Consider the following 144179-nt stretch of genomic DNA (forward strand, 5'->3'; position numbering starts at 1 on the left):
TTACAAGGCATTGATGCTTTAAAAAACCTCCAAGATGGCCAGCGGAATGCACCTCCCACAAACTCGGACTCTATTACATATGTCCCTATATATTCAATATGAATAATACAGCACTCACTTGTATATGTTTGCAAATGTCTATGTATTTCCTATAGTGATGAGCGGGTTCGGTTCCTCGGAATCAGAACCCCCCCGAACTTCACCCATTTAACACGGGTCCGAGGCATACTCGGATTCTCCAGTATGGCTCGGTTAACCCGAGCGCGCCCGAACGTCATCATCCCGCTGTCGGATTCTCGCAAGATTCGGATTCTATATAAGCAGCCGCGCGTCGACGCCATTTTCACTCGTGCATTGGAAATGTTAGGGAGAGGACATGGCTGGCGTCCTCTCCGTTTATTCATTGTTGAGTTGATGCAAATATTTGTGCTTGCTTATATCATTGTGGGGACTGGGGAGCAGCTGTATATTAATATAGGAGGAGTACAGTGCACAGTTTTGCTGATCAGTGACCACCAGTTTAATCCGTTCTCTGCCTGAAAAAAACGCTCCTTATCTGTGCTCAGTGTGCTGCATATATGTGTGCTCACACTGCTTAATTGTGGGGACTGGGGAGCAGCTGTATTATATAGGAGGAGTACAGTGCAGAGTTTTGCTGACAGTGACCACCAGTATACGTTGTCTGCCTGAAAAACACCCCATATCTGTGCTCAGTGTGCTGCATATATCTGTGCTCACACTGCTTTATTGTGGGGACTGGGGACCACCAGTATAATATTATATAGGTGGAGTACAGTGCAGAGTTTTGCTGACCAGTGACCACCAGTATACATTGTCTGCCAGAAAAACACTCCATATCTGTGCTGCATTGTGTAGTATATAGTAGTACAGTGCATAATTTTGCTGACCACCAGTATATATTATATAGGAGTACGGTACAGAAGGCCACTGCTGTACCTACCTCTGTGTCGTCAAGTATACTATCCATCCATACCTGTGGTGCATTTCAGTTTTGCAGTTTGCTGACCACCAGTATATAATATATAGCATTACAATACAGTAGGCCACTGCTGTACCTACCTCTGTGTCGTCAAGTATACTATCCATCCATACTTGTGGTGCATTTCAGTTTTGCACAGTTTGCTGACCACCAGTATACAAGATATAGCATTACGGTACAGTAGGCCACTGCTGTACCTACCTCTGTGTCGTCAAGTATACTATCCATCTAGATTCTATACCTGTGGTGCATTTCAGTTGTGCAGTTTGCTGACACAGTGACCACCAGTATATATAGCAGTACGGTATGGAAGGCCACTGCTGTACCTACCTCTGTGTCGTCAAGTATACTATCCATCTAGATTCTATACCTGTGGTGCATTTTAGTTTTGCAGTTTGCTGACAGTGACCACCAGTATATATAGCAGTACGGTACGTTAGGCCACTGCTGTACCTACCTCTGTGTAGTCAAGTATACTATCCATCTAGATTCTATACCTGTGGTGCATTTCAGTTGTGCAGTTTGCTGACACAGTGACCACCAGTATATATAGCAGTACGGTACGGATGGCCACTGCTGTACCTACCTCTGTGTCGTCATTAAGTATACTATCCATCTACATTCTATACCTGTGGTGCATTTCAGTTTTGCAGTTTGCTGACAGTGACCACCAGTATATATAGCAGTACGGTACGGAAGGCCACTGCTGTACCTACCTCTGTGTCGTCAATTATACTATCCATCTACATTCTATACCTGTGGTGCATTTTAGTTTTGCAGTTTGCTGACAGTGACCACCAGTATATATAGCAGTACGGTATGGAAGGCCACTGCTGTACCTACCTCTGTGTCATCAAGTATACTCTCCATCTAGATTCTATACCTGTGGTGCATTTCAGTTGTGCAGTTTGCTGACACAGTGACCACCAGTATATATAGCAGTACGGTACGGAAGGCCACTGCTGTACCTACCTCTGTGTCGTTATTAAGTATACTATCCATCTACATTCTATACCTGTGGTGCATTTTAGTTTTGCAGTTTGCTGACAGTGACCACCAGTATATATAGCAGTACGGTACGGAAGGCCACTGCTGTACCTACCTCTGTGTCGTCAAGTATACTATCCATCTACATTCTATACCTGTGGTGCATTTTAGTTTTGCAGTTTGCTGACAGTGACCACCAGTAAATATAGCAGTACGGTACGGAAGGCCACTGCTGTACCCACCTCTGTGTCGTCAAGTATACTATCCATCTACATTCTATACCTGTGGTGCATTTTAGTTTTGCAGTTTGCTGACAGTGACCACCAGTATATATAGCAGTACGGTACGGAAGGCCACTGCTGTACCTACCTCTGTGTCGTCAAGTATACTATCCGTCTACATTCTATACCTGTGGTGCATTTTAGTTTTGCAGTTTGCTGACAGTGACCACCACTATATATAGCAGTACGGTACGGAAGGCCACTGCTGTACCTACCTCTGTGTCATCAAGTATACTATCTATCTAGATTCTATATCTGTGGTGCATTTCAGTTGTGCAGTTTGCTGACACAGTGACCACCAGTATATATAGCAGTACGGTACGGAAGGCCACTGCTGTACCTACCTCTGTGTCGTCAAGTATACTATCCATCTACATTCTATACCTGTGGTGCATTTTAGTTTTGCAATTTGCTGATAGTGACCACCAGTATATATAGCAGTACGGTGCGGAAGGCCACTGCTGTACCTACCTCTGTGTCGTCAAGTATACTATCCATCTACATTCTATACCTGTGGTGCATTTTAGTTTTGCAGTTTGCTCACAGTGACCACCAGTATATATAGCAGTACGGTACGGAAGGCCACTGCTGTACCTACCTCTGTGTCGTCAAGTATACTATCCATCAAGATTCTATACCTGTGGTGCATTTCAGTTGTGCAGTTTGCTGACACAGTGACCACCAGTATATATAGCAGTACGGTACGGAAGGCCACTGCTGTACCTACCTCTGTGTCGTCAAGTATACTATCCTTCCATACCTGTGGTGCATTTCAGTTTTGCACAGTTTGCTGACCACCAGTATATAATATATAGCATTACGGTACAGTAGGCCACTGCTCTACCTACCTCTGTGTCGTCAAGTATACTATTCATCCATACCTGTGGTGCATTTCAGTTGTGCGCAGTATATATAGTAGTAGGCCATTGCTATTGATACTGGCATATAATTCCACACATTAAAAAATGGAGAACAAAAATGTGGAGGGTAAAATAGGGAAAGATCAAGATCCACTTCCACCTCGTGCTGAAGCTGCTGCCACTAGTCATGGCCGAGACGATGAAATGCCATCAACGTCGTCTCCCAAGGCCGATGCCCAATGTCATAGTAGAGATCTGCCAAGGCCGATGCCCAATGTCATAGTAGAGAGCATGTAAAATCAAAAAAACAAAAGTTTAGTAAAATGACCCAAAAATCAAAATTAAAAGCGTCTGATGAGAAGCGTAAACTTGCCAATATGCCATTTACGACACGGAGTGGCAAGGAATGGCTGAGGCCCTGGCCTATGTTTATGGCTAGTGGTTCAGATTCACATGAGGATGGAAGCACTCATCCTCTCGCTAGAAAAATGAAAAGACTTAAGCTGGCAAAAGCACAGCAAAGAACTGTGCGTTCTTCTAAATCACAAATCCCCAAGGAGAATCCAATTGTGTCGGTTGCAATGCCTGACCTTCCCAACACTGGACGGGAAGAGCTTGCGCCTTCCACCATTTTCACACCCCCTGCAAGTGCTGGAAGGAGCACCCGCAGTCCAGTTCCTGATAGTCAAATTGAAGATGTCACTGTTGGAAGTACACCAGGATGAGGATATGGGTGTTGCTGGCGCTGGGGAGGAAATTGACAAGGAGGATTCTGATGGTGAGGTGGTTTGTTTAAGTCAGGCACCCAGGGAGATACCTGTTGTCCGTGGGACGAATATGGCCATTGACATGCCTGGTCAAAATACAAAAAAAATCACCTCTTCGGTGTGGAATTATTTCAACACAAATGCGGACAACAGGTGTCAAGCCGTGTATTGCCTTTGTCAAGTAGGGGTAAGGACGTTAACCACCAAGGAAAATCCTCCCTTATACGTCACCTGGACCGCATTCATCAGAAGTCAGTGACAAGTTCAAAAACTTTGGATGACAGCGGAAGCAGTCCACTGACCACTAAATCCCTTCCTCTTGTAACCAAGCTCCTGCAAACCACACCACCAACTCCCTCAGTGTCAATTTCCACCTTACACAGGAAAGCCAATAGTCCTGCAGGCCATGTCACTGGCAAGTATGACGAGTCCTCTCCTGCCTGGGATTCCTCCGATGCATCCTTGAGTGTAACGCCTACTGCTGCTGGCGCTGCTGTTGTTGCTGCTGGGAGTCGATCGTCATCCCAGAGGGGAAGTCAGAAGACCACTTGTACTACTTCCAGTAAGCAATTGACTGTCCAACAGTCCTTTGCGAGGAAGATGAAATATCACAGCAGTCATCCTGCTGCAAAGCGGATAACTCAGACCTTGGCAGCCTGGGCGGTGAGAAACGTAGTTCCGGTATCCACCGTTAATTCAGAGGCAACTAGAGACTTGATTGAGGTACTGTGTCCCCGGTACCAAATACCATCTAGGTTCCATTTCTCTAGGCAGGCGATACCGAAAATGTACACAGACCTCAGAAAAAGAGTCACCAGTGTCCTAAAAAATGCAGTTGTACCCAATGTCCACTTAACCACGGACATGTGGACAAGTGGAGCAGGGCAGACTCAGGACTATATGACTGTGACAGCCCACTGGGTAGATGTATTGCCTCCCGCAGCAAGAACAGCAGCGGCGGCACCAGTAGCAGCATCTCGCAAACGCCAACTCGTTCCTAGGCAGGCTACGCTTTGTATCACCGCTTTCCAGAAGAGGCACACAGCTGACAACCTCTTACGGAAACTGAGGAACATCATCGCAGAATGGCTTACCCCAATTGGACTCTCCTGGGGATTTGCGACATCGGACAACGCCACCAATATTGTGCGTGCATTACATCTGGGCAAATTCCAGCACGTCCCATGTTTTGCACATACATTGAATTTGGTGGTGCAGAATTATTTAAAAAACGACAGGGGCGTGCAAGAGATGCTGTCGGTGGCCCGAAGAATTGCGGGCCACTTTCGGTATTCAGCCACCGCGTACCGAAGACTGGAGCACCAGCAAACAGTCCTGAACCTGCCCTGCCATCATCTGAAGCAAGAGGTGGTAACGAGGTGGAATTCAACCCTCTATATGCTTCAGAGGATGGAGGAGCAGCAAAAGGCCATTCAAGCCTATACATCTGCCCACGATATAGGCAAAGGAGGGGGAATGCACCTGACTCAAGCGCAGTGGAGAATGATTTCAACGTTGTGCAAGGTTCTGCAACCCTTTGAACTTGCCACACGTGAAGTCAGTTCAGACACTGTCAGCCTGAGTCAGGTCATTCCCCTCATCAGGCTTTTGCAGAAGAAGCTGGAGACATTGAAGGAGGAGCTAAAACAGAGCGATTCCGCCAGGCATGTGGGACTTGTGGATGGAGCCCTTAATTCGCTTAACCAGGATTCACGGGTGATCAATCTGTTGAAATCAGAGCACTACATTTTGGCCACGTGCTTGATCCTATATTTAAAACCTACGTTGTATCTCTCTTTCCGGCAGACACAAGTCTGCAGAGGTTCAAAGACCTGCTGGTGAGTAAATTGTCAAGTCAAGCGGAACGTGACCCGTCAACATCTCCTCCTTCACATTCTCCCGCAACTGGGGGTGCGAGGAAAAGGCTAAGAATTCCGAGCCCACCCACTGGAGGTGATGCAGGGCAGTCTGGAGCGAGTGCTGACATCTGGTCCGGACTGAAGGACCTGCCAACGATTACTGACATGTCGTCTACTGTCACTGCATATGATTCTCTCACCATTGAAAGAATGGTGGAGGATTATATGAGTGACCGCATCCAAGTAGGCACGTCAGACAGTCCGTACGTATACTGGCAGGAAAAAGAGGCAATTTGGAGGCCCTTGCACAAACTGGCTTTATTCTACCTAAGTTGCCCTCCCTCCAGTGTGTACTCCGAAAGAGTGTTTAGTGCAGCCGCTCACCTTGTCAGCAATCGGCGTATGAGGTTACTTCCAGAAAATGTGGAGAAGATGATGTTCATCAAAATGAATTATAATCAATTCCTCCGTGGAGACATTCACCAGCAGCAATTGCCTCCAGAAAGTACACAGGGACCTGAGATGGTGGATTCCAGTGGGGATGAATTAATAATCTGTGAAGAGGGGGATGTACACAGTGAAAGGGGTGAGGAATCGGAGGATGATGATGAGGTGGACATCTTGCCTCTGTAGAGCCAGTTTGTGCAAGGAGAGATTGATTGCTTCTTTTTTTGGTGGGGGCCCAAACCAACCAGTCATTTCAGTCACAGTCGTGTGGCAGACCCTGTAGCTGAAATGATGGGTTCGTTAAAGTGTGCATGTCCTGTTTACACAACATAAGGGTGGGTGGGAGGGCCCAAGGACAATTCCATCTTGCACCTCTTTTTTCTTTCATTTTTCTTTGCATCATGTGCTGTTTGGGGACAATTTTTTTGAAGTGCCATCCTGCCTGACACTGCAGTGCCACTCCTAGATGGGCCAGTTGTTTGTGTCGGCCACTTGTGTCGCTTAGCTTAGTCACACAGCGACCTTGGTGTGCCTCTTTTTCTCTTTGCATCATGTGCTGTTTGGGGACTATTTTTTTGAAGTGCCATCCTGCCTGACACTGCAGTGCCACTCTTAGATGGGCCAGGTGTTTGTGTCGGCTACTTGTGTCGCTTAGCTTAGCCATCCAGCGACCTCGGTGCAAATTTTAGGACTAAAAATAATATTGTGAGGTGTGAGGTGTTCAGAATAGACTGGAAATGAGTGGAAATTATGGTTATTGAGGTTAATAATACTATGGGATCAAAATGACCCCCAAATTCTATGATTTAAGCTGTTTTTTAGGTTTTTTTGAAAAAAACACCCGAATCCAAAACACACCCGAATCCGACAAAAAATTTTCGGTGAGGTTTTGTCAAAACACGGCCGCGGAACCGAATCCAAAACCAAAACACAAAACCCGAAAAATATCCGGTGCACATCACTAATTTCCTATGTACTTACAATTTACCATCACTAACCTCTGCCAAGTAAGCCAGTGGCTTTGCTGTATTATCAGCTATTATGCAATACTTTTAAATGTTTTGGCTCTAACTTAAGGGTGTTGTCAATGGTGTAGCTATCATAGGGTGCAGGGGGTGCAGCTGCCAAGGGGCCCACAGCTGGGGGGTCCTGCCTTCCCTACCAAAACCCCATGGGTATATTTCACTTTTCACCATTTGGCTCTACGTGGAGGACCTTACTTAGCTACAGTATATAGCCTGCAGAGCAAATGCCATTAATTGCCTCCTCCCCTCAGCCTAGAATTGTGTTGGAATGTACTCACCTGAAACTGTTTCAAAGCAGTGAAAGGTTGTTGGTTTCAGGTATGGAAAGCTGGAACCATCCAAGGAGTGCATTATGAGATTGATGTGTGGAGAGGCTTACTGGGGTGATTGTGACACCTGAGTGACTTAAATGTTATGGTGGAGATGCACTAAGCCTTTGAGAGTGATAAAGTGGAGAGAGATAAAGTACCAGCCAATCCATCTATACACAGACACAGTGTTTGCATTTGCATCATATAAAATTCAAAATCTCTGGTGTGCATCAATCCTTAGAATGGAGCAGGGGCGCCAGAATGATTTCACGCAGGGGGGGGCCCAAGTTTGAATTTCATTTTTGCGCCTCTCCTTCAACTCCCCTCCTCCCCCTCCCGTGGTGCCGGTCTCCTCTCCTTCAAACCCCCCCCCCTTCATCAGTGCGGGGGAGCGCTTACCTCTGTATCCCCGTGGGCGGCTTTTAAAGTAGTGTGCTGCCGCAGGCAGGGTGCAGTGCCCCTTCTATACTGGCCGGCTGTCTCTTCTTTGGTGTTGCATTACTGGGAGGAGGCGTCGCATTCCGGGACCACAGCCACGCCTCCTCCCAGTAATACATCACCAGTGAAGAGACAGCCGGGCAGTACAGAAGGGGCCCCGCACCCTGCCTGCGGCAGCACATTGCTTTTAAAGTTGTAGCCGCTTACGGGGATGCGGAAGGAAGCGCTCCCCCGCACCAGCGCCTGCGCCTCGATCATGTTTGGGGGGGTCAAGCTTCCCCCTTGCCACCCCCCCCCCCGTTCCGACGCCTATGGAATGGAGTGACATCAAGTCACCTGATGTACAGTATTAATAGAAAAAGAAGACACTCACCAATTTGTTTTAGGTGAAGTTTATTAATCAGCACATACTGTACCATATTAGCAAGGCAAGATAGAGTGGTCCATATTTTGATATATGAAGAGCTCCTTGCTCATCCTCCTTTCTGTTATGTTAGTGTGCTGCTGGTAATGTGCCAGCAGTTGTCAGTGAATGCCGTGCAGCCACTGTTCTGGCCATGTGACATCCATTGAGCACAGTTGACTGACTCCATTCCTATACCAGGATGGGAATCCCCCTTTTGCTACACATGGGAAATGAACTAAATAAACAGTCACTAAATAGACAGAGGTATTGTTGGAGGGAGCAAAACCTGTTCTATTTGAATATTTTCTGAATTACACATAGTGGAGATTGTTAATTAAATGTATTGTGTCTAAGGCAGGTGAAACAAAATCCCAGATTTTCATGGACAATAGGATAGCCTGGGCTAAATCCATTAGCTGTGGTTAATTACAGTGACTAATTGGATACCCCCCATATTTATGCAATACAATTTGTCAGACCTACTCATTGAAGTATGTAAGCATATATAAAATAATTATATAACATTCTGTTTTAGACATTTGAGTACTAATTAATAGATACAATTAATGTGGTGTCCTAACTTAATTTTTAAGTTGAAGGCTCTACTGTCAATTCCAATAACTGTATTACATATAAATGGAGCCAAAATAAAATGGTCCCCAAAACAGCTGGTGCCCAAATATTTGAGGTCAAATGTCAATGCTCAAATAAATGCTTGCATCCCTAATTCCCAACTCACTGGAACTCTGCAAACTATTGTATGAGCTGAATGTTGGGCAAACTGAATCTGCATATAGCACTGATGATCGCCAGGTAATGGTGTTTGCCAGGGAACTAGATTTGCAAAGTTCCATGTTGACACATTTGTTAAATGTCCTGTAGGTACTTTCATGGATGTTTCAAACCATAATTACAATAAAAGTGCTTAATACATTTTTGTTAATCATAATAAACCATGACGGGAGATGTACTAAGCCTTGAAAAATGATACATTTCACAGTGATAAAGTACCAGCCATTCAGCTCCTAACTACCAGGTCAAAGGCTGGGTTGGAAAAATGACAGGAGCTGGTTGGTTGGTACTTTATCACCGTGAAATGTATCACTTTTCAAAGCTTAGAACATCTGGGCCCATGCATGCCATCTTGAGATAAATTATGACGTGTACTTGTAGTCTTAAGCAGCGATGAGCAGTTCAGATTGTAAGAAATCCAAACCACTCCGATCTTCCGAGATCCGAGGTGGTCAAGCCGGGGCTTGGACCTGCCCTGGCTGCCTCAGATCCCGACCTGAGTCGAAACCATGAGATCCTGTTGCCGAATCTCACGGTTTCGGCTCGGGCGCCAATTTCAAAGTCCCATGAAGTCAATGGGCTGAACGCTGATTGGCTGATGGGAGCTGTCTGTTACGGTTCTCAGCCAATCAGCGTGTCCCCTTAGACTTTAATGGGACTACATGGCGGCCTGCACCACTCGAATGACACCGCCGCCCGCACTGCCAAAACTGCTGCCCGCAGTGCCGACACCCCCACACTGCCGGCACCTCCGCACTAAGGATACCGCCGGCACTCACATGCTGATGATCATCCCTGCACTGAGGACACCACCGGCACTCCATCAATGCCGACACTGCCAGCACCCCTGCACTGAGGACATTGCCAGCACTCCTGCACTGCCGACATAACGAGCAACCTCGCACTGCAGACTCAGCTGACACCCCTACACTGCCGACACAGCTGACACACCCTAGCACTGAGGACACCGCCGACACTCCTGCACTGCCGACAACGCCAGCACCCCAGCACTACTGACTCCACCGGCAACCCAGCACTGAGGACACTGCCAGCACTGCCAGCACCCCTGCAGCGAGGACACTGTTGGCACCCCCCCCACTGCTGACACAACCAGCAGCACCGACTCCACAACAGCTCCGCACCGAGGACACTGCCAGCACCCCCACAGTGAGGACACCACTATCACTGCTGACACTGCCGACACCCCTACAGTGAGGACACCCCTGACATCCCCACACTGCCGACATAACCAGCAGTACTGACTCCGCACCAAGGACACTGCAGATGCCACCACACTGAGGACACCACCATCACTGCCGACTCTGCCAGCGCCCCAGCAGTACGTATATCGCCGGCAACTCCACACTGAGGACACTGCCAGCACTGCCGATACTGCCAGCACCCCTGCAGTGAGGAATCCCCTGACACCCACGCATTGCCGGCTCAGTCAGCAGTACTGACACCACCAGCAACTCTGCACTGAGGACTCTGCCAGCACCCCTGTACTGCCAACACTCCCGCACTGAGGACATCGCTGGCATCCACGTCACAATAAGTGCACTATTGGTGTATCCGCTCTGCACTGTATCCTGCATTGTATCTGACCCACACTGTATCCCGCACTATATCCATCCAACACTATATCCAACCCACACTGTATCCTGCACTGCATCCAACCCACACTGTATCCAACCAGCAATGTATTCCGCACTGTATGTGACCCGCACTGTATTCCGCGCTGTATCCAACTAGCAATGTATCCAGCACTGTATCCTACCCGAACTGTATCCAAATTACACTATATCTGACCCGCTGTGTATTCTGCACTGATCCAACCTGCAGTGTATCCCACACTGTATTCAACCCACACTGTATTCAACCCACACTGTATCCAACCTGCAGTGTTTCCGACCCACACTGTATCCCACACTGTATCCAACCAGTAATATATCTCGCACTGTATCCAACCAGCACTGTAACCAACCCACACTGTATTCCGCACTGTATCCAACCTGCACTGTATCTTGCACTGTATCCAACCCACACAGTATCCAACCAGCACTGTATCCAAGCCACACTGTATCCTGCACTGTATCCAAATTGTCCTGAATCCCGCACTGTAGCCAACCCACACTGTATCTGACCCGCACTGTATCCAATCCACACTGTATACCGCAGTTTAGCCAGCCAGTCTTTGGCCAATGTTGGTGAAAATAATATTGTGAGTTGTGAGGTGGTCAAAATTGACTGGAAATTAATATTATTAAGGTTAATAATACGCTAGGAACAAAAAAAAAAAAAAAAGGCCCAAATTAAGTGATTTTTGCTTTTTTGGAATTTCCCCCCAAAAAATCTAAATCCAGATCCAAAGCCAGTCACGGCAATTTGGCAAATCCAAATCCAAAGCCAGCCGACGAATCAGAACCAAATCCAGCAAAAATGGCCCAGCGCACATCACTAGTCTTAAGCTTGGTACACACTATACGATAAATTGGATGATTGGATGACTATTATATAGGGGCTAATTCAGACCAGATTGCTGCTGTGCATTTTCGCACAGCGGGCAATCAGGTCTGAACTGTGCATGCACCGCAGCACACCAATGCCGCAGCGCACCGGCGCATGCCAGAGATGCTATCAGCATCTCAGCCCAGCAATCGCCTCTGCCTGATTGACAGGCAGAGGCGTTTGTTGGGCGGGCTGGTGGCATTGGGCAGGCCGGCGGCGTTGGGTCGCCGTTTTGGTGGCACGGTCCGGGCAGGGCCGGTGCTACCACTAGGCAGCTTTAGGCAGCTGCCTATGGGCGCCGGCACTTTAAGGGCGGTGCTGAGTTAAAAAAAAAAAAATGTAAGGCCACCGCGTCCCGGCTCACCAGTGTCTTTCCTCTTGCTCCTTCACTGCTGCGCCTGCGTCGCTAACTCCCCATCCCTTATCATACCCGCCCCGATGTCCGGGGGTGGCACATTCACCCAGGGAGGAAAGGCACATCCGACACCGCCCACCCCCGCTATTGCCGCCCGTTACTATAGCGCCACACCGCGCTGGCGCACTATGCTGCCTCCGTCATGTGTGTGCTGGTGCTGGAAGCCGGGAGCGTGACCGCAGTGACAGCGTCACGCTCCCGGAGCTGTACACAGGCAAGCGGGCTCGGCTCCTCTTCACTTCACGGGGATAGGCAGAGTTGCGCAGCGGCTGATCCAGGAGTCCAGGACAGTATAAGTCTGAAGAGTCTGTCCTGGACTCCTGGATCAGCCGCTGCGCAACTCTGCCTATCCCCGTTAATCTCCCGCATTGCCTCCTCCTGCCTTCTGCGTCTCCTCCCGCTTATTTTATATCCCCCCCCCATGGCCGCATAATGTTTTGCTGGGCTGCGGGGTCCAGAAGCATTTGAGCACTGCAAATACCGGATTGCCCAGCATGTGACACCACAGAGCTGCCTCCCCACCTGAAGGTACAGTCTGGATGTGTAACTGCTGTCCAGAGCACCTCTCCTCTGCTGAAATCTCTCCCCATTGCCTCTCTCCCTTGCGCTCTCTCCCCCCATATGCCTCTTTCTCCTCATGCCAAGCCCCCCTCCTCTCTCCCTCTTAATGCCCCATCTCTCTTCAGGCCTAGAATGTGAATTTCAGTTCACACTGTGTCCTACAAGGTGAATTTCGGCTCATTCAGTGTGCTACAATGTGAATGTCGGCTCATTCAGTGTGCTATAATGTGAATGTCGGCTCATTCAGTGTGCTACAATGTGAATGTCGGCTCATTCAGTGTGCTACAAGGTGAATTTCGGCTCATTCAGTGTTCTATAATGTGAATGTCGGCTCATTCAGTGTGCTACAATGTGAATGTCGGCTCATTCAGTGTGCTATAATGTGAATTTCGGATCATTCAGTGTGCTATAATGTGAATGTCGGCTCATTCAGTGTGCTATAATGTGAATGTCGGCTCATTCAGTGTGCTATAATGTGAATGTCGGCTCATTCAGTGTGCTATAATGTGAATGTCGGCTCATTCAGTGTGCTATAATGTGAATGTCGGCTCATTCAGTGTGCTATAATGTGAATGTCGGCTCATTCAGTGTGCTACAATGTGAATGTCGGCTCATTCAGTGTGCTACAATGTGAATTTCGGCTCATTCAGTGTGCTGTAATGTGAATGTCGGCTCATTCAGTGTGCTACAATGTGAATGTCGGCTCATTCAGTGTGCTACAATGTGAATTTCGGCTCATTCAGTGTTCTATAATGTGAATGTCGGCTCATTCAGTGTGCTACAATGTGAATGTCGGCTCATTCAGTGTGCTACAAGGTGAATTTCGGCACATTCAGTGTGCTACAATGTGAATTTCGGCTCATTCAGTGTGCTATAATGTGAATGCCGGCTCATTCAGTGTGCTATAATGTGAATGTCGGCTCATTCAGTGTGCTACAATGTGAATGTCGGCTCATTCAGTGTGCTACAAGGTGAATTTCGGCTCATTCAGTGTTCTATAATGTGAATGTCGGCTCACTCAGTGTGCTACAATGTGAATGTCGGCACATTCAGTGTGCTATAATGTGAATTTCGGCTCATTCAGTGTGCTATAATGTGAATGTCGGCTCATTCAGTGTGCTATAATGTGAATGTCGGCTCATTCAGTGTGCTATAATGTGAATGTCGGCTCATTCAGTGTGCTATAATGTGAATGTCGGCTCATTCAGTGTGCTACAATGTGAATGTCGGCTCATTCAGTGTGCTACAATGTGAATTTCGGCTCATTCAGTGTGCTGTAATGTGAATGTCGGCTCATTCAGTGTGCTACAATGTGAATGTCGGCTCATTCAGTGTGCTACAATGTGAATTTCGGCTCATTCAGTGTTCTATAATGTGAATGTCGGCTCATTCAGTGTGCTACAATGTGAATGTCGGCTCATTCAGTGTGCTACAAGGTGAATTTCGGCACATTCAGTGTGCTACAATGTGAATTTCGGCTCATTCAGTGTGCTATAATGTGAATGTCGGCTCATTCAGTGTGCTACAATGTGAATTTCGGCTCATTCAGTGTGCTATAATGTGAATGTCGGCTCATTCAGTGTGCTACAATGTGAATGTCGGCTCATTCAGTGTGCTACAAGGTGAATTTTGGCTCAGTCAGTGTGCTACAATGTGAATTTCGGCTCATTCAGTGTGCTACAATGTGAATTTCGGCTCATTCAGTGTGCTACAATGTGAATTTCGGCTCATTCAGTGTGCTACAATGTGAATTTTGGCTCATTCAGTGTGCTACAATGTGAATGTCGGCTCATTCAGTGTGCTACAAGGTGAATTTCGGCTCATTCAGTGTGCTACAATGTGAATGTCGGCTCATTCAGTGTGCTACAAGGTGAATTTTGGCTCATTCAGTGTGCTACAAGGTGAATTTCGGTTCATTCAGTGTGCTACAATGTGAATGTCGGCTCATTCAGTGTGCTACAATGTGAATTTCGGCTCATTCAGTGTGCTATAATGTGAATGTCGGCTCATTCAGTGTGCTACAATGTGAATGTCTGCTCATTCAGTGTGCTATAAGGTGAATTTTGGCTCAATCAGTGTGCTACAATGTGAATTTCGGCTCATTCAGTGTGCTACAATGTGAATTTCGGCTCATTCAGCGTGCTACAATGTGAATTTCGGCTCATTCATTGTGCTACAATGTGAATTTCGGCTCATTCAGTGTGCTACAATGTGAATTTCGGCTCATTCAGTGTGCTACAATGTGAATTTTGGCTCATTCAGTGTGCTACAATGTGAATTTCGGCTCATTCAGTGTGCTACAATGTGAATTTTGGCTCATTCAGTGTGCTACAAGGTGAATGTCGGCTCATTCAGTGTGCTACAAGGTGAATGTCTGCTCATTCAGTGTGTTACAAGGTGAAAGGGGCACCAGTACCAGAGAGTATAAGGGGTATTACTACACCGAGGGACATGCCCCCTGTTTAGTGACCACGGCCCCTCTTCCGGAGCGCGCGCGCATGATTTTAACCTTCGCTTTTTTTGGGGGGGGGGGGGGCATTAATGATATTGCTCTGGGCTCCAAAATCCCTAGTTACGCCTCTGATATATATATATATATATAATAATTATTATTTTTTTTGGGGGGGGGAGGTTGCTGATGATTTGCCTAGGGTGCTGGGAAACCTTGCACCGGCCCTGGGTCCGGGCAATGCAGGCGTTGACGGCAATGCAGGCGTTGACGTCACACGCAGCCGCAACGACCCGGAGAGTGATGGGTAGCTCCCTGCCAGCGTGCAGGAGCTGTGCTGGTAGGGAGCTACTCTTCAGGTACAAAAGCATCAACACCGTGCAATGGTTTTGTACCTGTGTGGCAGGGGGAGGGCCAGACATGTTGGGCGGACTATGCTGGGCGTTCCCCCGCATGTCAAGGTGGCTGATCGTAGCTTGCACGGGTACTATCAGGTCTGTGAGGTAATTCAGAGTTGATCGCAGCAGCAAATTTGTTAGCAGTTGGGCAAAACCATGTGCACTGCAGGGGTGGCAGATATAACATGTGCAGAGAGAGATAGATTTGGGTGTGGTGTGTTCAAACTGAAATCTAAATTGCAGTGTAAAAATAAAGCAGCCAGTATTTACCCTGCACAGAAACAATATAACCCACCCCAATCTAACTATCTCTGTAAATGTTATATCTGCCACACCTGCAGTGCACATGGGTGGTCATTCCGAGTTGTTCGCTCGTTGCCGTTTTTCGCAACGCAGCAATTAGGTGGAAAATGCAAATGCGCATGGTACGCAGCGCGCATGCGCTAAGTACTTTCACACAAAACTTAGTAGATTTACACAAGCTCGAGCTACGTTTTTTCAACACTCGAGTGATCGTAGTGTGATTGACAGGAAGTGGGTGTTTCTGGGCGGAAACTTGCCATTTTCAGGGAGTGTGCTAAAAAACGCAGGTGTGCCAGGAAAAAATGCAGGAGTGGCTGGAGAAACGGGGGAGTGGCTGGCCGAACGCAGGGCGTGTTTGTGACGTCAAACCAGGAACTAAACGGACTGAGGTGATCGCAGTCTAGGAGTAGGTCTGGAGCTACTCAGAAACTGCAACAAATTATTTAGTAGCAATTCTGCTAATCTTTCGTTCGCAATTCTACTAAGCTAAGATACACTCCCAGAGGGCGGCGGACTAGCGTTTGCAATGCTGCTAACAGCAGCTAGCGAGCGAACAACTCGGAATGACCACCATGGTTTTGCCCAACTGCTAACAAATTTGCTGCAATCAACTCTAGATTACCATCTGAATTAGGCCCCTAGTTTGCATCGTCAAATCCACCCAATTCATCATTTGATGAATTGGGTGGTCGCATTGTCCAGTTGGATGTCCAATAGGATGATTCCATGGACAATGCGGTGTTGTTACATGAAGCATGTAACAATATAATATGTTATCGTACAATGCATTGTGTAGTGTGTACTGCTATGCAATATATTGTTACATCGCATCACCACTTTGCTGGGTCACACTGTTGTTTAGGTGTGTACTCAGCCTAAGAATAAAAGGTATTCCTAAATGAAGAAACGGAAATGCCTATGATACATATAATATCACTCATTGTAACATGACAGTTTTACATAATATCTCATATCTTAAGTCAAAAATAGGGTACAATCCAGTGGTAGAGAATACATATGGCAAAATAGAGCATTGTAATAAGAAAGTACATATTTTGCAAAAAAATGCACAACTTTGGAGGACATCAGATAGAAATTAAGAATATGTATATTTGCTACCACTGCTCCCAATACTATTACTACTAGTGACATTCCCATCTTATATCCAGTGACCATTATATGTCTCTAGTTTAATGCATGTCACCAGCAAATGTCTATGATTCATATAGTAGTGGTGTTTGCTATGTTACTGCTCATGAACATGACACAGCACTTATGACACAGGACGGATGGTAGTGCTCACCTTACCTTCTACGGACAAGGGCAGCAAGGAAGCCACTTCTCTTCAGGAAAAACATCATGGACAGACTGATTTTCTGCAAAAGGTACAGGATTGGACTGCTGAGGACTGAGGTAAAGTTATTTTGTCTGATGAATCCCCTTTCAGATTGTTTGAGGCAACTGGAAAAACGCTTGTCTGGAGAAGGAAAGGTGAGTGCTTCCATCCGTCCTGTGTCATGCCAACAGTAAAGCATCCTGAGACCATTCATGTGTGGGGTTGCTACTCAGCCAAGGGAGTGGGCTCACTCACAATTTTGCCTAAAAACACAGCCATGAATAAAGAATTCATTTGGTGACAAACAGTTTGGTGGCAAAAGTGATAACTAAGTGGCTCAGGGGAACAAAACATCTAAATTTTGGGTCCATGTCCAAGAAACTCCCCAGACCTTAATCCCATTGAGAACTTGTGGTCAATCCTCAAGAGGCGGGTGTACAAACAAAACCCCACAAATTCTGACAAACTCCAAGCATTGATTAGGCAAGATTGAGCGGCCATCAGTCAGTATGTGGCCCAGAAGTTGATTGACGACATGCCAGGGCAAATTGCTGAGGTATTGAAAAAAAAGGGTCCACACTGCAAATATTGACTCTTTGCAGAAACTTAATGTGATTGTCAATAAAAGCCATCGGGGGTCATTCCGAGCTAAATTAAGCACAGCTACGATCATCTTCCCTGACATGTGGGGGGACGCCCTGCACAGGGCTAGTCTGCCCTGCATGTCAGTGCCCCCCCCCCCCCCTCGCAGAAGTGCAAAGGCATTGCACAGCGGCGATGCCTTTGCACTTCAAGAGTAGCTCCCGACCAGCGCAGCTTAGCGTGCTGGCCGGGAGCTACTCCTCGCATCACGGCCCGCATCCCGGCCCACAGCGGCTGCGTGTGACGTCATGCAGCCGCTGCGGCCCGCACCTCGTCCATCATCAGGAAGTCACCTTGGCCCAAATTGTCTATTGCATACATTTGCTTAATGTTTTAGAGCTTTAGTTAACCTGTATGACGTGATTGTCTTTGATACCCCAGTTAACATTGACATTGGATGCTATTAAGCAAGGTTTTAGCATAGCAAAACATGTCATGTAGATGTGCACAGATCTGACAGAACTCTCATATCATTTGGCTTTTAGCCATGTTTCCGGTTGTACTGCTATAGGGAGACCCAATGCCTTTAACTGATAAGGTATCTACGCACGACATAGAGCACCAGAGAGGAGCACCTCACCAACATCAGCTGGCAGCAGTTGTACAAGACAACAAGGACATGTCCAGCTCTCTCTGGTATCCATCACCTCACACAAGTGCCTACATTCCGGCTTCCTCTCTCCCACCGTCGCACCAAGTCACAAATCCACACACATTTTAAGACGAGGGTGGAATGTAGTTGGAGGGCTGGTAGTTTATAGTTTGTTGGCGTGACTCTAAAGGGATTCCAAATAATTCTTAAATTAGCATTCTAACTATTTCCCAAAATGATAAAAACAGAGAAAATAAAGTATCTAATTCATATTTCTCTTTGCTCACCTGAGTTCTACAACAACAGTTTAATGGTTATTTCTAAAACATTCATAACAATAGCATACATGATTTATTCTAGACAATCTAGAACAAGCTACCTTACTGTTGTTATAACATACACATCGTTGTCACAGGCAAAGTATTAAACTGTATAGTAAATAGAAGAACAGTGACAATTTGTTATAAGTATTTATTAGTATTATTAGAAGACACATTCTCATTCTTCTTCTCCTGCTTATTTTGTAATGCTGTAGAATATAGACACACAGGAAATTTCAAATAAAGTTAAACGAGGTTCTACAAGGGTTAGAACATTCATCATGTAAATTCCATATGAATAAAGGAATTCCTGCAGTAAAGAGGGTTACGCACATCACAATAGTGTGCCCTAAAAGTCAGGTTTCCCTGCATGATTTATCAAACAATACTTTTTTAACTGGCCATCGGCAAATTAGGAAACTAACCAATTAAGCCCAGGAACAGAGACACCAAACATGTCACTTTTAAATGAATTTAGTTTGATCCTCATAGGCAATCTGGCAGCAGTGGTAACACATGCTTGTACGGGTAAAGGAAACTTGAATTTGCTTGGCAGTAGTGAAAATAATTTTTCTTAAGGTAGTAAATAAACAACACAAGAATCATTCAGTTAAGCAGCAGTTGGAATATATTTTTCTTAATTTGGAGGAAATCTTTTTTATTAACAACTAGTCTGCCAGCAGGGGTCACAACACATTATAGTTTATGTGACAAAAAGTACAGGTTGGGTGTTAAACCGATATGCCGCCATTTGTCAAACCGTCATTTGAGAACATTTTAAATTGCAATGCTGAATAATCAGTGTGTCTGCAGAAACTGTTAGCCTGTAGGGATAACATGGTCTGATGCAGTAGGCCTGCTTGGCTGCCATCTCACAAGTAAACATATGGGCTTATGGTAAGCTGGATGCTTAATGCTTCCAAAAAATAAGTTCTCAAAAATTGCAAGCAAAAATTGCATGTTTATGCACATATGCTTATTCCGAGTCATGCCAGGATACATCCAGCCCTGTACACAGTAGTAGAATATGTGCCAGACTTATGGCAAAGGGGTACTTAAACCCAGACGCACTTATACTCAACCAGATCAAAAACATTTGTTTTGATAGTGAAAAGCACATTCGCTATTAGGTCTAAGGTACATAAAAACAACAGCAGGTATAATCTTCCTTCTCATGTACAGATGAAAGTGGCAAAAACGAAATTGTAAAAAACAGCCACAAAATCATATTAGATAGGCATGAGCAATGACAGAAGCTTTAGAATGTTAGTGAAATCATCATCTGTGTGTATTTGCTCCAGCCCGCAGGCTACTGAAACGCACATATATGTCTCCGTGTGACTCTGCCTCAGTCGCAATTATGCGAATACGACCTTACTATACTTGGGCAATGCTTGCAGGTCACTTCCTGTCCCTGTTCCACCTCTACGGACTTATGCAGGTGCATCAGTCAGAGCTACATATGGATTTTGATGAAAGCTTTATGTGGCTATGCAACAGGGCATACGAACAACTGACAAAGAGCCACACAGTGAGCACTTAAGGGTTAAACTCTGCGTGTCTTGCATTACATCTGCTGACACTCTTCACTATTTTTCTTGAGCTGTATTTAAAAAAGAGATGAGGTCACCTGGCATTACTCGACTAAACCGAGGCCTTACTTCTATCCACATTTATAGAAAAAATAAAGACACATTTAAGCATCATTAAACGTGGAGTTAAAATTGGTGGTAAGCTGCAAGGACTGCTCCAAAAGCGGTTCATAGAGTCAGTTTTATTTCTAAATTAATTGCCTTGCTTGTGTGTGTGTGTGTGTGTGTGTGTGCGCACTTGTGGGGACACACACACACACACATGGGAATTAATGTGTGTGTGTAATATTTAAAGTCTGAAAAACTGAAAACATTCAGAAGGTTTCTGCAAGATGGAGTAACAGAATGTGGTTTATTGTTAAAATGATCCTGTTATTAGATATTTTTTTATAAAATGTTCCACATTTATTACATACGTTATAGAATCATGATCTAGTAAATATTTCAAATAAAACAGAAATATGCCATTCATTCATTTTATTTTCCAGCAATCCCTTTGAAGACTAAAGTTAACTTGACTAATTTGCTGCCAAAATTAATGTATTCAGTAAGCAGCAAATAATATTATTTACAATATTTTATACAACCCCAGCAATGTTTTCAATCCTACACTTTCATAGTTAGAAACAAAAGCTGTAACTTTACATTATCACTACATGGTAGTGTCTTTAGCTTCCACAACATCTGTGAATGTGACGTCTTCTGTTGTTCACACTTTTTTTTTCCTTCCTGGAAGTAAATGAAAATATTGACCTTCAGTTATTCTCTTACATAGAATCTTCTATTACTGTTTGTACAAATAACTTGAGATTAATAGTTTTCTAAGCTCTCGGGAGACCTGTGCTATATTACCATTTTGAAACCAAGTTTTACTGATGTGTATTGCTACATTTTGTAGCATAGCTAATGTCTAAAAAACAAGAATTGTCCCTACATAGTACATATAGATTTATTTTTACCTCTGAGTTTCTGAATGTCCGTAGGTTTTGAGGCACCCATTTCTTGCAAAGCCCTTTATCTTTACTTGCATTTGTGATATTATTGCTATGAACACATGGTAGTCCGCAGTTGTAAGATAAGTTACGTTTTTTGAACAATATACTGGCATATATTACAAAAAATAAGATTTGAAAAGGTATGTAAAATATCCCTAACTGTAAATCTTAACTAAAATTTTTAAAAATATGCACTTATTTTTTATTATAAGTATACATCTGTTTCACTGACAATTATAGATCCTTAGTGCAAATTAATTGTGTGAGATAAATATTTTATGCAGATAAAACTATTATATATATATATATATTTATATATATATAAAATTAATATTGACATAGCAAAAGGTGAGAATGATTATAAATACGGTTTACACCATATTTAACATATTTAAGCAACTATTGTACACAATAAACTGCATACACAATCAAGTTAGGACGGTGTCACAGGAGGTAAAGTCAAATGTTATAAACACAAAATAAATAAATAAAATGGCTACAAATATGTACTAAACAGGAGAAGAAAATAGCTCCATGAAGCTATGGATTAATGTAATTAGCCCAGAACAAAAGGCAGTATATCAAAACAGAAAAGAAAAAGCAGTTAAGGATCATACATCAAAACTGTTTTGCATTAAAAACATCTTGTTTTTATTTCCGTTCAAAAAATTAATTGGCATTAATATATTTCAAATAAGACATCAGCAGAATGCATCAGTGGGGGAGAACGTGGTTTAATAAATGTGACAAATGAGGGTTTTTAAAACAGCGAGCCACAACAAGCGAGTCAGAAGAGACACTGTCTGAATAAAGAGCACATTTAACAGAGACTTGAAGGAATTACATAAATGGGATTAAAGGAGTTGCTACTTTGAACTTATCTTAAGTAACTGACCCTCAAAATATACAGACCAAACGTTTGCTCCTTGCACTGTATAGAAATGTCCAAAAACATTTGCATCAATCTATTCTTTAAGTCAAGTCAAAATAAGTAAGGCAGACTTACTAAGCTATCTCTTGATGTTATTTTAGCTGCCTATTTGTACTAATAGACAATTAGCAGGGGATATGTGTGCAAAGCCCTTATAAACTGGATGTATGCTATATTATAACTCTTTGGTTCATAATACCAAATGCATTTTGGGTAAATGCCTAGAACAGGCCAACTGACAGCTCCTATAAGTGGGAGAGTGCAACCTGCAAAACCAGGATATATCTTTCTGGAGGACAGAGGAATTCTGCTATAAGGAAAAACAAAATCAAATTTCAGTGTGTAAAAATACATTGTGTTAAAAAATACATTTAATGACCTTAGCAGTTCTTAAAATTAAAATAGATGCATTATTCTTTGTTATATGTTAACCACATGTACGGTTTCTTGGAGAGAAAGAAAAAACTATTTTCCCTTACCTCCAGGCAGAAATATTTACTAGCATTTTTGCAAATTCTTGATCTCTCCATATCAAATTCTCTGGAGAGTGTAAAGCTGTAAAAAATCTCTCTGCAGTACTTGCTTGAAATAAAAAAATACCTCATTTTGCAACAACTGCAAATGCTATCAATATTATGATGTAGAATTGTTTTCTAGTCTTTTTTTTTCTCCTTAACAAAACATTTTCTGTATTTGGAACAAATTTGCAAAATACAACTGATTATTTGCATACGGCGAACACAGTGGTTTGCTGTATAATTAAAAATAGTTTTATGTTAAAAATAGACTTCCGCAATGTTCTATTCAACGGCTGTAGGCCATACCAAGGCAAATTATAGGGCATTGGGGTATAATTTCTTGATTTAAATCAGGTCATAAAAGGATGTCCAGAAATTAGAGAATAAATGGGATATTTATTTATTCTTATAAGAAAAGCCCCTAATGCCATAGTGTGACCTCATAAAATTATAGTTTATTATGTGAGGCTTTTCAAATATATATACAGCTTAAATTAAATGGCATGCTATATATCTGTGAAACTGTAGCTTACAGCTTACTGTATATATAGAATAGGCTCATTGAAATTGTGAAACCTTGGGGTATTAGCCTACCAACAGCACTGAGATGAACCCTCACTTTCAGAAAATATTTCCATCTGCGTGTTTAGTTCCAGTGCTGTAACAAAAAGGCCCAAGTTCATTTCCTTAAAAAGAAACTGCACCCAAAACAGTTTTTTTTTTAGCTTTTGGTGAGGTGCAAAGAGTTCAAATTAAAACCAATGGCTAATTTACAGCCATAAAACCACCTGCCTAATATTGTGTAGGTCCCCCTCGTGCTATCAAAACAGCTCTGACCCCTCTGAAGGCGTTCTGTGGTATCTGGCATTAAGAGTTAGCAAGTTGCGATGTGGTGCCTCCATAGCTCAAACCTGTGTTTCCAGCACGTCCCACAGATGCTCGATTGGATTGAGAACTGGGGAACTTGGAAGCCAAGTCAGCACTTTCAACTCTTTGTCACATTCCTCAAACCATTCCCGTGCAATTTTTGCAGTGTGCACATTATCTTTATGAAAGTGGCCACTGCCATCAAGGAATACTGCTACCTTGAGATTGTGTTCTTGGTCTGAACAATATTTAGGTTAGTAGCACAAGTCAAAGTAACATCCACATAAATGCTAGGACCAAAGGTTTGCAGAATATTGCCCACAGCATAGTGGATCCTGGTGCTATTTCTTCACTGGTAAATGAAACACACACCTGGCCGTCCACTTGATGTAAAAGAAAACATGATTTATCAGACCAGGCCACCTTCATCCAATGTTTCATGGTCCAGATCTGACAATCCTTGTAAGCTCTTTTGGCAGTGGACAGGGACTGTGACTAAGCCGCCCCATACAAAGGAAGCTGTGATGCACTATGTGTCTAACACCTTTCTATTATAGCCAGCATTAACTTTTTCAGCAATCTGTACTACGGTAGTTTCTCAGTGGAATAGACAGGTTGGTCTTCGCTACCCATGTGCATCAATGTGCTTTTGGTGCCCATCACTGGTTCACCAGTTGTGCTTCCTTGGACCACTTTTGGTAGGTACTAACCAGTGCATACTGGAAACACCCCGAAAGGACTGACATTTTGGAGATGATCTAGCCAGTACAATTTGGCTCTTGTCAAAGTGGCTAAGATCCGTACTCTTGACCACTTTTTCTGCTTCTAACACATCAATGAGTGTTCACTTGTTTCCTAATATATCCCACCCCTTGACAAGTATTCAGATAACGTTATGTCATCAGCTGGAAACACTTCTTTAACCGATGTTGCTAATGGTCCCATGCCACACTCTTCTCTTTCTGCTTACCCAGTTTGAAACAAGCCAATCTATTGTCAGTGTCTATCCGCATGCACTTCCTATATAGGTAAACTGGGGTAAATAATGGGGAATAAAAGACCCAAAAGGAATTGTGTATGAGGCTATTTCTGGTTATAAAATGTAGCACTGACACACCATGAACCAGCATTCTAAGGTTCTTTAATAAGAGAGGATGGTAACAGGATGTGTTTATCATACATACTGTAGCAAGCAATCAGTTATGAAGACCACATAGGTGTAAACATGGATATGACAGAAATATAGATAAAGTGCCTGAATTTTTAGTGGTCATGTAGAGTGTGGCCAACTCAGCATGTAGTTTGGATAGATTAAGGAGTGGCCTTATACTGTATGTCCTGATTTTAGTCTAGAACAGAGGTTCTCAACTCCAGCCCTCAAGTACCACCAACAGGTCATGTTTTGTAGACAGTGTCATAATGAGGCTGCATGGTGCTCTGTACCGGCCACATGCTAGACCACGCCCCTGAATAATGGTGGTACAGAGAAGGTGGGGCCACAGACACCGGGAGAGATGACATCACACAGGGAGAGTGGCCACAGGGCCAGTAAGTGCAGCATTGTCCGGGTCAACCTCCGGATGTACTGGAGGCTGTAGAGAATGCAGGGTGTCTGCCTGAAGTATCTAAAGATGCTCTGTCTGGTACTGCAGTAGAGATCCTGGCACCCTGCTAGCCAAATGCAGGGACCGTGGGGCAGTGATGATGCTGCCCACAGAGCTCTGTGGGTGGCATCGCTCGCACACTCATACTTATTGCCCTATTTGTGGATTTCTTGAATCATGCACCGGTGGGGTTTATCTATCTTGCTGGGTCAGTAATAACACCCACCTTGTTCTGCAGACAGAAATCCTCCAAACATGACCTGCTTGGAAAATTTTAGGGTTGAGGCTGACTACCACTGGTCTAGAATGTTGGAAGGTGTGGACCTTTTAAAGAATATTGTGTAGATTTTCTATACATTATAATTATTTTAGGCTTTCGGTTATTTATGGGCTATCTACAAGATTTGCTAATTGAGCTAGCAAACAATTTTCTTAGGGAACAAATTAAATCATTACAAGTTCAATACTCTCCCTTTTCTTGTAATTACTCTGAGTTGTCACTTTGACGTTGCTGATACTTACCCTGATGTTCAGGTCCCTTTAATAGCAAGGTAGGGAATATAGATTGTAAACTCCACTGGGGCAGGGACTTATGTGAATAGCAAACTAGTCTCTATAAAGTGCTGTAAAATATGTGTGCACTATATAAACAACTAGAAAGAAATAAAGAAAGAAATATTGTGCTAAGTGGAGCTTAAACAACTACTATTGCATTCATACAGGCTGCCCCTTTCACAGACAGAACATCTATTGCATTGACATCAGCAAATTTTAGCTCACACTCTTATACACCTGAAAGTATTCAGTGTTAGGAATCCTTACAGAGTGTCCCATCCAGGCGGCCTCTGTCTACAGATCACTATGTGACCTGTAACTAACTGCCCAACATGTTTTTCATAGTTACCCTGAATAAGACCTGTAGTAATGGGGAGCTTTTACCCCTACTGCTAAGGGTATAGCTTTCATAGGTTCAGGGAGTGCAGCTGCTATGCGGTCTATAGCTAGGAGGGGCCCACCTTCCCTGTCAAAGTTACGAGTTATATACATTTTTCACCATTGGGTGGTAAATAGGGGCCCTTGGAAACTTTTGCCTGGAGGCCTACAATCTATCTAGGTATACGCCCAACCTGCTCTTTGTAATGTGGTATCAAATAAACTGGAGGACATTATAATGTTACATAATATGGACTGGGGCACTATAATGTGGCACCATATGAAGTGGAGGCACTATAGTGTGGCATAATATGAACAGGGGCAATGTAATGTGGCATAATATGAACTGGGGACACTCTATGTCAGAATGTGAATTGGAGATACTGTGTGGCATAATGTGTACTGGCAGCCCTACATTGTGATATAATGTGAACTAGGGCACTACAATGGTTCATAAAACAAACAAAGGGGAGAATTCAATTTCAGGCAGGAAACAAAAAAAACCTGAAGCCGCGGGGCTTTGGTATTCAATTATGAGACAGAAATTTGTATGCTGTAATTTCTATAGAAATCACTGTATTTTTCTCACACCCCAACAAGTCTGATTTTTCCGACAATCGTTGTTTTTTGGAAAAATCACTGGGACTTGCTCTGGGACCCTGGAGGCACCCGCCCTGAGGACTAATTAAGCAATTGGAAGTTTCCAATTAGCTTAATTAGTCAGTAATTACTCACCAAATGAAGCAAGGTCTTCTTCCAGCGTCGGGAGACGGTCCTCTGTAGGAGTGGTGAGTATGTAGTGTGTGGAGTGTCTGTGAGTGTTTGCAAGTGTGTGTGAGTGTGCATGAGTGTGTGTATGTATGTGAGTGACCTCTGGAGTGTGTGACCCTCCAACCCCCCCTCCCCCTACACTGTATTCCCACTGGAGCCGGCTGCTGGGAGAACTACATATCCCGGCAGCCCTTGCACCTCCCAGCACCCCCACAGCCTCCCAGCAGCCCCCCGGATCTCCCAACAATCCCCCCCCCCCCTGAGGCAAGATGGAGGGGAGACCACTGGACTGGACAGGTGAACGTGTTTTTTTTTTCACGCACCGCAAGGATTTCACTGCTGAAAACCCAGAGCCCACTTTTTTTTTATTGTATACCACGGTTATCGAGAACATGCATATCCACGGTAAATTGGGCACGTGTTATGCAAGGTTTTTTTTACCTCACTAAACCTCATGTCAAATTGAATTTCCCCTAAGTCACTACTATCAGGCATAACATTAACACCTGCGGTGGAAAGGTGTATCTCTATTAGCATTGGGACATTGGCCCCATCGAAATATTGCTATAGGGCCCACAAAGTTCTGGCTATGCGCCTGAATCCTACCCTATACAGGGACACCTAAGCAGATGGAAAGCCACACCCTAAAAAAGGCTATGTTAGCATTCAATCCTCATCAAATATTAGTAGTGGTAATTTGGTAAATATTAACAGGTATCTTTGCTGCTTGCACAGTGTGACTAAACATGCAGTGGTATACATTACACGTATATACTGCTTTCTGCAGTTACTTCTTTGCGTATCTCTGTCATTTTAGACATTATCATCATTACCATCTTTATTTCCTTGTAAGGCCTCCACAAAGCTCTAGACGGTGAGTGCCTGACAGTCAGTATAACAAATCCAATCCTACATGAAATAGGAATGGCGCAGACATGAGGGAAATGGCACAGAATGCAAAACTTGTGATGCAGACAGTTTGCATTTCTTTTTCTTTCAAATATAAAACTCCATGTATTTATCTTAGGTTTCTTATAGCAAAATACTTAAATTAAGAAAGAAGAAATGTAAATAGTATTTAATGAGCTTTGGGAGGGCTCAAACTATTAATAATTTGGCACCGAATCTCATAAGCATGGTGATCCATTTATTAGGAAGGAGACCTCCAGACTATGGAATTGTAGCGTTTTAAACTATAAGTGGTGTTATTTACATGTTTTATAAGGCACCTTTCAGCTAAATTAGGGCCCCATTGAGGGTATACTTCTGTCTACTGTAGTTACATAGTTGGAATGAGGTTTAGGACCACATGAAAGAGAATTTTAAAGGACAAGTGTGTGAAGTGTATAACAGAGGGAAAATAAATATGTTTTCCCCCGCTTTAGAAAATTTCATCTCATTTAAATGAATTAGTCTTGGCACAGAAACTTCCCCAGCTACAGTGCTTCAGTTCCTTGTTCTTCTTTCATGAAATTCTTTCTTAATTTTCTTAATTAGTAACAAGGGGTCATAACTAGGGCGGTGAAAACGGTGCACGGCACATAGCACATTTGTCTTGTGAGCGCAACTGTCCGTATCTACCCGTGATTGCTTTTTTTTGTGTGTGCCACCACCATCAGCTGCTTTTTACCACCTGCTCCAATGATTAATAGTAGCGGTGTGCCCGGCTCCTTCTCTTCCTGGTGTACTCCTGCTATTAAACTTTGCATTACTACTGAATTACTGTATAAGGGGTGAACTACTGTGTGGCATACTGTGTATAAAGGGTGTACTACTGTGGGGCATACTGTGTATAAAGGGTGTACTACTGTGGGGCATACTGTGTATAAAGGGTGTACTACTGTCTGGCATACTGTATATAAAGGGTGTACTATTGTGTGGTATGCTTTGTATAAGGCTTACTACTGTGTGGTGTAACGTGAATAAGTTTGCACTACTGTGTGGAGTCATTTGAATTGGGGGTACTACTATTGTGTGATCACACTCCTTTCCTAAGAGACCACACCTCTTTTTTGGATGTGTGCACTGTCCCTGTACAGAATATTGTGTGTGGGGGTGGGGGGGTGGGGGGGAGTGTATGGCGCTAGTACTCTGTCTGGCACAGGGCACCAAAATGTCTAGTTACAGCTCTGCAAAGACACACACTATAGGTGCCATAAGTAACTGCTAGGGTTTTCTGCCATGGGGAACCAGACCATGGCTAATATGTAAAAAGCTTCAATTTGATTTTTCTGGCGCAATTCCGGCAATATAGCCACAAGAATTAAAGTGGCAATTAGTTTTGCAGCAAAACCACAGTCTTTTTGCCTTAAAACAAATTTCTGTAGAAATCTTGTGGCTATATCCCCATTAACAAATCGTAGCATAATTTCCAACTGTCCCGATTTTGGAGGGACAGTTCCATTTTGCAGGCACTGTCCCTCTGTCCCAGCTGTGGCCATGCTCCTTAACTGCAAGATTACACCCTTCATTTTGCATGCACACCTTCGCAGTGCCCAAATGTCCCTATTTCTACAAAGAAAAAGTTGGAAGGTATGCAATTAGGCCCAGGCAGGGATTGTGCAAAAAATGTGCAGCTATAATTGATGAGTAGAAGCAATTACAGTAAGCCAAAGGTCAGAAATTGCTTCTTATACATAAGGGCCCTTATAAAATGTTGTTATGGATACCACAAATGTCTAATGATTCCCCTGTCTACATACCATGTCTGCATACTTTTTTGCCCCAACTCCCTTATATTAGAACCAGTCATCAGATAAAGAAGTTTTGCCTTATTCTTCGTTTGATCTGTCCTATAACTAATGAGTAGCTTCCTAGTTTGCCAACCATCAGTACATTTATTGATAGTCAATTAAAAGTTGGCAACATTTCCACACCTTAGGCTAGGTACACACTATGCCAACGGCCCGCCAACTGGCCAATCCACATACATAGCATCCGATTTGGTAAGCATTTGACTTTGCCTGCCCAGTTGTGATGTCAGCCCCTGCTGCCAGTGTACCATTGGCGTTTCTATAATGGGTGCAATGTGTGCGGTGCACACGGGCCCCTGGGTCCAGGGGGGGCCCAAACCGCACACATAACCGGAGTCCAGCGGTGGGCGCAGCGTCCGCAGCGGAAATTGCTGCCAAAATGGCCGCCGCGCATGCGCGGTAGTCAAATTGGTCTCCGGATCATGGTATGCGCAGTAGACTCCGGCACATTGTCGGAGTCTACAGCGCTGTTCAGAGAAGGGGGCCCACCCGGAGGTGCGCACGGGCCCCCTCCTCTGTAGAAACGCCCCTGCAGTGTACGGCCAGTCAGTGGGTTGCCCATACACATAGCTAGACATGCTGATATATTCATTGGTTGTGCTGCAGGTCTGACGTGATATATATGTGAACAACATCACTCACAGACATTTGGATGTACATACCCACCGCCTTTCTACCGATATATCGTTCGCTGCTCAAACAAATTATATATCGTTCTAGTGTGTACCCACCCTAAGTAAGTAAATTTAAAAGATTACTAAAACCAGATTCCTTTATGTCACTTCAAAAATACACATGGATGGGAAAAAAATAAGCATTATGAGATTGTGTAGAGCTGTACGTCTATTTAGAAGTCCTGAGCTGAATTGTCTTAAACATGTTATACTGTATCTGCTTCCTGTCCTGGACAAAGCATAATAATGTGTAGTAAGAAGTAATAGCTGTCAACAAATGTTTAGAATGAACATTGCCATTTTGTATCACTGATAGTCTGCACTTGCTTGTCTCTTTAATTAGGAATTGCAAATATTGTTAGTTACCATAATATAGGATTGTCTGTAAAAATTATAGACACACTATTTTTCTTATTTAAATAATGCTTATATGGTTATAAAATAACTTAATAACCTTTGTTACAGAAATACTGGGAAATTAAACCAGATGGTCCTTGGGGTTCAGAATGTGGAATATATGCCTGGATCCCAGGAAATGCAGATGCCTGGTGCCGGGTGCTCTCTTTGAAGGCAATGTACACTACTGCCTTAGGTCAAATTGGGGGTGGATGGTGGAGGGGTTTATAACAGAAACATACTAGGAAAGAGGTAGATTGGCTGTATATTTCTTCTATACATCTTTCTTATTGTTTTTAAAGATCCAGAACAAGTTTGGTATAGCTAGAAGATTGTTTAATTAATTTTGGCTGTCAGCCATACTTGCTTACTTTGCTGCCCCCTCCTCCAGGAGGAGACAGTGTTGTAGGCGCATGGGGGCGTGGTCGGTGGCAAGATGGGCTGTCCGGGGTAGTGACCAGAAGGCAATGTGGACTGTCCGGGGCATGGCCAATGGGAAAGTGGGAAGTCTGGGGGCGTGGCACCACGAACGCTCTGCGAAAATAGGCACTGTATAGTGGGGGGCGGAGCTACAATGACACGATTCAGCGTGAACCGAGTCATCGGATCCCTCGGACCACTCACTTCTTCTTTTCTGCTGTGGGCAGCAGAGGGAGGTGGGGTTGGGAGGGGCTGCAGGGAAAGCGTGATACTTGCCCACCTTTCCAGGGGGCGGGTAGGGCCACCCGATTTTCGCCTATAATGGGAGGGTAGGTAAGTATGCTATCAGCATGTCTGGTAAGGGAGCCCTGGAGTGAGTGGCTATGTGTTGTACAGACACATCGGGATTCAGTAGGCCATCCCAGATTTTTGCCTACCAAGCCAATAAACTGTCAGCAAACACTTTGCTCTTAGCTTGGACAAAATAGATTACTCTGACAAAATGGCTGTGATAAAACTGTGCATTTGTTTGCAGTGGTGTCTCAGAGCCGTAACTAGGTGTGTGCCGATGGTGCCTTGCACACAGCGCAAATGCACTGAGGGCGCACCATCGGGCATCACACCTGCTAGCTCCGAGCCCAGACTGCAGAAGGCGGCGCTGCCTGTGTCCCGCTTACGGTGGCACCACCCGCACGTGTCCCTCTGAAGCTGCCGCCCGCCTGCCTAGACGCAACCGTGTCCCGCTGAAGCCGCTGCCGCCCGCCCACCTGTGTTCTGCAACTTCCTCTGAACTTAAAGCCACCGCCGCCCGCCCGGCCGCCCGCCTTGCCGCCCACCCACCTGTGTCTACCTGTGGCGGCTTCAGCTGGACACAGGCGGGCGGGCGGGCCGCGATGGCTTCAAGTTCAGAGAAAGTTTTCAAGCCGCTGCTGCTGTAAGTTCAGTGCAGCGTTGCGGCGTCTGTTTGACAGGCAGACTTCTCAATGGCCCAGCGGCAGCCCAGCCCCCCTCCCCTGCAATTCGGAAGCCGCTGACGCCCACAAGACTCCTGCTGCTGAAGCAGCCACCCGCCCGTGTCCCGGTGAATCCGCCGCCCGCCCGCCTGCCTGTGTACAGTTTAAGCTGCTACTGCTGCTGAGGTCCCGGCAGCGCTGTGGCTGAGTTTGGTGAAGTGGACAGGAGGAGTCAGGAGCAGGCAACAGTGCGTAAGTGCCTACACAGACACTACACTACACTATATTACACTACACTTTACTACAGTACACTTCACTACACTACACTACACCCTAAGGGTAGGAGGGGGGGTGGGCGGGTGTAAGGGGGAATACTGTGTTAAAGGGGGACTCTGCCTGCCATAATGTTTAAAAGGGGGATCTTTCCTGCCGTAACGTGTAAAAGGTGGACTCTGTCTGCTGTAATGTGTAAAAAGGGGACGCTGTCTGCCGTAACGTGTAAAAGGTGGATGCTGTCTGCCGTAATGTGTAAAAAGGGGACGCTGTCTGCCGTAATGGGTAAAAAAGGGGACGCTGTCTGCCGTAATGTGTAAAAAGGGCATTCTGTCTGCCGTAATGTATAAAAAAGGGGACGCTGTCTGCCGTAATGTGTAAAAAGGGGACGATGTCTGCCGTAATGTGTAAAAAGGGGACGCTGTCTGCTGTAATGTGTAAAAAAGGGACGCTGTCTGCCGTAATTTGTGAAAAAGGGGACGCTGTCTGCTGTGATGTGTAAAAAGGGGACGCTGTCTGCCGTAATGTGTAATAAGGGGATGCTGTCTGCCGTAACGTGTAAAAAAGGGGACGCTGTCTGCCGTAATGTGTAAAAAAGGGGACGCTGTCTGCCATAATGTGTATAAAAAGGGGACTCTGGGGGTCATTCCGAGTTGATCGCTAGCTGCCGTTGTTCGCAGCGCAGCGATCAGGCTAAAAATCGGCACTTCTGCGCATGCGTATGCGGCTCAATGCGCACGCACGACGTACTTTCACAAAAGCCGATGCAGTTTCACACAAGGTCTAGCGATGCTTTTCAGTCGCACTGCTGGCCGCAGAGTGATTGACAGGAAGTGGGTATTTCTGGGTGGTAACTGACGGTTTTCGGGGCGTGTGTGTAAAAACGCAGGCGTGTCGGATAAAAACACAGGAGTGGCTGGGGAAATGTCGGCGTGGCTGGCTGAACGCGGGGCGTGTTTGTGATGTCAAAACAGGAGCTAAACAGTCTGAAGTGATCGCTAGCTAGGAGTAAGTCTCGAGCTACTCAGAAAGTGCACAATTTTTTTTTGTAGCAGCGCTGCAATCCTTTCGTTCGCACTTCTGCAAAGCTAAGATACACTCCCAGAGGGCGGCGGCTTAGCGTTTGCACTGCTGCAAAAAGCAGCTAGCATACATAGTAACATAGTATCTAAGCTTGAAAAAAGACAATTGTCCATCGAGTTCAACCTATTTGTGGTCTCCTATGCATGATTATTTTGGATAAAATTTTGACTGAAGTTGATGACTGCTGTTACGTTTTACCCCTCTTTTTTATAATAACCATAGTGCGTGACTATGCCCCGTAACCCTGGATATCCTTATCCATTAGGAATTTATCTAACCCATTCTTAAAGGTGTTGACTTAGTCGGCCATTACAACTCCCTCAGGCAGGGAATTCCAAACACGTATCGTCCTTATCGTAAAAAAGCCTTTACACCGTATTGTGCGGAATCTCCTCTCCTCTAACCTGAGCGAGTGTCCACGAGTTCTCTGTGTTGATCTAACCAAAAACAGGTCCTGTGCAAGATCTCTATATTGTCCCCTTATATATTTGTAAATGTTGATCATGTCCCCTCTTAATCTCCTCTTTTCCAGTGTAAACAAGCCTAGTCTGGCAAGCCTTTCCTCGTATTCCAGCATTTCCATACCCTTAATTGGTTTGGTCACCCGCCTCTGAACCTTTTCTAGCTCCAGGATATCCTTTTTGTAGTAAGGTGCCCAGAATTGTACACAGTATTCAAGGTGTGGCCGCACAAGTGATTTATATAACGGGAGTATAATACTCTCGTCCCTAGCATCAATTCCCCGTTTTATGCATGCTAATATCTTATTTGCCTTCTTTGCTGCAGTCCTACTTTGGGTACTACTGCTTAGTTTGCTATCTATGAGGACACCTAAGTCCTTTTCCAGTACAGAATCCACTAATTTTACCCCATTTAGTAGGTAGGTGTTATTTCTGTTCTTGTTACCACAGTGCATTACCTTACACTTGTCTGTATTGAAGCGCATTCTCCATTTCGCTGCCCAAGCTTCTAATTTAACTAAGTCATTCTGAAGCGACTCAGCATCCCCCTCCGCATTTATAACACAATTTGGTATCATCTGCAAAAATTGACACCATGCTCTCTAGACCTTCTGTTAGGTCATTAATGAAAATATTGAACAGCTCGGACAACTCGGAATGAGGGCCTCTGTCTGCCGTAATGTGTAAAAAAGGGGACGCTGTCTGCCGTAATGTGTAAAAAGAGGACGCTGTCTGCCGTAATGTGTAAAAAGGGGCTCTACCTGGTGTAGTGGCGCTACTGTGTAGCGTAATTTGAATAATGGAGACTACTGTGCACCGTTATATGAATTGGTATTATTTTGTGGCCACACCCCTTTCCCGTGAAGCCACGCCCTATATTTTTTGCGTTTGCCTATGGTGCGCACTGCCACTGGTTTACGTTAAAGGGGGGGGCGCCGATGCCGTTTCTTGCACACAGCGCTAAAATGTCTAGTTACGGCACTGTGGTGTCTATTCCCTTGTGTAGTGTAATCTGCATTCTGCACCTCTTTCTTGTATCACCTATTATTAAAACTTCAAGCTAGTTAAATGTAATATTGGATTCTGCCTCCTTTTCCTATGGGTATCCTGTTATTCTCCTAACTACCTGAGAATATGATGATCCCATTATTATCTAACTAATTATCTAAAGTAGTTATTACCTTATTACTTAAAAGTCCAGACTGAACGGGTTATAAACCAATTTTTCTGCAAAACGAAACAGTATTTTTGTACTTTTAAAAGACTATTAATTAACAAAAGAGTATTACCAGCCTGCAGCAAGCAAATCCAAAGTAGTACATCATTCTCCTGCTGGCAGAGATGGCCAGGAGTAAGTAGTAGTATTCATGGCCGGAGAGACACAGAAAGCTTACTTTATCTTTAGTAAGCAGAAAGCATAGATCCTGGCTTAGCTGGGTGTAATCATGAATGTTCAGGTACAGTGGGCTCACACCTGAGCATTATTTTAGGTAAGACAGTGTGGTTACAGGACAGGGCCATCTTAACAGCATTTGTAGGTCCTGGGCAAAACACTGTACTGGAGCCTTTACCCACCAATTCACGGGAACCAGTAAAAAAAATAAATCATAGCATGCCCCTTCTGCAGTCCTGTGCCATCTCCCACACATGCTTTCATACAGTGAATGGCTCTCAGCTCCAGTCATCCACCAATCAGCATGCTGACAGCAAGACAGGGTACAAGGCAGATAGAAAATGTTGCTGCGCAGTTCACATTGTATGACCACCACCCAGGGGCGTAAGTTCATACCAGAATGCGCCGAGGCGAAATAGTCTAATAATAACCATCCTAATACAGCACCATAACTGTCATCATCTAAGATATTCCTAAAGTACACCAAAGTCCAAAGTTTAGCTCAAAATATTGTTAGATCAGACCATCAGCATGTGAGGGGTTTCAATCAAAATCTATAACCCTATTAATAATTACAGCTGTTATATACACATACAGCCACATATGCACACACACAAGCCCATATAAACACACATACAGCCACATATGCACACACACAAGCCCATAACACACACACACATACAGCCACATATGTACACACACAAGCCCATATACACACACACATACAGCCACATACGAACAGTCGAACACACAGGCCCATATACACGCACAGAGCTACATATGCACATACATGGACACTAGCCACATATACATACACACAGCCCCATATGCACACATCCACATATGTACACACACAGCCCCATATTCATTTCATAGACCCCCATATGCACACACACAGCCTCATATACACAGCCTCCATATGCACACCCACGCAGCCCCCCATATGCACACACACACTTGCAGCCCCATATGCACACACACACTCGCAGCCCCATATGCACACACAAATACAGCAATATATGTACTCACACACAGCCCCATATACACACACACATGCATCCCCATATGCACACACACACACAGCCCCATATGCACATATAAATGCAGCACCATATGCACACACACAACCCTCCCATATGCACACACACAGCCCCATATACACACACGTAGCCCCATACACACACACACACGCTGCCCCATATGCACACACAAATGCAGCCTTATATGCACACACAGCTCCATATGCACACATACACACAGCCCCATAAACAAACACACATGCAGCCCTATGTGCACATACAAATGCAACACCATATGCACACACACACACACACACACACACACACACACACACACACACACACACACACACACAGTCTTCTTATATGCACACACACAGCCCCACATACACTCACACAGCCCCATATGCGCGCACACACACACACACACACACACACACACACACACACACACACACCCATATACACACACACACATAGACCCCATATGCACACATAGTCAGTGCTCCAAACACTGCAGTCACGGCTGCAGCTCCTCACCTATAGTGGGTATAAGCAGCTGTCCAACTCCTAGACAGCATGAGCCACTGCAGGGGGTGGGAGAATGCTTGTGGGGGATGGGCACCAGCAGGGCTGTCAGGAGGCGGGCGCATTGCCTGACTCTGCCGGCAAACCCTGCCTCTTCCCCCCCACTGAGATTCGGCTCAGAAACTGGAATGGATGGAGCAGCTCACCAGAGGCAATGGAGAATGTCAGGCCATATGCCCCTTTCAGAGCTGGAGCCCAGCGGCGACTTACCCCATTGCCTTCGGGACTTCCGCCACTGCCACCATCCACCCCTACTTAAAAGCCCCTTGAATAGTGGGCCCCTGTGCAGCTACCCAGTGTGCCTATACATTAAGATGGCCCTAATTCCCACATTGCATCATGCGACCAACATCATGGTATTGGCAACAGGAAGTACTTAACCAATCAAAAGACTGTCAGGATATTTGAAACTGTAATTACGCTGTAACTGTACTAGTCATACTGTTTGTCTAAAGGCAATCTGGATATAGTCAGTGACAAATACTGGCAGTCTCAAATCGATCTGTGTGATTAAACTAAAGGTCATCTTTAGAAATAATAACACTTATTTGATAGTATAGGTTACTCAGGAATGTCAGCATTAGGCATCTCTCCCATCATTGGCTCTTTGCATACCATATTTTGTGCTTTAAGGGATAAGATAAAATGGATCCAGGTTTACACGAAGGAATTAGTGTTATCTGTGTTTTCAAACTGTCTAACCTTTCTGGGATATGAAAGGAACTTTTCACTTAACTGTATATCAGTTTTGTAAATAACCAATTTAAACAATGTGTCACATAAAAGAAGGGGGTGGGGAGCCTTGGAAACAATAAGGACTTTCTGCTACAGTTTGTATTTAGAAAGCGCTTGAAAACTAAAACTGTGACAGTAGTATTTATAATTTATATATTCCCATTATTACCCAAGCATATCAATATAAAATGCATGTCTGCATATAAACCCTACAGAGAATGTAGAATCATTTATGTTTATTATAGACATTTAAGAAAGCTTTTTTATAAACATTATCCATTTAGTTTTAGTTGATAAAATAGTAAACGAATTAACAAAATAAAAAGACACTAATTAGTCTACATGTTATAGGTATTGTAATCCAGTAGCGGGACAATTGTAAGATATGTCATTATATATAGCATTTTGTTGACCCATTGGGCATTTATTGTGTCAATTCATCACTGAACATCCATGGATTAAATAAGGTTAATTTAATGGATGGGCCATGATAAAGACCACATGAAGATAAGACGATGGCTTCAGAGAATATACAGCAACACTCTTTTAGAATTCAGCTAAGCTTTAACCACGAGATGATGAGCATCATACTGAGTTTCAACATATGTCAAACCTTTGCTGCAATCAATGTGACAAGATTACTAATACTGGTGACTCTCTAATGTCCCATCTCTGTGTGTGGTTTGTAAAGGTTGGAGACAGGTCACTTTGTGTGAACTAAATTGTCTGCTATTCTAGTGTAGTGCTTCTTGTCCCCCTTTGGGAAGGAACAGGGCACTATGCTGTAAGAATAGGCCAGGGTGGCTCATAGGGCATCTGTAGCTCGCTATCAGTTGATAAACCCTGTCTGGAGAGAGACAAGCCTCGGCATCTTGTTATCTAGGGAGAAAGTGTTAATAGGTGATTATTTGGATAATATGCTCTTCCCCTTTGCTTCACTACTTGACATGTCTTACAAAAGCAGAAGATTAATGACAGACGATTAATAATACTTGGCCCATTGTTGCTATCTCCTTAAACCTGCTGTAAAACATCCTCATTGCACTAAGTTTATGTTTTGTGTGAAGCTCTCTCTCTCTAGTATGTGGCCACTCATTTGTAGTTCACAATTTTCACTATTTGTTGGGTGATTTGCAAATATTGGTTGCCATATTTTTCTGTTATAAAAAACATGTAATTCTGTGCAGCAATAAGTGTTATACAGAGACACAGATACACTCATGCTAAGGTAAGGAGACCCCAGGAGACTCAGTCCTACAATGGTAGCCTGATTAGATTTGCAGTAAGAAGGGAAGGGAACAATAAACACTGAGAAAAGGTCTCCTTCAGAGAGAGACAGAGGTGGTCATTCCGAGTTGATCGCAGACATCAACTTTTTGCTGCTGGTGCGATCAACTAATCCCCGCCTATGGGGGAGTGTATTTTAGCTTAGCAGGGCTGCGAACGGTTGCCCGGCAACCCCTGCCGCCGGGCAACGACGTGCATGCGCAGTGCACACGCCGCGCATGCGCATTCCAGACCCGTTTGCACCACAGCGAAGAACCGCTGCATGCAAATGGGTCGGAATGACCCCCAGAGAGAGAGAGAGAGAGAGAGAGACAGACAGAGAGAGAGAAAGAAAGAGAGAGGGGGGGGGGGGCAGGATGTATCATAAACATTACATATTCTATGTGATTTTTCCCACCTCTTATGGCATGCATTGCTGCGTTTATTAATGCCATGTGTATGAATTTGTGAATACTTACACAATTGACAGCACTACCAATAAGAGCATTTTCCTTTGTATTGTGAGAACTTCTAGGGTTTCAAATCTGAGAGTCCTATTTTGTATGAGCGCTCAGTGTAAGCACAAGGGGGACACGTTAAGGGACCTTTTGGATCCTCCTCTGGGGATTTGTGTGTGGCTTCTATAGGCAGTGCCATCTATAGAAGGTATTGCCTATCATATATACCTACAAACGTTGGAACATTTTGTTTTCTAGAGCATGATACATATTGGGATTTCTGCAAACCTCCAAAAATGCCAGGATTTTCTTTTACTGCATTTTAATGTAAGTACTTCCCACTGGGAGAGAGAGAGAGAGAGAGAGAGAGAGAGAGAGAGAGAGAGAGAGAGAGAGAGAGAGAGAGAGAGAGATATGTATTAATGGATACTCTTGTATTCTTTCCTAAGTGAAGAATTAATTACTGCACAAAAAGTACTTTACTACACAGGGTTGAATTATATGTCTACCAAGAGTTTCACTTTTTTTTTTAACACATTGTTGGTTATTAAAATGATCACATGGAACTCGACTAAAGAAATATTTCCATAAATAGATTGTGACTAACAGTCTAGGACAGGCATGTCCAAACTTCTGCCCTCCAGCTGTTGGGAAACTATATATCCCAGCATGCCCTGACCGAGTTTTGTTGTCAGAGAATGCTAAAGCTGTGTCAGGGCATGCTGGGATATGTAGTTTCACAACAGCTTGAGGGCCGCAGTTTGGACATGCCTGGTCTAGGACATAGTAAATCTTCCACTAGTAATAGTATAGCAATAATGGACAAAGCGGTAGTTGCACAAGAATTTTCACATCAACGCAAAAACAGGATTTCAATACCTACTGGTAAATCCTTTTCTCCTAGTCCGTAGAGGATGCTGGGGTCCACTTCATGACCATGGGGTACAGACGGTTCCGCATGAGCCATGTGCACTCTTAAGACTTTTCAATGGGTGTGAACTGGCTCCTCCCTCTATGCCCCTCCTCCAGACCTCAGTTATAGGAACTGTGCCCAGGGAGACGGACATTTCGAGGAAAGGATTTACTTTAATACTAGTGGTGAGATACATACCAGCTCACACCTCAACCATGCCGCACACATGGCAATCAACATAACACACGCCAACAGGCATGAACCAATTGCAGCAACAAGCTGAAACTAACATAACACAACTTGTGTATAACTAAACTGCAGGTAAAGTACGCACTGGGATGGGCGCCCAGCATCCTCTACGGACTAGGAGAAAAGGATTTACCGGTAGGTATTAAAATCCTGTTTCCTCATACGTCCTAGAGGATGCTGGGGTCCACTTCATGACCATGAGGTTTATACCAAAGCTCCAGTATGGGCGGGAGAGTGCGGATGACCCTGCAGCCCCGATTGACCGAACTTGAGGTCTTCATCAGCCAAGGTGTCAAACTTGTAGAATTTTGCAAATGTGTTTGACCCCGACCAAGTAGTCGCTCGGCAAAGTTGTAATGCCGAGAACCCCCGGGCAGCCGCCCAGGATGCGCCCACCTTCCTAGGGGAATAGGCCTTCACTGCCGTCGGTAACGGCAAACCAGCCGTAGTATGAGCTTGCTGAATCGTACCACTGATCCAACGCGCAATAGTCTGCTTGGAAGCAGGACACCCAATCTTGTTAGGAGCATACAGGACAAACAAAGACTCTGTTTTCCGAATTCGAGCTGTTCTAGCGACATAAATCTTCAAAGCTCTAACCACATCTAGAGACTTTGATGCAGTGAACGTGTCAGTAACTACTGGCACCACAATAGGTTGGTTTATGTGGAAAGATGAAACCACCTTTAGAAGAAAATGTTGACGAGTCCTTGTTATGCACACCAGTGCCTGCAGGAATGTACTGGTGTCAGAACTGTTATGCACTCAAGTGCCTGCAGGAATGTACTGGTGTTTGAACTGTTATGCACACCAGTGCCTGCAGGAATGTACTGGTGTCTGAACGGATAGGTATGCAAAGCAAATGAACTCACAGACAGACACAGAAGGTGATAGGGTAACAAAATACACACAAAGTGAACAGAGAAGCCCAGAGGCTAAGGAACTGGGTGTCTCCCTAGTATTAGTAATGCTCAGATGGGAAAAGCAAGATGTTGTGTTTTAATACGTAGAGAACCCGAAATGCTGTTGCTAAGGGCAACAGCAAAACCCTAAAGGGTTACCAACGGGTGTGGCAGTAAACTCCTTGGTCAGAGATGGAATGATAGACACAAGGAGAGTCTCCACAATCCTAATTCTCACTTGCAGTGCACAGGTTCAGCTTACTGCCACTAAACTGACACCTGACACCTTGCACAGTGAGACAGGATTTAGGCAGGCAAGTCTTAGAATACAGCCGCAAACTTGCTAAGTTCACAGAGTAGTAAAAGAACCCCAGCAAGCTAAACGACTGACTCCAGTCTTACTGCTAGGTCTGGATTGGCAGAGTGCAGTACCAAATCCCCAGGCCTATTTGCAGTAAGCAACAACAAATACAAAGCTACACAGTACTGGCTAACTTTCAGGAACTGACTAACCAACAAAGATTCAGCAGCATCTGCTTAACCTGAGAAGAGGCCTTATAAAGCAGGTGCTGTCCACGCCCCACTCAGACCTCACAGACTGTGGGCACAAAAACCAGCACCGGATCCCCTGCCGTGCACAGAGCCTGTAACCACTGCACAGCAAAAGACCCGAACCGGAATATCAGCTGCGCTCAGGTTACTCCGCTAGCACTTGTCTCCCGGTTGCCATGACGACGTGGCAGCACAGGGCAGGAGACCCTAACAGTACCCCCCCTCTGACGAGGGGTCAAAGAACCCCTACCACCGGGTTTATCGGGGAACTGCGAGAAGAAAGAGCGTATCAGTCTGGGGGCATGAAGATCACAACTGCGCACCCACGACCGCTCCTCCGGGCCATACCCCTTCCAGTGCACCAAAAATGACAGCCGACCCCGAACCATCTTGGAGTCAAGAATCCTTTCAACAACAAACTCCCTCTGGCCACGTATCAGAAGAGGGGAAGGTCTTCCACTGGAAGAAGGATTACTAATCGCCCGTTTTAAAAGGGAACAATGAAATGTTTTATTGATACCCAAAGAACGGGGCAGATCTAACTGAAATGCCACCGGATTGATAACCCTGGTGATCTTATAAGGGCCGATGAACCGGGGGCCTAACTTATGAGATGGCTGTCTCAACTTCAAATTCTTGGTAGACAACCAGACGAAGTCTCCTAATTTGAAGCTGCAGGGTCTTTTCCGCTTATCAAAAACCCTTTTGGTCACTAATGACACAGACACAAGGGCTTTCTTCACTTTCCGCCAAATACCTCTAAGGACCGAAACCACAGAGGAACCACCAGGCGTGGAGTCCAGGGGGTCAAAAGAATTGGCCTTAGGATGATGCCCATACACACAAAGGAAGGGAGAGATCCCTGTAGCAGAGTGAGCCGCGTTGTTATAGGCAAACTCCGCCATGGACAGATGAGCAACCCAGTCAGTCTGACACTTGGAGACATAACATCTGAGGAACTGCTCCAAGGACTGGTTCACCCTTTCAGTCTGCCCATTAGACTGCGGATGGTAGCCTGACGACAAGCTGACAGAAATCTGGAGATCGGAACAAAATGCCCTCCAGAATTTGGCCACAAACTGGGATCCGCGGTCAGAGACCACATCAAGTGGCAACCCGTGGAGACGCACAACATGCAGCATAAATAATTCAGACAGGCGTCTGGCCGATGGCAGCCCAACCAGTGGAACGAAGTGCGCCATCTTCGAAAACCTGTCAACGACAACCCAGATGGCTGTCATCCCCGAGGATTTGGGCAAGTCCACCACAAAATCCATTGAAATGTGGGTCCATGGCTTAGATGGGATAGAGAGTGGATGTAATGGGCCAACAGGAACCCCTCTAGGAGTCTTATTTCGGGCACAGATGTCACATGCCCGAACCCACTGATCCACATCCTTAGCCACCGAGGGCCACCACACCGCCCTAGATAGCAACTCCCGAGTTCTGGCAATACCCGGGTGACCTGCCGACTTCTTGGCATGGAATTCCAGGAACACTCGCTGTCTTAACCTAGGAGGCACAAACAAAAGACCTACCGGAAGGTCTGGAGGAGCCTGCTCCTGTGCTCTAAGGACTAATGATAAGAGGTCCTGGGTAATGCCCACTTTAATACATGATGGGGACACAATGGGTAACGGCTCCTCGGTGGTCTCCTGGATTGGAGCAAAACTCCGCGAGAGCGCATCAGCCTTGATGTTTTTTGACCCAGGGCGATATGTTATCAAAAAATTAAAGCGAGCAAAAAACAAAGCCCATCGTGCCTGCCTGGCATTGAGACGCTTCGCTGACTCTAAATATGCCAGATTCTTATGGTCGGTGAGAATTGAGACCACAAACTTAGCCCCCTCAAGCCAGTGTCTCCACTCCTCGAGTGCATCCTTAATAGCCAACAATTCCCGGTTACCCACGTCATAATTCATCTCGGCAGGCGAAAATTTACGGGAAAAGTAAGCACAGGGATGAAGGCGATTATCAGACACTCCCATCTGAGAAAGCACTGCCCCAATACCCATCTCAGAGGCATCCACCTCCACCACAAAAGGACGCTCTGGATCTGGGTGTCGCAGCACCTTGGCCGATACAAATGCCCTTTTGAGACGGGCAAAAGCCGCTTTAGCCTCACAAGACCAGTGAGCAACATCCGCCCCTTTCTTAGTGAGTGCCACCAAAGGCGCCACTATAGACGAAAATCCAGCGATAAATCGTCTATAAAAATTCGCAAAGCCCAGGAAACGCTGAAGCGCCTTCAAACTAGTGGGCTGCACCCAATCCAGGACTGCCTGTACCTTGGAACCCTCCATTTGGAAACCTTCTGGGGAGATAATATATCCTAGAAATGCGATTTGCTGAACTTCAAATTCGCACTTCTCCAGCTTCGCCCCAAGCCGGTGGTCTCTGAGTTTCTGGAGGACTAAGCGTACATGCTTCCGATGTTCCTCCAGGGAATGGGAGAAGATTAGGATGTCATCTAAGTATACAACTAAGAATCTATCCAAATATTCCCTGAGCACATCATTCATGAAATCCTGGAAGACTGCCGGGGCATTACAGAGCCCAAAAGGCATCACCAAATATTCATAATGCCCTGAGTGGGTATTAAAGGCAGTCTTCCATTCATCCCCCTCTCTTATTTGGATTAGATTGTACGCACCGCGTAGGTCAATCTTAGAAAAAATGGTGGCAGTACGAAGCTGGTCAAACAAGACCGAAATGAGAGGCAGTGGGTATGAGTTTTTAATCGTGATACGGTTCAATTCCCTGAAGTCGATGCAGGGTCGCAACGAACCATCCTTTTTACCCACGAAGAAGAACCCCGACCCAACTGGAGACTGTGAAGGTCTGATAAATCCCTTAGCCAAGTTCTCCTGAATGTACTCTGCCATAGCCTGAGTCTCAGGACGTGACAGGGAGTACAACCTGCTCTTGGGAAGCTTAGCATTTGGCAACAAATCAATGGCACAGTCATAAGGGCGATGGGGAGGTAGTACCTCTGCAACTTTTTTGGAGAACACGTCCGCAAAATCTGCATAACACCCTGGCAATCCTGGCAAACTTAGCTGCGAGAGCCTGACTGGAAGGCTCAAGCAACTCCTGAAACAATCAGTACCCCAACTAAGAATCTCCCCAGAGACCCAGTCAAATTGAGGATTGTGGGCCCTTAACCAGGGTAACCCCAACACCAATGGGGCAAAAGTACAGACAGTCACATAAAAGGACAATTTTTCAGAGTGTGTGGCTCCAATAAACAAAGAAATCTGGCTAGTGCAAGAGGTAATTTTACCTTGGGATAATGGTTCCCCGTTTAACCCACAAATCTCAGTTTCCGATGCCAAGGGTACTAAGGGAACAGAGTGTTTCAGGGCGAATTGGCAGTCCATAAAAACCCCGTCGGCCCCACTGTCCACAAAGGCCTCAGTCTTGACAGTTTGACCGAGGATCTTCAAGGTCACCGGAATGATAAAAGTCTTCTTGGGAAATTCTGACTTCTGGCCTGACAGGATATTTCCCATCACCCTCAGGCCCTGAAGTTTTCCGGCTTTTCTGGGCATGATAGTACCACATGACCTTTATTCCCACAGTACAAACACAACCCCTGCTGTCTCCTCCGCGTCTTCTCACGCGAGGAGAGGCGGGTAGCCCCAATCTGCATAGGCTCCTCGGAAAATTCCTCAGAGTCTGAGGTTCCCTTGGGAAAGAAGGAAACCTCAGTCTCCCTTTCAAGCCTACGCTCTCTCAGCCGTCTATCCACCCGGATGGATAACTGCATGAGCTGATCCAAGCTATCAGGCAAGGGATATTGTACCAGTTGGTCCTTTATCTGGTTAGAAAGACCTCTTCGGTACTGGTGTCTCAGGGCTGGGTCATTCCACTGGGTATCATGGGCCAACCTCCGAAACTCCGTACAGTAAACCTCAACTGGCCTTCGCCCTTGCTTAAGGATCGAAATCTGAGCCTCGGCTGAGGCCGTCTTGTCAGGGTCATCATACAACATGCCCAGTGCCGTAAAAAAAGCATCAACACTTTTAAGCGACGGACAGTCAGGCTGCAACCCATATGCCAAGACCTGTGGGTCTCCTTGTAGCAAGGAAATCACTATGCCCACCCGCTGAATCTCCGACCCAGAAGACTGAGGCCTAAGCCAGAAGTATAGCTTGCAGCTCTCCTTGAAACAAAAGAACTGCGAGCGATCTCCAGAAAAACGATCCGGGAGATTTAGTTTCGGCTCCTTAACCCCTGAAGGTGCTGCTGCTGCGGGAGCTCCGCCAGCGGCCTGGGAGGTGTGCATTTTAATGGACAAATCATTAAATTGTCGAGTCAGGACCTGCACCTGATCGACCACCTGTTGCAACGTATTTTGAGGGGTATGCTCCATATTCCCACAAAATTTCAACAGGAGTATTAGGCTGCTGAATATGTTATGCACACCAGTGCCTGCAGGAATGTACTGGTGTCAGAACTGTTATGCACTCCAGTGCCTGCAGGAATGTACTGGTGTTTGAACTGTTATGCACACCAGTGCCTGCAGGAATGTACTGGTGTCTGAACGGATAGGTATGCAAAGCAAATGAACTCACAGACAGACACAGAAGGTGATAGGGTAACAAAATACACACAAAGTGAATAGAGAAGCCCAGAGGCTAAGGAACTGGGTGTCTCCCTAGTATTAGTAATGCTCAGATGGGAAAAGCAAGATGTTGTGTTTTAATACGTAGAGAACCCGAAATGCTGTTGCTAAGGGCAACAGCAAAACCCTAAAGGGTTACCAACGGGTGTGGCAGTAAACTCCTTGGTCAGAGATGGAATGATAGACACAAGGAGAGTCTCCACAATCCTAATTCTCACTTGCAGTGCACAGGTTCAGCTTACTGCCACTAAACTGACATCTGACACCTTGCACAGTGAGACAGGATTTAGGCAGGCAAGTCTTAGAATACAGCCGCAAACTTGCTAAGTTCACAGAGTAGTAAAAGAACCCCAGCAAGCTAAACGACTGACTCCAGTCTTACTGCTAGGTCTGGATTGGCAGAGTGTAGTACCAAATCCCCAGGCCTATTTGCAGTAAGCAACAACAAATACAAAGCTACACAGTACTGGCTAACTTTCAGGAACTGACTAACCAACAAAGATTCAGCAGCATCTGCTTAACCTGAGAAGAGGCCTTATAAAGCAGGTGCTGTCCACGCCCCACTCAGACCTCACAGACTGTGGGCACAAAAACCAGCACCGGATCCCCTGCCGTGCACAGAGCCTGTAACCACTGCACAGCAAAAGACCCGAACCGGAGTATCAGCTGCGCTCAGGTTACTCCGCTAGCACTTGTCTCCCAGTTGCCATGACGACGTGGCAGCACAGGGCAGGAGACCCTAACAGTCCTCAACTCTGCCCTATCTTCATGGAAGATCAGGTAAGGGCTCTTGTGAGACAAGGCCCCCAATTCAGACACCCGCCGTGCGGATGCCAATGCCAAAAGCATCACCACTTTCCAAGTGAGAAACTTCAACTCTATCTCTCGTAGAGGCTCAAACCAATCCGATTGAAGGAACTGCAACACCACATTAAGGTCCCATGGTGCCACTGGAGGCACAAATGGAGGCTGGATATGCAGAACCTCTGTCACGAAGGTCTGAACCTCTGGAAGAGAGGTCAATTGTTTTTAGAAGAACACTGACAAGGCCAAAATCTGGACCTTGATTGACCCCAATCGGAGGACCACCTCTACACCAGCCTGCAGAAAATGGAGAAAAACAACCCAAGTGAAACTCTTCTGTAGGAGCCTTCTTGGATTCACACCAAGACACATATTTTCTCCAAATACGGTGGTAATGTTTCGACGTTACTCCTTTCCTGGCCTGAATAAGTGTGGGAATTACTTCTTTCGGAATACCCTCACGGGCTAGGATCCGGCGCTCAACAGCCATGCCGTCAAACGTAGCAGCGGTAAGTCCTGATACACGCACGGCCCCTGCTGCAGCAGGTCCTCGCGAAGAGGAAGAGGCAGAGGATCTTCTATGAGCAACTCCTGAAGATCTGGGTACCAAGCCCTCCTTGGCCAGTCTGGGGCAATGAAGATTGCTCGAACCCTTGTTGTTCTTATGATCCTGAGAACTTTTGGAAGTGGAGGGAAGACATACAATGACCGGAATACCCACTGGGTCACTAGCGCATCCACTGCTATTGCTTGAGGGTCTCTCGACCTGGAACAATATTTCTGAAGATTCTTGTTGAGACAAGATGCCATCATGTCTACTTGAGGAACTCCCCAAAGACTTGTCACCTCTGCGAAGACTTCTTGGTGGAGGTCCCACTCTCCTGGATGGAGATCGTGTCTGCTGAGGAAGTCTGCTTCCCAGTTGTCCACTCCCGGAATGAAAATTGCTGACAGAGCTCTTGCATGCCTTTCCGCCCAGAGAAAGATCTTTGTCACCTCTGCCATTGCCGCTCTGCTTTTCGTTCCGCCCCGCCTGTTTATGTACGCGACCGCTGTTACATTGTCCGACTGAATCTGGACGGGATGATCTTGAAGAAGATGTGCCGCTTGTTGAAGGCCGTTGTAAATGGCTCTCAATTCCAGCATGTTTATGTGAGGGCAGGCTTCCTGACTTGACCATTTTCCTTGAAAGTTTTCCCCCTGAGTGACAGCTCCCCAGCCTCCGAGACTTGCATCCGTGGTTACCAGCACCCATTCCTGAATCCTGAACCTGCTTCCCTCTAGTAGGTGCGGACTGTGTAGCCACCACAGGAGTGAAATCCTGGCTCTTGACGACAGAACTATCTTCCGGTGCTATGGCCTCGTAGGCCGCCACCATCTTTCCCAACAACCGAAATGCACTGATGGATCGACACACTGGATGGTTTCAATATCTGTTTTACCATTTTCTGGATTTCCAGAGCCTTTTCCACCGAAAGAAATACTCTCTGAACTTCCGTGTCCAGAATCATCACGAGAGAAGACAATCTTGTTGTCGGTTCCAATTGTGACTTTGGATAATTTATGATCCAACCGTGTTGTTGGAGTATCGAAAGGGAGAGTGTAATGTTTTGTAACAACTGCTCCATGGATCTCGCCTTTATCAGGAGATCATCCAGATAAGGAATTATATTGACTCCTTTTTGACAAAGGAGGACCATCATCTCCGCCATCACCTTGGTAAATATCCTCGGCGCCGTGGAGAGACCAAAAGGTAACGTCTGGAACTGGTAATGGCAATCCTGAACCGCAAATCTCAGATAGGCCTGGTGAAGGGGATAAATGGGAACATGCAGGTAAGCATCCTTGATGTCTACCGACACCATGTAGTCCCCCTCCTCCAGACTGGAAATCACAGCCCGGAGTGATTCCATCTTGAACTTGAACCGTTTCAAGTAGAAATTCAAATTTTTTAGGTTTAGGATCGGTCTGACCGAGCCGGCCGGCTTCGGAACTACGAAGTGGCTTGAATAAAAACCCCTTCCCCTTGTTGCGGCAAAGGTACCAGGACTATGACCTGGTCCTGACATAATTTTTGGATTGCCGCGGTCACTGCTTCTCTTTCTTGAAGAGAAGCTGGCAAGGTTGATTTGAAAAATCGGCATGGGGGAACGTCTTGAAACTCCAGCTTGTATCCCTGTGATACTATTTTCAATACTCAGGGATCCAGGCCAGACAGAATCCAACCTTGGCTGAACAGTTTTAGACGTGCCCCCACCCGGGCGGCCTCCCGCAAGGGAGCCCCAGCGTCATGCTGAAGATTTGGCAGAAGTAGGGGCAGACTTCTGCTCCTGGGAACCTGGAGCCACTGTGGGCTTCTTTTCCCTTCCCCTTCCTGCAAAGAAGGGGGAACCTCTCGCTTTTTTGTATTTATTGGGCTGAAAGGACTGCATGTGTGTGTGATAGGTCTTTTTTGCCGGTGCAGGCGCAGAGGGCAAAAACGTCGACTTACCTGCGGTAGCCGCCGAGACTAACGCATCCAGACCATCGCCAAATAAGGCCTCACCTTTATATGGGAGAGCCTCCATGTTTCTTTTGGAATCTGCATCCGCGTTCCACTGGCGAATCCACAATGCCCGCGTAGCCGATACTGCCATGGTAGTGGCTTGTGAACTCAAGAGTCCAATATCTTTTATTGCTTCTAGCATGTAGGCGGCAGCGTCTTTTATATACCCTAACTTAAGGAGTATCTCATCTTTATCAATCGTGTCAATTTCTGATGACACGTTGCCTGACCATTTTTCAATAGCGCGACTCACCCACGCGCAGGCAATAGTGGGTCTGAGCAGTGTACCATTGGCCACATAAATGGATTTCAATGTAGTTTCCATCTTACGGTCAGCCGGCTCTTTTAGTGAAGCCGTGCCAGGTGCAGGAAGAATTACCTTCTTTGTCAACCTGGATAGTGCACTGTCTAACACAGGGGGTGATTCCCATTTTTTCCTGTCCTCTGCTGGGAAAGGGTAAGCTATCTGAATCCTCTTAGGAATATGAAATTTCTTCTCCGGATTCACCCACATCCCTTCAAAGAGTATTTAGCTCGTGGGAAGGAGGGAACATGACTTTGGATTTCTTTTCCTTACATAAATAAGCCTTCTCCTGGTACAGGTGTGGCTTCTGTAACTTCCAACACGTCCCTTATAGCCACAATCATATATTGTATATTTTTTGCCAATTTATGATCTATTTCTCTGGAGTCACTATCGTCGACACAAGAATCAGAGTCCGTGTCGGTATCAGTATTCACAATATTCGCAAATGGTCTCTTATGTGACCCAAAGGGGCCGCCTGCAGATGGAAGAACTGAGTCCTGAAAAATCACATCTTCCACAGATTTTCTCCAGCATTCAGCCTGAGATTCAGACTTATCTAACCTACTGTTAATAAGATGCATACTGTCACGTATTTCTTTCACCCATGCAGGCTCTTGGTGTGCCGGCAGCGCCACCACATTACAACTCTGTGTCCCTAAAATGCCTTCCTCCGGGGAGGAACTCCCTGCCTCTGACATGTCTTCACACGTGTACTACACACACTCACAGACACACTGGGACTTATAAGGGGACAGACCCACAGTAAAATCTGTCAGAGGGACACAGTATAGGAGCAGCCAGTTCACAACCCCAGCGCCAGTATGTAATGTCTGTGAACACAGAATGCCCTCAGACAAACAGTGCTTTTACACAGTAATTCACACTTGTAATGCACCACAAACACTTTGTGCACCCCCTTAATTTCACCCTGTACTTGTAGTCAGAAGTGGTGGAGAGGACCAGCGTTGTCTCTGCAGCCTGAGGAGAGAGAGAAAATGTTGCTGAGCAGTGTGCTGGCTGCCTGAGGAAGAAGCTTTGCCCCCGCAATGGTGCGTTTTTACCTCAGTGTATGTGCATGTTATTATACTGGCGGGGGTAGGGCTGTGCCAGCGGCATCTTATGCAGGGCCGGTGCTAGGGTGTTCGGCGCCCCCCTGCAAACTATAAATTTGCGCCCTCCCTCTCATACTGTAGTTAATAAAATGAGAGCGTGCGTCGGAGGCCGCAAAAAAGGATTATGGTTTCCCACGGGGTGTGACCACACAACAGTACCCCCAATTAAAATTATGTCACACAGTAGCACAATCTTATTCACATTTTACCGCACATAGAATGAGCCGAAATTCACATTATAGCACACAGAATGAGCTGAAATTCACATTATACCACACGGTATGAGCCGAAATTCACATTATAGCACACAGAATGAGCCGAAATTCACATTATAGCACACGGTAGGACCCGAAATTCACGTTATACCACACGGTATGAGCCGAAATTCACATTATAGCACATAGCATGAGCCAAAATTCATATTATAGCTCATAGAATGAGCCGAAACTCACATTATAGCACACAGCATGAGCCGAAATTCACATTATAGCACACAGAATGAGCCGAAATTCACATTATAGCACACAGAATGAGCCGAAATTCACATTATAGCACACAGAATGAGCCGAAATTCACATTATAGCACACAGCATGAGCCGAAATTCATATTATAGATCATAGAATGAGCCAAAATTCACATTATAGCACACAGCATGAGCCGAAATTCACATTATAGCACACAGAATGAGCCGAAATTCACATTATAGCACACGGTAGGACCCGAAATTCACGTTATACCACACGGTATGAGCCGAAATTCACATTATAGCACACAGCATGAGCCAAAATTCACATCATAGCACACAGCATGAGCCGAAATTCATATTATAGCTCATAGAATGAGCCGAAACTCACATTATAGCACACAGCATGAGCCGAAATTCACATTATAGCACACAGAATGAGCCGAAATTCACATTATAGCACACAGAATGAGCCGAAATTCACATTATAGCACACAGAATGAGCCGAAATTCACATTATAGCACACAGCATGAGCCGAAATTCATATTATAGCTCATAGAATGAGCCAAAATTCACATTATAGCACACAGAATGAGCCAAAATTCACATTATAGCACACAGCATGAGCCGAAATTCATATTATAGCTCATAGAATGAGCCAAAATTCACATTATAGCACACAGCATGAGCCGAAATTCACATTATAGCACACAGAATGAGCCGAAATTCACATCATAGCACACAGCATGAGCCGAAATTCATATTATAGCTCATAGAATGAGCCAAAATTCACATTATAGCACACACAGAAAGAGCCGAAATTCAAATTATGCCACATGGAGACAAAATTCAGGGAGAGTGACAGCAGGGACAGGGAGAGAGAGAGGGAAAGTGACAGCAGGGACATAGGGACAGGGAGAGGGAAAGTGACAGCAGGGACATAGGGAAATGGAGCGTGAGAGAGAGGGATAGTAAGGGCATATAATAGGGACTAGGGAGAGAGAAAGGCAGCAGGGTAAGATTACCTATTTAGCAGCGGCGGTGCCGAGGATGCTGTGGTCTGCGGTGCGGTGTATTAGGAGGCTGTGGTCGGCATGGTACGGAAGTGCAGAGGAGGACTGAGGGCGGCGGCAGGGTGGCTGAGGGCGGCGGCGGTGTAGCAGAGGAGGAGGCAGAGGGCGGTGCAAGGAAGAGGAAGCTGTGGTTGGCGGCACTGCGGCTCCTATGACCACAGCGCCACTATTTCAAATCCGCAGTGGACCTGCAGCCAATCAGGAGGGGGCAGGATAAGATCAGTGGTGAGGAGCAGGAGGGGACAGGATGGGAGCAGGAGGGGGCAGGATGGGAGCAGTGGTGTGGAGCAGGAGGGGGCAAGATGGGAGTAGTGGTGCGGAGCAGGATAGGAGCAGTGGTGCAGAGCAGGGGGGCAGGATGGGAGCAGTGGTGCGGAGCAGGGGGGGCAGGATGGTTGTGAAAGGTACTCGCTCTCGCTCGCTAAGTTAAACAAGAATGTCACCTGCTCCCCACAGCTCCCGGGTCCTGGCCGCCGTTGTTCCCTCTGTGGACAGTGGCAGCAGCCTCACACAGGAGCCGCGGCACTAAGACAGATAGCCAGAGCAAGTGTGACTAGAGCTCCCGTCGTGTCCCGCTCCTCCGTCTCCTCACAAGCCCCATCAACAGAGCAGCTCTCCTGTGTTCCAGGAGCCTCATACGGGGAGTCGACAGGAGAAGCGTGAAGACACTACATGGCACACGAACGAGACGTGACCGGCCGCCTCGAGGGCGACATTAATCGGCAGCATGGGGGGACACATTAACCGGTGGCAAGCTTGTGAGTGGGGGGTGCCATGATGCCTATGGTCTGCACACTGCTATTAGTAAAATAAAAACAAAAAACTTCCATACATACATTACACATACATTATAAATAATTATACATACATTACATATACATTATACATACATTATACATACCGTCCACAGGAGGGGACGGGTGCAGTGCGGTGCTGAACAATTAATTAAGAGGTGGGGAGGGAGACCGTGACCTCACCAGAGAAGAGAGCCGTGTGGACCCGTGAAGAAGAGCCGCTTCTCGTTGCCGGAGACTATGGTAGCCAACGCCAGGACGCTACAGTGTGACAAGCGCACAGCAGCAGGGATGCAGAGCAGAGACAGCGCCTCTCCAGCCCAGTGCTCCATGCTTTGCATCCCTTCGCTGAGCGTGTTACGCCGGGCCTGGTGACAGGAGGGGCAGGTCAGGGAGGGGAGGGGACCACCTTTCTCCTTGTAGCCCATGGCTAGCTGCAGCGCACCGTTATAATAAGTCCTGCTGACTGAGCCACTGGTTGAGGGCCCCCCAAGTGCTGTGGGCACCCATGCATTGCACTGGCTGCTGCAGCGAAAGTTCCACCTCTGCCATCTACCGTTAATGCCTGCAGAAGTGAAACCTATACACACACAAACACATATACATACATACATACATACATACATACATACATACACACACACACACACACACACACACACACATACATACATATACAGATATACATACAGTACGCATACCTCCCAACATGACCCCTCTCCAGGAGGGACAAAATGCTCTGCTCCTGGACTTCTCTTAATTATGATTGCCAGCACCTGTATTGAACAGGTTAATGAATATGAAAGGTGTTTCAGTACAGGTGCTGGCAATCATAGAGTAAGAGGAAAGTCCAGGAGCAGAGCATTCTGTCCCTCCTTGAGAGGGTCATGTTGGGAGGTATGAGTACATTACACACACAAACACACACATATACATATATACAGACAGTACATACACACAGTACATACACACACTTTTTCTCACCTTTTTTCCACCCACTTACAGTATCACAGGCTGGTTGACTGGAAGGGATCTGCCTCAGCTTGGGGATCCCGTTTAGCCCCGCCCCTTTTCGTTCATGTAACCCCGCCCCTTTAGTCAGTGTAGCTACGCCCACCTTCCATCCGCTCATCATGCCTCTGTAGGGAAGGAGGTCGGGCTTTAAACGGACGGCGCTACTGCCTGTCACATTGCATTTGCAGGCGGCAGCAGCAGGGGGTCAGATCAGGCTCAGGCAGCGCAGCACAGGGATGCAGAGCAGGAACTGGAAGGCGCCTCTCCAATCAGGCGCCTACCTGCTTTGCATCCCTTTGCTGAGCGGGTAGCGCCGGGCCTGATCTTATGCCCCCTTTTTGCCAGTTTATAGAGGTGTATATGCTGCCCAGGGCGTCCCCCCCGCGCCCTGCACCCTGCAGTGCCTGTGTGTGTGGGCAGCAATGGTGCGCTGCGCTCCCGCCAGCCGCGCTGTACCTCAGCCATCACTTTGCTTGATAGAAGGTCTATCTTCTTCTACTCACCTGTCTTCTGACTTCTGGCTCTGCGAGGGGGGTGACAGCGTGCTGTGGGAGTGAGCATCTAGGCACAGCTAGCGGTCAGTTCCCTTCAGGAGCTAATGGTGTCCTGTCAGCCAGAAGCAGAGCCATGAAACTCTTCAGGAAGTTGGTTCTACTTCTGCCCCCTCAGTCCCACGAAGCAGGGAGTCTGTTGCCAGCAGATATCCCTGAAAATAAAAAAAACTTAACAAAAGTCTTTTTCAGAGAAACTCAGTAGAGCTCCTCAAAGTGCATCCAGTCTGCCTGGGCACATTTCTAAAACTGAGGTCTGGAGGAGGGGCATAGAGGGAGGAGCCAGTTCACACCCATTGAAAAGTCTTAAGAGTGCCCATGGCTCCTGTGGAACCATCTATACCCCATGGTCATGAAGTGGACCCCAGCATCCTCTAGGACGTATGAGAAAATAGATTTCTTATAGAGGTGGCAGAACAAACACATATATTTTAGAGATTTTTACTATATGGCAACTGATTTAGAAGAAATTATGAGAAGCAATGATTTACAATTACTGAAAATAATCTACAAAACACATTTGGAAGCATAAGGTTCAAAATCAGAAGTAAGTCGTTTTACAAATTCCAGAATTAAGTTGAGAATGACCTCTGTAAACTGACTACTAGAAAGTCATGAAAATACATACATACATGAAAGCCTTTCACGTAAAGGGAAAGAAGTAATAAAATAGATTAACAATATGGCCTGGATATTATTGTGGCTTGGAAAGCAGATTGGGGATGTACAGGGGTTGGGTATGCTGTACCGATGCCCGGGATCCCAGAGCTCAGCATCCCGTGCCCGGATCCCGGGCGCAGAATGCCGGCGAGGGTATGGGCGACCGCAGCGAAGCCCCTTGCGGACTCGCTGCACTTACCACGCTGTAGGCTTGGTGGTGAGCTAAACTCACCACAAGTTCTATTCCCACTCTATGGGTGTCGTGGACACCCACGTGTGGGAACAGACCCTGCTAGTCGGCATGCCGACTGTCGGTTTTTTGACTGAGCGATGTGCACGGGGAGTTATTGTGGCCGTCAGTCTCCTGATCGTCTGTGACATAACTACATCCCATGTACAGGAATCAAACAAATATAAAGCAGAGATAATTAGACAATCTCCTATATATTAGCCCAGATCTGTGACTTTGTGCTTCATTTGCTAACGCTGGGCGGAGTCACAATACTGGGCGGAGTCACAGATTTGGCCTAAGATATAGGAGGAATAGGAGGAAAAAGCAGACAACCGGCCACTGTGTGATTGCCTGGTGGAGGAGGACGGGTAACGGCCGCGGCTGCGAGACGCTCGACCAGTCACTGTGAGGCGGCGGCAGTGAAGAGCCGGTCAGCAGGTCGTGGCGGCAGTCAGCTGGCAACTGTGTGATTGCCTGGAGGAGGAGGACGGGTAACGGGCCACGGCTGCGAGAGGCTCGACCAGTCACTGTGAGGCGGCGGCAGCGGAGGATGTAGCCGCCCGGGTAGGATGAGAGCGGGGAGCCGCCGCCGGAAGACGGAGACAAGCAAGTGACCCAGTGCAGTACACAGCAGCTGCAGCACCTCCTCCCCTCCCCGGCCCACACTATGTGTATATACCTGTACATGCCCTATGTACTCCCTCCATACACACATACAGTATATACCTGCTGTACACACACCCACCCCACACACACACACATATATATATATATATATATATACCTGCTGTACACACACCAACCCCCCCACACACACACATATATATACCTGCTGTACACCCCCCCCAACACACACATATATATATATACCTGCTGTACACACACACATATATATATATATCTGCTGTACACACACACACACACACACACACACACACACACACATATATATATATACCTGCTGTACACACACACACACACACACATATATATATATACATACACACACCTGCTGTACACACACCTACCCCCCCCACACACATATATATATATACCTGCTGTACACTCCCCCCCACACACATATATATACCTGCTGTACACACATCTACCCCCCCCACACACATATATATACACCTGCTGTACACACATCTACCCCCCCACACATATATATACCTGCTGTAAACACATCTACCCCCCCCCACACACATATATATATATATATATATATATATATACCTGCTGTACATACATCCCCCTCCATCTCCTATATATTAGCCCAGATCCGTGACTTTGTGCCTTATTTGCTAACGCTGGGCGGAGTCAAGCCATAGAGATGTGGGCTAATATATAGGAGATAGCCATAGGAAATGTGCCCTAATATATGTGAGCAGGATACATAACTGACCGCAGGTTAGATCAGCGTGGCCGCCGTCGCAGCTCCGCCCCCCCTCCCCAGAGACAGCAGCACCAGCTTAAGGCTCCACGATGGCTCCGCCCCCCCTCGCCAGCCATTGGTTCCAACCCTGATGCGGTCCCCCCCCCCCTCCGCAAGCCATTGGTTAAGACTCCGATGCGGCCACCCCCCCCCTCTGCCAGCCATTTGTTGAGTCTCCGTCGAGTCCCCCCCCCCCCCCCGGCACACTCCGCCCGCCATTGACCAGACGCCGCCAGGACGCGCTGTGATTGGCAGTCCGTGCAGCTGCCACTGGAATGCCTGCCTCCTGCTAGCCCACCACTCACACAGGGAGACGCTGCCGCCAACCGAAGAACGCGAGGGATAACCCGTACGCTCCGTCCCCTGCCACTGAGCCACACCAGGTAACCAGCCTAATCACAGTGCGCAGCGCGCCCCCTGTACCACTGACGCTTACACACGTAACGCCCCCTGTACCACTGACGCTTACACACGTAACGCCCCCTGTACCAGTGCCACTTACACACGTAACACCCCCTGTACCAGTGACGCTTACAAACGTAACGCTCCCTGTACCAGTGACGCTTACACACGTAACGCCCCCTGTACCAGTGACGCTTACACACGTAACGCCCCCTGTACCACTGACGCTTACACACGTTACGCCCCCTGTACCAGTGACGCAACGCCCCCTGTACCAGTGCCGCTTACACACGTAACGTAATAAAAACAAAGGGTTAAAGGGGCGTAGCCCCTTACGACGGTGTGAAGAGCGCCCGTAGGGCGCGATGAATCACCTAGTTATCAAATAACAGACCTTACACACACCTAGGTCCAGGTCCATCTTAACGTATGGGCTCACTGGGCAGCTGCCAGGGCCCCACAATTCTAGCGACCTTTGAGCAGGGGAGGGCTGCCCGGCACACTATTAGAACGGCCAGGCAGCAGTCTTTATCTGCCCCCCAGCCTGCAACCAGATAGTGAATGGCTGTGAGCATGGTAAATTGGTCGATGGCTGGAGCTATCCACCAATCAGAGTGCTGACAGTCATTCATTGCATTAAAGCATGGGTAGAGACAGCACAAAACTGCAGGAGGGGCAGAGGCGTAACTAAGGGGGGTCAAGCAGGGCACGTGCCCTGGGCGCCTTGGTAGGCCCAGCAGAGGGGGCTCTGCCGGCGGCCAGGGCATCATGCCCACTCGCCCCCGCTACTGTTCCTCTGCCCCTGGGCCGTCCCCCATCCCGCTGATATGTGATAATGTGAGGGGAGGAGAGCACAGCGCCTCTCCTACCCCTCAATGTGCTCAGCGTCTGGTGACGGTCTCCACTCTCCGGCGGCGGTGGGGCGAGTCTCCTTGGTTTGGTAGCCAATCAGAGCTCATGGACCGGCCTCTGATTGGCTGCCGGTCCGCGAGCTCTGATTGGCTAACGAACCGGCGCCAAGAAGAGAGACCGGACTTCATGGTGCGTTGAGGCCAGGCAGGAGAGGAGCTGCGCTCTCCTCACCTCACATTATCACATAGCAGCGGCGGCCAGCAGGGAGCCGCGCGGGGGAGGGGGGGGGGGCTACAATGTGTATCTGGCAGTGGCACTGTGGGGCAATGTGTATCTGGCAGAGGCACTGTGGGGCAATGTGTATCTCTGCGGGGCAATGTGTATCTGGCAGTGGCACTGTGGGGCATGTGTATCTCTGTAGGGCAATGTGTATCTGGCAATGTGTATCTGGCACTGTGGGGTAATATGTATCTGGCACTGTGGGGCAATGTGTATCTCTGTGGGGCAATGTGTATCTGGCACTGTGGGGCAATGTGTATCTGGCACTGTGGGGTAATATGTATCTCTGTGGGGCAATGTGTATCTGGCACTGTGGGGTAATATGTATTTGGCACTGTGGGGTAATATGTATCTTGCACTGTGGGGGTATAGATGTATCTGGCACTGTGGGGCAATGTGTATCTGGTACTGTGGGGTTATATGTATCTCTGTGGGGCAATGTGTATCTGGCACTGTGGGGTAATATGTAAACAGGGGACTCTGCCTGTGTACTGTGTAAAAAGGGGACTCTGCCTGCGTACTGTTTAAAAAGGGGACTCTGCTGCATACAGTGTAAATAGGGGACTCTGCCGGCGTACTGTGTAAAAAGGGGACTCTGCCTGCATACTGTGTAAAAAGGGGCTCTACTGCCGTAGAGTGCAAAAATTAAATGAAGGTGTGCTGAGAGATGACACAAGGGGTAGGTGATAGTGTGCTGAGAGATGACACAAGGGGGAGGTGATAGTGTGCTGAGAGGCGACACATCGGGTAGGTGATAGTCATGTTGGCACGCCCCATTTTCAGTGGCCACACCCTTTATGGTATGTGACCACGCCCCTTCTGGTGCGTGGACACGCACATTTTTTTGGCACATACTTGAGTTGATACTTTTTTTGGGGGGGGGGGGGGAGGGGGGGCGGGGGGGAGAGGGGGACACCACTCTTCATCTTGCCCTGGGCTCCGAAAACCCTAGTTATGCCTCTGAGGACAGGTCAGAAGGATAGGGAGATGATGAAGTGACAGGTGGGGAGGAGGAAGAAATGAGGTAGTGACAGGTCGGGAGGAGGAGGAGATGGGGAAGTGACAGGTGGGAAGGAGAAGCTATAGAAGCGACTGGTCCAGAGGAGGAGATGGTGAAGTGAAAGGTCCAAAGGAGGAGGTGCAGTAACAACAGGTCAGGAGGAGGAGATGGGGTAACAATAGGTGGCGAGGAGAAGATATTAAAGCGACAGGTCCAGAGGAGGAGATGGGGAAGCAATAGGTCAGGAGGAGGAGAAGATGGGAAAGCGACAGGTGGGGAGAAGATATAGAAGCGACAGGTCCAGAGGAGAAGATGCGGTAGCGACAGGTCAAGAGGAGGAGATGGGGAAGTAACAGGAGTGGAGGAGAAGATATAGAAGAAGCGATAGACAGGGAGTAGGAAATGGGAAAGCGACAGGTCAGGAGGAAAAGATATAGAAGAAGCGACCGGCCAGTAGGAAGAGATGGGGAAACAACAGTTTAGGACAATTACCAACTATATATATTAACAAATATATGCACATTTATTTCATGCTTTACTAAGGTAATAGCCACACACATAAAAAAATTGGGTTACTTGTTAACGTTAAAGGGGATGTACAACATGCAGAAAAATGGGGAGAAAGCAGAAAGTAATTAAACTGAATTAATTAAGTTATAATCATACTGTAGTAGTTAGGGGACTCTACCTGCCATAATGTATAAAAGGGGACTCTACCTGCCATAATGTATAAAAGGGGGCTCTACCTGGCGTAATGTGTGATAGGAGCTCTACCTGGAGTAATGTGTACAATGGGGCTCTACCTGGCATAATGTGTGACAGGAGCTCTATCTGGTATAATGTGTGTAAGTGGCGCAACTGTGCGGCGTAATTTAAATAATAGAGGCTACTGTGCAGTGTAATACGATTTTGTATTATTTTGTTGTCACGCCCCTTCTCCATGAAGTCATGCCCCTATATTTTTGGGGCGTGCCTGTGGCGCGCACTAGCCCTGTTTTGATTGTGGAGGGGTGCCGATGCTGTTTCTTGCACACAGCGCTAAAATGTCTAGTTACGGCACTGACTGGCATTATGCATACTGTTTTTCTCCCTTTGGTATACCTCCTAATATAGCATGCATACATCCCAGTCAGGGCCGGCGCTACCACTAGGCAGCTTTAGGCAGCTGCCTATGGGCGGCGACCACTGGAGGGCGGCACCGCCCAGTAAATGAAAGAGAGAACGCTTTAGTTCAGCCAAACTCCTCCTTTTTTTTAAGAGACGAGGAGCAGCTTGTGGGCGCCCGCCAAGTCTGCCTTCAACGTGAGTGACTGACTGTGTGAGGGAGTCCTGTTTTTTCAACCCTGCCGCTCCCCCCCCCCCCCTCCAGCCCACCCCCCCCTTCCCTCTGCGATAGCATCACCTTACCCGGCATAGATATACGTACCGCTGCGGTTGCGCCCTGCATAGTGGAATGTTCAAATAGGCTGCTGCAACATGTGCTCCCGAGTAGTCCTACATTATCATTACGAGCTGGTTGTCTCCCGTGGCGGCGTCATAATGTCCGCTCTGGTGTCCCGCCCCCACCCTGCATTTGGGCTCTGTATAAACAGTTCCCCGCTGGGCCGCTCCGCTGCCGCATCTTATTACCCGCTCCAGCGTGTGTTCCCCTGAGTTGTGGCTTACGGATCAGTCATCCACTGGGCTTGTTACCCGCTCCGACGCTCTCCCCCACGATTGGCTCCTGCAAGTAGTTGACCACATGCCCCCCCTCTCCATGAGATCCCGCGACTGGCTTCCCTCACCGAATGGTACCTGCTGCCTCCCCGAGTCCCCCTCCTGCATCTTGTGATCTGCTCCCCCCACAGCTGTTGGGCTCCCGCTGCCTCCCTCCCCCTTCCCCCCTCCTGCATCTTGTCACCGGCTCTTCTCACGGCTATTAGGCACCCGCTCCCTCTCCCCCCCTTCCTGCATCTTGTTAATAGGTTCCTCTTCCCCCAGGCCCCCACAATTGGGCTCCCCCATGTTGCCTCCCCCCCCCTGTATCTTGCTGCTAGCTTCCCCAATAACACCCCCCCCCCCCCGGCAATTGAGCTCCCACAGCTTTCCCCCCCGCAATTGGGCTCCCACATGTTGCCCCCCCCCTCCTGTATCTTGTTACTAGCTCCGCCCCCCCCTCCGCAGTTGGGCTCACACATGTTGTCTCCCCCCCTCCCCCTCCTTGGCAGGAGCACCCAGTGCCAGGAGAGTGCAAGGCTTAACGTGAGTCGGTGAATGCATTCTTAACAGTCTTCGGGCTGTGTCTGGATCCGCGAGAGAGCTACACTGCACCTGAGGTTGATTGGACATGCGGCGGTGAGTGACTGGAGAGCCCTGTGCCCTCCTAACCCCCCCCCACTCCCCCCGTGAGTGGCCCCTGTACTCCCTGCCCCTGTGTGTTTGTGTCCTCTTCCCCTCACCATGGTGTGTGGCCCCCTGTGCCTCCCTGCCCCTGTGTGTGTGACACCTTGTGCTGCCCTCCCCCATGTATGGCACACTGTACACCCTCTGCCCCTGTGTGTGTGATACCCTGTCCTGCCACCCCCCATGTGTGATTCACTTTGCACCCCCTGCTCCTCTGTGTTTATGGTGATCTGTGCCCCCTACCCCCCCTTCCTTGTGGGACACACTGTACACCCTTTGCCTCTGTGTGTGTCACCCTGTACCGACCGCAGGGGTGTGTTATTGATCTGTGGGAGGGGTTAAATTGGCATTTTTGTTGTATTTTTTTTTCCTGCCCTCCCTCTTCCTAATCATGTCCTGTTTCCCTGTCTCCCGGTCGGCGTCCATCGGTTCCTCTGTCCCCTGGTCACAGCCAATCACAGTCCATCATCCCACACCCTTTGCCTCCATAGTCAGGGCCCGTCAGACCAAAGCCTCTGCCTCGTAGTTGCAGCCCAACACCCATGATCAGGAATGTGCTCACCTCAGTCACAGCCCATCGCCCAGGGACCTCTGCCTCACGTCGCAGCCTGTACCCACACACCTACTGCCCCTGCTCATGGGCTCTCGCCTGGCACAGTCTGACACCATCTGTCCACTGGTTGCAGCCAGTTGCCCCATGCATCTGCCCACAGGTCGCCCCATGACCTCAGTCTCCTGGTCGCAGTCCACTAACCTGTTGCCACATTGCCTCTGAAAATTATAGATGTATTTCAATGGGGATCTGGCATTTTGGGTGTGGTTTTGTGTGAATCTGGTTTGTTGTTTGTGAATTTTCAGTGGATCTGGATTTTTTTTCTGTGTATTTTTCTGGATCTAGCGTCTTTCTGTGTATTTTTATGTGGATCTGGCTTTATGTGTTTTTGGTGGATCTGACTTTGTTTTGGTCTATTGTGTGGATCTGCATCGGGGATCTGGCTTTTTTCAACATGTCTTTATGTGGATGAAACCTTTTTGGTGTATTTTTAAGTAAAACTGGATTTTTTAGATGCATTTGTATATAGATCTAGCTTGTTTCAATGTGGTTTGTGTGAATCTGTCGTTTTCAATATATATTTTTTAGTGAATCTGGCTTTTTTCAATGTACTATGTGGATTTGTTTTTTTCCGTGTATCTTTATGTGGATTTGGCTTTTTCAATTTGCTTATGGGTCAGGCATTTTCAATGTATTTTTGTTTAGATCTGGCTTTTTTAAATGTGAGACAGTCCGGGTTTGGGGATGGCCATGCTTTAGCACAGGTGACTTAGTAGCCATGCTTGAGCACAGGTGATTTAGTACCTCTCTTTGATGTAGCTATCTGGACTCAAGTATGGATATCCTGGGGACCTGGACTGTAATGGCGGAGTATGGGGGGCTCTGATGGGATCCGTGGTGGCAATGTCGTCAGTTCATAATTCATCTATTCCAGTGGCTACCTACCCATAGTGGTGCACCTTTTGCTTCCTTGTATCTCAGCTGTAGATTGTAAGCTTGCGAATAGGGCTTCCCTACCTCTCTGTTAGTACCCAGTTTTGTTTTATTAGTGTTGTTTCCAATTGTAAAGCGCAACGGATTTTGCTGCGCTATGTAAGAAACTGTTAATAGATAAAATAATATTGTGTACTGAGAATTGCGGTGCTATTTGTTACCTGTGCTTTTAGTTTTTTAGTTACTGTAATGTTAAGTTCTGTGAACCCTGTTTTGTTCTGGGGTGTGCCGTATGTACAGTGCTGCAAAACACTTGTAACGCCTTATAAAGAATATGTAATAATGATATGGGGGGGGCAGCAGGTTAAAGTTTTGCCTAGGGTGTCGAGAAACCTTGCACCGGCCCTGATCCCAGTAGATGCACTTTGGGAAGCCTAATGATAGGGGGTTGTTGTAAAGTCAGTGCAGTCAGAGCCAGATTCAGGAAAAGGAGTGGACACGGGGCAAGTGTCCCAGGCCCCCCTCCCTAGTCACATAGTGAGGACAGATGACGTTGCTTAATAGAAGCCTATTCGCTTATTTTTGTGTTCTTCTCTGACAGGGATCCAAAGACGTATCTAGGGCGGGGCGAACAGTGTGCTTGCCCTGGGCGCCACAACAGGGGTGCGCAAGTTTGTCTGCGTTGGACATTCCAAGGATGTTTACTAAATGAAGAGCTCTACCAGCCTCCTACTGCTCCGCCTCCACCTCCAATCTGTACCAGGGATGGGCGGGGCTTGGGGACTGGGTAGCCAGGCCCGCGATGTCTTTGTACGGCCAATAAGAATAGGTAAGGGCGGGGATGGGGAAATAGCCACCAGAACCAGCACCAGGTGTGTGTCTTTTGTATTTATTTATTTATTAATTAACTGATGCTGGTGAGATTAGGGGGGGTTATAAATATTAATATTACCTCTTCAAGTATTGTGTACACCAAAAATCAGGCTGCTGCCAAGGTCCGAGTGCACCCCCTGCCAGAGCTGCATTCTCTAACTATTGTTTGTGCTTTCCATGTACCTAAGCTCGAGCGCAGGGGTGGGACTCGAACCTGCACCCTGGGCTGCCCAAGCTGCAGGACTAATGGCACGCGCCACCGCACTGGCCACTCAGAGACCGCAACTATGTGTAACTCGAAGCCACACTGCGGTAATGTCGCTCACGCTGTGCACTGCCGCCTGTATCCGACACCTATTGGCAGCTGCTGGAACTACACCCTGGAACATCGGAGAATGCTGCTGCTTCTTCTCTCTGGGCAGAGTATCTGCTGCAGCTGCCGCCTACACAGCCGCTCCACCTCCTGAGTGCCGAGGGCACTTCTTACTGGGCTCCCTCTCTCCAACTGCTTGGGGGGCAGGGGGGCACAGGGAGCTGGATCTCTGTTTCCCCCAGCATGCAGCCACATAGCCCAGCTGCCCAGGGTAATAATCCTGTCTGCTGTGGCTCCCTGCCGCCCCATAATGCAAAGCATCCGGACCTCAGCACACCGCCCTGTTCCATTCGGGATCCGGTCTCTAAGTCGACAGTAATTAGGTCGACAATGTCTAGGTTGACCACTATTGGTCGACAGTAACTAGGTCGACAGGGTGTCTAGGTTGACAGGGTCTTTAGGTCGACATGTTCTAGGTCGACAGGTCAAAAGGTCGACATGAGTTTTTCACATTTTTTTTCTTTTTTTGACCTTTTCATACTTAACGATCCACGTGGACTACGTTTGGAACGGTAATCTGTGCCGAGCGAAGCGGTAGCGTAGCGAAGGCACCTTGCCCGGTCACGCTACGAAGAAAACGACATTAAAATAACATAAAAAAACTTATGTCGACCTTTTGACCTGTCGACCTAGAACATGTTGACCTAAAGACCCTGTCAATCTAGACACCCTGTCGACCTAGTTACTGTCGACCAATAGTGGTCGACCTAGACATTGGCGACCTAGTTACTGTCGACCTTACATACCACATCCGTTCCAGCCTACTACTGCTCCGCCTCCAATCTGTACCAGGGGTGGGCGGGAAGTGTGGGACTGGGTAGCCACGCCAGCGATGTCTTTGCTGGATCAATAGAATAGGTAAGGGCGGGGATAGCTATGTAGCCACCGGAGCCAGCATCCACCAGATGGGCGAGGTGTCCGGTCCCTGGAGACGCTACACCATGTGTGTGTTTTTTGTTTATTTATCTACATTCTTACTTTATAAGCTGTTTAGCCGTTGCCGCTGTGGGTCCCGGCAGGAAGGGGGAGACAGCAGTCCTGCAGGTGTGACATCTCCACGTGCAAGTGAGCGACCACGGGCCGTGGATGTTCCCTAATTGGGCGTGGAGCAGGAGCCACCAGGTCACACCACCCAGCAAACGGCTCTTTCCTTTCCAATTTTGGTTCCACCTCCTCACTAGTGATGGGAAATCTAGTTCACTTTGGTGATTAGTTCATTATGATCTAGTTCACTCAAAAGATTAGTTCAGAAGATTAGTTCATGTAGTTAATTTAGTTCATCACTTCACCCACTGACTCTGAGACTGAAAGGAGTGAATGGATTTAGAACTAGTCTAGACTATTACACATAGGGGGTCATACCGAGTTGTTCGCTCGTTGCCGATTTTCGCAACAGAGCGATTAAGGCTAAAATGCGCATGCGCTAAGTATTTTAGCACAAAACTTAGTAGATTTACTCACGTCCGACTTTTCATCGTTGAAGCGATCGGACTGTGATTGACAGGAAGTGGGTGTTTCTGGGCGGAACCTGGCCGTTTTCTGGGAGAGTGCGGAAAAACGCAGGCGTGTCAGGGAAAAACGCGGGAGTGTCTGGAGAAACGGGGGAGTGGCTGGCCGAACGCTGGGCGTGTGTGTGACGTCAAACCAGGAACGAAATGGCCTGAGCTGATCGCAATCTGTGAGTAGGTCTGGAGCTACTCCGAAACTGCTAAGAAATTTCTATTCGCAATTCTGCTAATCTTTCATTCGCTATTCTGCTAAACTAAAATACACTCCCAGAGGGCGGCGGCCTAGCGTGTGCAATGCTGCTAAAAGCAGCTAGCGAGCGAACAACTTGGAATGACCCCCATAGAGTAGGTATTTCTAACACTAGCTCATTGTAGGAGTTATAATCTTTTTCAAATGATCAGATATGTTTAATATGTCAGATTTTTTATATTTAAGAAAAGCAATAAGTTATATAACAACCTTATAGTGACATATTTATCTCTGAAATATTAATCCCATTGTTGGTACTCATTTTTACTTCATAATATGCAAGTAAAAGACCCAAATTCAGAGTAATGTAATAAGTCACTATTTTCTGCTTTTAAAATACAGTAATTAAAAGAAGAAAAAAGTCCTTTTGCCCCAATGTAACAGACCTTAGAGAGAGATAAAGTGGAGATGTTGCAAAGTAACCAATCAGCTTCTGTCATTTATCTTCAACAGTATATAAAGCGACAGAAACTGATTGGTTGCTAGGGGCAACTGCTCTACTTGAAGGTTCATAGTACATATCCCGCTATGTCTTGTGTGGAGTAATCAGACCCTACAGGATAACATGCAGCACTCAGCACTGTGTCTTTAGCTGATTGGGAGTGTAGCTTGTCACCTAATATACTGGGGGAATGAATCATGGCTATATGCAGTTCAGTATCAGCTCCATACAATGCTTATGTCTGAGCACAGCAGTGCCACACATGGTAGCTTAGAAGTACTGTACTGACTTGTTATGGCTGTATGAGTCATTGAGTCAGTGAGCTGATCAGTGATCTGAATGAACTGCTGTGAATGAACAGTGAACTGCTGAGCTAGGAGAATTACTCATGAGTCGTCAGGACAATGCAGCTCAATCAGCTCCATACAATCAATGCATATGCCTGAGCACAGCAATGCCACACATGGTAGCTTAGAGGTACCATGGGGCAATGTGTATCTCTGTGGGGCAATGTGTATCTGGCAATGTGTATCTGGCACTGTGGGGCAATGTGTATCTGGCACTGTGGGGCAAAGTGTATCTGGCATTGTGGGGTAATATGTATCTCTGTGGGGCTGTATGAGTCATTGAGTCAGTGAGCTGATCAGGGATTTGTATGAATCACTGAACTGTTGAGCTACTTGCAAGGAGAATGACTCATGAGTCGTCAGGACAGTGTAGCTCAATCAGCTCCACAGAGTGAGTCAACTCCATGTCTGAGCACAGCAGTGCCACCTTTGGCATCAGAGATGTACTGGCTCAGGAGTATTGCTAAGTGAGAGCTGAATAACAACATTGCTGCTGCATCAGCACCTACACAACACCCATCAGAAGATTTAGCACAGCAGTATGCTCAGGAGCCAGTAGTACCAGAAGTAGCAGCAAGTGTTTGTGGACATTTGGACTAATAGGACAGTGATTGTATCACAGAAAGGTGAGCAGCATGACCACACATGCTCACTCACAGACACACATAGACTTTGGCTAGGCAGTGCAGATGCTAATTTTTTTTTATTAGATCTGTATTGCTGGGCTGTGTTGCACTTTTACCTTTCATTTTACAGCATCAGATTCAGGAAGTGAAAATGCAGAGAAGTGAATGAGACAGTGAGTAGCCTAATGCAGCTGCTGGCTCTATTCTGTCTGTGGCTAAAGGGCCCTACACACTGGCTGATCCGCCGCCAAAATGCCCGGGGGGCAGTGATGGGGGGAGTGAAGTTTCTTCACTCCCCCCGTCACCCGGCTGCATTGAAGTGCAGGCAAATATGGACGAGATCATCCATATTGGCCTGCATGTACAGCCGACGGGGGACCAGCGATTAACGAGCGCGGGCCGCGCATCGTTCATCGCTGGAGCCTCCACACTGCACGATATGAACGTTATCTCGTTCATTAATGAACGAGATCGTTCATATCGTGCAGTCATGTCGGCCAGTGTGTAGGGCCTATAACTCCTCCTTCCTGATGAACTAATCTTTGCCAGAGCTGTGAACTGAACAAACTAGTTCACTTTGAAGATTAGTTCATTTTGATCTAATCAGTCATGAACTACCCATCACTACTCCTCACACTGCTGCGGAAGTATGCTGCAATCGATCCCAACTCCTCCTCCTCCTCGGTGTCCACCATGGCTGCACTGACTGGGAGACATGAGCAAGGAGCGGAACTGTGATTCCTTACCTAGAAGTTCAGTAATATTACATTGTCCCTCTCTCTCTTTCACTCTCTCTCTCTATGTCCGTCCCTGCTGTCTCTCTCACTCTATCCCTGCTCTCTCTCTCTCTCTCTGTCCCTGCTATCTCTGTCTGCCACTCTATATCCCTGCTGTCTCTCTCTGTCCCCAATGCCTCTCTCTCCCTGTACCTGCTGTCTCTCTCTCTCTCTCTCTCTCTCTCTCTACCTATCCCTAGTGCCTCTCTCTGTCCTTGCTGTCTCTCTCTATCTCTCTGTCCCCACCAGAGGCTTAACTAGGGTGGGGCAAGCAGTGCATGTGCCCTGGGTGCCATAGCAGGTCCAGCAGAGGGGGGCGCCGGTGGCAGGGGACTGTGCACCGGACCTTCCATCACTGATCCGCCATATTCACCCAGTCAGGATTCACCCACCCTGATTGCGCCCAAGGACCGGCAAGATCTATAGACTCCCCAGCAGCTCTGCCTCCCGCCTTCTAATGGATTAAATCCGCCCCTTCTGATGATGTCACCCACGCGCGCCCTGCTGTGTCAATGGAAGAACTTCAGTGGACCTGTGGACCCATACCGGAGAACGGAGGTCACCCCACAGACAGAGGGAATGCTGACAGCTGCCTGTCCCTGGCAGAGGCGAGCGATCCCCAGAAGCATTAGATTTCAGGTGAGTATATTTTTCATCCGGCTTTTTTAATATATTTTTCTGCAGCGGGGTACACTGTGTTCCACAGGGAATACATCGGGGTGTAGAGTTGGATCTTGATCCAGAGGCACCAACAGGCTAAAGCTTTGACTGTTCCCAGGATGCATTGCATGGCCTCCTCTATAACCCCGCCTCCGGATACTGGAGCTCAGTTTGTAAGTTGGTGCCTGCAGAGCAGGTCACTCAACAGGAGGGCTGCGCTATGCAGCCGTGAAAAGAGCTTTTGTTAAGAAGATTCTTTAAGGGCTGCAGCACTTTTATGTCCTAGCGACATACTGTGCTGCGGCTCCAACACCTTCTAAGCAGCGCCGCATACTCATGCTGGACGAGTTCCCGGGTACTTGCGGTGGATCCGCCCTGGTTTCCAGGCACATGCCGCTGGCACTCTCCAGGATCACGTGGCTGCTTCTGTGGGAGGAGGTAAGAGGGTCCCCAAGGTGTGACCCGCTGAAATCGCGTTCTGGTCACGGTCTTAGGAGATGGACAGCGACGCTAGCATGGACACTGTGGCCGTACAGGGACCCCATTATATCCACCAGGGCACAAAAATCCTTTTAACAAGACTCTACAGTACCCGGTGGTGAGGACCAGCATAAGGGATAAGGCACTTGACCTGTAGCCCCTCCCCCAGCTCTGGGCGCCATCGACTGCCGGTGTTCCCACCCTGGAGCTGCTTCTCACTCTCCCTCACTTCCTGACAGAGATTCAGGTGCAATCTTTACACAAGTAGCTGCGGTTGATCTCCGGGACTGCAGGGCTATGTCTCCTCTGTAAATCCACCTGCCTCATCAGTGCTGTGCATTTACAGTCACTTAAGTATTCTAAAAGTCATTTTAGAAAGTGTTAGTTGAGAACAAGTGTACTTCTACCTGAATATTTAGTACAAGTATTCTGAGATATGCATCCAGTATCTACTGTGCATTGTTACTGTGTTTACTCTTTTTAAATCATAATGACAACAGAAACTACCCAAATGACCCTGATCAAAAGTTTACATACCCTGGAGATTTTGGCCTGATAACATGCACACAAGTTGACACAAACGGGTTTGAATGGCTACTAAAGGTAACCATCCTCACCTGTGATCTGTTTGCTTGTAATCAGTGTGTGTGTATAAAAGGTCAGTGAGTTTCTGGACTCCTGAAAGACCCTTGCATCTTTCATCCAGTGCTGCACTGACGTGTCTGGATTCTAAGCCATGGGGAAAGCAAAAGAATTGTCAAAGGATCTGCGGGAAAAGGTAATTGAACTGTATAAAACAGGAAATGGATATAAAAAGATATCCAAGCAATTGAGAATGCCAATCAGCAGTGTTCAAACTCTAATTAAGAAGTGGAAAATGAGGGATTCTGTGGAAACCAAATCACGGTCAGGTAGACCAACAAAAATTTCAGCCACAACTGACAGGAAAATTGTTCGGGATGCAAAGAAAAATCCACATATAACTTCAGCTGAAATACAGGACTCTCTGAAAAAAAGTAGTGTGGTTGTTTCAAGATGCACAATACGGAGGCATTTGAAGAAAAATGGGCTGCATGGTCGAGTCGCCAGAAGAAAGCCATTACTACGCAAATGCCACAAAGCATCCCGCTTACAACACTCCAAACAGCACAGAGACAAGCCTCAAAACTTCTGGAACAAAGTCATTTGGAGTGATGAGACCAAAATTTAACTTTTTGGCCACAACTATAAACGTTACATTTGGAGAGGAGTCAACAAGGCCTATGATGAAAGGTACACCATTCCTACTTTGAAACACAGAGGTGGATCGCTGATGTTTTGGGGATGTGTGAGCTACAAAGGCACTGGAAACTTGGTCAAAATTGATGGCAAGATGAATGCAGCATGTTATCAGAAAATACTGGAGGAAAATTTGCACTCATCAGCCCGGAAGCTGCGCATAGGACGTACATGGACGTTCCAACATGACAATGATCCAAAACACAAGGCCAAGTCGACCTGTCATTGGCTACAGCAGAATAAAGTGAAGGTTCTGGAGTGGCCAGCTTAGTCTCCTGGCCTCAATATCATTGAGCCACTCTGGGGAGTTCTCAAACGTGCAGTTCATGCAAGACAGCCCAAGAATTTACAGGACTGGAGGCTTTTTGCCAAGAGGAATGGGCAGCTTTACCATCTGATAATATAAAGAGCCTCATCCACAACTACCACAAAAGACTTCAAGCTGTCATTGATGTTAAAGGGGGCAATACACGGTATTAAGAACCGGGGTATGTAAACTTTTGATCAGGGTCATTTGGGTAGTTTCTGTTGTCATTATGATTTAAACAGAGTAAACACAGTTGTTTGACAATAAATGGCTTCACCCAACCACTAACCATGGGTAAAAGAAAGGTTTGTGAGTTATCATTCATATTGTCTGACAAATGGCCAGAAAATCACAAATTCTGCTAGGGTATGTAAACTTATGAGCACAACTGTATGTAGTTTTACTAGTCCAGTGCAGTTTTATTGTTTGTCTGAAATAATTTCTGCATTGCACCTGTGACTGAGTGTGCCTGTACCTGCTGTGTGGTTTTCATTCTCGTGTATCACACTTATTGCTATCACTGTATTCTGTACCCTGGGGGCTAGGTGCATCAGGGTCTCATATATAGTGCTACACAGCATATACTGTTTTGTGTTTTTTACTGTGTATTTCAGTCACCTCATACTGCTTTAATTCTCTGTTTGTGTCCTGCATTTACTATCACATAAATCAGGGGGTTATTTGCTGGTATTATATTTGTCTGGCTATATTGTACTGTTACGCTCTACGGCTACATTCCCTAGAATGTCTGCCACACAGGGTGGGAAATTGGCAGACGCTTCTGCATCATACAGTGCTTGCACCAAGGATTTACCTGAGGGGGAAGTTTTAACTGATGGTTCACGTACTGGGTGCTATACATCTCCCAGTCAGTATGCAGCCCCTGTGGGCAATTAGGAACCACCTTGGGCAGCGTTCTCAAGTATGCTGAATATGCTTGTGACACGTCTTATGCCCCCTGTGGGTCCTCCTGTGCCATTGCAGCCATATATTGTTCCTGTAGTTAATCCGCCCTGGGCGGACACTCTGTCTGCCCAGATAAAATAATTAAATCAATCTTTGGTGAGACAAAAGTCTACCCCACGTCCCTCTGGGGTCAAGGGGTCATCTAAGCAGTCCGCTTCCTCATCACAATCCACTATTTCAGGTAATTTCAGGTAATTCTTCTGATGAGGATGTGGAATTTACTGATCCATGAGACACTAATACAGTTGCTTCTGATGAGGAACCTACAACGCAGGTTGATGTTCCTGACCTAGTGGAGGCTATTAAGCTGATTCTACAAATTGATGATGAGGTAGATCCCACTACTGCATCTAAGAAACCTGATAAGTTCAAACATCAGAAAGTGACTAAAGTAGTCTTACCACATTCTGACCATTTAATCGACATATGTCAGGAATCCTGGTCTTCTCTAGGAAAGAAATTCTCCCTGTCTAAAAAGAGGCTAGCTCGTTATCCTATCCCTGCAGAGTTGAGTAACAAGTGGGAAAATCCACCAGCGGTGGACACTCATGTTGTCCGTCTTGTGGTGTCATCTACTCTGCCTATCACCACTCTCACCTCACTAAAGGAACCGATGGATAAGCGTGTGAAGGGATGCCTGAAGTCTATTTACTCCCTTACCAGTGCTGTACATAGGCCCACTATAGCAGCCTCCTGGGCTGCAAAAGGAATTGAAGCATGGGTTCAGGCATTAGAGGAAGAGCTACCTCAGGATGTTTTTGACACAGCCAGACAATATCTGTCTCATATTACCACCGCCTCCCACTATATTCAGGAGGCATCCTCTGAGACAGGTGTAATGACGGCCAAGGCTTCTACTACGTCTATACTGGTTCGCCGAATTCTGCGGTTGAGGTCCTGGAAGGTGGACCTGGACTCCAAAAAGACCTTGGAGGTGCTCCCTTTTAAGGGAGACATCCTATTTGGGGAGGATCTGAACAAGATTGTGACTGACTTGACGACTGCTAAGACTGCATTTCTCCCAAGTACTAATCCTTCTGCACCAAAAGCTAAGAGTACCACTTTTCATTCCTTTCGACCTCCAGGGAAAGCAAATGGTCAGGCGTACCTGAGACAGGCTTGTGCCTCCAAAACCAATAAGCCCAAACCTAAACAATCCTGGGCTGCCCGTCAGCCTGCTTCCAAACAAGACAAGCCTGCTGCATGACGGGCCGGGCCTCCCCCTGGGGGATCCCAGGGTAGGAGGCCAACTTCTGCAATTCGCCCAGGTCTGGTTTAGGACCACTTCAGAAGCCTGGGTGCGGGAAGTTGTCTCTCACGGGTACATTGACTCTTTCAAGATACATACCCCTCGCCAGTTCTGCACGACGGTTATTCCTTCGGATCCGTTGAAAGCGCAAGCTCTATACTTAGTTATGCGATCCCTCCTGGACACAGGAGTGGCAGTGCCGGTACCTCTGTCCCAGAGAGGCAGGGGATATGATTCGACCCTGTTTCTAGACCCGAAACCAAACGGGTCCTTCCGGCCTGTACTCAACCTCAAATCATTGAACAAATTTGTGAGAGTGTCCAAATTCCTATGGAAACTCGGCGCTCTATGGTACTGGCCATGGAACTCGAAGACTATATGGTATCCCTGGACATACAGGATGCTTACCTACATATACCTATTGCCATATCGCATCAGCAATATCTTGGTTTGCTATTGGCAACCTACATTATCAATTCCAGGCTCTGCCATCTGGACTGGCCATGGCCCCTCGGATCTTCACCAAGGTCATGGCCATGATGACGGCCCTTCTCCGCCATCAGGGAATCAGGATCCTGCCATATATGGATGACTTGCTGATCCTGGTTAACTCCCAAGATGTTCTCCTCAGTCATCTGGAACTGACGGTACAATTCCTACACGCCCACGGGTGGCTCATCAACTGGAAAAAGTCCTTGCTGGTCCCTGTTTGGAGCATGGTGCACCTGGGAGCACTACTGGACACACACAGCCAAATACTGTTTCTGTCTCCAGAGAAAGTCCTAAAACTTCAGGACAGGATAAGGTACTTCCTTTCTCGCCCAAGAGTGTCGATACTGTCGAAGTCAAAAATATTACATAGAGAGAACATCCAAACTCCACAGTTATGAGTCCCTATGCTTGCGAATACGCACAGCGTGCGCAGCAATATACGGTAACATACGCACTCACACAGACATGCCACCAAGATATATTCAACACATATTTCATACAGCACATAAATTAAATATATCAAGCACTAGACATTATAAGGTTTTAAATTATATAATGGAGTATAACGTCATGTATGTGTATTGTTGGAGCGGAGCAAGATGGACATGTCATGCTTGGTGTCAAAGTAATCAGATTAATGTGTGGATTCATTTGTTGCCTGTGGTTAGGTTGTAGCACATTGCAATGAGTAGTTGTGATTGAATGTAGGAATATAAAGCCACAATTCTGCAGTGAACAAAAGGACATTCCATTTAAAGCATGTGGACAGAAAACCAAAGGCCAGCCCCTATGATGTCATCTTTGTTGCTTGCATATGAACTGACCAATGACTCATCATGAATGAGAAAGTTCCCTCCTCTGGACCAATAACAGAAGACCCAGTCCCAGGCCTATACTCCCTCAACATACACAGTGTATAGCTGATCCCACACACAAGAAGTCCTGTTTGCTGGGTGCTAATCGAGATGGTGTTTTGCAGTTACTATGCTGCTGTAAGGATGGAAAGATATGGAGAGCGGAGTGTGTATAGAGGGACAGGGAAATGGTGATGTATTGCTGGCTGTAATGAATTAGTTTGTAATTGCTTCCTGTGTAAATTGTAACCATGTAACTATATATATACTGTACATGTGATATATTGTATACATATTCTTTTAATATCAAATATATACATCAATGAGCTTTGGAACTCAGAAATGTGTGCGTGTACTTGTTTTCTCTTAAGGGATGTAGTGTTTGCAACGTACAGCACACATTTATCGTATATGGTAATAAGATGCGCCTGGCGTCAACAACATATATTAGCGCTGGCATTTTAAATATTTATTAGAAATGAATTGGACTTTCTCAGATGGGGGCTCGCAACCAGGATATCACGTTCTTAATGATTTCACTGTACAAATGCGGCTGTGGTCTACCAGATAACGATGGTCGCATCTTGATGCTGCTGAATCACTTGCTGTTTTGTTTTTTTCTGTTATCTGTAAGGCGCTGATATAAATTCAAGGGACAATGTGTTTCTCACAATATTTAAAATATTTACAGCGTATTTTTATTGTTGCAAAACAAAGTTCAAATAAGTCATATAGTATTTGATTCAGATTGGATTGTCTATCTGTTAAGTAAATTTAAAAGAGCATTTAAAAAGTTGGTGCACGGGTATAATATAGCTGTGTTAGCATGCTGAGGCCAATGCGCATACTTTTAAACCCAGCCCTAAAGTAACTTCTGGTGCTTGTATAGTTGGTGATTTCTTTGTAACAAAGGAGCTGGCCACATGGTGTCCTCCATTTTGAGCTAGCCACATGGTGTCCTCCATTTTGAGCTAGCCACATGGTGTCCTCCATTTTGGGCAAGCCACATGGCCTGTCCACCATCTTGTTCAAGCACATGGATGGGAATGAGGGAGAGGAGCAGTGTCCATTTTAGGAAGGTCCCCCTATCCAACTTAGCTAACAGCTGACTTTCAGTCTGGTTAAAACAATCAGTTTCCTTTGTCACAAACAAACAAACAAACAACATATATGTACAAATCCAACACCATTTATAAGCTACCAATTAATTTGTTGAACCCATGCCATAGTCAATTACAAATAGTTCCAATTGGGCCTAGTGAGAGTAAAAAAAAAAAAAAAGGTATTTTTTTTCTCTCTTTCCAGGATTTGGTAACTCTCTGTTTGCTAGAGTAGGATAGCCATTGAAATGTTAATTACCTTGTTTAACCACTAGTAGAGCAAGGCAAATATCTTTGATATGCAAAATAGAGGCTCTGAGAGAAACTACAGTCATTCAGTGTGTTTACGAATACTCTCATAGGAGTGCAGTAAATGGTGTATATATATTATATTATTATAATTATGTGTATATTTATATCAGTGTATGTTCTGCAAGATAGCTATCCAATCTGAATCATAGCATTTAAATTATAGTCAATAGTCATTATAGATCTGCAAAGAATCGGATACGTTTATTTGCTATATATTGAGATAGTGTGTTAAGGGAGTAATTATAAAAACATGAAACACAGTTCCAGCCTAAATGTTTAGGTCAGGAGTGGGGAACCATTGGCCCTCCAGCTATTGTTGAACTACACATCCCAGCATGCCCTGCTACAGTTTTGCTATTTGGCCATGCTAATACTATTGCAAGGCATGCTGGGACGTGTAGTTCAACAACAGCTGGAGGGCAAAAGGTTCCCCATCCCTGGTTTAGGTAAACACTTGAAGGAGGATTACCTTTGGGGGTAACTTCCGGCGGGTGTGAGGAACAACTGTGTATTGTGTAAGTGGGCAATAGTATTTTTTCTCACATGTGATCGTGATAAGTGTGGTATATTAAGTTGCGAACGCATGGTGTACATGTGGTACGGTACATGGGGTAAGCATACAGGAATGCGCATGTGGCACAGGGATGCTCACGGTCTCGTGTTTACGCAAGGTTGCGTGAAGTAGCGAGCGCAAGTGTAACCACACCATAGAAATAATTTAAAGGCGGAGTAAAAGATATAGTTATACAATAGCAAATAACTATCCGATTTTAAAAGCAGATTATTATAATATTTTGTTTAAAGAGTACTACCTCTGGAGCAAGCTATCAATCAAAGGGAGTGATGTTTTTCTGTACAGAAAAATCATTGTGTATTTGTGTGAGCTGAAAGTAGGAGTAAACGTATTGAACCCCGGAAGTCGGGAATCCCGTGGAGACATTGAGTTAGTAGAGGCTCAGTGGCGTGAAGGCTAGCGACCTTACATTATAATAGAAATACGCAAGTAGAGAGGAAACTTGCGGAGTAGCATGATAGAGTATAGATTGTGAAGTATTTAAAGTTAAGGTTTTTTTTGGTATTACGCTCTGGCTGTGGAGCGCAGCTAGTTGAATTTGACTCCCGTGATCGTAGCGCATATAGATAACAAGTATCTATAGGCTGTGCGATTGCACCACACGTCTCTGTGTGCAATACGTGGTGCAACGTGATACCATTTGCATTCTTTTGCGCAGATTGCATCATCATACGCACTGTGTGGAGCATACGCAGACGTGATTAGTGTAAAGTAGACGGAATTTTCGCTGACTCTCTCAGGAAATATTCCGCGTGGAAGTCCATATGATGGCTTGGTGACGTTTCCCAGGCGGAATTCCTGTGGAAAGAAACCAACAAGATCAGGCTTATTTTTAACTTCCACTGAAAAAGGTGGCGTATTGATTTATTGCTGTCAATACGTCAATACTTACAGTGAAGAGGGGCCTGGTAGGGATCCTCACTGGGTATGCAGTGGTCACTATTGGAGTGAGTCATGGTAGATCAGTGGAGAAGGAGTTAGTTAGAGAACTCTGAGGACTTTCACCGTTTGCTCGTATTGTTCATTTGGGGATCGTGTCAAAAGTCTGCAATGGGAACAAAGGCCCTCATTCCGAGTTGTTCGCTCGCTAGCTGATTTTAGCAGCATTGCACACGCTATGCCGCCACCCTCTGGGGGGGTATCTTAGCATAGCAGAATAGCGAACGAAAGAGTAGCAGAATTGCGAATAAATAATTCTTAGCAGTTTCTGAGTAGCTCGAGACTTACTCCTACACTGCGATCAGCTCAGCCCGTTTCGTTCCTGGTTTGACGTCACAAACACGCCCTGCGTTCAGCCAGCCACTCCCCCGTTTCTCCAGACACTCCCGCGTTTTATCCTGGCACGCCTGCGTTTTTCCGCACACTCCCAGAAAACAGTCAGTTTCCGCCCAGAAACACACACTTCCTGTCAATCACACTCCGATCACTTCAACAATTAAATTTCTTCGTTCGGACATGAGTAAGTTTTGTGCTAAAATACTTAGCCAATGCGCGCTGCGTACCATGCGCATTTTTGCCTTAATCGCTCCGTTGCGAAAATCGGCAACGAGCGAACAACTTGGAATGACCCCCCAAGTGCACAAGCGGGAAACATTCGGCAGCCAGGGTTCAGGCTGGATAGCGGAGGCCAAGAGGGCCCGCTTGGTTTATAGCGAGTAGGAAGTACGGTCCCTACACGGAGGCTTTTTGTGACGAATGGGTGCGAATGACAGTGAATGATAGGAGATCATTTCCTAGGGTTGGTGAGTTTGATCCTGAGGTATTGCAGGTAGTATGTCTAACCAAAGTCATATAAGACAAGAACAGAAATATAAGAACTGTTTGAACTTGTAGCAACAATAAATAAGTAGAAAAAAAAGAGAAAGCAAGTACACCGCCATATGTGGATGTGGAAGCAGTTACAGCCAGCCTACAAACTATAGAAATAATAAAAATAAAAATATGAAAAATATGAATGTAACCTATATATGTACTAATGAATGTCAACGTTTTATTTAGGAGGAGAAGGCAACCTGACTGGTTTCAGCCATTTCTCATGCACTCAGAGGAGTATCCAACCAGTAAAAGAGGAGCTATAGCCTGCAGGGGAAGTGGCTGAGACCAGTGGAACTGGTAAGTATGGAGTCATTCGAGTACATATATAGTAAAACCCAAAAATAAAATAAAAATCAAGAAAGTGACGTCATAAATGGAGAATATCCTGTCCGCACTTTAGAATTTTCCAGTAGGAAAGCGGACAGAATTAGGGTAACCCTCGGGTATATCTTTTAGTTACCACATAAGAAGTATTAATTTCTAGTAATGCCCCTAGTCTAGATGAGCTCGGAAATGTTTGTTGGACCATGTACAGACCCTTAATACGGGATGAGAAGGATTGTATGAATACTTCGCATGACCTAGAAGCTTGTTGATTTTTTTTCTTTTGCAGTACTAGAAAATTCTCAGTCCGGATAAGATCACTGGTAAACACTAATTCGGCAAATGGGAGGAACGAGAGAAGTGCAACATTACCCTTTGACAAAACCTACTTAAGTTACGATTGGGCCTCTATGATGCTAAACCCTTTCCTTTTTTTTCTTAGCAGCAGTGGCCCCTGACTAACTTAATTGACAGAGATTTTGTTAAATGTGAAATACATATATTGTACTCCCGCTCAGGAAGTACAGGGTATTTTAGATACCCTCAAAGACTAATGTTGCATTCCACTGTTCTAGATTCATGTCCATCACAGGTAGAGGAAATTATCTCACAGATACCGGTTTACCTTTGAACTTAGGATGAACAGGACACTGGATTGATGGCTGAGGTAGTCCCAGCAGTGACAGCACAAGCTTTAAAGAGGGGTAGACCAAGTAGTTAATCAATTCCCGTAGTGCCCAATCCAGTTGTCATTTTAATAAAATCCCCTCCACCTCTACAAACTTATCTGTCACCGACCTCTATTCTGTTTTCTTCACAGTTTCCTCTACATTTTTTACGTTCACACAGGGTGGTACAATACATGGACCCGATTCTCCCAAGATTTTGAATGACAGCCTGAATATTGTCTCTCAAGCCCTGCATGACTGTTTACAGTCCTTTCAGCCTGAGAGTGGGTCGGTGCTGATACAATATGTTGATGACTTGTTGTTGTGTGCTGATTCATTTGAGTCGTCCCTGCCAGATACGAAGCAGTTTCTGTTTCGTCTCTTCCAAACAGGACACCAGGTATCAAGGGATAGACTACAGTTGTGTAGGACAAGGGTCAAATACCTGGGACATAGTACTGGTACAAGATTTGACAGTTCATAAACCACATGCCGTATTGGTCCTTCAAAGTTCTGCCCAAACCAGGTATGTCTCATCAGCATGATGGCACCAGTATATTACTGCAGTGTGCCTTGTCATGCACAAAGGGTGGAGGATGAGAATACTGGTGAAGGGAAATTTTGTATAGACCCTGATATGCATGATGGTATTGAATATCTGAATCAGACCTTTACTACGCGACCAGACATAAGTGACAGCCCGTTGATGAACGCAGACCTGATATTTTCTTCTTCTGTTTCTCCTCTAGAGATGTTTTTCTTTTCTTTTTTTGAGTTATGCTCATGGTACTCTACATTTGCAAACACAAAACAATTAAATTAAGATGCAAACTTGTGTTTCCTACAGGAAAAGGAGGTCTGGAAGTCGAAGGGGTATGGTTAGGAATCCTCAGGACTCTGGAGAGATGGACAAGGTAAGCCAGTGGCCCCCAGGACGTATCTCCCAGGCCTAGTTGAGGCGGCACATGGTCTGACTCACCTAGGGTAAGGAAGGTATGTGCAAATTGGTAAGAGCTTACTGGCGTGTACCAGGGTTCTCTTCTCAGGCAAGTAGGTAAGCAATGACCTGTCTTACTTGCATGAGGAAGAACATTTGGTAAGGTAGTACTAACAGAGCCATCCCATATCCCTCCTGCTGACGGACCTTTTCAGGTAATACAAATCGACTTTGTACAGTTAACACCCTTTAGGAATTATTGTTATGTATTGGTGTGCACTGATGTTTTCTCAAACTGGGTAGACGCATTTCCTGCTGCCACGGATAATTCTGTGTTTATCGCAAAGAAAATTGTGCAGAAATTTGTGTGTAGATATGGTACCCCTAGGAGTAGGAGCAAAGTGATAGCTTGAAACTGGACTATTGTGGTCATAGACACTGCCAATAGTGTTATGTAGCATCGGAACCACTCCCAGATCCTCGCTTAACGAATCACCCTCTTCGAAAAAATTTTTTATTTTTTTTGGAAGACAACCTCATGTCATGATCGATCTGCACCATGATCAGAAATACACCAATGAGGTGACAGTACAGTACCTTATCGAGATGAGCCAGCATTTGAGAACTTGACAAATGAACTTGAAACTGTTGATTCCTGGTATGCCAAATACTAACTGTCTTGATAGTGAACCAAGAAACTGTGTGATTGTTCTTATGCTTAGGTTGCCTAATAGACAGGTGGGTAGGACTGTACCAAGTATTGTTGACCGCACGATCCCAGTGAAAGTAGCCGAGAGAGAGACTTGGGTCCACGATTCCCATCGCAGGAAAGTCGGTAGTCCGAAAGGAACTCGTAAATGGAGTGAGATCGCAGAAGTATCACCAGAGACTCTGTTCTGTGAAAACTGAGAGGCGGCACTGTTGAACACTACCTGAGCGTACTAAAAGATTACAGAAAGACCAGTCATTGTAATTGATTTGCTATCGACGAGATTTTTTTGTTCTATCTATCTTTTATTTCCCGTTGACAAACATTTTTTTTCAGGAAATTCTATTTTTGTGAGGTTTTTCATGAGGAGTCGAGTGTGGGACTGGAACTGGTTCTGGAGAAAGGAGTGATGTCTTTATAGGATCCCAGGATCAGCCTATCACTTTGTTAAAGCCAGAGAAAATCAATGGTCTAGTAGTTACGGAGTTCGGAGGTAACGTGATAGGCTATTGTCTGAGGAATACTGTATTTTGTAGTTATTGTGACCCCATAATTGAAGATGAGTGCATCCAGAGATGTCAGTCTAGCAATAAGGCAGCATTCGACAGATATCCCTTGAGTGATTACCACTCACTAGTGGGTAAGGATTTTGACCAAATGGAATGTTGGATGTGCTCACAGGTACCTCTAAGACGAAATGATGCAGGATTAGTGCCATATTTTTTTTAGAGGTAGCTGAGGTACTCGAACTACACGGGGGGGGGGGGGGGGGGGTTGGATGGACCGGTAGACACAAGGAATATAATATAACTAGACCCCTAGTCTTAAGATCCACCAGTACCATAGATAAATCCCTGGTATGTTTAAATCTCACCGATTTGAGGTAATCAGGAACAATCAGACAATGGCTATTCACACACAGCAGATAAAGAGCTCATTAATATATGTGGAAGAAAGGTTTATGAATGGCTCTCCCCGAACTCCGAAGGTTTATGTTATCTAGGAAGGACACTACTAATAACCCTTGTTCAATGATGAAATAGACCTAGCATACGTTCCAGAAATGGAAACAATGTTCAGAAAATGATAGGAATATACACTGCTCAAAAAAATAAAGGGAACACTAAAATAACACAACCTAGATCTGAATGAATGAAATATTCTTATTAAATATTTTGTTCTTTACATAGTTGAATGTGCTGACAACAAAATCACACAAAAATGATCAATGGAAATCAAATTTATTAACCCATGGAGGTCTGGATTTGGAGTGACACTCAAAATTAAAGTGGAAAAACACACTACAGGCTGAACCAACTTGGATGTAATGTCCTTAAATCAAGTCAAAATGAGGCTCAGTAGTGTGTGTGGCCTCCACGTGCCTGTATGACCTCCCTACAACGCCTGGGCATGCTCCTGCTGAGGTGGCGGATGGTCTCCTGAGGGATCTCCTCCCAGACCTGGACTAAAGCAACCGCCAACTCCTGGACAGTCTGTGGTGCAACGTGGCATTGGTGGATGGAGCGAGACATGATGTCCCAGATGTGCTCAATTGGATTCAGGTCTGGGGAACGGGCGGGCCAGTCCATAACATCAATGCCTTCGTCTTGCAGGAACTGCTGACACACTCCAGCCACATGAGGTCTAGCATTGTCTTGCATTAGGAGGAACCCAGGACCAACCGCACCAGCATATGGTCTCACAAGGGGTCTGAGGATCTCATCTCGGTACCTAATGGCAGTCAGGCTACCTCTGGCGAGCACATGGAGGGCTGTGTGGCCCCCCAAAGAAATGCCACACCACACCATTACGGACCCACTGCCAAACCGGTCATGCTGGAGGATGTTGCAGGCAGCAGAACGTTCTCCTTGGCGTCTCCAGACTTTGTCACGTCTGTCACATGTGCTCAGTGAGAACCTACTTTCATCTGTGAAGAGCACATGGCGCCAGTGGCAAATTTGCCAATCTTGGTGTTCTCTGGCAAATGCCAAACGTCCTGCACAGTGATGGGCTGTAAGCACAACCCCCACCTGTGGATGTCGGGCCCTCATACCACCCTCATGGAGTCTATTTCTGATCGTTTGAGTAGACACATGCACATTTGTGGCTTGCTGGAGGTCATTTTGCAGGGATCTGGCAGTGCTCCTCCTGTTCCTCCTTGCACAAAGGCGGAGGTAGTGGTCCTGCTGCTGGGTTGTTGCCCTCCTATGGCCTCCTCCACATCTCCTGATGTACTGGCCTGTCTCCTGGTAGCGCCTTCATGCTCTGGACACTACGCTGACAAACACAGCAAACCTTCTTGCCACAGCTCGCATGGATGTGCCATCCTGGATGAGCTGCACTACCTGAGCCACTTGTGTGGGTTGTAGACTCCGTCTAATGCTACCACTAGAGCGAAAGCACCACCAGCTTTCAAAAGTGACCAAAACATCAGCCAGAAAGCATAGGAGCTGAGAAGTGGTCTATGGTCACCACCTGCAGAACAACTCCTTTATTGGGGGTGTCTTGCTAATTGCCTATAATTTCCACCTGTTGTCTATTCCATTTGCACAACAGCATGTGAAATTGATTGTCAATCAGTGTTGCTTCCTAAGTGGACAGTTTGATTTCACAGAAGTGTGATTGACTTGGAGTTACATTGTGTTGTTTAAGTGTTCCCTTTATTTTTTTGAGCAGTGTATATACCATGAAAATTTTATATGTCTCTTTCACGATTTGTTTGTGTTTACTCCCTCTACCCAGCAGAACCTCTATCGAAATCCGAACATCAGTGTACAAAGACGTAGGTACATGTATGTGTGAAACGTTCGTTCAAATCAGACATCATAGGCCATAGCACTGTCCCAGCATACTCTATAGGTTGAATGTTGTCCCACACCCAACCAGTGGTCCCGTGACCGCCGAGTGCATATAGAGGATGTCTCATCCTCCTCCCTGTCCTCCCCAAATATAGTCAAATGTCTGAATTGCGAAATAAATACATACGTGTGTCTAGGTCACCGATTATTGTTTGAAATATTTTTCTTCTGTTAATAATTTACGGCAGTTATTGTTTACTGCCAAAGGGTGTCAATACTGTCGAAGTCAAAAATATTACATAGAGAGAACATCCAAACTCCACAGTTATGAGTCCCTATGCTTGCGAATACGCACAGCATGCGCAGCAATATATGGTAACATACGCACTCACACAGACATGGCACCAAGATATATTCAACACATATTTCATACAGCACATAAATTAAATATATCAAGCACTAGACATTATAAGGTTTTAAATGATATAATGGAGTATAACGTCATGTATGTGTATTGTTGGAGCGGAGCAAGATGGACATGTTGTGCTTGGTGTCAAAGTAATCAGATTAATGTGTGGATTCATTTGATGCCTGTGGTTAGGTTGTAGCACATTGCAATGAGTAGTTATGATTGAATGTAGGAATATAAAGCCACAATTCTGCAGTGAACAAAAGGACATTCCATTTAAAGCATGTGGACAGGAAACCAGAGGCCAGCCCCTATGATGTCATCTTCGTTGCTTGCATATGAACTGACCAATGACTCATCATGAATGAGAAAGTTCCCTCCCCTGGACCAATAACAGAAGACCCAGTCCCAGGCCTATACTCCCTCAACATACACAGTGTATAGCTGATCCCACACACAAGAAGTCCTGTTTGCTGGGTGCTGATCGAGATGGTGTTTTGCAGTTACTCTGCTGCTGTGAGGATGGAAAGATATGGAGAGATATGGAGAGCGGAGTGTGCATAGAGGGACAGGGAAATGGTGATGTATTGCTGGCTGTAATGGATTAGTTTGTAATAACTGCTTCCTGTGTAAATTGTAACCATGTAACTATATATATACTGTACATGTGATATATTGTATACATATCCTTTTAATATCAAATATATACATCAATGAGCTGTGGAACTCAGAAATGTGTGCGTGTACTTGTTTTCTCTTAAGGGATGTAGTGTTTGCAACGTACAGCGCACTTTTATCGTATATGGTAATAAGATGCGCCTGGCGTCAACAACATATATTAGCACTGGCATTTTAAATATGTATTAGAAATGAATCGGACTTTCTCAATACACTTGGCGATGCAAGTACTAGGCCTCATTGTGTCGGCTTTTGACATGGTAGAGTACGCTCAATTTTATTCCCTCCCTCTGCAACGGTTAATCCTTGCCAAGTGGGGTGGCCTGCCCCATCGGATCAGGTCTCAAATTATCTCCTTGACTCCAGAGGTTCGTCTGCTACTGAGCTGGTGGCTACAGGACCAACAGTTGAGCAGGGGTTGTCCCGTCTGGATCTCCAACTGTGTCCTACTGACACAATGGACACCAGTATGCGGGGTTGGGGTCTGGTGTTAGAGCAACACTCTCTCCAGGGTCGGTGGACCAAAGAGGAATCTCTCCTCCCGATAAACATTCTAGAATTGCAGGCAATGTTCAATGCATTGACGCTTGCCCTGCCTCTGATACAGAACAGGCCTGTTCAAGTACAATCAGACGCCACCATGGTGGCATACATAATTCATCAAGGTGGCACTCGAAGCTGCATGGCAATGACGGAAGTACCAAAAATCCTTAGTTGGGCGAAACGCCATCTGCCAGCAATATCGACAGTGTTCATTCCCGGAGTCCTCAACTGGGAAGTGGATTTCCTCAGTCATCAGGACGTGCATGCTGGAGAGTGGAGACTTCATCCAGAAGTCTTGCAACTCCTAGTGACAAGTGGGACCTACCAGATGTAGACCTGATGGCGTCTCGACACAATCACAAGGTTCCGGTCTTCGGATCAAGGACAAGGGATCCTCAAGCAGCATTCGTGGACACCCTAGCAATTCCATGGAACTTTTGGCTACCATACATGTTCCCTCCAGTGTCACTCCTGCCCAGGGTACTACAGAAGTTCAAAGAAGAAGGAGGAATACTACTTCTAGTTGCTCCAGCGTGGCGCAGACGACATTGGCTCTCAGACCAGCAGGGTCTATCGATGGAGCGTCCTCTTCTACTTCCTCTATGCCCTGACCTCCTCGTTCAGGGCCCTTGTGTCTACCCGGACCTGGCCAGACTGGCTTTGACGGCGTGGCTCTTAAAGCTTCACTTCTGAGGGCCAAAGGATTCTCAGAGGCGGTTATCCAAACTATGTTGAAGGCCCACAAACCGGCTTCTGCACGGATTTATTACAGGGTCTGGAATTCTTACTTCACCTGGTGTGCTGCTAAGAATTACGATGCATACAATTTCAGAACTTCCAGACTTTTTGCTTTTCTGCAACAAGGCCTAGACTTAGGCCTTCGTCTGGCCTCCCTCAAGGTTCATATTTCTGCCTTGTCGTGTGGATTCAGAGGAAGATTGCATCTATTCCTGACATTCATACTTTCACTCAAGGCATTTTACGGATTCAGCCTCCCTATGTCCCTTCTGTGGCTCCATGGGATCTGTCTGTTTTCTTGAATGTCCTCCAAGAGTCTCCATTTGAACCGCTTGAGTCTGAGGACCTTAAATATCTTATGCTTAAGATCGTGTTTCTGCTGGCTATTGCCTCTGCTAGGAGGGTGTCGGACTTTGTATCTTTGTCCTGTCGTCCGCCCTTTCTGATCCTTTACCGTGACCGGGCAGTTCTTTGAACTTGCCCTGGTTATTTGCCTAAGATGGTGTCATCTTTTCACCTTAACCAAGAGATCGTGGTTCCGGCTTTTATCTCTTCTGGTTTGTGCTCCAAAGAGCAGTCTTTGGATGTAGTACGGGCTCATCGTATTTATGTGGAGAGGACTTCCTCTCTCAGGAGGTCCGATACCCTTTTTGTACTTTTTGGTTTTCACAAACGTGGCTGGCTTGTGAATAAGCATACCTTGGCCAGATGAATTAGTATGGTGATTGCACAAGCTTATGCACTGGCTGGTCTTCCAGCTCCTGCTGCTATCAATGCCCATTCTACTCGGTCTGTTGGACCCTCCTGGGCGGTGCGCCGAGGAGCGTCCGCTGAACAATTGTGCAAGGCGGCTACATGGTCCACAGTGAACGTGTTCATTAGGTTTTATGCCTTTGATACATCCGCCTACCAGGATGCTTCTTTTGGATGCCGGGTTCTTGTACCCGCTACGGTGTGTCGCCTCCCATGAGGAACTGCTTTAGGACATCCCCAATGTATTCCCTGTGGAATACAGTGTATCCCGCTGCAGAAAAGGAGATTTATGGTAGTCTTACCATAGTTAAATCTCTTTCTGCGATGTACACTGGGTTCCACAGGACACCCACCCTGACGCACTTAGCTTCTTTGGGATTGTATGGCATTAGCCGCTGATCCCTTCTCCTGTCATGAGAATGTTGTTCTATGTGACTAACATCTGCCTTCTCTTTTACCTGCTACTGCATTGGACTGGTTAACGAAACTGAGCTCCAGTGTCCGAAGGCGGGGGTTATAGAGGAGGCCATGCAGTGCATCCTGGAAACAGTCAAAGCTTTAACCTGTTGGTGCCTCTGGATCAAGATCCAATGCTACACCCCGATGTATTCCCTGTGGAACCCAGTGTACATCGCAGAAAGAGATTTAACTATGACAAGTCTACCATAAATCTCCTTTTTTACATTCTCCCCACCCATGTCCTCTGCTCTGTTCCTGGTCACCCCACAGCCTGTCACCCCACTCCTACTGACCACACTCGCGGCCTGTCACCCCACACCCGCTACTCCTACTTACAGCCTGTCACCCCACATCCGCTACTGTCCCTTCTCGATCACAGGCTGTCGCCCCACTCCTACTGAAACCACTCACAGCCTGCTGTCACCACATTCCCATTACTCCCCCTTCTCAGTCACAGCCTGTCACCACACACCCGCTACCCCCTGTCACTCACAGCCTGTCACCCCACACCCATTGTCACCACTAACAGCCTGTCACCTTAACTTACATCCACAACCTCCACTCAAAGCCTACCACCCCACACCAGTGACATAAGTATGGAGGAAGCAAAGGATGCAAATGCTATGGGGCCCAGACACTTGGGGTGCCCACCAGCCCAGCAAGCAATCCCATTGCACCGCGTTTTGGGTGTTTTCCACTTTTTTCTTGTTAAATTAGTATTGAGCCACCATCGTGTTTCAGCATGGCAGTTTACTCTCTCTGGGGGAGATGTACTAAGCAGTGAAAAGAGTAGAGAAGTGAGCCAGTGGAGAAGTTGCCCATGGCAACTATTAAACAATAGAGTAACATTTATAATTTCCATACTATAAAATTATACAGAGCAGCTGATTGCCATGGTCAACTTCTCCACTGGCTCAGTTCTCCACTCTTTTCTCTGCTTAGTAGATCTCCCTATCTGCTCCTACATCTCTGCTGCCTCTCTCTCTCTCTCTCTCTCTCTTCTCCTACTGCCTCTCTCTCTCTGTCCTTACGTCCCTGCTGCCTTTCTTTGTCCCTACGTCCCTGCTGCCTCTCTCTCTGTCCTTGCTGCCTCTCTCACTGTCCCTATGTCCCTGCTACCTCTCTCTCTCTCTCCCTCTGTCCCTACTTCCCTGCTATCTCTCTCTCTCTCTGTCCCTACTTCACTGCTGCCTCTGTCCCTGCTGCCTCTCTCTGTCCCTATGTCCATGCTGCCTCTCTCTCTGTCCCTACATCTCTACTACCTCTCTCTGTCCCTACTTCCCTGGTACCTCTGTCCCTGCTGTCTCTCTCTGTCCCTACTCCCCTGCTGTCTCTCTCTGTCCCTACATCCCTGCTGCCTCTCTTTCTCTATGCCCCTACTGCTTCTGTCCCTACTGTATGTTCCTACTGCCTACCTGTCCCTACAATCCTGCTGCCTCTCTCTGTCCCTATGTCCATCTGCCTCTCTCTCTCTCTGTCCCTACATCCCTGCTGCTTCTCTCTCTCTCTCTGTCCCTACGTCCCTGCTGCCTCTCTCCCTCTGTCTCTTTGTCCCTGCTGCCTCTCTCTCTCTCTCTGTGCCTACGTACCTGCTGCCTCTCTCCCTACTGCCTTTCTCTGCTGCCTCTCCCTCAGTCCCTACCTTTCCCTACAACCCTGCTGCCTCTCACTGTCCCTACATCCCTGCTGCCTCTCTCTCTCCGTCGCTGCTGCCTCTCTCTGTCCCTTCATCCCTGCTGCCTCTCTCCCTCTTTCCCTACATCCCTGCTGCCTCTCTCTCTGTCCCTACATCCCTGTTGCCTTTCTCTCTGTCCCTACATCCCTGCTGCCTCTCTCTCCCTGTCCCTATGTTCATGCTGCCTCTCTCCCTCTATACCTACGTCCCTGCTGCCTCTTTCCCTCTGTCCCTATGTCCCTGCTGTCTCTCTCCCTCTGTCCCTACATCCCTGCTGCCTCTCTCCCTCTGTCCCTACACCCCTGCTGCCTCTCTCTCTGTCCCTACATCCCTGCTGCCTCTCTCTCTATGTCCCTATGTCCCTGCTGCCTCTCTCTCGCTGTCCCTACATCCCTGCTACCTCTTTCCCTCTGTCCCTATGTCCCTGCTACCTCTCTCCCTCTGTCCCTACGCCCCTGCTGCCTCTCTCTCTGTCCCTACATCCCTGCTGCCTCTCTCTCTCTCTGTCCCTACATTCATGCGGCCTATCTATCTCTCTCTATCCTTATATCCCTACTGCCTCTTTCCCTGCCTCCTCTCCCTCAGTCCCTATGTCCCTGCTGCCTCTCTCTCTGTCCCTACATCCCTGCTGCCTCTCACTCTGTCCCTATGACCCTGCTGCCTCTTTCCCTCTGTCCCTATGTCCCTACTGCCTCTCTCCCTCTGTCCCTATGCCCCTGCTACCTCTCTCCCTGTCCCTATTTCCCTGCTGCCTCTCTCTCTGTTACTACGTCCCTGCTGTCTCTCTCTGTCCCTACATCCCTGGTGCCTCTGTCCCTTCTGCCTCTCTCTCTGGCCCTATGTCCTTGCAGCATCTGTCCCTACTGTATGTTCCTGCTGCCTCTCTCTGCCCCTGCTGCCACTCTGTATCCATGCTACATATTTCCCTGCTGTCACTTTCTTTGTGTCTGTGTCCTTGCTGTCATGCTCTTTGTCTCTGTGTCATTGCTGCCACTCTCTCTGTGTCTGGGTCCCTGCTGCTACTCTCCCTGTATCTGGGTCCCTGCTGCTACTCTCTCTGGGGTAAATTTACTAAGGTGGGAGTTTTTTTTAGAACTGGTGATGTTGCCCCTAGCAAACCAATCAGATTCTATGTATTATCTTCTAGAAGCAGCTAGAGAAATGTTAAGTAGAACCTGATTGGTTGCTATGGGCAACATCACCAGTTCTAAAAAAACTCCCACCTTAGTAAATTTACCTCTCTGTTTCTGGGTCCCTGCTGCCACTCTTTCTGTGTCTGGGGCTCTGCAGCCACTCTTTTTATGTCTGGATCCCTGTTTCCACTCTCTCTCTTTTCTCTCTCTCTCTCTCTCTCTCTCTGGGTCCCTGCTGCCACTCTCTCCCTCTCTCTGGGTCCCTGCTACCACTCCCTCTGTCCCAGCAGTCACACTTTTGTATCTGTGTTCCTTCCACCACTGGATCTGGATGCTAACAGTGTGGGAGCAGGAGCAGCTTGTTGGTCGGATTCCGCAAAGGAGGGTCATAATAATGTCAAAATGCACGGTAATAACGTTTGTCTGCTGAAGGGTCCAAATGTGTGACATAATATGTATTTGGACCCTACTGTGTGGCATAATGTATATATGGAGTACTACTACTAGGACATTTAAATGGGGTACTACTACTGTGTGGCATAACATGTACATTTACATCCCTGGCAACAATAGAAGGGTTTTTTTTGTACGTCTTTCTGAAAGCAGTTTTATAGCAATTAACCAGTTTATATATCTATAAAAGATTTCAATCATGCTTTTATAGATTTTTTTTGGTGGGGGGGGATGTGGGGGCACCGTTTTTCATCTTGCCCCAGGCGTCAAAATGCCTAGTTACGCCTCTGCAGGGATGCAATTGGATCCCTCCATGTGTTATGTAATACGTGCATCATTCTGTCCCTGCTGCCCTCATCTCCTACTCCAGGGACGAGCTACTGGCGCTTCATGCATCGGCTGCCTGGGGACTCACCTAAGGGTGCCTGGAAGCCCTGGGAGCCCTCCTGGATGGCCACGGGTGCTGGGAGACTGCTGCCGGCGTAGCTGCAGCCCTGTGCAGGACTGGTGGCGTGGCCTCGGATGTCGTGGGAGAACTCGGTCGGTGCCTGACGCGACGGTGGGCTGCGACGAGCCTGGAGACCCCAGCTAGCGGCCCGGACGGAGCAGGGTGGAGGAGCAATACCCCAGCGCACTGCGGCGGCTGGCGACCTGGAAGTCACGGCCACCTCTGATTCTGACCCTTGAAGTGTCTGCAGCAACGCAGACTCCAGGCTCATCTCCGTGGCGCCGCTGCCTGCAGAGTGAGGACAAAGGGTGCCCCTAGCCAAGCTGCTTCCAGTGGGGAGGCCCAGAGGTGGAAATGGCGTTTGGACCAGAGGAACCTGCAGGTGGCCCCAGGTAACCATGGGGACTCAGGCCTGGAGGCTCCCGGCATGGGGGCATGGTCAGAGAGGTGGCGGCTGGCTCAGGGGGGTCCGGTACGTCCATCAGGCTACCAGGATGGTTCGCGTTGGGGTGCTCCCAGGCGGGGGGCCTTGAGGTGGCAGCGGCCGGCTCAGAGGTAGTCAGAGGGGTCACCAGAAGTGTAGGCCAGTGATATCAAAGCGAAGGCCACTGGGGACCCTGAGTGGAAGCGCTGCAGAGGAACGCGTGTAGGGGCTCTGGTTAAATGGAGGCGGAGGGGTACAGGTCAGCTATCCCAGCGGTTGTTCTGGCCAACGTATGCTCTCTATCCAATAAAATGGACAAACTGCAGATGCTTTTAAGCAGCTCCAAGGCTGGCATCTCTAGTTCGGCTGCCCTGTGATTCACAGAAACCTGGCTCAGTGAGCGTGTGCCTGATGAGTCCCTGTCCTTGCCGGGTTTTTGCTTGTATAGGGCGGACCAGTCAGAGGAGCTGTCGGGGAAGTCTAGAGGCAGGGGTATTTGCTTCTACATGAAAAAGTGATTTTTTTACAAAGACGTAAAAAGAAAAACAATTTGAGAGTGCGATGTCAACGGCAGCCTGTATAGGGAGGTCAATCCCTTATATATATGCAAAATGGAGAAGGATATACTGGCGCCGGCTGATATTTCAAATGATAATGGATACTATGACCAATCGTTAAAAAAACAATGATAAAAATTTATTACACATACATTTAAAACAAAGGATTCTATTCCTATTTGTGCAAACCTAAGCAATTGCTAAAGGATTAATTGGATTATGATAAGGTCCCACTGGTGATCCCTTCAAAGAATATTGTCCACTTTAGACTGGCTAGGAGTCTCACTCCACATTGCTCACAAGTTCAGTACGTGCAAGTTGATTTACCAGACTTTTTCCGGAGAAGTCCCTTGAGTATCTCTTTTACACTGAAGATCCCATTGGCATGCAGGGAAAGGTCCGGGTCTGCTGCAGAGCTTGTGTTTGTATTAAATCTGGTGGAGAGCTTGAGAGTCCAAGAATGTCGCCAGAGATGTGGATGAAGGGAAACCGCACTTGTGGTCCTGCCAAATGTAGCTCAACGCGTTTCGCTGGACTGATGGCTGCCAGCTTCCTCAGGAGCATAAATCCAGTACTCAGTTGTCAGACTATATATACCCTTATAATCAAGGGACAATCAAAAGCACATGTTGTCCCAATTCTAACACATCCTGACATTCTTAAACTAATCAATATATGTTTAACACCAGAAGGCAATCCCTTAATAACTCACATATCAGATATATTTATTTGTAAAAACGAGGCTTAGAAACAGATATAAAATTAAACAAATCTATTAAAGCTATTCTTCATGTGATCATCCCCGATCACATGATCGTATTTCACCAATAGGTATATAATGACCCTGGCTTAAATCCGCCCACATACGGTCACGTGACCCTCCTTGACCCTGTGAATCATGGATGCGTCATCTTGCATCCACAAAGCATCCTGGGTCTGAAACCATCATCGCGCTCCATGGAGTGCATGCCGGAAATGACGTCGCGCCCCATGGAACGCACGCCGGAAATGGCGCCGGAAATTTTTACAAATAAATATATCTGATATGTGAGTTATTAAGGGATTGCCTTCTGGTGTTAAACATATATTGATTTGGTTAAGAATGTCAGGATGTGTTAGAATTGGGACAACATGTGCTTTTGATTGTCCCTTGATTATAAGGGTATATATAGCCTGACAACTGAGTACTGGATTTATGCTCCTGAGGAAGCTGGCAGCCATCAGTCCAGCGAAACGCGTTGAGCTACATTTGGCAGGACCACAAGTGCGGTTTCCCTTCATCCACATTTCTGGTGACATTCTTGGACTCTCAAGCTCTCCACCGGATTTAATACCAACACAAGCTCTGCAGCAGACCCGGACCTTTCCCTACATGCCAATGGGATCTTCAGTGTAAAAGAGATACCCAAGGGACTTCTCCGGAAAAAGTCTGGTAAATCAACTTGCACGTACTGAACTTGTGAGCAATGTGGAGTGAGACTCCTAGCCAGTCTAAAGTGGACAATATTCTTTGAAGGGATCACCAGTGGGACCTTATCATAATCCAATCAACCCTTTAGCAATTGCTTAGGTTTGCACAAATAGGAATAGAGGAGGTCATTCCGAGTTGTTCGCTCGCAAGCGGATTTTAGCAGATTTGCTCATGCTAAGCCGCCGCCTACTGGGAGTAAATCTTAGCATCTTAAAATTGCGAACGATGTATTTGCAATATTGCGATTACACACCTCGTAGCAGTTTCTGAGTAGCTCCAGACTTACTCGGCATCTGCGATCATTTCACTGCTTGTCGTTCCTGGTTTGACGTCACAAACACACCCAGCGTTCGCCCAGACACTCCTCCGTTTCTCCAGCCACTCCTGCGTTTTTTCCGGAAACGGTAGCGTTTTTTTTTCACACACGCCCATAAAACGGCCTGTTTCCGCCCAGTAACACCCATTTCCTGTCAATCACATTACGATCGCCAGAACGATGAAAAAGCCGTGAGTAAAATTACTAAGTGCATAGCAAATTTACTTGGCGCAGTCGCAGTGCGAACATTGCGCATGCGCATTAAGCGGAAAATCGCTGCGATGCGAAGATTTTTACCGAGCGAACAACTCGGAATGAGGGCCAGAATCCTTTGTTTTAAATGTATGTGTAATACATTTTTATCATTGTTTTTTTAACGATTGGTCATAGTGTCCATTATCATTTGAAATATCAGCCGGCGCCAGTATATCCTTCTCTAAAAAGAAAAAGAAGACTATGCCTTTTCTGGGGCACACTTTGTAAATAGATAAGTTTATTTAAAAAAATAATTTTTATTAAACAGATTTAAAATACTAGGCTTCGTGCGACATATCATAACACATCTGGCTAAAATAGCCAATAAATTAGCAAAAATATAGAATGGATATTGGTATCCGGTGGACCACTTCCCATCAATTAGTCTACATATAGAACATATTGGGAGGTCCAGTCCCTCTATTCACCACCACTCGCAAAGGCAAAAAACAAAAGGTAAATGTTGGAGTTTGTATGTACTCCCTTTTGTTGAGCTGACCCTCAAAAACAGTACGTCAGATAATATGGGTGACACTTCACAATTTTCATATAGTCTTTTCTGACTAATTGTCTGGGAGCACCGCCAACCAAGTGCCACCATTGATTCAATAAAATTGATATAGCCCTTATGTTGGTTCTAGTTATATAGTATATTATAGACAGGGTCCAGTGCTGTTTCAAAACACCCTTTTGTATTTGCTTCTACATCAACAATGGGCGGTGTGTCGACATCGTGGTCCTGCAGCAATCCTGTAACCCCCACTTGGAAACCTTGTGTATTAACTGCAAACCCTTCTACTCCCCTCAACCCCTTGAGAGTTTGCTTCATTCATTTTGGTTGGAGTTTATATCCCTCCGCAGGCTTGCGTTAGGACAGCGCTGCAACATCTCTCATTGTGCATAACTGATACGGAGCGCAAACACCCATACTCTCTGCTCATCATTCTGGGAGATTTTAATAAGGCTAACTTGACTAAGGAGCTGCCCAAGTATCGCCAGCAAGTCAAATGTCTCACACGAGGCAGCAACATCCTGGACCACTGTTACACGAACATTAAGGACGCCTATCACTCTGTCCCCCCGGGAGGCTCTCGGGCTCTCTGATCACTGCCTATTCCACCTGCTCCCCACCTATAAGCAACGAGTGAGGACCGCTAAGCCGGTGGTCAAGTCTGTGAGGAGGTGGTCCAGCGAGGCAGAACTGAAATTGCAAGCACTAACTGGAACATCTTCGAGGCTGCTGTGGAGGACCTTAATGATCTTGCAGACACGGTTACATCGTACGTCAACTTCTGTGAGGACTTATGTGTGCCGTCAAAAACTGTCCGCATCTATGCAAACAACAAGCCCTGGTTTACCGCGACCTTGAAGCAGCTACTCCTTGCCAAGGAGGAGGTACACAGAAGCGGAGACAAAATCAGGTACAGACAGGCCAGGAATACCCTATCTAGGGAGATCAAGACAGCAAAAAAACGTTATGCCGACAAGCTTGTGTCCAACTTCTCTGCGAATGACCCACAGTCGCTATGGAAGGGTCTGAAGGCTGCCACCAACTACAAGTGCTCCACCTCCTGATTGACTCCAGTCAGCAACTGGCAGAGGACCTAAATCATTTCTACTGCAGGTTTGAGAGGCCCTGGAACGTAAGCGATACTTCACCTCATTCTGTCGATGCACTGGCTGTTACGGCGGGAATGCTCTCTCCCCCCCAGGGCGACATGTCTACTCTCCAGGTAGAAGTAGCAGAGGTAAATAAGCTATTTAGGAAGCAGAAGCACAAGAAAGCACCAGTGCCAGATGGCGTATCTCCATCCGGGCTAAAAACATGTCCCGCTCAGCTGGCACCAGTCTTCACGGCAATTTTCAAAAAGTCGCTCGGTACCGGTGTGATCCCAGATTGTTTCAAGCGCTCATTTATTATACCAGTGCCGACGAAACCTTCCTCTTCCAATAACTTGAACAATTACAGACCAGTAGCACTAACATTGGTGGTGAGGAAGACAATGGAGTGTCTGGTATTGAGTCACTTAAAGTCCATGGTAGGCTCCCTCCTAGACCCTCTGCAGTTCACCTACAGGGCAAATAGATTGGCTGAGGATGCAGGGAATCTGGGCCTGTACTACATCATGCAATATTTGGATTCACCAGGAGGCTATGCGAGGATCCTGTTCGTGGACTTCAGCTCCGCATTCAACACTATCATCCCCGGTCTGCTGCAATTGAAAATGCGCAGTTTAGGAGTACCAGAAATGCTATGCTCCTGGGTGGTAAACTGCCTTACGGATAGGTAGCAGCGAGTCAGGACAGGGAAATTCATCTCCGGCATCAGGACAACTAGCATGGGTGCTCTCCAGGGGTGTGTTCTTTCTCCCTTCCTCTTCTCTGACTACACCAACGACTTCACTTCTACAGACTCCTCCTTGAAACTCCTTAAATTCGCGGATGACACCACGCTGATTGGATTTATTACAGACGGAGTGGAGTCCACTTATAAAAGGGAGGTCGAGCGGCTAACTACCTGGTGCAGTACAAACAATCTTCAGCTAAATACATTGAAAGACTGTACAAACTAAGGAAGCTCAATCTGCCGCAGGAACTTCTGATCCTCTTCTACTCGGCAATCATTCAATCTGTTCTCTGCACCTCAACAATAGTGTGGTTTGGCTCGGCCTCAACTCACACGACAGGAATAGACTACAACGAATAGTAAGGGCAGCAGAAAAAATCATAGGGACAAATCTCCTAGCAATCGAGGATATCTACCGTGCTAGGGTTATGAAACGGGCGGAAAGGATCATCATCATCGATGACCACTCCCACCCCATTCATGACCTGTTCCGGCTTCTGCCATCTGGAAGACGGTACAGCCTGCAGCTCGTGAGAACTGCTAGACACAGGAACAGTTTCTTTCCCCAAGTGACTATGGGGGTCATTCCGAGTTGATCGCTCGCTGCCGTTTTTGCAGCCCAGCGATCAGGTCTCTACTGCGCATGCGTATGCACTGCAATATGCATGCGTGTCTTATGGGTACACAGCAGATCGTTGCTGAGCTATGGATTTAACGAAGAATCCATTCGCATGGGCGATCGCAAGGAGATTGACAGGAAGAGGGCGTTTGTGGGTGGCATCTGACCGTTTTCTGGGAGTGTCTGGGAAAACGCAGGCGTGTCCAAGCGTTTGCAGGGCGGGTGTCTGACGTCAATTCCGGGACCAAAAAAACTGATTTGATTGCAAGGGCTAAGTAAGGCCAGGCCTACTCAGAAACTGCACAAAATGTTTTGGCACAGCTCGGCTGCACAGGCATTCGAACACTTGCAAAGCGAAAATACACTCCCCCGTGGGCGGCGACTATGCGTTTGCACGGCTGCTAAAAGTAGCTAGAAAGCGATCAACTCGTAATGAGGGCCTATCTTGGTTAACTTGACATTTGCTTAATCTATTCATTTTCGCACTCAAACCATGTATTCAAACATCCATTATGTTCCCTTCTCTATGTTTATGTCACGTTGTTGTTTTCCTTTTTCTTCTTTTCTCTTTTCTTTTTTCTGTCTGAGAGCTGTGGTTATCGGAAACAATTTCCTTGTGTATTATGTACTGATATACTTGGCAATAAAGATGATTCTGATTCTGCGAAAAGGGCAGAAGGACTCCAGGGTCAGAAACCTGGAAGTTCTTCTATCGCAAAGGACAGCTCTTATAGTGACATTTGCAATTGTAATAACATTTCTAGTTACACAGTGGCATTCTTAACTCTGGTATGTATTCAATAACATAACCGATATGTGGCGGGATGTGTTGCATCCACAATGTGAAGCGTAGTACATCCCGCCGCTATCTCTTAAATATCATAAACACACCTTTCACTAAATAGGGTCTTAGGTACATAGACCTATCCCCTACACGTTATTACTTTACATTCCACAATATCTAAGTTAAAAGATATACATATATTATTGGAACATAACTCACAATTACAACTAGTGATGAGCGGGTTCGGTTCCTCTGAATCCGAACCCGCCCGAACTTCAGCTTTTTTCCACGGGTCCGAGCAGGCTCGGATCCTCCCGCCTTGCTCGGTTAACCCGAGCACGCCCGAACGTCATCATCCCGCTGTCGGATTCTCGCGAGACTCGGATTCTATATAAGGAGCCGCGCGTCGCCGCCATTTTCACACGTGCATTGAGAGTCATAGGGAGAGGACGTGGCTGGCGTCCTCTCCGTTTAGAGAAGAGAGAGACACAGTATTTTGGGGAGCATTATTAGGAGGAGTACTACTATACTGTATACTACTCTACTACTTGCTGAAGTGATATTTATAGAGTCATAGGGAGAGGACGTGGCTGGCGTCCTCTCCGTTTAGAGAAGAGAGAGACACAGTATACTATTTTGGGGAGCATTATTAGGAGGAGTACTACTATACTGTATACTACTATACTACTTGCTGAAGTGATATTTATAGAGTCATAGGGAGAGGACGTTGCTGGCGTCCTCTCCGTTTAGAGAAGAGAGAGACACAGTATTTTGGGGAGCATTATTAGGAGGAGTACTACTATACTGTATACTACTCAGACACAGTATTTTGGGGAGCATTATTAGGAGGAGTACTACTATACTGTATACTACTCTACTACTTGCTGAAGTGATATTTATAGAGTCATAGGGAGAGGACGTGGCTGGCGTCCTCTCCGTTTAGAGAAGAGAGAGACACAGTATTTTGGGGAGCATTATTAGGAGGAGTACTACTATACTGTATACTACTCTACTACTTGCTGAAGTGATATTTATAGAGTCATAGGGAGAGGACGTGGCTGGCGTCCTCTCCGTTTAGAGAAGAGAGAGACACAGTATTTTGGGGAGCATTATTAGGAGGAGTACTACTATACTGTATACTACTCTACTACTTGCTGAAGTGATATTTATAGAGTCATAGGGAGAGGACGTGGCTGGCGTCCTCTCCGTTTAGAGAAGAGAGAGACACAGTATTTTGGGGAGCATTATTAGGAGGAGTACTACTATACTGTATACTACTCTACTACTTGCTGAAGTGATATTTATAGAGTCACAGGGAGAGGACGTGGCTGGCGTCCTCTCGGTTTAGAGAAGAGAGAGACACAGTATTTTGGGGAGCATTATTAGGAGGAGTACTACTATACTGTATACTACTATACTACTTGCTGAAGTGATATTTATAGAGTCATAGGGAGAGGACGTGGCTGGCGTCCTCTCCGTTTAGAGAAGAGAGAGACACAGTATACTATTTTGGGGAGCATTATTAGGAGGAGTACTACTATACTGTATACTACTCTACTACTTGCTGAAGTGATATTTATAGAGTCATAGGGAGAGGACGTGGCTGGCGTCCTCTCCGTTTAGAGAAGAGAGAGACACAGTATTTTGGGGAGCATTATTAGGAGGAGTACTACTATACTGTATACTACTCTACTACTTGCTGAAGTGATATTTATAGAGTCATAGGGAGAGGACGTGGCTGGCGTCCTCTCCGTTTAGAGAAGAGAGAGACACAGTATTTTGGGGAGCATTATTAGGAGGAGTACTACTATACTGTATACTACTCAGACACAGTATTTTGGGGAGCATTATTAGGAGGAGTACTACTATACTGTATACTACTCTACTACTTGCTGAAGTGATATTTATAGAGTCATAGGGAGAGGACGTGGCTGGCGTCCTCTCCGTTTAGAGAAGAGAGAGACACAGTATTTTGGGGAGCATTATTAGGAGGAGTACTACTATACTGTATACTACTCTACTACTTGCTGAAGTGATATTTATAGAGTCATAGGGAGAGGACGTGGCTGGCGTCCTCTCCGTTTAGAGAAGAGAGAGACACAGTATACTATTTTGGGGAGCATTATTAGGAGGAGTACTACTATACTGTATACTACTATACTACTTGCTGAAGTGATATTTATAGAGTCATAGGGAGAGGACGTGGCTGGCGTCCTCTCCGTTTAGAGAAGAGAGAGACACAGTATTTTGGGGAGCATTATTAGGAGGAGTACTACTATACTGTATACTACTATACTACTTGCTGAAGTGATATTTATAGATTAGATAGTGTGACTGTAAGTGTATTATCTGACTTGTGGGGGAGACACTGACAGTGGGGAGCAGTTAGAGTCTGAGAGCAGGACTCATGAGTACATATAACGTACAGTGCACACTTTTGCTGCCAGAGTCAGTGCCACACTGCCATTGTTGTGACCACACTGACCACCAGTATAATAATATATTTTGTGATTGTCTGCTTAGGACTCGGAGTACTAGTTGCAAGTTGCAACGTGACCTGACCACCAGTTTAATAATCAATCACCACCAGTTTAATATATATATAATTGTATATAATATATATAATATTGTATACCACCTACCCGTGGTTTTTTTTTTCTTTCTTCTTTGTACATACTACTATAGTATAGTAGCTTACTGTAGCAGTCTGCTGTGCTGCTGAGCTGACAGTGTCCAGCAGGTCCGTCATCAGTCATCATTACCAATACCTAATAAATATATTATCTACCTGTCCGGCTGCAGTACTAGTGATATTATATATACATACATATATATATTGATTTCATCTCAGTATCAATCATCCAGTCTATATTAGCAGCAGACACAGTACGGTAGTCCACGGCTGTAGCTACCTCTGTGTCGGCACTCGGCAGTCCATCCATAATTGTATACTAGTATCCATCCATCTCCATTGTTTACCTGAGGTGCCTTTTAGTTGTGCCTATTAAAATATGGAGAACAAAAATGTTGAGGTTCCAAAATTAGGGAAAGATCAAGATCCACTTCCACCTCGTGCTGAAGCTGCTGCCACTAGTCATGGCCGAGACGATGAAATGCCAGCAACGTCGTCTGCCAAGGCCGATGCCCAATGGCATAGTTCAGAGCATGTCAAATCCAAAACACCAAATATCAGTAAAAAAAGGACTCCAAAACCTAAAATAAAATTGTCGGAGGAGAAGCGTAAACTTGCCAATATGCCATTTACCACACGGAGTGGCAAGGAACGGCTGAGGCCCTGGCCTATGTTCATGGCTAGTGGTTCAGCTTCACAGGAGGATGGAAGCACTCAGCCTCTCGCTAGAAAACTGAAAAGACTCAAGCTGGCTGTGCGTTCTTCGAAATCCCAAATCCACAAGGAGAGTCCAATTGTGTCGGTTGCGATGCCTGACCTTCCCAACACTGGACGTGAAGAGCATGCGCCTTCCACCATTTGCACGCCCCCTGCAAGTGCTGGAAGGAGCACCCGCAGTCCAGTTCCTGATAGTCAGATTGAAAATGTCAGTGTTGAAGTACACCAGGATGAGGAGGATATGGGTGTTGCTGGCGCTGGGGAGGAAATTGACAAGGAGGATTCTGATGGTGAGGTGGTTTGTTTAAGTCAGGCACCCGGGGAGACACCTGTTGTCCGTGGGAGGAATAGGGCCGTTGACATGCCTGGTGAAAATACCAAAAAAATCAGCTCTTCGGTGTGGAAGTATTTCACCAGAAATGCGGACAACATTTGTCAAGCCGTGTGTTGCCTTTGTCAAGCTGTAATAAGTAGGGGTAAGGACGTTAACCACCTCGGAACATCGTCCCTTATACGTCACCTGCAGCGCATTCATAATAAGTCAGTGACAAGTTCAAAAACTTTGGGTGACAGCGGAAGCAGTCCACTGACCAGTAAATCCCTTCCTCTTGTAACCAAGCTCACGCAAACCACCCCACCACCAACTCCCTCTGTGTCAATTTCCTCCTTCCCCAGGAATGCCAATAGTCCTGCAGGCCATGTCACTGGCAATTCTGACGAGTCCTCTCCTGCCTGGGATTCCTCCGATGCATCCTTGCGTGTAACGCCTACTGCTGCTGGCGCTGCTGTTGTTGCTGCTGGGAGTCGATCGTCATCCCAGAGGGGAAGTCGTAAGCCCACTTGTACTACTTCCAGTAAGCAATTGACTGTCCAACAGTCCTTTGCGAGGAAGATTAAATATCACAGCAGTCATCCTGCTGCAAAGCGGATAACTGAGGTCTTGACAACTATGTTGGTGTTAGACATGCGTCCGGTATCCGCCGTTAGTTCACAGGGAACTAGACAATTTATTGAGGCAGTGTGCCCCCGTTACCAAATACCATCTAGGTTCCACTTCTCTAGGCAGGCGATACCGAGAATGTACACGGACATCAGAAAAAGACTCACCAGTGTCCTAAAAAATGCAGTTGTACCCAATGTCCACTTAACCACGGACATGTGGACAAGTGGAGCAGGGCAGGGTCAGGACTATATGACTGTGACAGCCCACTGGGTAGATGTATGGACTCCCGCCGCAAGAACAGCAGCGGCGGCACCAGTAGCAGCATCTCGCAAACGCCAACTCTTTCCTAGGCAGGCTACGCTTTGTATCACCGCTTTCCAGAATACGCACACAGCTGAAAACCTCTTACGGCAACTGAGGAAGATCATCGCGGAATGGCTTACCCCAATTGGACTCTCCTGTGGATTTGTGGCATCGGACAACGCCAGCAATATTGTGTGTGCATTAAATATGGGCAAATTCCAGCACGTCCCATGTTTTGCACATACCTTGAATTTGGTGGTGCAGAATTTTTTAAAAAACGACAGGGGCGTGCAAGAGATGCTGTCAGTGGCCAGAAGAATTGCGGGACACTTTCGGCGTACAGGCACCACGTACAGAAGACTGGAGCACCACCAAAAACTACTGAACCTGCCCTGCCATCATCTGAAGCAAGAAGTGGTAACGAGGTGGAATTCAACCCTCTATATGCTTCAGAGGTAGGAGGAGCAGCAAAAGACCATTCAAGCCTATACAATTGAGCACGATATAGGAGGTGGAATGCACCTGTCTCAAGTGCAGTGGAGAATGATTTCAACGTTGTGCAAGGTTCTGATGCCCTTTGAACTTGCCACACGTGAAGTCAGTTCAGACACTGCCAGCCTGAGTCAGGTCATTCCCCTCATCAGGCTTTTGCAGAAGAAGCTGGAGACATTGAAGGAGGAGCTAACACGGAGCGATTCCGCTAGGCATGTGGGACTTGTGGATGGAGCCCTTAATTCGCTTAACAAGGATTCACGGGTGGTCAATCTGTTGAAATCAGAGCACTACATTTTGGCCACCGTGCTCGATCCTAGATTTAAAGCCTACCTTGGATCTCTCTTTCCGGCAGACACAAGTCTGCTGGGGTTGAAAGACCTGCTGGTGAGAAAATTGTCAAGTCAAGCGGAACGCGACCTGTCAACATCTCCTCCTTCACATTCTCCCGCAACTGGGGGTGCGAGGAAAAGGCTCAGAATTCCGAGCCCACCCGCTGGCGGTGATGCAGGGCAGTCTGGAGCGACTGCTGATGCTGACATCTGGTCCGGACTGAAGGACCTGACAACGATTACGGACATGTCGTCTACTGTCACTGCATATGATTCTCTCAACATTGAAAGAATGGTGGAGGATTATATGAGTGACCGCATCCAAGTAGGCACGTCACACAGTCCGTACTTATACTGGCAGGAAAAAGAGGCAATTTGGAGGCCCTTGCACAAACTGGCTTTATTCTACCTAAGTTGCCCTCCCACAAGTGTGTACTCCGAAAGAGTGTTTAGTGCCGCCGCTCACCTTGTCAGCAATCGGCGTACGAGGTTACATCCAGAAAATGTGGAGAAGATGATGTTCATTAAAATGAATTATAATCAATTCCTCCGTGGAGACATTGACCAGCAGCAATTGCCTCCACAAAGTACACAGGGAGCTGAGATGGTGGATTCCAGTGGGGACGAATTGATAATCTGTGAGGAGGGGGATGTACACGGTGATATGTCGGAGGATGATGATGAGGTGGACATCTTGCCTCTGTAGAGCCAGTTTTTGCAAGGAGAGATTAATTGCTTCTTTTTTGGTGGGGGTCCAAACCAACCCGTCATTTCAGTCACAGTCGTGTGGCAGACCCTGTCACTGAAATGATGGGTTGGTTAAAGTGTGCATGTCCTGTTTATACAACATAAGGGTGGGTGGGAGGGCCCAAGGACAATTCCATCTTGCACCTCTTTTTTCTTTAATTTTTCTTTGCGTCATGTGCTGTTTGGGGAGGGTTTTTTGGAAGGGACATCCTGCGTGACACTGCAGTGCCACTCCTAGATGGGCCCGGTGTTTGTGTCGGCCACTAGGGTCGCTTATCTTACTCACACAGCTACCTCATTGCGCCTCTTTTTTTCTTTGCGTCATGTGCTGTTTGGGGAGGGTTTTTTGGAAGGGACATCCTGCGTGACACTGCAGTGACACTCCTAGATGGGCCCGGTGTTTGTGTCGGCCACTAGGGTCGCTTATCTTACTCACACAGCTACCTCATTGCGCCTCTTTTTTTCTTTGCGTCATGTGCTGTTTGGGGAGGGTTTTTTGGAAGGGACATCCTGCGTGACACTGCAGTGACACTCCTAGATGGGCCCGGTGTTTGTGTCGGCCACTAGGGTCGCTTATCTTACTCACACAGCTACCTCATTGCGCCTCTTTTTTTCTTTGCGTCATGTGCTGTTTGGGGAGGGTTTTTTGGAAGGGACATCCTGCGTGACACTGCAGTGCCACTCCTAGATGGGCCCGGTGTTTGTGTCGGCCACTAGGGTCGCTTATCTTACTCACACAGCTACCTCATTGCGCCTCTTTTTTTCTTTGCGTCATGTGCTGTTTGGGGAGGGTTTTTTGGAAGGGACATCCTGCGTGACACTGCAGTGACACTCCTAGATGGGCCCGGTGTTTGTGTCGGCCACTAGGGTCGCTTATCTTACTCACACAGCTACCTCATTGCGCCTCTTTTTTTCTTTGCGTCATGTGCTGTTTGGGGAGGGTTTTTTGGAAGGGACATCCTGCGTGACACTGCAGTGACACTCCTAGATGGGCCCGGTGTTTGTGTCGGCCACTAGGGTCGCTTATCTTACTCACACAGCTACCTCATTGCGCCTCTTTTTTTCTTTGCATCATGTGCTGTTTGGGGAGGGTTTTTTGGAAGGGACATCCTGCGTGACACTGCAGTGACACTCCTAGATGGGCCCGGTGTTTGTGTCGGCCACTAGGGTCGCTTATCTTACTCACACAGCTACCTCATTGCGCCTCTTTTTTTCTTTGCGTCATGTGCTGTTTGGGGAGGGTTTTTTGGAAGGGACATCCTGCGTGACACTGCAGTGACACTCCTAGATGGGCCCGGTGTTTGTGTCGGCCACTAGGGTCGCTTATCTTACTCACACAGCTACCTCATTGCGCCTCTTTTTTTCTTTGCGTCATGTGCTGTTTGGGGAGGGTTTTTTGGAAGGGACATCCTGCGTGACACTGCAGTGACACTCCTAGATGGGCCCGGTGTTTGTGTCGGCCACTAGGGTCGCTTATCTTACTCACACAGCTACCTCATTGCGCCTCTTTTTTTCTTTGTGTCATGTGCTGTTTGGGGAGGGTTTTTTGGAAGGGACATCCTGCATGACACTGCAGTGACACTCCTAGATGGGCCCGGTGTTTGTGTCGGCCACTAGGGTCGCTTATCTTACTCACACAGCTACCTCATTGCGCCTCTTTTTTTCTTTGCGTCATGTGCTGTTTGGGGAGGGTTTTTTGGAAGGGACATCCTGCGTGACACTGCAGTGACACTCCTAGATGGGCCCGGTGTTTGTGTCGGCCACTAGGGTCGCTTATCTTACTCACACAGCTACCTCATTGCGCCTCTTTTTTTCTTTGCGTCATGTGCTGTTTGGGGAGGGTTTTTTGGAAGGGACATCCTGCGTGACACTGCAGTGCCACTCCTAGATGGGCCCGGTGTTTGTGTCGGCCACTAGGGTCGCTTATCTTACTCACACAGCTACCTCATTGCGCCTCTTTTTTTCTTTGCGTCATGTGCTGTTTGGGGAGGGTTTTTTGGAAGGGACATCCTGCGTGACACTGCAGTGACACTCCTAGATGGGCCCGGTGTTTGTGTCGGCCACTAGGGTCGCTTATCTTACTCACACAGCTACCTCATTGCGCCTCTTTTTTTCTTTGCGTCATGTGCTGTTTGGGGAGTGTTTTTTGGAAGGGCCATCCTGCGTGACACTGCAGTGACACTCCTAGATGGGCCCGGTGTTTGTGTCGGCCACTAGGGTCGCTTAGCTTAGTCATCCAGCGACCTAGGTGCAAATTTTAGGACTAAAAATAATATTGTGAGGTGTGAGGTATTCAGAATAGACTGAAAATGAGTGTAAATTATGGTTTTTGAGGTTAATAATACTTTGGGATCAAAATGACCCCCAAATTCTATGATTTAAGCTGTTTTTTAGTGTTTTTTGAAAAAAACACCCGAATCCAAAACACACCCGAATCCGACAAAAAAAATTCGGTGAGGTTTTGCCAAAACGCGGTCGAACCCAAAACACGGCCGCGGAACCGAACACAAAACCAAAACACAAAACCCGAAAAATTTCCGGCGCTCATCTCTAATTACAACAGGTGCCGACTGGCCAAATTAAACTCGCTGTTGCACTTTGCATTCCTTAAACACTCAGTTATTTATCCCTAGTTAACAGTGAAGTAGGTTACTGCTTCCCTGATATGTGATGACTCCCTGCTATACTGGTTATATGGGGATGCGGTTGTGTGACCGGTGCTGGTATCCCGGCATCTGAAAATCCCGCCAGTCGGCATGCCGACCAACAGGGACTATTCCCACTCGTGGGTGTCCACGACACCCAGAGTGGGAATAGAACCTGTGGCAAGCGTACCGAGCCTGGCAAGCGTATAGAACCTGTGGCAAGCGTACCTCAAGCGTACCGAGCCCGCAAGGGGCTTAATTGCGCTTGCCCTCGGGCAGGCCATGTAACAGCTGGGATTCCGCCGTCGGTATTGTGACCGCCGGTCACACATACCCAACCCATTATATGGTGTAATTGCTCTTATTTCTTGGAGTCTGTCCGGCCGTTGTGCCTGGGCGCTAAGAGTTCTCTTTAATATTAACTGAGGCTTCCAATAGTTCTCCTTTCCTAGGGAATGGAAGCTGGTTGCATTAAATTTATATATTTTAGCTGTGTCTCATAGTCCCTTCCGTATCACACTTACTATAACTGGGCTGATTCTGGAGTGCTGACAGCCTAAGCAGTAGGGCTATAATGATGTTATAAAAACAAATATTTTTCTCTCAGATACAGTATATAAATGAAGGGCTGTTCTGTAATCTGTATATAACTGCAAAAGTGTAGTAACTATGTGGGAATCTGCGTGGGTTTCAATTTACCTCTGTCTGGCTCTCAAGACTTGGTTACGGCTTCTATGACAATATAGAGCCTAATTCAGACCTGATCGTAGCCGTGCAAAATTTTGCACGGCTATGATCAGCCATCCTGACATGCGGGGGGATGCCCAGCACAGGGCTAGTGTACCCCGTATGTCTGGCCCTACCCCCGCCGCACAGGTACAAAAGCGCGCTGGCAGGGAGCAAGTCCTCGCCCTGTGGGTCACAGCAGCTGCGTGTGACGTCACACAGCAGCCACGGCCCGCCCCCCGCATGGTCCAGGCATGCCTGCCTTGACCGGTCCGCGCCCCCAAAACCGCAGCCCAATGCCGCCAGGCCCGCCCCCTCCCGCCCAGTGACCGCCTCTGCTTGTCAATCAGGCAAAGGCGATCGCTGGGCAGAGATGCCAACTGCATCTCTGGCATGCGCCGGCGCATTGTGGCACCGGCGCATTGTGGCACCGGCGCATGCGCAGTTCAGACCTGATCGGCCGCTGTGCGAAAACGCACAGCAGCGATCAGGTCTGAATTAGGCCGATAGTCCTTCTACTGTTATAAACAACTCTGCTGTAGTTTCCATTATTGCCAGCCCGACCAATGCTCTACTTTTGTTCTTGTTGAGGTGCAGCTTTGACTGACAGATGGGAGTTCTTTATTCACCAAGACTGAAACCCGCCTTCCAGACCACCTCCTTACTGTATATGGACAGCCAGGGGCCGTTCTCTGAATTGGCTCCTCTCTAGAAATAGAGATGAGCGGGTTCGGTTTCTCTGAATCCGAACCCGCCAGAACTTCATGTTTTTTTTCACGGGTCCGAGCGACTCGGATCTTCCCGCCTTGCTCGGTTAACCCGAGCGCGCCCGAACGTCATCATGACGCTGTCGGATTCTCGCGAGGCTCGGATTCTATCGCGAGACTCGGATTCTATATAAGGAGCCGCGCGTCGCCGCCATTTTCACACGTGCATTGAGATTGATAGGGAGAGGACGTGGCTGGCGTCCTCTCCATTTAGATTATAAGAGACTGAGAGAGATTTACTGGAGCTGACTAGGAGGAGTACTGTTACTGTAGAAGTGTAGAGACTGAGTGGAGAGAGTTTACTAGTGAGGACAGTGCAGTTTACTTTATAATCCGTTCTCTGCCTGAAAAAAAGCGATACACAGCACACAGTGACTCAGTCACATACCATATCTGTGTGCACTGCTCAGGCTCAGGCCAGTGTGCTGCATCATCTATTATCTATATATAATATTATATATATCTGTCTGACTGCTCAGCTCACACAGCTTATAATTGTGGGGGAGACTGGGGAGCACTACTGCAGTGCCAGTTATAGGTTATAGCAGGAGCCAGGAGTACATAATATATTATATAGTGAGTGACCACCAGACACACAGTGCAGTTTATTTAATATATCCGTTCTCTGCCTGAAAAAAGCGATACACACAGTGACTCAGTCAGTCACATACCATATCTGTGTGCACTGCTCAGGCTCAGGCCAGTGTGCTGCATCATCTATATATATTATATATCTGTCTAACTGCTCAGCTCACACAGCTTATAATTGTGGGGGAGACTGGGGAGCACTACTGCAGTGCCAGTTATAGGTTATAGCAGGAGCCAGGAGTACATAATATTATATTAAAATTAAACAGTGCACACTTTTGCTGCAGGATTGCCACTGCCAGTGTGACTAGTGACCAGTGACCTGACCACCAGTATATATAATATTAGTAGTATACTATCTCTTTATCAACAACCAGTCTATATTAGCAGCAGACACAGTACAGTGCGGTAGTTCACGGCTGTGGCTACCTCTGTGTCGGCACTCGGCAGCCCGTCCATAATTGTATATACCACCTAACCGTGGTTTTTTTTTCTTTCTTTATACATACATACTAGTTACGAGTATACTATCTCTTTATCAACCAGTCTATATTAGCAGCAGACACAGTACAGTGCGGTAGTTCACGGCTGTGGCTACCTCTGTGTCGGCACTCGGCAGCCCGTCCATAATTGTATATACCACCTAACCGTGGTTTTTTTTTCTTTCTTTATACATACATACTAGTTACGAGTATACTATCTCTTTATCAACCAGTCTATATATTAGCAGCAGACACAGTACAGTGCGGTAGTTCACGGCTGTGGCTACCTCTGTGTCGGCACTCGGCAGCCCGTCCATAATTGTATATACCACCTAACCGTGGTTTTTTTTTCTTTCTTTATACATACATACTAGTTACGAGTATACTATCTCTTTATCAACCAGTCTATATTAGCAGCAGACACAGTACAGTGCGGTAGTTCACGGCTGTGGCTACCTCTGTGTCGGCACTCGGCAGCCCGTCCATAATTGTATATACCACCTAACCGTGGTTTTTTTTTCTTTCTTTATACATACATACTAGTTACGAGTATACTATCTCTTTATCAACCAGTCTATATATTAGCAGCAGACACAGTACAGTGCGGTAGTTCACGGCTGTGGCTACCTCTGTGTCGGCACTCGGCAGCCCGTCCATAATTGTATATACCACCTAACCGTGGTTTTTTTTTCTTTCTTTATACATACATACTAGTTACGAGTATACTATCTCTTTATCAACCAGTCTATATATTAGCAGCAGACACAGTACAGTGCGGTAGTTCACGGCTGTGGCTACCTCTGTGTCGGCACTCGGCAGCCCGTCCATAATTGTATATACCACCTAACCGTGGTTTTTTTTTCTTTCTTTATACATACATACTAGTTACGAGTATACTATCTCTTTATCAACCAGTCTATATATTAGCAGCAGACACAGTACAGTGCGGTAGTTCACGGCTGTGGCTACCTCTGTGTCGGCACTCGGCAGCCCGTCCATAATTGTATATACCACCTAACCGTGGTTTTTTTTTCTTTCTTTATACATACATACTAGTTACGAGTATACTATCTCTTTATCAACCAGTCTATATATTAGCAGCAGACACAGTACAGTGCGGTAGTTCACGGCTGTGGCTACCTCTGTGTCGGCACTCGGCAGCCCGTCCATAATTGTATACTAGTATTAGAGATGAGCGGGTTCGGTTTCTTTGAATCCGAACCCGCACGAACTTCACTTTTTTTTTCACGGGTCCGAGCGACTCGGATCTTCCCGCCTTGCTCGGTTAACCCGAGCGCGCCCGAACGTCATCATGACGCTGTCGGATTCTCGCGAGACTCGGATTCTATATAAGGAGCCGCGCGTCGCCGCCATTTTCACACGTGCATTGAGATTGATAGGGAGAGGACGTGGCTGGCGTCCTCTCCATTAGAATAGATTAGAAGAGAGAGAGAGAGAGAGAGAGAGATTGTGCAGACAGAGTTTACCACAGTGACCAGTGCAGTTGTTGTTAAGTTAACTTTTATTTAATATATCCGTTCTCTGCTATATCCGTTCTCTGCCTGAAAAAAACGATACACAGCAGTCACACAGTGTGACTCAGTCTGTGTGCACTCAGCTCAGCCCAGTGTGCTGCACATCAATGTATAAAAGCTTATAATAATTGTAGGGGAGACTGGGGAGCACTGCAGGTTGTTATAGCAGGAGCCAGGAGTACATAATATTAGAGATGAGCGCCGGAAATTTTTCGGGTTTTGTGTTTTGGTTTTGGGTTCGGTTCCGCGGCCGTGTTTTGGGTTCGACCGCGTTTTGGCAAAACCTCACCGAATTTTTTTTGTCGGATTCGGGTGTGTTTTGGATTCGGGTGTTTTTTTCAAAAAACCCTAAAAAACAGCTTAAATCATAGAATTTGGGGGTAATTTTGATCCCAAAGTATTATTAACCTCAAAAAACATAATTTACACTCATTTTCAGCCTATTCTGAACACATCACACCTCACAATATTATTTTTAGTCCTAAAATTTGCACCGAGGTCGCTGTGTGAGTAAGATAAGCAACCCTAGTGGCCGACACAAACACCGGGCCCATCTAGGAGTGGCACTGCAGTGTCACGCAGGATGTCCCTTCCAAAAAACCCTCCCCAAACAGCACATGACGCAAAGAAAAAAAGAGGCGCAATGAGGTAGCTGACTGTGTGAGAAAGATAAGCGACCCTAGTGGCCGACACAAACACCGGGCCCATCTAGGAGTGGCACTGCAGTGTCACGCAGGATGTCCCTTCCAAAAAACCCTCCCCAAACAGCACATGACGCAAAGAAAAAAAGAGGCGCAATGAGGTAGCTGTGTGAGAAAGATAAGCGACCCTAGTGGCCGACACAAACACCGGGCCCATCTAGGAGTGGCACTGCAGTGTCACGCAGGATGTCCCTTCCAAAAAACCCTCCCCAAACAGCACATGACGCAAAGAAAAAAAGAGGCGCAATGAGGTAGCTGTGTGAGTAAGATTAGCGACCCTAGTGGCCGACACAAACACCGGGCCCATCTAGGAGTGGCACTGCAGTGTCACGCAGGATGGCCCTTCCAAAAAACCCTCCCCAAACAGCACATGACGCAAAGAAAAAAAGAGGCGCAATGAGGTAGCTGACTGTGTGAGTAAGATTAGCGACCCTAGTGGCCGACACAAACACCGGGCACATCTAGGAGTGGCACTGCAGTGTCACGCAGGATGTCCCTTCCAAAAAACCCTCCCCAAACAGCACATGACGCAAAGAAAAAAAGAGGCGCAATGAGGTAGCTGTGTGAGTAAGATTAGCGACCCTAGTGGCCGACACAAACACCGGGCCCATCTAGGAGTGGCACTGCAGTGTCACGCAGGATGTCCCTTCCAAAAAACCCTCCCCAATCAGCACATGATGCAAAGAAAAAGAAAAGAAAAAAGAGGTGCAAGATGGAATTATCCTTGGGCCCTCCCACCCACCCTTATGTTGTATAAACAAAACAGGACATGCACACTTTAACCAACCCATCATTTCAGTGACAGGGTCTGCCACACGACTGTGACTGATATGACGGGTTGGTTTGGACCCCCCCCAAAAAAGAAGCAATTAATCTCTCCTTGCACAAACTGGCTCTACAGAGGCAAGATGTCCACCTCATCTTCACCCTCCGATATATCACCGTGTACATCCCCCTCCTCACAGATTATCAATTCGTCCCCACTGGAATCCACCATCTCAGCTCCCTGTGTACTTTGTGGAGGCAATTGCTGCTGGTCAATGTCTCCGCGGAGGAATTGATTATAATTCATTTTAATGAACATCATCTTCTCCACATTTTCTGGATGTAACCTCGTACGCCGATTGCTGACAAGGTGAGCGGCGGCACTAAACACTCTTTCGGAGTACACACTTGTGGGAGGGCAACTTAGGTAGAATAAAGCCAGTTTGTGCAAGGGCCTCCAAATTGCCTCTTTTTCCTGCCAGTATAAGTACGGACTGTGTGACGTGCCTACTTGGATGCGGTCACTCATATAATCCTCCACCATTCTATCAATGTTGAGAGAATCATATGCAGTGACAGTAGACGACATGTCCGTAATCGTTGTCAGGTCCTTCAGTCCGGACCAGATGTCAGCATCAGCAGTCGCTCCAGACTGCCCTGCATCACCGCCAGCGGGTGGGCTCGGAATTCTGAGCCTTTTCCTCGCACCCCCAGTTGCGGGAGAATGTGAAGGAGGAGATGTTGACAGGTCGCGTTCCGCTTGACTTGACAATTTTGTCACCAGCAGGTCTTTCAACCCCAGCAGACCTGTGTCTGCCGGAAAGAGAGATCCAAGGTAGGCTTTAAATCTAGGATCGAGCACGGTGGCCAAAATGTAGTGCTCTGATTTCAACAGATTGACCACCCGTGAATCCTTGTTAAGCGAATTAAGGGCTGCATCCACAAGTCCCACATGCCTAGCGGAATCGCTCCGTGTTAGCTCCTTCTTCAATGCCTCCAGCTTCTTCTGCAAAAGCCTGATGAGGGGAATGACCTGACTCAGGCTGGCAGTGTCTGAACTGACTTCACGTGTGGCAAGTTCAAAGGGCATCAGAACCTTGCACAACGTTGAAATCATTCTCCACTGCACTTGAGACAGGTGCATTCCATCTCCTATATCGTGCTCAATTGTATAGGCTTGAATGGCCTTTTGCTGCTCCTCCAACCTCTGAAGCATATAGAGGGTTGAATTCCACCTCGTTACCACTTCTTGCTTCAGATGATGGCAGGGCAGGTTCAGTAGTTTTTGGTGGTGCTCCAGTCTTCTGTACGTGGTGCCTGTACGCCGAAAGTGTCCCGCAATTTTTCTGGCCACCGACAGCATCTCTTGCACGCCCCTGTCGTTTTTTAAAAAATTCTGCACCACCAAATTCAAGGTATGTGCAAAACATGGGACGTGCTGGAATTTGCCCATATTTAATGCACACACAATATTGCTGGCGTTGTCCGATGCCACAAATCCACAGGAGAGTCCAATTGGGGTAAGCCATTCCGCGATGATCTTCCTCAGTTGTCGTAAGAGGTTTTCAGCTGTGTGCGTATTCTGGAAAGCGGTGATACAAAGCGTAGCCTGCCTAGGAAAGAGTTGGCGTTTGCGAGATGCTGCTACTGGTGCCGCCGCTGCTGTTCTTGCGGCGGGAGTCCATACATCTACCCAGTGGGCTGTCACAGTCATATAGTCCTGACCCTGCCCTGCTCCACTTGTCCACATGTCCGTGGTTAAGTGGACATTGGGTACAACTGCATTTTTTAGGACACTGGTGAGTCTTTTTCTGACGTCCGTGTACATTCTCGGTATCGCCTGCCTAGAGAAGTGGAACCTAGATGGTATTTGGTAACGGGGGCACACTGCCTCAATAAATTGTCTAGTTCCCTGTGAACTAACGGCGGATACCGGACGCACGTCTAACACCAACATAGTTGTCAAGGACTCAGTTATCCGCTTTGCAGTAGGATGACTGCTGTGATATTTCATCTTCCTCGCAAAGGACTGTTGAACAGTCAATTGCTTACTGGAAGTAGTACAAGTGGGCTTACGACTTCCCCTCTGGGATGACCATCGACTCCCAGCGGCAACAACAGCAGCGCCAGCAGCAGTAGGCGTTACACGCAAGGATGCATCGGAGGAATCCCAGGCAGGAAAGGACTCGTCAGACTTGCCAGTGACATGGCCTGCAGGACTATTGGCATTCCTGGGGAAGGAGGAAATTGACACTGAGGGAGTTGGTGGGGTGGTTTGCGTGAGCTTGGTTACAAGAGGAAGGGATTTACTGGTCAGTGGACTGCTTCCGCTGTCACCCAAAGTTTTTGAACTTGTCACTGACTTATTATGAATGCGCTGCAGGTGACGTATAAGGGAGGATGTTCCGAGGTGGTTAACGTCCTTACCCCTACTTATTACAGCTTGACAAAGGGAACACACGGCTTGACACCTGTTGTCCGCATTTCTGGTGAAATACCTCCACACCGAAGAGCTGATTTTTTTGGTATTTTCACCTGGCATGTCAACGGCCATATTCCTCCCACGGACAACAGGTGTCTCCCCGGGTGCCTGACTTAAACAAACCACCTCACCATCAGAATCCTCCTGGTCAATTTCCTCCCCAGCGCCAGCAACACCCATATCCTCCTCATCCTGGTGGACTTCAACACTGACATCTTCTATCTCACTATCAGGAACTGGACTGCGGGTGCTCCTTCCAGCACTTGCAGGGGGCGTGCAAATGGTGGAAGGCGCATGCTCTTCACGTCCAGTGTTGGGAAGGTCAGGCATCGCAACCGACACAATTGGACTCTCCTTGTGGATTTGGGATTTCGAAGAACGCACAGTTCTTTGCTGTGCTTTTGCCAGCTTGAGTCGTTTCATTTTTCTAGCGAGAGGCTGAGTGCTTCCATCCTCATGTGAAGCTGAACCACTAGCCATGAACATAGGCCAGGGCCTCAGCCGTTCCTTGCCACTCCGTGTGGTAAATGGCATATTGGCAAGTTTACGCTTCTCCTCCGACAATTTTATTTTAGGTTTTGGAGTCCTTTTTTTTCTGATATTTGGTGTTTTGGATTTGACATGCTCTGTACTATGACATTGGGCATCGGCCTTGGCAGACGACGTTGCTGGCATTTCATCGTCTCGGCCATGACTAGTGGCAGCAGCTTCAGCACGAGGTGGAAGTGGATCTTGATCTTTCCCTAATTTTGGAACCTCAACTTTTTTGTTCTCCATATTTTATAGGCAGAACTAAAAGGCACCTCAGGTAAACAATGGAGATGGATGGATTGGATAGTTTACTAGTATACAATTATGGACGGACTGCCACGGTTAGGTGGTATAAAAAAACCACGGTTAGGTGGTATATATTATAATAATAATACAATTATGGATGGACGGACTGCCTGCCGACTGCCGACACAGAGGTAGCCACAGCCGTGAACTACCGCACTGTACACTGGTTGATAAAGAGATAGTAGTATACTCGTAACAACTAGTATGACACTATGACGACGGTATAAAGAATGGAAAAAAAACCACGGTTAGGTGGTATATATTATAATAATAATACAATTATGGATGGACGGACTGCCTGCCGACTGCCGACACAGAGGTAGCCACAGCCGTGAACTACCGCACTGTACACTGGTTGATAAAGAGATAGTAGTATACTCGTAACAACTAGTATGACACTATGACGACGGTATAAAGAATGAAAAAAAAACCACGGTTAGGTGGTATATATTATAATAATAATACAATTATGGATGGACGGACTGCCTGCCGACTGCCGACACAGAGGTAGCCACAGCCGTGAACTACCGCACTGTACACTGGTTGATAAAGAGATAGTAGTATACTCGTAACAACTAGTATGACACTATGACGACGGTATAAAGAATGGAAAAAAAACCACGGTTAGGTGGTATATATTATAATAATAATACAATTATGGATGGACGGACTGCCTGCCGACTGCCGACACAGAGGTAGCCACAGCCGTGAACTACCGCACTGTACACTGGTTGATAAAGAGATAGTAGTATACTCGTAACAACTAGTATGACACTATGACGACGGTATAAAGAATGGAAAAAAAACCACGGTTAGGTGGTATATATTATAATAATAATACAATTATGGATGGACGGACTGCCTGCCGACTGCCGACACAGAGGTAGCCACAGCCGTGAACTACCGCACTGTACACTGGTTGATAAAGAGATAGTAGTATACTCGTAACAACTAGTATGACACTATGACGACGGTATAAAGAATGGAAAAAAAACCACGGTTAGGTGGTATATATTATAATAATAATACAATTATGGATGGACGGACTGCCTGCCGACTGCCGACACAGAGGTAGCCACAGCCGTGAACTACCGCACTGTACACTGGTTGATAAAGAGATAGTAGTATACTCGTAACAACTAGTATGACACTATGACGACGGTATAAAGAATGGAAAAAAAACCACGGTTAGGTGGTATATATTATAATAATAATACAATTATGGATGGACGGACTGCCTGCCGACTGCCGACACAGAGGTAGCCACAGCCGTGAACTACCGCACTGTACACTGGTTGATAAAGAGATAGTAGTATACTCGTAACAACTAGTATGACACTATGACGACGGTATAAAGAATGGAAAAAAAACCACGGTTAGGTGGTATATATTATAATAATAATACAATTATGGATGGACGGACTGCCTGCCGACTGCCGACACAGAGGTAGCCACAGCCGTGAACTACCGCACTGTACACTGGTTGATAAAGAGATAGTAGTATACTCGTAACAACTAGTATGACACTATGACGACGGTATAAAGAATGGAAAAAAAACCACGGTTAGGTGGTATATATTATAATAATAATACAATTATGGATGGACGGACTGCCTGCCGACTGCCGACACAGAGGTAGCCACAGCCGTGAACTACCGCACTGTACACTGGTTGATAAAGAGATAGTAGTATACTCGTAACAACTAGTATGACACTATGACGGTATAAAGAAAGAAAAAAAAATACCACGGTTAGGTGGTATATATTGTAATACAATTATGGATGGACGGACTGCCTGCCGAGTTCCGACTGCCGACACAGAGGTAGCCACAGCCGTGAACTACCGCACTGTACTGTGTCTGCTGCTAATATAGACTGGTTGATAAAGAGATAGTATACAATACATACAACAATATACTACTATACTGGTGGTCAGGCACTGGTCACCACTAGTCACACTGGCAGTGGCACTCCTGCAGCAAAAGTGTGCACTGTTTAATTTTAAATTAATATAATATTATGTACTCCTGGGGGCTCCTGCTATAACAACCTGCAGTGCTCCCCAGTCTCCCCCACAATTATTATAAGCTTTGCCTTTTATACATTGATGTGCAGCACACTGGGCTGAGCTGAGTGCACACAGACTGAGTCACACTGTGTGACTGGCTGCTGCTGTGTATCGTTTTTTTTCAGGCAGAGAACGGATATAGCAGAGAACGGATATATATTAAAATAAATAAAAGTTAACTAACAACAACTGCACTGGTCACTGTGGTAAACTCTGTCTGACTCTGCACAATCTCTCTCTCTCTTCTAATCTAATTTCTAATGGAGAGGACGCCAGCCACGTCCTCTCCCTATCAATCTCAATGCACGTGTGAAAATGGCGGCGACGCGCGGCTCCTTATATAGAATCCGAGTCTCGCGAGAATCCGACAGCGTCATGATGACGTTCGGGGCGCGCTCGGGTTAACCGAGCAAGGCGGGAGGATCCGAGTCTGCTCGGACCCGTGAAAAAAACATGAAGTTCGTGCGGGTTCGGTTTCAGAGAAACCGAACCCGCTCATCTCTACATAATATTATATTAATTTAAAATTAAACAGTGCACACTTTTGCTGCAGGAGTGCCACTGCCAGTGTGACTAGTGGTGACCAGTGCCTGACCACCAGTATAGTAGTATATTGTTGTATACTATCTCTTTATCAACCAGTCTATATTAGCAGCAGACACAGTACAGTGCGGTAGTTCACTGCTGTGGCTACCTCTGTGTCGGCAGTCGGCACTCGGCAGGCAGTCCGTCCATCCATAATTGTATAATTATATACCACCTAACCGTGGTATTTTTTTTTCTTTCTTTATACCGTCGTCATAGTCATACTAGTTGTTACGAGTATACTACTATCTCTTTATCAACCAGTGTACAGTGCGGTAGTTCACGGCTGTGGCTACCTCTGTGTCGGCAGTCGGCAGGCAGTCCGTCCATCCATAATTGTATTATAATATATACCACCTAACCGTGGTTTTTTTTTCATTCTTTATACCGTCATAGTGTCATACTAGTTGTTACGAGTATACTACTATCTCTTTATCAACCAGTGTACAGTGCGGTAGTTCACGGCTGTGGCTACCTCTGTGTCGGCAGTCGGCAGGCAGTCCGTCCATCCATAATTGTATTATAATATATACCACCTAACCGTGGTTTTTTTTTCATTCTTTATACCGTCATAGTCAGTCATACTAGTTGTTACGAGTATACTACTATCTCTTTATCAACCAGTGTACAGTGCGGTAGTTCACGGCTGTGGCTACCTCTGTGTCGGCAGTCGGCAGGCAGTCCGTCCATCCATAATTGTATTATAATATATACCACCTAACCGTGGTTTTTTTTTCATTCTTTATACCGTCATAGTGTCATACTAGTTGTTACGAGTATACTACTATCTCTTTATCAACCAGTGTACAGTGCGGTAGTTCACGGCTGTGGCTACCTCTGTGTCGGAACTCGGCAGGCAGTCCGTCCATCCATAATTGTATTACAATATATACCACCTAACCGTGGTTTTTTTTTCATTCTTTATACCGTCATAGTCAGTCATACTAGTTGTTACGAGTATACTACTATCTCTTTATCAACCAGTGTACAGTGCGGTAGTTCACGGCTGTGGCTACCTCTGTGTCGGCACTCGGCAGGCAGTCCGTCCAACCATAATTGTATTATAATATATACCACCTAACCGTGGTTTTTTTTTCATTCTTTATACCGTCGTCATACTAGTTGTTACGAGTATACTACTATCTCTTTATCAACCAGTGTACAGTGCGGTAGTTCACGGCTGTGGCTACCTCTGTGTCGGCAGTCGGCAGGCAGTCCGTCCATCCATAATTGTATTATAATATATACCACCTAACCGTGGTTTTTTTTTCATTCTTTATACCGTCATAGTCAGTCATACTAGTTGTTACGAGTATACTACTATCTCTTTATCAACCAGTGTACAGTGCGGTAGTTCACGGCTGTGGCTACCTCTGTGTCGGAACTCGGCAGGCAGTCCGTCCATCCATAATTGTATTACAATATATACCACCTAACCGTGGTTTTTTTTTCATTCTTTATACCGTCATAGTCAGTCATACTAGTTGTTACGAGTATACTACTATCTCTTTATCAACCAGTGTACAGTGCGGTAGTTCACGGCTGTGGCTACCTCTGTGTCGGCACTCGGCAGGCAGTCCGTCCAACCATAATTGTATTATAATATATACCACCTAACCGTGGATTTTTTTTCATTCTTTATACCGTCGTCATACTAGTTGTTACGAGTATACTACTATCTCTTTATCAACCAGTGTACAGTGCGGTAGTTCACGGCTGTGGCTACCTCTGTGTCGGCACTCAGCAGGCAGTCCGTCCATCCATAATTGTATTATATACCACCTAACCGTGGTTTTTTTATACCACCTAACCGTGGCAGTCCGTCCATAATTGTATACTAGTATCCAATCCATCCATCTCCATTGTTTACCTGAGGTGCCTTTTAGTTCTGCCTATAAAATATGGAGAACAAAAAAGTTGAGGTTCCAAAATTAGGGAAAGATCAAGATCCACTTCCACCTCGTGCTGAAGCTGCTGCCACTAGTCATGGCCGAGACGATGAAATGCCAGCAACGTCGTCTGCCAAGGCCGATGCCCAATGTCATAGTACAGAGCATGTCAAATCCAAAACACCAAATATCAGTAAAAAAAGGACTCCAAAACCTAAAATAAAATTGTCGGAGGAGAAGCGTAAACTTGCCAATATGCCATTTACCACACGGAGTGGCAAGGAACGGCTGAGGCCCTGGCCTATGTTCATGGCTAGTGGTTCAGCTTCACATGAGGATGGAAGCACTCAGCCTCTCGCTAGAAAACTGAAAAGACTCAAGCTGGCAAAAGCACCGCAAAGAACTGTGCGTTCTTTGAAATCCCAAATCCACAAGGAGAGTCCAATTGTGTCGTTTGCGATGCCTGACCTTCCCAACACTGGACGTGAAGAGCATGCGCCTTCCACCATTTGCACGCCCCCTGCAAGTGCTGGAAGGAGCACCCGCAGTCCAGTTCCTGATAGTCAGATTGAAGATGTCAGTGTTGAAGTACACCAGGATGAGGAGGATATGGGTGTTGCTGGCGCTGGGGAGGAAATTGACCAGGAGGATTCTGATGGTGAGGTGGTTTGTTTAAGTCAGGCACCCGGGGAGACACCTGTTGTCCGTGGGAGGAATATGGCCGTTGACATGCCAGGTGAAAATACCAAAAAAATCAGCTCTTCGGTGTGGAGGTATTTCACCAGAAATGCGGACAACAGGTGTCAAGCCGTGTGTTCCCTTTGTCAAGCTGTAATAAGTAGGGGTAAGGACGTTAACCACCTCGGAACATCCTCCCTTATACGTCACCTGCAGCGCATTCATAATAAGTCAGTGACAAGTTCAAAAACTTTGGGTGACAGCGGAAGCAGTCCACTGACCAGTAAATCCCTTCCTCTTGTAACCAAGCTCACGCAAACCACCCCACCAACTCCCTCAGTGTCAATTTCCTCCTTCCCCAGGAATGCCAATAGTCCTGCAGGCCATGTCACTGGCAATTCTGACGAGTCCTCTCCTGCCTGGGATTCCTCCGATGCATCCTTGCGTGTAACGCCTACTGCTGCTGGCGCTGCTGTTGTTGCCGCTGGGAGTCGATGGTCATCCCAGAGGGGAAGTCGTAAGCCCACTTGTACTACTTCCAGTAAGCAATTGACTGTTCAACAGTCCTTTGCGAGGAAGATGAAATATCACAGCAGTCATCCTACTGCAAAGCGGATAACTGAGTCCTTGACAACTATGTTGGTGTTAGACGTGCGTCCGGTATCCGCCGTTAGTTCACAGGGAACTAGACAATTTATTGAGGCAGTGTGCCCCCGTTACCAAATACCATCTAGGTTCCACTTCTCTAGGCAGGCGATACCGAGAATGTACACGGACGTCAGAAAAAGACTCACCAGTGTCCTAAAAAATGCAGTTGTACCCAATGTCCACTTAACCACGGACATGTGGACAAGTGGAGCAGGGCAGGGTCAGGACTATATGACTGTGACAGCCCACTGGGTAGATGTATGGACTCCCGCCGCAAGAACAGCAGCGGCGGCACCAGTAGCAGCATCTCGCAAACGCCAACTCTTTCCTAGGCAGGCTACGCTTTGTATCACCGCTTTCCAGAATACGCACACAGCTGAAAACCTCTTACGGCAACTGAGGAAGATCATCGCGGAATGGCTTACCCCAATTGGACTCTCCTGTGGATTTGTGGCATCGGACAACGCCAGCAATATTGTGTGTGCATTAAATATGGGCAAATTCCAGCACGTCCCATGTTTTGCACATACCTTGAATTTGGTGGTGCAGAATTTTTTAAAAAACGACAGGGGCGTGCAAGAGATGCTGTCGGTGGCCAGAAAAATTGCGGGACACTTTCGGCGTACAGGCACCACGTACAGAAGACTGGAGCACCACCAAAAACTACTGAACCTGCCCTGCCATCATCTGAAGCAAGAAGTGGTAACGAGGTGGAATTCAACCCTCTATATGCTTCAGAGGTTGGAGGAGCAGCAAAAGGCCATTCAAGCCTATACAATTGAGCACGATATAGGAGGTGGAATGCACCTGTCTCAAGTGCAGTGGAGAATGATTTCAACGTTGTGCAAGGTTCTGATGCCCTTTGAACTTGCCACACGTGAAGTCAGTTCAGACACTGCCAGCCTGAGTCAGGTCATTCCCCTCATCAGGCTTTTGCAGAAGAAGCTGGAGGCATTGAAGAAGGAGCTAAAAGGGAGCGATTCCGCTAGGCATGTGGGACTTGTGGATGCAGCCCTTAATTCGCTTAACAAGGATTCACGGGTGGTCAATCTGTTGAAATCAGAGCACTACATTTTGGCCACCATGCTCGATCCTAGATTTAAAGCCTACCTTGGATCTCTCTTTCCGGCAGACACAGGTCTGCTGGGGTTGAAAGACCTGCTGGTGACAAAATTGTCAAGTCAAGCGGAACGCGACCTGTCAACATCTCCTCCTTCACATTCTCCCGCAACTGGGGGTGCGAGGAAAAGGCTCAGAATTCCGAGCCCACCCGCTGGCGGTGATGCAGGGCAGTCTGGAGCGACTGCTGATGCTGACATCTGGTCCGGACTGAAGGACCTGACAACGATTACGGACATGTCGTCTACTGTCACTGCATATGATTCTCTCAACATTGATAGAATGGTGGAGGATTATATGAGTGACCGCATCCAAGTAGGCACGTCACACAGTCCGTACTTATACTGGCAGGAAAAAGAGGCAATTTGGAGGCCCTTGCACAAACTGGCTTTATTCTACCTAAGTTGCCCTCCCACAAGTGTGTACTCCGAAAGAGTGTTTAGTGCCGCCGCTCACCTTGTCAGCAATCGGCGTACGAGGTTACATCCAGAAAATGTGGAGAAGATGATGTTCATTAAAATGAATTATAATCAATTCCTCCGCGGAGACATTGACCAGCAGCAATTGCCTCCACAAAGTACACAGGGAGCTGAGATGGTGGATTCCAGTGGGGACGAATTGATAATCTGTGAGGAGGGGGATGTACACGGTGATATATCGGAGGGTGAAGATGAGGTGGACATCTTGCCTCTGTAGAGCCAGTTTGTGCAAGGAGAGATTAATTGCTTCTTTTTTGGGGGGGGTCCAAACCAACCCGTCATATCAGTCACAGTCGTGTGGCAGACCCTGTCACTGAAATGATGGGTTGGTTAAAGTGTGCATGTCCTGTTTTGTTTATACAACATAAGGGTGGGTGGGAGGGCCCAAGGACAATTCCATCTTGCACCTCTTTTTTCTTTTCTTTTTCTTTGCATCATGTGCTGATTGGGGAGGGTTTTTTGGAAGGGACATCCTGCGTGACACTGCAGTGCCACTCCTAGATGGGCCCGGTGTTTGTGTCGGCCACTAGGGTCGCTAATCTTACTCACACAGCTACCTCATTGCGCCTCTTTTTTTCTTTGCGTCATGTGCTGTTTGGGGAGGGTTTTTTGGAAGGGACATCCTGCGTGACACTGCAGTGCCACTCCTAGATGGGCCCGGTGTTTGTGTCGGCCACTAGGGTCGCTAATCTTACTCACACAGCTACCTCATTGCGCCTCTTTTTTTCTTTGCGTCATGTGCTGTTTGGGGAGGGTTTTTTGGAAGGGCCATCCTGCGTGACACTGCAGTGCCACTCCTAGATGGGCCCGGTGTTTGTGTCGGCCACTAGGGTCGCTAATCTTACTCACACAGCTACCTCATTGCGCCTCTTTTTTTCTTTGCGTCATGTGCTGTTTGGGGAGGGTTTTTTGGAAGGGACATCCTGCGTGACACTGCAGTGCCACTCCTAGATGGGCCCGGTGTTTGTGTCGGCCACTAGGGTCGCTTATCTTACTCACACAGCGACCTTGGTGCAAATTTTAGGACTAAAAATAATATTGTGAGGTGTGAGGTATTCAGAATAGACTGAAAATGAGTGTAAATTATGGTTTTTGAGGTTAATAATACTTTGGGATCAAAATGACCCCCAAATTCTATGATTTAAGCTGTTTTTTAGTGTTTTTTGAAAAAAACACCCGAATCCAAAACACACCCGAATCCGACAAAAAAAATTCGGTGAGGTTTTGCCAAAACGCGTTCGAACCCAAAACACAGCCGCGGAACCGAACCCAAAACCAAAACACAAAACCCGAAAAATTTCAGGCGCTCATCTCTATCTAGAAAGTGATGCATGCCTGCATCTCAGCTGCTCCAGGAGTCCAGATCACCACAACACCTCATAGGAAGGCTACTACTACATCTGACAGTCAGCTGGCAGCACCACAGTAGTGCAAGTCTCCGCTTCTCCCAACCGCCTCTGGATGGTCCCCCTCACACAACACTATCTCTTCCACTCTTCTTGTGGGATGTACTAAGCATTGCTTCCGTGTTGCAGTACATCCTTCCACTTACCGCATCTATACTAATCGCAAAAAATGGTTCTCCTGATAAGAGGTGCCCTTTTTGATGTTGAGACTTTCGGGTTTCAGCCCATGGAGTTCCTCTGCGCATGTGCAGAGGGCGGCGGAGGCCTCAGAGGGTGTTGGGAGGGATCTGATTGGATATAATATATAAAGCCAAAGGGCTTTTATAGGGTATTTCCATCAAAAGTGTTACTCAACCCACTGCATTCAAGCCCCGAATGCATCACATTAGTACATATGGGAAATATGGGCAATGTCCGAAAATGACAATTTTAGGGTTTTGCCTGCATTCTCCCTTTAACACAGCCTCAGCTCTGACCTGACTGACTCCTCTAACTGCCGCCAACGTTCAGTGTGGTAGGCCTTTTATATCCATCTGGGATATCCATCTGAGTTCCTGGATCTCTCCTGCTCTTAATGCATGGGGCTCCCCCACAAATGCAGGAGAGGGGGCTCAGACTGGTGCACGACTCCCCAACAGATGTTTAATAACTAAGGCTGCAGCCCACACAAGTCCTTATACAGTAAGTGACACCCTGTTGTGTGGATATCATATCACAATATATCCACTCTAGTAGTTTATGACTTGATTTAGGGGTTTAGACAGCGTAATCTTTCCTACCTGTTGTCATTGCCACTATCCATTTACTGCTGCAAGGGCCACTTGGAAGGAATAGGAATTTTATTGTTTACAAGAAATTATTGTACCATAATAATAAAAAACATTCCTAGAACTGCTACTAAGTTATCTAGGGGAAGATGTATCAAGCCTCTCAAAGTGTGAAGAAGTGGACAAGTGGCAGTGTTACCCATAGCAACCGATTAGCTTTTATCAAGTATAGTCTATGAAATGACAGGTGGAAGCTGGCTGGTTGCATCTTTTTCACTAGTCCATGTCTCTACTCTTTAGTAGATACATCTTTTCCTTAGTGATGACGACATTTGTATCAGAACCAGATTTAGGGGGAGCTGTATGAAGCAGTAAAAAGAGTGGAGAAGTGAGCTAGGTGAGAAGTTGCAACCAATCAGCCTTGAGGTAGAGTGAATCGTCCAGTGAATGAACAGTTAAGGGAGTTCTCCTGTGTAAGAGGATGGTGTATGTAGCAGACACAACATCAATTTAATATATCTAATTTTGTAAATTGCGGTCACACTACTGTGGCCATTATGTGTATAAGTGGCACTACTACTGTGGGCAATATGTGTATAAGCAGCACTACTACTGTGGGCATTATGTGTGTAAGCGGCACTGCTACTGTGGGCATTATGTGTGCAAGCGGCACTATTACGAGGGGCATTATGTGTATAAGCGGCACTACTACTGTGGGCATTATATGTAAGGGGTACTACTGTGTAGCATATCGTGAATAAGGGGCACTACTGTGTGGCGTAATGTGAATAAGGGTACTATGTGCAGTGTAATGTAAATAAAACTGTGCTACTGTGTGGCAAAATTTGAAATGAGGGTACTATTGTGTGGCCACGCTCCCTCCCTTTCTTCTGACACATGCCTTTGGCGTGCTGTCCCTTTGTAAAGTATGGGAGGGTGCAAATTTATAGTTTGCAGGGGGGCGCAGAACACCCTAGCACCAGCCCTTACCATGTGCTATATGAGTGGATCACAAAACAATATAATTTCTGAACGCTTGTTTCAATAAGATATAGAAATTAATCCACAGTCACAAAATGTTGATCAAGTAATTTCTCAGCATGAACCTTTGGATTATTACGTTTAATGTTGCAAGTATCTGATAATGTAAGATAAGGAGAAGGAGGGGGTGGGAGAGGGGCTGCACAGGAGCTTGGCTCTGAGAATGATAATCAATTTATATGATATTAGTTTACTGCTCTCATATATATGACAATAGCTAGTGCTGTCATAAATAAGTAGAGAATAAATCCACTGGCTCTGCGTAATGGTCATTGGTGAGAATGAGACAGGTGCACCCTAGAGCAAATATATGAATTGACAAATGGAAGAAGAAAGTACTCTGAAATAAAGTCACACTCTCAAATATATTTCAATGATGGGTTCAAAATTTACTTTTAATTAGTGATGTGCACCGGACATTTTTCGGGTTTTGTGTTTTGGTTTTGGATTTGGTTCCGCGGCCGTGTTTTGGATTCGGACGCGTTTTGGCAAAACCTCACCGAAATTTTTTTGTCGGATTCGGGTGTTTTTTTTCAAAAAACCCTAAAAAACAGCTTAAATCATAGAATTTGGGGGTCATTTTGATCCCATAGTATTATTAACCTCAATAACCATAATTTCCACTCATTTCCAGTCTATTCTGAATACCTCACAATATTATTTTTAGTCCTAAAATTTGCACCAAGGTCGCTGGATGGCTAAGCTAAGCGACACAAGTGGCCGACACAAACACCTGGCCCATCTAGGAGTGGCACTGCAGTGTCAGGCAGGATGGCACTTCAAAAAAATAGTCCCCAAACAGCACACGATGCAAAGAAAAAAAGAGGCGCACCAAGGTCGCTGTGTGACTAAGCTAAGCGACACAAGTGGCCGACACAAACACCTGGCCCATCTAGGAGTGGCACTGCAGTGTCAGGCAGGATGGCACTTCTAAAAAATTGTCCCCAAACAGCACATGATGCAAAGAAAAAAAGAGGCGCACCAAGGTCGCTGTGTGACTAAGCTAAGCGACACAAGTGGCCGACACAAACACCTGGCCCATCTAGGAGTGGCACTGCAGTGTCAGGCAGGATGGCCCTTCTAAAAAATTGTCCCCAAACAGCACATGATGCAAAGAAAAAAAGAGGCGCACCAAGGTCGCTGTGTGACTAAGCTAAGCGACACAAGTGGCCGACACAAACACCTGGCCCATCTAGGAGTGGCACTGCATTGTCAGGCAGGATGGCACTTCTAAAAAATTGTCCCCAAACAGCACATGATGCAAAGAAAAAAAGAGGCGCACCAAGGTCGCTGTGTGACTAAGCTAAGCGACACAAGTGGCCGACACAAACACCTGGCCCATCTAGGAGTGGCACTGCAGTGTCAGGCAGGATGGCACTTCTAAAAATTTGTCCCCAAACAGCACATGATGCAGAGAAAAAAGAGGCGCACCAAGGTCGCTGTGTGACTAAGCTAAGCGACACAAGTGGCCGACACAAACACCTGGCCCATCTAGGAGTGGCACTGCAGTGTCAGGCAGGATGGCACTTCTAAAAAATTGTCCCCAAACAGCACATGATGCAAAGAAAAAAAGAGGCGCACCAAGGTCGCTGTGTGACTAAGCTAAGCGACACAAGTGGCCGACACAAACACCTGGCCCATCTAGGAGTGGCACTGCAGTGTCAGGCAGGATGGCACTTCAAAAAAATTGTCCCCAAACAGCACATGATGCAAAGAAAAAAAGAGGCGCACCAAGGTCGCTGTGTGACTAAGCTAAGCAACACAAGTGGCCGACACAAACACCTGGCCCATCTAGGAGTGGCACTGCAGTGTCAGGCAGGATGGCACTTCAAAATAATTATCCCCAAACAGCTCATGATGCAAAGAAAAAAAGAGGTGCACCAAGGTCGCTGTGTGACTAAGCTAAGCGACACAAGTGGCCGACACAAACACCTGGCCCATCTAGGAGTGGCACTGCAGTGTCAGGCAGGATGGCACTTCTAAAAAATTGTCCCCTAACAGCACATGATGCAAAGAAAAAAAGAGGCGCACCAAGGTCGCTGTGTGACTAAGCTAAGCGACACAAGTGGCCGACACAAACACCTGGCCCATCTAGGAGTGGCACTGCAGTGTCAGGCAGGATGGCACTTCAAAAAAATTGTCCCCAAACAGCTCATGATGCAAAGAAAAAAAGAGGCGCACCAAGGTCGCTGTGTGACTAAGCTAGTATACTTGACGACACAGAGGTAGGTAGAGCAGTGGCCTTCCGTACCGTACTGCTATATATACTGGTGGTCACTGTGTCAGCAAACTGCAAAACTAAAATGCACCACAGGTATAGAATGTAGATGGATAGTATACTTAATGACGACACAGAGGTAGGTAGAGCAGTGGCCTTCCGTACCGTACTACTATATATACTGGTGGTCACTGTGTCAGCAAACTGCAAAACTAAAATGCACCACAGGTATAGAATGTAGATGGATAGTATACTAAATGACGACACAGAGGTAGGTAGAGCAGTGGCCTTCCGTACCGTACTGCTATATATACTGGTGGTCACTGTGTCAGCAAACTGCAAAACTAAAATGCACCACAGGTATAGAATGTAGATGGATAGTATACTTAATGACGACACAGAGGTAGGTACAGCAGTGGCCTACTGTACCGTAATGCTATATTTTATATACTGGTGGTCACTGGTCAGCAAAACTCTGCACTGTACTCCTCCTATATAATATTAATTATACTGGTGGTCCCCAGTCCCCACAATAAAGCAGCACACTGAGCACAGATATGGAGTGTTTTTCAGGCAGACAACGTATACGGGTGGTCACTGTCAGCAAAACTCTGCACTGTACTCCTGCTATACAATACAGCTGCTCCCCAGTCCCCACAATTAAGCAGTGTGATCACAGATATATGCAGCACACTGAGCACAGATATGGAGCGTTTTTTTCAGGCAGAGAACGGATAAAACTGGTGGTCACTGATCAGCAACACTCTGCACTGTACTCCTCCTATATTATACATCTGTTCCCCAGTCCTCCCCACAATTAAGCAATAATGCACAATCAAGTTCAACAATAACGGAGAGGACGCCAGCCACGTCCTCTCCCTAACATTTCCAATGCACGAGTGAAAATGGCGGCGACGCGCGGCTGCTTATATAGAATCCGAATCTCGCGAGAATCCGACAGCGGGATGATGACGTTCGGGGGCGCTCGGGTTAACCGAGCCATACGGGAGAATCCGTGTAAAATGGGTGAAGTTGGGGGGGGTTCGGTTTCCGAGAAACCGAACCCGCCCATCACTACTTTTAATAGGCAATACTAAAATACAGTATCATAGCAATATAAGTCACATATGTGTGTGTGTACAGTATATCTGATATCAACAGCTTGATTATAAAACTGACCTTCAACAACTCATGTACATTTAATATAGGAACAGCCAACACCAAAAGCTTTCTACTTTATTTGAAACCTGCTGGCATAAAATACACCGTACCTTTTGTACCACTGCCTCCTGCTATTTGGCAGGGAAGATCTCTGTTTCCCCAGATTACCTGCTGATCTGCCATTAAACATTGAACCGCGCTCTCTAACGTGGTTTCTAAGCCAACAGTTTAACTATAAGTAAGACTGCAGCATGTCATTGTACAGAAAAGAATAAAAGCATTGGACTAGGGTGGTCATTCCGAGTTGTTCACTCGCTGCCGTTTTTTGCAACGCAGCAATTAGGTGGAAAATGCGCATGCGCATGGTACGCAGTGCGCATGCGCTAAGTTATTTAACACAAAACTTAGTAGATTTGCTGGTGTTCATGCGGCGCTTTTCAGTCGCACTGCTGATCGGTGAGTGATTGACATAAAGTGTGTGTTTCTGGGTGGTAACTCAGCGTTTTCAGGGAGTGTGCTAAAAAACGCTGGCGTGCCAGGGAAAAATGCAGGAGTGGCTGGAGAAACGGGGGAGTGGATGGCCGAACGCAAGGCGTGTTTGTGACGTCAAACCAGGAACTAAACGGACTGAGGTGATCGCAGTCTAGGAGTAGGTCTGGAGCTACTCAGAAACTGTAAGGAATTATTTAGTAGCAGTACTGCTAATCTTTCGTTCGCAATTCTGCTAAGCTAAGATACACTCCCAGAGGGCGGCGGCCTAGCGACTGCACTGCTGCTAAAAGCAGCTAGCGAGCGATCAACTCGGAATGAGGGCCTTAGTCAGGGCCGGACTGGCCATCTGGCACTTCTGTCAAATACTACAAGGAAAAAATACAATATACTCTATTACTGCTCACATGTAGGGCAAAAGTACTACTTTGGGTTCAGTATGTGTGACCGGCAGATGGCATGCCAGCGGTCACAATACCAACACCAGCATCCCTATCTTTAAAATCCTGACAGAGGCGAGGTAAGTATGTTATTCCCTATCCCCCAACCCTCCCTCCCCACAGCCTAACTTAACCCCCTCCAAAGCCTAACCTCCTGCTGGGTGGTTCCTAAACCTTACCTCCCCCCGGCCCTAATCTGCCCACTATACTTACAGTAGGGATGCCAACTGTCAGGATTCCGGCATCGTTCTCCTGACAATGTTGATACTCTGGTGTCGCCATTATGACGTGTGTCAGGTTTCTGGCGTTGGTATTCCGACTGCCGGGATCCTGACAGCTGGTATCTTCTGCATCCTCTTTATACTGTATATATTTTTGTATAACCTATTCATAAGTACTTTTTCCTTCTTTTACCACTAAGGGGTATAATTGCTAAAGTGCAGGTTTCTAGAAGTGGAGATGTTGCCCATAGCAACCAATTAGATTCTAGCTATTATCTTCTAGAAGGTGCTTGATAAATGATAAGTACATGTACCTTAGTAAATATACCCCTTATTGGGGGTCATTCCGAGTTGTTCGCTCGCTAGCTGCTTTTAGCAGCATTGCACACGCTAGGCCGCCGCCCTCTGGGAGTGTATTTTAGCTTAGCAGAATAGCGAACGAAAGATTAGCAGAATTGCGAATAGAAAATTATTTTTCTGAGTAGCTCCAGACCTACTCACAGATTGCGATCTGCTCAGGCCGTTTCGTTCCTGGTTTGACGTCACAAACACGCCCTGCGTTCGGCCAGCCACTCCCGCGTTTTTTCCTGGCGTGCCTGCGTTTTTCCGCACACTCACAGAAAACGGCCAGTTTCCGCCCAGAAACACCCACTTCCTGTCAATCACACTCCGATCTCTTCAACGATGAAAATTCTTCGTTCGGACGTGAGTAAATCTACTAAGTTTTGTGTAAAATACTTAGCGCATGCGCACTGCGTACCATGCGCATGCGCATTTTAGCCTTAATCGCTCTGTTGCAAAAATCGTCAACGAGCGATCAACTCGGAATGACCCCCATTGTCTGTTACTCCTTATTACCTGTTTATTCGTGTCATCTGGATCTATGGCTGATGATTTCCAAGGTCATTGTAACCTCTGCTATTTGTTTGGCAAATATTGTTTCTCTTACGTCCTAGAGGATGCTGGGGTGCACATTAGTACCACGGGGTATAGACGTGTCCACTAGGAGCCACTGGCACTTTAAGCGTTTGACAGTGTGGGCTGGCTCCTCACTCTTTGCCCCTTCTACCAGACTCAGTTTAGAAAATGTGACCGGAGGAGCCGGTCACAGCTAGGGAGCTCTCCAGAGTTTCTCGAGTAAAAGGTTTAGAGTTTATTATTTTACAGGGAGGCTGCTGGCAACAGCCTCAAGATGCAAGTCTCTGGGGCTGAGGTGCAGTCACTCAGGGGGAAACCTTCCAAGGACGGTGGTCAAGCCTTGAATCCAGCCTTCCAATAAACATTCTGGAGCTAAGAGCCGTCTACAACGGTCTTCTCCAAGCGGCCCATCTTCTACAAGATCGAGCCATTCAAGTGCAGTCAGACAATGTAACGACGGTGGCTTACATAAACCGACAGTGCAGAACAAAGAGCAGAGCTGCAATGTCAGAGGTAATGAAAAATCATCCTCTGGGCAGGAAAACACGCGTTGGCGCTGTCAGCAATCTTCATTCCGGGAATAGACAACTGGGAAGCGGACTTCCTCAGCAGACACAATCTCCATCCAGGAGAGTGGGGACTCCATCCGGAGGTGTTCACGGAGGTAACAGATCTTTAGGGTGTACCTCAAATAGACATGATGGCCTCTCGTCTCAACAAGAAGCTTTGGCGGTATTGTTCCAGGTCGAGGGACCCGCAAGCCGTGGCGGTGGACGCCCTAGTGACTCCGTGGGTGTTACAGTCGGTGTATGTGTTTCCTTCACTTCCACTCATTCCAAGAGTTCTAAAACTCATAAGGAGAACAAGAGTTCAAGCAATCCTCATTGCTCCAGACTGGGCAAGAAGGGCTTGGTATGCGGATCTTCTGGATCTACTGTTAGAAGGGCCGAGGCCTCATCCTCTTCGGGAGGACCTGCAGCAGCAGGGGCCGTTTGCTTATCAAGACTTACCGCAGCTACGTTTGATGACATGGAGGTTGAATGCCAGATATTAGCTTGGAAGGGCATACCAAACAAGGTTATTCCTACCCTGATTCAGGCTAGGAAAGGAGTAACATCTAAACATTACCATCATATTTGGAAAAAATATTTATCTTGGTGTGAGTCCAAGAAGTTTCCTACGGTGGAGTTTCAACTGGGACGGTTTCTGCTCTTCCTGCAAGCAGGTGTGGATATGGGCCTGAGGTTGGGATCCGTGAAGGTCCAGATTTTGTCCCTATCCATTTTCTTCCAGACACAGTTGGCTTCCCTCCCTGAGGTTCAGACTTTTCTGAAAGGGGTTCTGCACATCCAACCTCCCTTTGTGCCGCCTATAGCCCCCTGGGATCTTAACGTGGTGTTACAGTTTTTCCAATTGGATTGGTTCGAACATCTACAGGAGGTTGAGGTCAAGTTTCTCATGTGGAAGGCTGTCAATTTGTTGGCCTTAGCTTCTGCTAGACGTGTGTCAGAGTTGGGGGCTTTGTCTTGTAAGAGCCCCTACTTGATCTTCCATGAAGATGGAGCTGAGCTCCGGACACATCAGCAGTTCCTTCCGAAGGTTGTGTCTGCATTTCATATCAACCAACCTATTGTGGTGCCAGTTGCTACTGAATCCTCATTTTCATCAAAGTCCTTGGATGTTGTAAGGACTCTGAAAATCTATGTGAAGAGGACTGCTTGTCACAGAAAATCGGACTCTCTGTTTGTCCTGTATGACACCAAGAAACTTGGGTGTCCTGCTTCTAAGCAGACGATCTCTCGCTGGATCAGGTTCACTATCCAGCATGCGTATTCTATGGCAGGATTGTCGTGTCCTACATCTGTTAAGGCCCACTCTACCCATAAGGTGGGTTCTTCCTAGGCGGCTGCCCAGGGTGTCTCGGCTATACGGCTTTGCCGTTCGGCTCCTTGGTCTGGGTCGAACACTTTTGCAAAGTTCTACAAGTTCGATACTTTGGCCTCTGAGGACCTAAAGTTTGGTTAATCAGTTCTGCAGGAGCCTCTGCGCTCTCCCTTCCATTCTGGGAGCTTTGGTACATCCCCATGGTACTAATGTGGACCCCAGCATCCTCTAGGACGTAAGAGAAAATAGGATTTTAATTACCTACCGGTAAATCCTTTTCTCGTAGTCCGTAGAGGATACTGGGCGCCTGCCCAGCACTTCGTGATCCTGCAGTGGTTACTTAGTTCCGTACTGCTTATTTCTTGGTTAAGTACTGTTTGGTTACTTGGTTAAGTAATATTATTCAGCCGTTGCTGATTTTTAAAGCTGTTTAGCTTGGTTTGCTTTGTATGTGTGAGCTGGTGTGAATCTCGCCACTATCTGTGTAATATCCTTCTCTCGAAGTTGTCCGTCTCCTCGGGCACAGTTTCTAGACTGAGTCTGGTAGGAGGGGCATAGAGGGAGGAGCCAGCCCACACTCTCAAACTCTTAAAGTGCCAGTGGCTCCTAGTGGACCCGCCTATACCCCATGGTACTAATGTGGATCCCAGCATCCTCTACGGACTACGAGAAAAGGATTTACCGGCAGGTAATTAAAATCCTATTTTTACTGGTTACTACTGCCAAGTAACTGCTACTTTGTTAAATAAAATTTAGCAGCATTGTACATCATGCAGTGACCCTAGTTTTTTACGTTGCCTAGGAAGTGGCATAGACAGTTACTCAAAGGAGTTCCATCAGTTCAACCCTACCTCATAGTATGTAACAACAGTAAGGAACGGGGGGAGTTGTACTAAGCAGTGATAAAAGTGGAGAAGTGAGCCAGTGGAGAAGTTGGTCATGGCAACCAAACAGCGTTGATGTAACATTTATAATTTGTATACTATAAAACTATACATATACAGAGCAGCTGATTGGTTGCCATGGGCAACTTCTCCACTGGCTCACTTCTCCACTTTTATCACTGCTTAGTTAGTACATGTCCCCTTAAATACAGCAATGTATTTCACATTTTAACCTTTGCAATGTTGACAGTAGACTACTGACAGCACTGATGTGCCCATACTATGAGGAGTTACTTAATCATGGTTAAACGAGCAGTACTTTGGAATAAACTAGGAAAGGGTTAGTGTATTAGTGCAATTACTTTTACCAGACTTTTTCACCGACAAACCATCAGAGATATTGAGTAACTGTATAATCTATTAAGGCAAGAAGCATTGACCCAAGAGGCAAAATCACAGACCTCCTTAAGCAACAGCACCAAATCAGACATGTGAATTGCATTGTGCTGTCCAGTCATAAACAAACCCACTCACTGTCAGCAAGACTGTCCCTAATGACAGGGGTATTAGGTGACTATATACACTGTATGCAGTGTTGTGTGTTTTATGCACAAGCTCCCACTATTCATTAAAACGTTCTTAGCTGTGGAGTTAACTTGCATATGTTATGCTCTTATTTCACCCAGGGTCTGCACAGTATGTGTATACACATGTACTGTATATTAGTATATAGTCATAGAAAATGTCTTATGCCAAAAATAATAGACTCACATTGGAAAATTAATTTTAGGCATAGGGTTCTCCCTGCGTTTTAGAAATATGTTTCCTTCCACATTTCAATAAATCACAGAGATGTTTTAATTTTTTAAGGGAGGGATGCATGGTTTACAAGGGAGGGGGATCCCCTATACCCGTCTGAAATGAATATGTACTTTTCCTCTGCAGAGAACTTTTTATTATTGCTTTTGGTGTTAATAGAAACAGTAGGGAGACAGGCGTTATACAGAAAAGCAACAGAGAGAAAGAGAGAGGGAATGAGAGAGATGAAACTAAAAGTAGAAGAGAAGTACAGCAGAGTGACAGCTGTAAGAGAGAGATACAAAGAGTCATTATTTTCATTAACACCAATTACTATTGTCTTATTTAAAACCAAACATTACTTAGGGGAGATCCATGACTTGAACATTGACAGATGTGAATGGGACAGTTTCTTGCTGAAAACTAAAGGTAACAAAGGTAATCATATGTCTAGGAGATACACTCTCTAGAACAGAGATTTTTAACCTTTTACAACTCGCGGCACACTGAACAAGATTTAAATATTGCCAAGGCACATTCAAATAGAATGGTGATGCATGGTGCAGTTGTGTGTCCTATGGTGTCATGTTGCAGCTTCTCCATAGGCAGGGCCGGCAACAGAAATTTGGGGGCCCGGTACATGTATTTCTTCGCCCCCCCCCCCCCCCAATTCCTCTCAACACACACACACACACACACACATATATATATATATATATATACACAGTATATGCATACACAGACACACACATATATATATATATATATATATATATACTGTGTATATATATATGTATATATATATATAAATATATACACACACACACACAAACAGTGGGGGTGCCAGGACCCAGGAGGAACTCACCACAGCCAGGGGACAGCGGTGGGGCTGCGAGTGGCGCCGCTGCAGTGAAGGTGTCCCCGACGGAAGGTGATCTTCCCGGGCTCAGGACGCTCTGCTTCTCAGCCAGGGGACTGCGGTGGGGCTGTGGGTGACGCTGCTGCTGTGAAGATGCACCCGGCGGGAGGTGATCTTCCTGGGCACAGGGGGGGGGGGGGGGGGTATCGATGGTGTGCACTGTTGTTTTTTTCTTTCCTAATTGGTGGGCAGGCGGAGCGGCCAATGAATATAGAGTATTTACAGGCACTCCAGCACCCGTGTTTTGTTCTCCTCTGCCTCGGGGCCCCTCTGAACCATGGGGCCCGGTATAGCTGTACCCTTTGACCCCCCCTGTCGCCGGGCCTGTCCATAGGTAACGCCTGAGCCACATCCGAGAAAACCAGAAGAGCCCAACACTGCCCGGACCCAAAATTAGAACTGGCTCTGCAAACACTAAACCCACCAGTATTGATCGTTCCAGGGCCTCAGTAGCGGCAAAACACTGACGGGCCTGGCTCTGCTTCTATGACGGCACACCTGGAGACTGCTCAGGGCACAATAGTGTGCCACGGCACGGTGGTTGAAAAACACTGCTCTAGAAGATACAGCTGTGTAGAGTTGAGCAGGTATTCCTCATACTTATGGTTATGATAATATAGTATCAGTTCAATAAATTATAGTGATACATCTGGATACCACACCTTTATGATTACAGCATAAATGGGAAGCTTAAAGCCAGTATTTGATATTAATACTTTTCATATCAAAGGATGTGTATAAGTGAACTGAAGTAAATGCATGATGTAACTGGAGTGTGGTACTACACATGTACACCTTGCCCTCTTATCAATCCTCTGTAGCAGGTTTCCATGATAGAGGGGAGGTGCTTCTCTAACAGTGACATTGATAATTTGCCAACTGGCAGTTTCTGACCGGCTTTAGATCACATTAGGAGTAGGAGTGACACTGTCCTAAGGCTGAAGTATCAATGGATTGTAATGCTCTTTTACTATGGTTCAAAAGAATACATATTTGATATAGTTATATACATAAGACTTGTGAATAAGTCATCAGAGCAAGTGCAAGAAGTGAAAAAGTAGGGATGGACAGTGATATATACGCATTGTCTTAGAAATGGACAATGGAACTAAGGGGGATATTCAATTTGGCCTGGGGTGCCGGGTGATAAGTATCGGCCGGTGGGGGCTATTTAATTGGCCCCGATAAGCCGGCGCGTGCCGCGGCTTATCGGGGGTTTTGCTTCACCTGCCTCCGGCAGGCGAAGCAAAATGCCCGATAACAGCCCCGTTTTCAACCGAAAACGGGGCTGTTTCACCCGAAAACATGTGAAATGAATAAGTGGAATTCGTCTAATTATATAAAAATAAAAGACACAATTCTCTAGCAATTTTGACCCTTATTGTAGGGGCACCCATCTGTGGGGCACCTTTTCCCAATAAAAAGTCAGCAAGATTTATATGCAGTGATGGTGTGAATGTATAAAATGAATAAGAACATGTAGATATACGTACATACAATAAACACACATCACATCTGCAAAAGAGATTTATTGGGATAAGTGATTTTTCACATTACAATTTCACAACACCAGGTTGCAATTAGACATACATCTTTCTACTCTGCAATATGTCATTAGTATAAAATAGGCTGCATCAATATTGAATAGTTAGTATTGAGTGATCTGATCGGATATTATATCTGGATCCACAAGGGCACTATAAATTCTATTTCTACACCACATTAGGAGATATATGTGGTAGTGCCGCTTTTTAAATCTATTCACATTCATCTTTATTTCTTCTCACTTATTACATGTTTGTATATGTCCAACATTTTTAACCTCTATGTTTTGCTGTGTAAATCCCCAGAGAATAGGGATATTTTAGAAGGCGTAAGCAATAAAAGCTAAGTTTTAATTAAAATATCAGAATATAAATTATACCAGTGCGCCCTACTAGGCAACTACTTTTCGATTTCCCTCCCTGTCTTTTCCCCTTTGTTCATCACCCGAAAACACACAGGTTTCACTGAACCTGTGTGTTTTCGGGTGTAAGAGGACTTGTTACCGGCCGAGCAAATTAAATAGCCCGACCGCAGCACCCGAAGAAACATCGGGGGTTTTTACTCCCGATGTGTCTTCGGACCAAATTGAATATCCCTCAAAGACTGAAAGAGAGAAGCCATTTGGGTAGGTGAGTGAAGTAAAGCGGGAGAAATGAGGAAGATGGATGAGGAGGACCCTGTGACTGAGAGGTAACACGTGTACAGCAGGTATCTCTTAGAATAATAGGGAGCATTCACCATGAGTTCCACAGCTGGTCAGCATTTCCCTATCCCTGTCTCCACAGTCACATCTTGTGGGCCTATTGCTCACTTCATTTTGAACGGAATAAAACACTAGCTTTGCTTTCAAGAGCAAACTGAAATGTGTATTTCTTCTGGTCTGCAGCTGCTGTCTGTTGTGTATCAGCAACTGAAGCAAATGAAGAGTTTTAATGCAAATGCATTTACCATGCATAGAATGAAATGTGTGTACCGTGAGATGGGTTAAGCATGGCATAATATATTGCTGTGATTGTCTGCATATTGATATGTCACAGAACTAGACTGATTCTGCAACAAGCATTTAGGTGAAAATCAAATGACATTAAACATATGTACTGCAGATGATAATTCAGATATATTTTAATTGGATATTAAAAACAACTATAGCTAAAGCTGGGTTATATTTTTTAATAATTACAGTTTTATTTATCACAATATTTTAACAAGTGTGTGTCTCAAAAACTGCCAGAAGTTAGGGACCACTAATATATTGTATTTGTAGCATATAGGGAGATGTATCAGGCAGTGTAAAGAGTGGAGAAGTGGACAATAGGATACGTTGTCCATATTAACCACTCAGTTTTAAGGTAACATTTATCATCTACATTCTATAAACCGTTAAAATGATAGGTAAAACTGATTAATTGCTATGGACAACTTCTCCACTTCTCCATTCTTTATACGTGATACTTCACCCCCTTATACTGTTTGCTATTTTTTAATTTGCATACTCCATTGGCATGATTCACTTGGGGGTCATGCCAGGTTGTCAAACCACCAGTTTAGAAATGTCCAAAATACTACACAAACTGAGGATTTATGGGTACTATATGTGTGTACCTTTTCAAATATTTTTTTTCAGTAAGTAGTCCAATAAGAAACATCATCCATGACTAAGGGGGGCATGTACTAAGCAGTGATAAAAGTGGAGAACTGAGCCAGTGGAGAAGTTGCCCATGGCAACCAATCAGCTGCTCTGTATGCTTTTATAGTATGCCAATTATAATGTTACGTCAACGTTGATTGGTTGCCATGGGCAATTTCTCCATTGGCTCACTTCTCCACTTTTATCACTGCTTAGTACATCTCCCCCATAGTCCAATTGGGAATAAAACATTTTATGAGAGAGTCCATTTTGCTCTCTAGGAGTATCAGTCACATAGTGAAACTGAACTGAATGTAGCTGGAAAACTTTTCACCACCCAACCAATCACAAGTAGTTTTATATGCTGTCCACTTATGATTGGCTAGAGCTAATGAGAACTGCTTCTGATAGGTTGTACGGCAAAGGTATTGCCATGACTGGCCTTTGTTCTGCTGGACCTGTGCTTTTCGTGGACGCAAGATATTCTGTACTATTTGTTTATAGGAGTGGGTATGTTAGCAAAGGTTGTAATCTGTTGCCGGTGCCATGAAGCTCTGTTTTTAAGTATTTTCTGTTCAACTGTGTCAGCAGCAGGTTTCCATTGCCTTATGGGTGAGATTGCCCAAACTAACGTGTTCTTTATCCCCAGTTTACAATAAAAAGAATGTGGTGACCACTGATTAATATGTGCAGATCTATAAGTAACTCTGCAATCCATCCATCCCTATATCGCATTTGTACCAACAGAAATAAGTTCTACTTGCAAGCTTTACCAGTAGCAGAATGCTTGTCAGCAGGGGCATAGCCAGAACCTCTGAGAACTCTCTGCAGCAGCTGTTCATGATTTTATGCCCCATAATAGTGCCCTACAGATGTAGCCACATAGATCTTTGCTGCGATGCGTATGGCCGCACCATTAAAGTCTATGATGTGTGTATGCGTACGCATGTGCATCATGCACGCAGTCAACTACTAGTGTGGTTACATCTGTAGTTCTTTTTTTCGACCATAGTAGTCCTTAGTTCTCATTACGTATGTCACATTGCAGGGCTGCCAGTACACATAATTTGTCCCAATTCAGACCTGTTTTCTCTTATGGGCAAAACCATGTGCAGTGCATAATCATATGTGGCAGATGTAACATTGCAGAGAGAGCCAGTATTTACCTTGCACAGAAACAAAATAACCCACCCAAATGTAACTCTCTCTGCACATGTTACATCTGCCCCACCTGCACTGCACATGGTTGTACCCATTTAGAGAAAGATTTTGCTTTTGCGATCAGGTCTGAATTAGGCCCCTTATGCAACATAGTACCATGGCCGTAACTAGGGAGGGGCCAAGGGGTCACGTGCACCTGGCGCCAGATTTTGGGGGGCACGGCCGGGGACCTCTACCCAGCTCCCTCAGTCAGCTGCTTCTCCACCCCCGCAACTACCTCCTGCAGCCAGGGCCTGTCCTACCAATAAGGTAAGCAGCCGTGTAGAGCGCCTGCCAGCACCCGACACACAGGACAGTGGACACCAGCATAGCGGAGTCGGTAATTATGGCGCAGGCAGGAGGGATTTGATTACACAGAACTCTCCTCCCCCACCCTTCCCCAGGCACTGGCAGTGATCAGGATACACAGCGCAGAATTTAATATTGAAGAAGCTCCGGTAACAAGAAGTGCCCAGCGCCACAATCCAGTACCCCCCGGGCAGTGAGGGGCGCACCACAGTGAGCAGCCGGAAGACAGGTTTAAGAAACTTCCCGGCCGCTCTAACTGTGCTAGCGACAGTATGCATTAATTGAGAGTGACTGGGCTGCTTCTTTGTCAATAATATCTCCTCACAGTGCGTGGGCTTCAGGGGGGAACACTCTGTACCCCCTCCCCTATGCACCTTGGATTTGTCCAGGGCAGTCGCGGCTCTTAGTGGCCTTCAGTATGTCAGCTCTGTAGGAAGCTGAAGGACTGCCGAGCTGACTCATGTACAGTACCATGCCCCTGGTCTCAAATCATCTCCTCTAACATATAAGTTTACTTTTCACCTGTACTTTTTTTGTAATCATTCTCTTTGTTACTGCCCATGTCAGACCCTCTCTGAACTTTTCTCCTCTGTGCCAGCCTTCTGCTTTTTTCCTTTCTGTGCCAGCCTCTCTTCTCTTCCCCTCTCAGTGCCAGCCTCTCTTCTCTTCCCCTCTCAGTGCCAGCCTCTCTACCCTTCCCCTCTCAGTGCCAGCCTCTCTTCTTTTCCCCTCTCAGTGCCAGCCTCTCTTCCCTTCCTTTTGCCACCCTCTCTTCACATCTTTCAGTGCCAGCCTTTCTGCTCATCCTGTCTATGCCAGTCTCTCTTCCCTTCTGCTGTGCCAGCCTTCTTCTGAAAGCCAGCATTTCTGTCCATCCTCTCTTTTCTTCGACTGTGCCAATCTTTCTGACCTTCCTCTCTCTGCGCCAGCATTTCTACCCATCCTCTGTTTGCACCAGCCACTCTTCCCTTCTTCTACTCCAGTGTTGCTGCCCATCCTGTCCGCAAACAGCCTTTGTGCCCATCCACTATTTGCAACAGCCTCTGTTCCTTTTCCTTTGAGCTACGCTCTATGCCCATCTTGCCTGCACCAACCTTTCTTCCCTCCTTCTACACCAGCCTCTCTGCTAATCATTTGTCTGTGAAAGTCTTTCTGTGCTTGCTTGTTTGCTCAACCACCTTTTTGCTTGTTACCTCTCTGTGCCAGCCTTTCTTCCCTTTCTTGGTGCCAACCTATATGACATCCCCTATCTGCACCAGCAGTGTGCCCAGGTGCCATTAAGTTAAGTGTATATAGCCCATCAAACGAGATGCGGCACTCACGGGTCCATATGTAAGCAGTATGCAGCAGGTTTTACTGGCTTGTCAATGTTTCATTTATTCATATAAATTTTGTCAGGACACAACAATATGTATATGAATAAATGAAACGTTGACAAGCCAGGAAAACCTGCTGCATACTTCTTACATTAGGATCCGTGAGTGCTGCATCTCGTTTGATATATATATATATATATATATATATATATAGAAGAGGATGGTGTCCGGCACTCCAATCAACCAATAATCAACCAGTCTGGGTGCCCCTCCAAGGAGTAATATGAAATGGGGTGTGATGGATGGCACTCCAGCATATAGATAAATCAAACAGAAGACCAGAATGGTAGCCAACGTTTCAGAGCGATGCTCCTTTATCAAGACTTAGAGAATACTAACATACATTACATTTAAATACCTAACTGTATACTCACCACGTGTGCACAGGGAAACCGCCGTCGCCGTCTGCTCCGGAATCCGTGTGACGTCATTGGCAGCCGCCGGCGCCCAGGATCCGTCACAGGGGCTAGAGGCGGGGGGAGTGACATACCATCACCATGGTGACAATGCTGAATTCCTTTGTCGTATAAAACACCTTAAGAAGTCTAAGAACACTGTACGCTGTTTACTTAAGAAGTACCGTAATGGTACGCTATTTGCGTAACGATCGCTCAGCCGTAGGCGAGACGCTCAAGCGTCACGTTCGCTCGCGGCCCAGTGATCACAGGACACGTTATTGGTTATGTCTAGGGAAATGATTCGCTATGGCGTAGCTTACGCTCGAGACCACGAGGAGGTCACCAGCGATGCCGACGCTCACAACACTATACCTTTATGTAAAACCTTATATCAATGAAATACACTGCATACCTTAATGTGAGTACAGGGTGTAAGTGCAACCTTGTGTAACCTGACTAACTACAAAGCTGCTTGTGCGTCACCGACGCTCAAGTGAACACTTAACACTATAGAAAATACACAGATACTGGTTTAGGGTTCCAAAGCCTATTAACTGTATTATATCTAATATACTTGTAAAAAAAGGATAACAGTACATATGATACACTACAATATAACAGA

This window comes from Pseudophryne corroboree, chromosome 1 (genome assembly GCF_028390025.1).
Source record: "Pseudophryne corroboree isolate aPseCor3 chromosome 1, aPseCor3.hap2, whole genome shotgun sequence".
Classification (NCBI taxonomy): Eukaryota; Metazoa; Chordata; class Amphibia; order Anura; family Myobatrachidae; genus Pseudophryne; species Pseudophryne corroboree.